The sequence below is a fragment of the Scardinius erythrophthalmus genome (assembly GCF_964197995.2).
Source record: "Scardinius erythrophthalmus genome assembly, chromosome: 14".
Taxonomy (NCBI): Eukaryota; Metazoa; Chordata; class Actinopteri; order Cypriniformes; family Leuciscidae; genus Scardinius; species Scardinius erythrophthalmus.
The window spans coordinates 36103618-36247796 of NC_138234.1; the positions used below are offsets into that span (position 1 = coordinate 36103618).

The 144179-nt window shown below is 39.2% G+C and overlaps 4 protein-coding genes across 8 annotated transcripts in view; 2 read left to right on the plus strand and 2 right to left on the minus strand.

The window, feature by feature from the left end:
• The first annotated feature begins 1672 nt into the window (after window positions 1–1672).
• Window positions 1673–59045, plus strand: mark1 (MAP/microtubule affinity-regulating kinase 1). Of its 3 annotated transcripts, XM_081384671.1 has the most exons (19): window positions 1673–2098; window positions 23542–23745; window positions 25647–25700; window positions 34256–34304; window positions 36214–36279; window positions 36366–36436; window positions 38682–38738; window positions 39328–39564; window positions 39641–39760; window positions 40702–40801; window positions 40939–41051; window positions 41378–41531; window positions 45238–45416; window positions 45500–45594; window positions 45987–46151; window positions 48429–48674; window positions 50655–50678; window positions 52088–52132; window positions 56942–59045. In XM_081384671.1, the coding sequence occupies exons 1-19, from the start codon at window positions 2048–2050 to the stop codon at window positions 57282–57284; spliced, it is 2373 nt and encodes a 790-aa protein (XP_081240797.1). In that variant the 5' UTR covers window positions 1673–2047; the 3' UTR covers window positions 57285–59045. The 3 variants fall into 3 exon arrangements, with proteins under 3 accessions (XP_081240797.1, XP_081240798.1, XP_081240799.1); XM_081384672.1 differs by lacking the exon at window positions 50655–50678 and having other exon boundaries at window positions 1782–2098; XM_081384673.1 differs by lacking the exons at window positions 50655–50678; window positions 52088–52132 and having other exon boundaries at window positions 1812–2098.
• Window positions 58097–82583, minus strand: LOC308702062 (uncharacterized protein). 2 transcript variants are annotated; one of them, XM_081384674.1, is made up of 18 exons: window positions 82437–82583; window positions 80878–81095; window positions 80712–80769; window positions 80507–80608; window positions 80242–80406; window positions 80084–80161; window positions 76046–76120; window positions 75715–75807; window positions 75334–75453; window positions 74888–75056; window positions 65602–65648; window positions 63101–63299; window positions 62185–62345; window positions 61713–61845; window positions 61447–61603; window positions 61249–61372; window positions 60910–61099; window positions 58097–59726 (listed from the first exon to the last, which is right to left on the minus strand). In XM_081384674.1, the coding sequence occupies exons 2-18, from the start codon at window positions 81087–81089 to the stop codon at window positions 59566–59568; spliced, it is 2244 nt and encodes a 747-aa protein (XP_081240800.1). In that variant the 5' UTR covers window positions 81090–81095; window positions 82437–82583; the 3' UTR covers window positions 58097–59565. The 2 variants fall into 2 exon arrangements, with proteins under 2 accessions (XP_081240800.1, XP_081240801.1); XM_081384675.1 differs by having other exon boundaries at window positions 80878–81098; window positions 82437–82513.
• A 1693-nt stretch (window positions 82584–84276) lies between these two features.
• On the minus strand, window positions 84277–99241 carry rcor3 (REST corepressor 3). Its single transcript, XM_081385319.1, has 12 exons — window positions 99007–99241; window positions 98850–98906; window positions 97910–97987; window positions 97749–97801; window positions 97504–97665; window positions 96683–96807; window positions 96519–96597; window positions 92824–93042; window positions 92335–92412; window positions 91590–91647; window positions 91270–91511; window positions 84277–87116 (listed from the first exon to the last, which is right to left on the minus strand). Exons 1-12 carry the CDS (start codon window positions 99128–99130, stop codon window positions 86784–86786), a joined length of 1608 nt encoding a protein of 535 aa, XP_081241445.1. The 5' UTR covers window positions 99131–99241; the 3' UTR covers window positions 84277–86783.
• A 2553-nt stretch (window positions 99242–101794) lies between these two features.
• elavl2 (ELAV like neuron-specific RNA binding protein 2) overlaps window positions 101795–144179 on the plus strand; it is a 51460-nt gene continuing 9075 nt past the window's right edge. Inside the window, exons 1-7 of one of the 2 annotated variants that reach the window (XM_081384677.1) lie at window positions 101795–102050; window positions 117368–117457; window positions 120569–120812; window positions 123870–123973; window positions 124966–125119; window positions 137800–138025; window positions 138113–138151. In XM_081384677.1, coding sequence (XP_081240803.1) covers window positions 117386–117457; window positions 120569–120812; window positions 123870–123973; window positions 124966–125119; window positions 137800–138025; window positions 138113–138151 — 839 coding nt within the window. In that variant the 5' untranslated portion in view covers window positions 101795–102050; window positions 117368–117385. The remainder of the gene's footprint in view (window positions 102051–117367; window positions 117458–120568; window positions 120813–123869; window positions 123974–124965; window positions 125120–137799; window positions 138026–138112; window positions 138152–144179) is intronic. The other variant, XM_081384678.1, reaches the window with a different exon arrangement.

Sequence of the window (144179 nt, forward strand, 5' to 3'; positions counted from 1 at the left end):
CTCATGTTCACAGAAGTGAGGGCTGGAGTTTCTCGTTCCCTGAAGGAAACACATTTGTTCTTGTTCATGAGCCGTTTCACTCCGATATACAGCAAATCATGTATACATTGAAAATCAACTTTTTAATGTTGTTTATGTGTCTATGTGGTGTTTCTAATGTGGTTTAACACAAACCATGTGTAAATTCATAAGTCGACAGCATTGCTGAGTATTTTCTCCTTAAAACTGCAGTGAACCAAAGACAGTCTCAAAAACACACTTTGAAATCGCTGGTGTTTCTGACGTCACAAACTTGTAACCAATCAGATCAACGTGTGATCGTCAACCAGTGGATCTCTGAGCTGTGAGTGAGTGGAGGCGGGGCTCATTTGCATATTCATAGAACCGCGAATACTAAATGAAGCAAGGGTGTCGAGTTACATTCAAGTTATTTTAAGGCATGATGAAGACATTTCAAGGAAAAATACAATTAAATGTGTAATTTTGGTGATCAAAGATGAGTTTTAAAGGATACAATTATTGACTACAGGGGGACTTCAAGTGTCATCTTCACTTGCTAGACCAGCATGCCTTGATTTAAACCTTCAAACCCTATTTCTGCAGTGCATAGTGAGTATTGTGTACTCAGCCATGGCAGCTCCTGCTGGAACAACCACACCATCATCAGGCTGCACTTTTATTCTCTCTACATTTACGCATTTACATTTATGCATTTGGCAGACGCTTTTATCCAAAGTGACTTACATTGCATTTCAAGCTCCACATTTACATTCTTATCAGTTCTTGCAAACGCCAGCGCCCTACTGTTCGAGCTACAGGAAAGTCGTAAAAAGATGTTTTACCAATGTTTTTATATTATTTTGTAATAAGGCAGAAATTTTAAAGGGATAGTGCACCCAAAAATTTTAATTAAAATGTTGTCATCATTTACTCACCCGCATATTGTTCCAAACCTGTATGAACACAAACTAAGATATTTAGAAGAAATACTGTCAGTCAGTAACCAGACAGTTGATGTATTGTATTTTTTCCTACTATTAAAGTCAATGGCTACCGTCGACTCAACTGTTTGATTACCAACATTCTTCAAAGTATCTTCTTTTGTGTTCAACAGAAGAAAGGAACTCATACTGATTTGGATCGACTTGAGGGTGAGTAAATGATGACAAAATTTCCTTTTTGTGTGTGTGAACTATTACTTTAAGTGTGCTATTCCTAAATCAGCATCTTTTTTTTCTACTACAATTGTTGCACACTTCTGAAACTCATATGACGGCTCCCCCTGGCGGTGTGGAGGATGTTTTATTCAGAATCTAGTTAATGCGTTTCCAGCATATACAATTTAAATGAAACATGATTAAGACATTTAGACTTAGTTATTCTTACATTGTTGTGCTATATCTAGCATTATACTTTTTTTGCAGTACTGTTTTAAGGCCGTTAGGTGGTGGTGTCGATCAAATGTGGACAAGCATATTATAGGCTTGTGTGCTTCTTATTTTAAGAGAGAGCACATTTCAACAGTGTGTGTAGGTTCATGCCCTTTCCCCACACACTATAGTCTCAAATAATTTGGCAATATAGGGCTTGCCATGACAAAGCTTCTGCAAGTGATATTACAAAACGAATTATTTATAGTAAGTAAATAGGCGTTTAACACTTAAATAGCTGCATTGATCATTTTAAGACAGAAGCACTGAGCGCTATCATTGTCCTCCCCCTCCGTGTGTGTGTGTGTTTCTATCAGGGTGGATCAATGCAGGAGCCTGAGCTCCACACACACACACACACACACATACACGCGCGCGCGCACGCACACACTCGTCCTGTCCGCGCATCCGCAGCGTCGCGCTCGCTCCGTCTCTCTCTCTCTGTATCGCCCGCGGCTGACGCGCTGACGCGGGCCGCTCCTGCTGGATATGTGCATGTTATAGTCGTAGGTTGAAGGCCAGGAGACATGCCGGTGTGAAGCGGGCTCAGATATCTTTTATCTTCCGCGTTATCTTCGCTAAGCGCCGGTGCGGAGCGCGCGGCCTGTAAACACAAGATGTCGACCAGAACGCCATTGCCCACCGTCAACGAGCGCGACGCCGAGAATGTAAGTCAATGATACAACATATCAGTCTGCATGAATATTCATGATTACAATGCATCTGTGCTCGGTTGCGTCCTTGTGTTTTAGCTGACGCTTACACAAGCGTTTAATGCTTTAATAAGCCGGATTGGTTGAATATATGCTCGTTTGCCTTCTGAAGGTTTGATAGTCATATCTAGTGTTAATTTAAAGCCATTAATAGAGCTATATCTGCTTTATAGCTATACATAATGGTCAGGGACGTTCAGGTGTATATGATGCCTCCATGTCCTGTGTTAAACATTCAGCACAGTGATGATCCTTCCTCATCACATCACATGTTATCCCATCATCTGTCCCACCTCATGCTTCAACGTCCCGGCACCAATTTCAACACTGTTTACTACATTGTAATTAATATGTAATAAGCTTGGTAGGCCTACTTTACTGTTTACTTAATAAGGGTTTTCAGGATGAACAGTTATGCTTCATAGAGTTTAATGACAGCAAAAGGGATGTAGGAAAAAAAATACTGGAATAAAATACAGTTATTTTGCACAAGTATTCTTCATTAAAAATAATAATAATAATGATAATATGCATTGTTTATGATCCACTGACAAAGCTTTTGGTAGATTTACAGGCTGACACAAGGGTAGTGAACACATGAAGGAAAATTGTACCCGAAAATGACAATTTACTTGACTTTGTTTCTAGCGATTTGTATTTCAGCGTGAATTTGGACCAATGAGATTTAACCGTGGGTGGGGCTTACACGACACAACTGTGCAAAACTGGATAACAATAATGTGTAGTATGTACTATGTGTATTATAATAAGTAGGATGTATAGTATTAATAAAAGAGTAGGCAAAAGTACCCCTAGGTTACATCGTCCAAATTACATTCCTACTACACACATCCATACTAGAACATACTTTTCTAATGGTCGTGAAGTTTTAAACAAATGTTGTACCTACTATACATATGCAACTCTTTTACATACTATGACATTTTTCGTACCATTATTCTCCAGACTCCAAAAGGACAGAATAATCACCATAAAAGTGTGCTATATTCCCAGTCTTCAGAAGCCATCCATTTCCCCCCACCAAATTTAATGAAGGTATTCCACTTTGGTCTGAGCTCTTAAATCTTTTTAATTGGCCTGGCAGAAATATTGCTCTCTCCCGAACTGAATGTGATTTGAGAACACGAGGAAAACGCAGTGTGGTTTTGGGATTTATTTGTGCATTTTTGATGCACAAAAGCTCTTCACTCCTTGATGAATGATCATTGGGGAAGGATCTTGATCAGGGAGTTGTTGGAGAAAAGAGGCCGTGTAAAGTCTTATGTTCCCGTGGGCTTAAAGTCATCTCGGGTTATAGGCCTGCAGAGCTGAGATTATGTAAAGGATTCCTGCACTGGTATTGTTGAGATCCTGCAGTGATGCGAGACACTCAGTCAGTCTCAGGTCTGTGGCCTGTGGGAGAATCTCTATGTCTGGCTGATAATGGTCGCACAGGGGCTGTTGACTTGATCATGTAATTACAGGCTGTGATTAATGAAAAGCAGAGCAACGCTTCCGAGGTCGTCTGGGTTTGTCTTTAATGCTGAATCAGTGATCGCTGGCATCACCTCTGGACATCACCATGTTATCGCATTTCAAGTTACTGCATGTTAAATGCCATTTACAGATCATGTGTGAACGGGCCCTTTCCTAAAATACCGGTAAATCAGTTCTGGGAATTTTAAGGCATGAGAAGTTGTAATATTACCGGTATGAACAATACATCGCAGTTCTGAGAAAAAAATACGTTTCTAGTAGTTACCTCAAACTATCAAATATCTTCTTTGTGTTCTGTAGAAGATGAAAAGTCATACAGGTTTGTGACGGCGTGAGGGCGAGTAAATGATGACTAACCCTTGCAGTGCATTATGGGTGTTCCAGACACCTCATTTTGAATGCAGTGAGATCATGATATAAATTCTGATGTGGGATTACAAACCGTAAGAAGAAGAGTTTGAGTTGGTCATCAGATATTGGTTCCTGGTTTGCATTCGCTGTTGTCTGTTCTCACTGAGCCTGAAGTTGCAGACGGGCTGATGTGTGTGTAACAGGTATGAGTGTGTCTGGCTGATGTGTGTGTAACAGGAATGAGTGTGACGGGCTGATGTGTGTGTAACAGGAATGAGTGTGACGGGCTGATGTGTGTGTAACAGGAATGAGTGTGACGGGCTGATGTGTGTGTAACAGGAATGAGTGTGACGGGCTGATGTGTGTGTAACAGGAATGAGTGTGACGGGCTGATGTGTGTGTAACAGGAATGAGTGTGACGGGCTGATGTGTGTGTAACAGGAATGAGTGTGACGGGCTGATGTGTGTGTAACAGGAATGAGTGTGTCAGGCTGATGTGTAACAGGAATGAGTGTGTCGGGCTGGTGTGTGTAACAGGAATGAGTGTGACGGGCTGATGTGTGTGTAACAGGAATGAGTGTGACGGGCTGATGTGTGTGTAACAGGAATGAGTGTGACGGGCTGATGTGTGTGTAACAGGAATGAGTGTGACGGGCTGATGTGTGTGTAACAGGAATGAGTGTGACGGGCTGATGTGTGTGTAACAGGAATGAGTGTGACGGGCTGATGTGTGTGTAACAGGAATGAGTGTGACGGGCTGATGTGTGTGTAACAGGAATGAGTGTGTCAGGCTGATGTGTAACAGGAATGAGTGTGTCGGGCTGATGTGTGTAACAGGAATGAGTGTGACGGGCTGATGTGTGTGTAACAGGAATGAGTGTGACAGGCTGATGTGTGTATAACAGGAATGAGTGTGTCGGGCTGATGTGTGTGTAACAGAAATGAGTGTGTCGGGCTGATGTGTGTGTAACAGGAATGAGTGTGTCAGGCTTATGTGTGTGTAACAGGAATGAGTGTGTCGGGCTGATGTGTGTGTAACAGGAATGAGTGTGACGGCTGATGTGTGTGTAACAGGAATGAGTGTGTCGGGCTGATGTGTGTGTAACAGGAATGCGTGTGTCGGGCTGATGTGTGTGTAACAGGAATGCGTGTGACGGGCTGATGTGTGTGTAACAGGAATGAGTGTGACGGGCTGATGTGTGTGTAACAGGAATGAGTGTGTCGGGCTGATGTGTGTGTAACAGAAATGAGTGTGTCGGGCTGATGTGTGTGTAACAGGAATGAGTGTGACAGGCTGATGTGTGTATAACAGGAATGAGTGTGTCGGGCTGATGTGTGTGTAACAGGAATGAGTGTGTCGGGCTGATGTGTGTGTAACAGGAATGAGTGTGTCAGGCTGATGTGTGTGTAACAGGAATGAGTGTGTCGGGCTGATGTGTGTGTAACAGGAATGAGTGTGACGGCTGATGTGTGTGTAACAGGAATGAGTGTGTCAGGCTGATGTGTGTGTAACAGGAATGAGTGTGTCGGGCTGATGTGTGTGTAACAGGAATGAGTGTGACGGCTGATGTGTGTGTAACAGGAATGAGTGTGACGGGCTGATGTGTGTGTAACAGGAATGAGTGTGTAGGGCTGGGAATGAGTGTGTAGGGCTGATGTGTTTAACAGGAATGAGTGTGTCGGGCTGATGTGTGTGTAACAGGAATGAGTGTGTTGGGCTGATGTGTGTGTAACAGGAATTAGTGTGACGGGCTGATGTGTGTGTAACAGGAATGAGTGTGACGGGCTGATGTGTGTAACAGGAATGAGTGTGTCGGGCTGATGTGTGTGTAACAGGAGTGAGTGTGTTGGGCTGATGTGTGTGTAACAGGAGTGAGTGTGTTGGGCTGATGTGTGTGTAACAGGAATGAGTGTGACGGGCTGATGTGTGTGTAACAGGAATGAGTGTGTCGTAAAGCGCTGTCCTGGCAGAGGTCAAAGAGAGTTTGGATATTAGTGCACTTCTCTCTGTTATAATCAATGCCGCTGTCCAACTATAACACACTCTCTCGAATCCTTGCTGTGTGTGTAAATCTGGAGAATGAACAGCAACACTGGGAGTGCAGTGGGTGAAAACAGGAGTTGAAGAGAAGGACTGTCTGAAACTGTGTTTTTTTGGTAATTGACTAGTCTAACTATTGCTTGAACAATTACTCGACTATTTGGCCGATTAATGCAACAATTCATAATCAACTTTTCAGCTTTTGCCTTGAGTTCTTGATTAGCTGGGGACATTTAATATTCAACAATATTATTGATCTTCCTGCACTGACAGCATTATATGAGAACTGAACTGGGGTGTGTTTCCCGTACACCGCTGTTACTCGCTGTTACTCGCTTCTTCACTACCGTAGTACGAAGCATCGCTGGAGAAATCAACTAGCTCGTCACGACTGTTTCCCGAAACCATATTGTCGCAAATTGGTCGTTCAACCACGTTGGTTAATGATGTCACACAGGTGTTGGAGTAATAACTACTTTTAATGAATCTGTTTGAGATCGAATTAACACTAGATGTTTTGCTATAAATTACAGACATGGCATCTGACGACTAATTCTAATTTTTCTCAGATATTTTGCTTTATTTCCAGATTCAATCATAGGCTCGTTCTTATAGAGCACGTTCGCACATGCGCAGTCTTCAAAAACGACGATTTAAATCTTTTGACAAACTAAAATATGTAAATTAGATTTGTATGTATTATAAATAAAAGATATAGTAGATTACTGTAATGCTCTACTGGGTGGTTGCCCTGCACGCTTAATAAACAAACTACAGCTAGTTCAAAACGCAGCAGCTTGAGTTCTTACCAGAACCAGGAAGTATGACCATATTAGCCCGGTTCTGTCAAAACTGCACTGGCTCCCTATTAAACATTGTATAAATTTTCAAATATTGCTGATTACTTACAAAGCACTAAATGGTTTAGCTCCGCAGTACTTGAGCGAGCTCTTAACGCATTATAGTCCATCACGTCTATTGCGATCTCAAAATTCCGGCCAGTTGATTATACCTAGAATATCAAAATCGACTGCTGGCGGTAGATCCTTTTCCTATTTAGCACCAAAACTTTGGAACAGTCTTCCTAACATTGTCCGGGAAGCAGACACACTCTGTCAGTTCAAAGCTAGACTGAAGACACATCTCTTTGACCTAGCTTTCACATAATACATTATAGACTTCTATAATTCAATGTTAGGCTGCATAGATTAGGTCAGCCGGAACCGGGAACACTTCCCATAAATCCTCCTGATGTACTCGTTACATCATAAGAAGAATGGCATCTACGCAATTTTAGTGTTTTTGCAGCCTGCCGGGTCCAGGCCGTATCCAGATGTGAGGAAGGACCTGCGCCTGGACCCGATGTCATAGCGGGGTGCTAAAGTGCCAACCAGTCTCTCCTTATGGAGGATCCTTTACCACTCTACAGATAAAGCGTTGTCGGGAAAATTCGGTTCGCTTATCTACCCCGAAGTGATCAAATTCTGTATCAAATATGTTAAGGCCAGACAAGTAGTTTTTAAGGCTTGGTTTGTATGGAATTACAACCCTGCGCACATATATTCAAACGCGCATACCTATACTCGTAATACGCATGTGCACGCCATCAGCGTTCTCATCTTATTCAAGAACCGCTATAAAGCCAAAACAATCTCTGTTACTTTAAACTATCCTTGTATCTCTGTAAAGCCGCTTTGGAACAATCTACATTGTTAAAAGCGCTATGTAAATGAAGATGACTTGACTTGACTCATATAATTTGATTACTTTCAGATTACTTTTACCTCATTTATCCTAATTTTTACCTCATAACTTATTTATCAAATGGATTTGAATAGGATAATGTTTTACAATATTGATAAATACAAAGAAAAATTATTATTAAAAATTAAACATCAACCAAAAATGGACACCCACATCTGTGTCTGATATCAATTAGTTGGGGGCCTTAAGCACATAAATAGGTAATTTCGCGCAAATTCATCTAAAAGCGCCAAATTTGGCACAGATGTAGCTCAGGTCATACCGAAATGATTTAGCTAGGGCGCCGGAGCCAGCGACCCTCGGGGCCAAGATGGCGGCCAAATCCAATATGGCCGCCGCCCGAAAAGGGTTCCGGCTTTAACTTTTGAACCACATGAGTTACAAATACAAACTTGATATGTTTTTCAGCTTAATTGATCATGAGAAACACATAGGAATGTTTATATTTATGACCCAGTATATCTGTACCCCTCGATCCTCCAATTCCAATATGGCCACTGTCCAAAAAAGCAGTTTGGGCTGTAGTATGGGGCCTTACACACCATTGTTCGCGCAAATGCATCTACAAGCACCAAATTTGGCGCAGATGTAGCTGAGGGGATACTGAAATGATTTAGCCAGGGCGCCCGAGCCAATGGTCCCTGAGACCAAGATGGCGGCCAAATCCAATATGGCCGCCGCCTGAAAGGGTTTCGGCTATAGCTTTTGAGCCAGATGAGATACAAATACAAACTTGATGTCTATTTTACCTTCTTTGGCCATGGGAAACCCATAGGAATACTTACATTTATGATTGGGTATATCAGGACCCCCCAAATTCCCTAAATTCAATATGGCTGCTGTCCGAAAAACGGTTTTGGCTACAAATTTTGAACCAAATGCGCTACAAATGAGGATGTGGTGTCTATTTTATGTTTATTGACCACAGGAAGTCCATTGGCATATTTATATTTATGCTTGTGTAAGTCTGGAACCTGTATTCTTTTCAAGACTGGTTGAAAATCCTTTTTTTTTACCACAACTTTGAAGGTTATTCTCAATGTTGATTCATTTCCTTATAAAAGTGAAATGGTTTTCAGTTTACCACAGGTGAATACATTTCAAAGTGTAATCATATAAGAAAGAATAAGACAAGTATTATTGCAAGGCAATATTTATATTATATCAAATTGTTAAAATAATAATATAGTCAATTTTTCCAAAACTCTTTTGCTTCCAAAAGGTTTGCTTAGCATAACAAAAAAAAAACAGCAATAAAAAAAAAAAAAAAACAACAGTCTCTCACATGAATTATCATTTCACTCACAATCACTGGATCTCTCATTGTCTTCACCATCATTGTTTGTACAAGCACCCTCACATGCACATATAGAAGTGCAACGAACTCCGGCTTTACAGCACTTACAGTGCCCTCTACATGCTGTCTTGCAGCCACAGTGGAGGAGAATGGTGCAGGCTTTACTGGCGTCTCCGAGATTAGTCCAGTAAGGTTCCCAAGTCTTGCTCGTAGAGTCCCGATACCATCCCCATTCATTGAACTCTAGGATATCTTGCTGGACAGCGGTTGCCTGATTCCAGTAGAAGCTGGCCTGCAGCAGTGCTCTTTTGATGTGCTGAATCAATGCAGCTTGGGTGGGTGGCAGGTTCTCGAGAGACTTGGTACCATTCGAGAAAAGGTGATGTCTAGCTTCATCTACACGGCTGGAACCACAGCTCTTGCTGTACATGATGACGACCATACGCTCCAGTCTTTGGACATGGACGTCATTGTTGATCTGTTCAGGCTCCAAGGTGAGGGTAACCAGAGATTCTGTGAGATCTGGTGTTGCCTCCCAAGCTACCCATGCACTCTTTTTCCCATGGCACAGGAAGGCTGAGGTTGTGTCACAGCCTGTTAAAGCGTGGAAGAGTGGTAAGGCTAGTGACTTCTGGGGACCAAGATCCTTGCTGATTTCATGAGCAGGAATGTCCCTATAGTTTTTTCCACCTGCAAAGCCGATCCAGAGCTCTGTGAGGCCGAGTGTGTTGAAGAAGCGGATGGCAAGGATGACAACATCGCTGTCGACAGTCTGGACAAATGCCTTTTTATGGCCATTGGCCCCAGCATGTGCAAGATGCAGGATTATTCTAGTGCTTCTGGATGATTACAAGGCTGAAGGGCAGACATGTCATACCCTGGTCTGTTGGAGAGTACAGCATCTTTCTTGGTGGAAAGGAGGAGTTTACCTGACATGTAATGCTTGGTTATCTCTTCACTGATTTATCCAAATAGTTAGATATATAACAATATATCCAGTATATAATGTATATAATAGATATATCCAGTTACGTTTTGGAATTGGAGTTCTCCTATGTACTTTAGTTCTTGATCCGGTTCCTCTGCGTTGGTGAGTTTGTGTTTTGAGGTTCTCCTCTGGATATGTGTCAAACACAATATCCAATCACGTGACAGATTCATAGCTCATGTGTGACCTCACAAACCCAGCAATACTGGTGTTAACGTAGTATGGAATGTTTTTTCAGTAGTTGGCCGGACCATTTGGACCATGAGCTATGAATCTGTCACATGAGCTCATCATGTACAGCAAGACCTGTGGTTCCAGCCGTGTAGATGAAGCTAGACATCACCCTTTCTCGAATGGTACCAAGTCTCTCGAAAACCTGCCACCCACCCAAGCTGCATTGATTCAGCACATCAAAAGAGCACTGCTGAAGGCCAGCTTCTACTGGAATCAGGCAACCGCTGTCCAGCAAGATATCCCAGAGTTTAATGCATGGGGATGGTTTCGGGACTCTACGAGCAAGACTTGGGAACCTTACTGGACTAATCTCGGCGACGCCAGTAAAGCCTGCACCATTCTCCTCCACTGTGGCTGCAAGACAGCATGTAGAGGGCACTGTAAGTGCTGTAAAGCTGGAGTTCGTTGCATTTCTATATGTGCATGTGAGGGTGCTTGTACAAACAATGATGGTGAAGACAATGAGAGATCCGGTGATTGTGAGTGATAATGATAATTCACTGTTTATGTTATTGCTGTTTTTTTGTTATGCTAAGCAAACCTTTAAGAGTTTTGGAAAAATTGACTATATTATTATTTTAATATTGCCTTGCAATAATAATTGTGTCTTATTCTTTCTTATATGATTACACTTTGAAATGTATTCACCTGTGGAAAACTGAAAACCATTTACTTTTATAAGGAAATGAATCAACATTTAGAATAACCTTCAAAGTTGTGGTAAAAAAAAGGATTTTCAACCACAGTCTTGAAAAGAATACAGGTTCCAGACTTACACAAGCATAAATATAAATATGCCAATGGACTTCCTGTGGTCAATAAACATAAAATAGACACCACATCCTCATTTGTAGCGCATTTTGTTCAAAATTTGTAGCCAAAACCGTTTTTCGGACAGCAGCCATATTGAATTTAGGGAATTTGGGGGGTCCTGATATACCCAATCATAAATGTAAGTATTCCTATGGGTTTCCCATGGCCAAAGAAGGTAAAATAGACATCAAGTTTGTATTTGTATCTCATCTGGCTCAAAAGCTATAGCCGAAACCCTTTCAGGCGGCGGCCATATTGGATTTGGCCGCCATCTTGGTCTCAGGGACCATTGGCTCGGGCGCCCTGGCTAAATCATTTCAGTATCCCCTCAGCTACATCTGTGCCAAATTTGGTGCTTGTAGATGCATTTGCGCGAACAATGGTGTGTAAGGCCCCATACTACAGCCCAAACTGCTTTTTTGGACAGTGGCCATATTGGAATTGGAGGATCGAGGGGTACAGATATACTGGGTCATAAATATAAACATTCCTATGTGTTTCTCATGATCAATTAAGCTGAAAAACATATCAAGTTTGTATTTGTAACTCATGTGGTTCAAAAGTTAAAGCCGGAACCCTTTTCGGGCGGCGGCCATATTGGATTTGGCCGCCATCTTGGCCCCGAGGGTCGCTGGCTCCGGCGCCCTAGCTAAATCATTTCAGTATGACCTGAGCTACATCTGTGCCAAATTTGGCGCTTTTAGATGAATTTGCGCGAAAATGTGCTTAAGGCCCCCAACTAAATAGGACCATGTGGATTAGATACTGGACTGCTTTGCACACCCCCTTTTATGAAGTATGGACACAGTGAATTTGATGAAAAGCAACGTTTGTTGACATTAGTTGGTCTGATACCTTTAGGTTGTGTGTTTTCAACACACTTGGGAAAGATAATAGTTCTGTAAATTGTGCAAGTGATCTCTTTATTGACTTTCATTGTTTGCTTAAGAACAAATCAGAAGCCAGTAGTGTGACCTTTGCTATCCCTATATCTGAACTCACACTACTAGACTGATGAGACAGTCGGGACGGGACCTAAAGCCAGAAACACGCTCTACACAAGTGAAGGCTTGGTCCCTCCCTGCTGACCTCACTGAAGCATTCTTGTGTTATTTTGATGGTTACAAACCTCAGTGCTCAGTGAGGTGAAGAAGTATTAGCTTCTGTGGCATGGGGATGAGTTTAGAGATGAGAAGGCATTAGCATGTTGTGCTTTAACATGCAGTAGCGATGGACCCGAGTACTCAAAAGAGACAGATGTGTGATTTGACCTTTTACTGAATTTGAAATTCAGAAGAAACGATACAAAAAGGTGTCCCACATGCTGCTTTTGATTTGTTTTTGTAGGACTGCGACTAACTGTTATTTTGAATGATTATATTTTGATGTGATTTTCACAAACATTTAATGGCCCCCAGAGTATTTTTCAGAATAAAATCTCAATATATGAAATGTGGGAATTAGGTAAGTTTAATAAAAAAAAATCCAAATTTCAAACAAAAAGCTGAGAAAATTTAGTTTTTGTCAAAGTCTACTTCCGGATCGGATTCGGAAAAACAAAGATCAAAATACAACACCTCCAAAGCTACAGAGTCGTTTCCTCTTCCTGTGCTTGCAAGTTTTGATTATTTTATATTAGGGCTGCACGATTAATCACAATTAACATGAAATGTCGCTTAAACCATTTTGGATTCTTGAGATTATTAAATCGCAAAGGCTGCAATTATTTTTTATGTGCAGCTTGTCAGTGAAGTACGGCTCTGTAAACGGCGCTCCGTCTGAAACCACTGCGAGTTTGAGTCACTTATAAAGTGCATTTGAAAAAGCAACATGTGTCAAACATCTTTCCAAATATGAGAAGCATTTATGAACCTCTTGTCCAACAAAAGACAACATTTAATAAATCAATCTGTCGGTGTCGATAGCCTCATGAAGCCGTTGTGCTTCAGGCGACCCGAGTTCGAGTCCTGGCTCGTGGACCTTTCCCGATCCCGTCCCCCTCTCTCTCTCCCACCTCACTTTCTGTCTAGCTACTGTCCTAGCCTGAAAATTTCGTCAATGGTGGGGAAAGCGTTTGTGGATTAATTGCTTGATTATTCCATGATTAATCAGATAAAAGCCTGAGTTTATTTATTTTAATGGGAAAAAAACCCATTCCACACCCTTCAGTGAAGTCTGTGAAGTTTAACGGAGAATCGATTGCTGTCAGGAGGACGACCCTCTGTGCAAAATGGAAATACTCACGAATTTGTGACATTTACAGAAGGATATAACTGAAAAATATACGTTATGCGCTGGGAAAACATGTCTCCAACGCATTAGATTGCACACATCATGTTCAGGACAACTTGGGTCATGAACATTTATTGCGGAAGCTTAATCTGTTTCCTCCACTCCACAGACTTTCTTAGGTAAGTACTGTAAAATAAAGTGTAACCCAATAATAATACATTTTAATGACTAGTTGTAGCAGCCCTGTGTTTAACTACCTTGTTTAGCTTCTGAAGTCCAAAGTATACTTCGTTTTTTACACCTACGCTAGCAATTATACACATAGCCCTTCAAAGTATACTCCATATGACATGCACGCATACACAGGTGATCGACGCATGCGCATTACGCCAAAGCACTTCCAGTACTTTCACATAAAGTTGTACAAATGCTGGTACTTTCTATAACCTCTTACGAAATTTGCGTCAAGTGGACTTGACTGTTGTCAGAAAAGACAAGAGTGACCATAGAAAAATGCCGCTATAGCTCCCCTTGTGGTCACACTGAGAATGCATTGCATTTCAGAATGCGATTATGCATGAAATCAGGCTTGCATAGGTAGAAGTGTTTTACATTTGTGTAATTGCGTATAGTATGTTTCGTCTTTAGACGGTAGAGTATGGAAGTGAAAGTGAGGCAGAGATTGAACAGAGCCATCATCATCATCAAAGCTAATGCGAGTCAGATGGCTTTGGAGAGCGCTTGCATTGGAAGGCTTTCTCTTTTACAACAGTTGCGTAAGAGAGGGAAGACTGCGAGAGAAGGGAGTGCTTTTAAAGAAACGAGCGTGTGTGTGTGTGTGTGGAGACGGGGGATGTGCAAAGGGAGGTTGTACCTTGTGGGAATGTTGTGTCCAGGCAGTGTGTTCATTGTCATGCTAAACCAGGAATGCCGACGCTGTGTCATGAAAGCCTTCAGATTCATTTCTTCTCTTTTTTCTTCAGGATATTTTGTTTTTTAAACATCTGTGACTCCTGATCAAACTTAAGCGCTCTTCCAAAAGCAAGTGAGCTGCCTGGCTGCCTTCTAAGGGCCCTTCCTTACGCAGTGTGCGTTCTCTAGATGCAGTGCAGCAGAATCAAACCGAAGGCAGATGCGTTTTACACACGAGAGTCAAAGATGTCCGTCTGGAATCTGGCATATCGACGGAAAATTGAAAAAAGAGGGCAGAACTCTAACTGAAATATAACTGTAACTTAATGATGGATGGTTTCTCAAACCGACAAACAAACAAATATTGGGTAAAATATATACATAGAAATTGAGCTATTTGTATCAATGTTTATATTTCTAATCAACATTTGGGTCTTTGATGAACAAAAGTGTCCAGGATAAAGAAAAGGAAAATTCTACTTTAAAAAAATGTGTTGATGGTTCAGGAAGAGTTGGAGTTTAGAAGAAGAGTTGGCAAAATTATAGCATACTGTATTTTCCTGACACCTTGAGTGTACATCTTCATTTCAGAAAGTTGTTGTGGAGTCACACTACATGACATTTAACAATCTAAACATTGCCTTGTGATGGAAAGGTCAAATTATCAGCTATTTTAAGAGAGCTCGACACATAGTCATGGGGGTCTGCAGGGGTCATCTCTGTGATATCATTTCCTTTTTAACTCTTTCTTGAAAAATTGATTGCACCACATGACTTGAATTTGGACAAGTAAATATTTAAATACTAATAAGCAGTTTTATTAAAGTTTTATTAAATTTGTTTTCTAATTAATTAAGAATCATTTCTTCATTATGATCTCAGTAAAATAGGATTTTGGACATAGTTCTGCAGTCAGGTTTCAGGTCAACTACAAAGGTCATGGTGAAGCAGCATTTTTAAGAGAATCTGAGAAAAGCTAGTTAAACTGTCGACACTATATGATATAACCTTGTGAAAAAGAAGTGCAATTAATTGTGTTGAATATGTACTTGTAGTGTGCTTAGAATCTATTTGTAATACTGGACGACTGCTGCAATATATAATAAAACAGAAACACAACATTAATCCAAATCCAAAAAACTTAAAGAGATACGAGACCGGTGCGCCGCGCAAGAGTCGCTCATTATCAATCACACCACCACGTGCTGCTCGCCACTATATATATACATAATGATAATACTATAGAAATTAAAGTAATCAAATGTACAATAACACTGGATAGTCTTCATTGTAAAAATGAAATACAGATTAATGCTTAAAATTAAAGTTACAAAAGTTATTCAGCCAAGAGCAGAGAGTGATTTTATTTGTCTTTTGTTCTTTTATTAACATGGCAGACATCAGCAGGTTTATTAGGCTGCTGTCACTTTAAGAGTTTATGCACGGATCCAATATACTGTTACACAACTTGCGTTATCTTTCTCAACTAATTAGGTTCCAAAACTGACTGTGCTTAACTGAATACTCACCAAGACGGGCATTTTGACATCATTTTGTGTGTACTTGGCCGTTTAAGCGCAGTAAGCCACTCGTTTTGGTACACTGTTTAAGAGGCGCTTTTGATGTGAGTGCGAAAGCTGCGGGAATTTGTACAATTATATGCTACACAACAAGCACTATTTAACCGGAGCGAATGAGGATAGTATTCTAGTGTGCATATACTAATAATTCAAGAGCAGTATTTACTGAACGGTTGAGTTGGGCCTGTATATAAGCCTCCTGAAAGTGCAAAATCTGCTCCTGGGCAGCGTTCAGTATCATGTGTTTGGATCATTCGATACCTCGCTGACTCACCAGTTACACTGAATGCTGATTGTCAAGGCCTGCATTGGGCTCTCTGCCATTGGGCTCAAAACGCAAGATAATGTGGATCCTAGTTTCGTTTCTTGAGGCTTGAGGAGTGACTTATTCCACAAACCTCACGGTCTGAATGGTGCCGGTGTAAAAATAAGGGTTAGGAGTCAGATTTGGCTGCAGTGTTGAAGTGTGCTCAGGACGAGCAGAGGGAGACGCCAGATTTGAAGTGTTAAAGACACTTTATTCGTGTTGAGTTTGCTCAGGGAGACGCCAGATCTCTGCTGACTGAAAGCTGTCATTGCCATTATTTTGGGCGGCCAGATTCCTCCCTGGCTTTAGGTTGTCTTTTTTCAAAGCTCTGCATGCGTGTTTTAATATCTTCCTTTTGAGAATAAATGGTTGCGTTTTGCAATGCTGAATTCTGCTTGCATTGATGTCAAAAATGGCTTTTCATCCAAGACATCACGAAGACCTGCCAGTTTCCTTGTTCAACTGCTAAAATAGAAAATAAACCAAATTTTATACTATTACATCCATAAAAGAGTGTCTTTACACCCAGGAATGTTTTGTGGTGCAACCAACATGCAGAGAAAAACATAAAACAGGAAATGATATCATAGAGAGGACCCAGGAGACCCTCATGATTGTGTGTCAAGATCAAAACACATCTTAGATAATTTGAGGTTTTTATGACAAGGAAAGGCTGTACAATGTCATGTGGTGCGACTCTTCGAAAGTTTAATATTTATGAATTAGAAAAAACACGTTCTGACTTGAAAAATATGCTTAGAAACCTTTATAAAAGCAATGATTAGGATGGGTACTCTAACATGTATTCAAGATGTAAGGAAAATACGTTTTGCTTTTGTTGCGGCAAATGAAATTATATCACTGAATAAGAGACAAACATTTCCAATTGTCTTTGATGAAGACTTTAGGGTTGCAAAGGGACCGAAAATTGGTGAATTTCCAGAAACCTTCCAAAAGTTTCAGAAAGTTTCCAAAAAAATTCTGGAAAGTTTCTTGAAACTTTGCAACCTTACTTTACATTATATTAAATGACATAAAAGTTACCTCGGTTATATGGTTTCAAAAGTTATTTATGAATACAAAGAGTACATTTTTAGGAACTTGACACTAGATATTTCTGTTTTTAACTAGATTTTTTTAAAAAGTTATACTGTATCGACAGCTTTTGTGGAATAATATCGTACCAAAAAGAAAATTATTTTGACTTTGTGCATGTTCATCTGCCTAGAAAAAAAAGTCCCTGCTAAAAGATGTTTGGACAGCTTTACTGCTCAAACAATAAATGTTTTTTACTGAATAAATGAGTCAAATTTAATGAAATTCTGTGCTTCACATTTACGCTTTTAAACCATCCCATAGACCATCATTACTGTAAACTGGGATGAGTGGAAATTAACATCATGCCACAAATGCTGTTAATAAAGCTTGAATAGTGTTGAACACTTGACATTCATGCCCTTAAACTCCCCTTCATTGTGAGGCGGTGAAGACGGCGTATATTGACCAGGGTAAATGGATGAGATGTTTATTGGGTTTCCTTAAAGTCGCTGTGTGTCACGAGGAACAATAGAGGAGACACAGTGAAAGTAAGACCACGAGGGAAGGACTTTTCTCTAGCGTTAGAGTTTTATTGTGTTATAAGACACAGGTCATCCTCAGTTCACCAAAGTCACAGGATGTTACTGTACTAGTGACTCAGCAAATATTCCCAACAGGCTCTTCCAGTCACTGATTTCTGGACACTCTTCAGTTCAGTCAGTTTGTCTTTAAAGTCCTAACATTTTGTTCCTTGTCAGGGTAACACTTTTAGTAGTTTGTGTTAGGGATGGGTTCGTAAAAGTCCCCTTGCCTGTTTTGTAAATGCGTGTTATAGATCTTTTTGTAAATGATTCATCCATATTTTTGACCTTGCAATGTTTTATCTAAACATCATGAAAGTAATCGAACTGGACCGTCCAGTGAAAACGACAGACTTCTTTCAGGTCACGCATTGCAGGACCAAGCGGCAACCTTCCCGTCTCTCTCTTGAATCCAACACTGAAGTGACTTAAACTGCAGTTCATCGATTGGCCACTAGAGACCGGCTGCAAAAGAGATTCAATCCCATAGACTCCCATGTTAAAATGCCCAACTTTACAGCAGAAAAAAAATATGTTTACAGCCAGGTACAAAAAGTGGTTTTGGTCTATATAGCTAATTTTGCCCTTCATGACGACTGTGAGAGGGGTGAATTTTTTTTATAACTCATCCGTTTAAATTATATTAAGTCTTAAAGGGATACTCCACTTTTTTTGGAAATAGGCTTATTTTACAACTCCCCCAGAGTTAAACAGTTGAGTTTTACCGTTTTCGAATCCATTCAGCCGATCTCCGGGTCTGGCGGTACCACTTTTAGCATAGCTTAGCATAGATCATTGAATCGGACAGGACCATTAGTCCAAAGTTGCGATTTTCTAGGCTGATATGGCTAGGACCTATACTCTCATTCCTGCGTAATAATCAAGAAACTTTGCTGCCGTATATGAGTCTAGCAGGCGTAATGATATGACGCAGCGCCTGAAAATAGGTCTGATAGGTTAGACAAACTTAGTCCCGGTCACGTTGGAAGTTACCGAGCTGGGGACTATTTTCAGGCGCTGCGTCATATCATTACGCCTGCTGCACCCATGGTTGATTATTACGCAGGAATGAGAGTATAGTTCCTAGCCATATCAGCCTAGAAAATCGCAACTTTTCATTTTCCGTCGGTCTTAGTACACGATGTAACTACAGAAGAGTCAAGTTTTAAATAGGAAAAATATCGAAACTCTTTGTCCATTTTTTTGAGAGAGATGCTAATGGTCCTGTCCGATTCAATGATCTATGCTAAGCTATGCTAAAAGTGGTACCGCCAGACCCGGAGATCGGCTGAATGGATTCGAAAACGGTAAAACTCAAATGTTTAACTCTGGGGGAGTTGTAAAATAAGCCTATTTCCAAAAAAAGTGGAGTATCCCTTTAAATTTCTGCATAATTAAGGGCGTGGCCACTTGAGTGACAGGTGGATTGTCGCTGCTTCACTACTAGCGTTTGTCTGCTGTCTGTTAGCGTCACGTCACCTCAGCTAATCCGCCTCTTTGCCCACTTTAGTTTATCCGGGAGTGAAACTGCCAAGATGGCGACGGCCGGCTCCGCCCACTTTGGCCTTCAAAAATGCTCTTCAGAAAGCATCCATACGTCCATATTTTTTTACAGTCTACGGTTTAAACCAAGCTCATGTTCGTCTGCCTCCACTTCTGAGGGCCACGCCCACATCTCAACATATAACCTAGTCCCGCCCTAATGCAGTCTTACTGTTGCTGAATTGCGGGATTTGCTTGATATTAAAAAGTTAAACGAAAGAGAACTCAATTCAGTACTCGATTAGTTTTGTATTACTGATTTTTAATGTGTTTTTAATAATTGTTTGTAGATTTTTTACTTGCATTAGTTAGCCTACTATTAGTTTTGGCTGTGGTATCGAAATTGGTATTGTGAAATGTGACTGGCATCTAAAATGTTTAAGCGATGAATTATGAGATGCAACTTCTGTGTTTCAGCGTATTAACAACAGCATACTTTAAAGTCAAATGTATATATTGTGCTTTTCACAATACACTTTTCAAAGCAGCGTTACAGAAAAAACAGGATTGTTAATGTTCATCTTAAAGGAACACTCCGACTTTTTGGAACTTTAGCTTATTCACAGTATCCCCCAGAGTTAGATAAGTCCATACATACCCTTTTCATTTCTGTGCGTTCTTTAAGTGTTATTTGACGCACCCACCGCTAGCCTAGCTTAGCACAAAGACTGGATGTAAATGGATAATGGTAGCATACTAATCCCAATAAGTGACAAAATAATGCAAACATTTTCCTATTTACATGTTGTGATCTGTATAGTCACAGCGTGTACAAATAACAAGGCTATATGAGACAGAGATCATTTTTAATCGTATAAATACTGGGAACTATATTCTCACTAGGCGTAGGAGCACAGCTACTTGGGCGGAGTGATTAGCGCAGCACACGAGACGCCCTGTTGTTGATTTAACTGTGCTCCTACGCCTAGTGAGAATATAGGTCCCAGTATTTATACGATTAAAAATGGTCTCTGTCTCATATAGCCTTGTTATTTGTACACGCTGTGACTATACAGATCACAACATGTAAATAGGAAAATGTTTGCATTATTTTGTCACTTTTTGGGATTAGTATGCTACCATTATCCATTTACATCCAGTCTTTGTGCTAAGCTAGGCTAGCGGTGGGTGCGTCAAATAACACTTACAGAACGCACAAAAATGAAAAAGGTATGTATGGACTTATCTAACTCTGGGGGATACTGTGAAAAAACTAAAGTCCCAAAAAGTCGGAGTTTTCCTTTAATATCTTCAAAGTTGCATTTAGCTTTGAGAGGGGGACAATAATATAGTTTACATTTTAAAGTACTCTGTTTCATATGGTCTTAAAGTTCCTCAACCGGTTAAACTTCCCATTATTTGGCTATTTTGGATTTTGATGACTTTCAGGTCATGATATAATACAATATGTAGCGAATATTAGCTCATTGTAGGTTTCATCCAGCGATAGTGTGGAAGTAGTGGTTTCTGAGGCTTTGACGGACTAGCGTGTGTCTGGATGCTTGAGCAGAAATAAAGTAAAGAGCATTGAAGAGTTTAGACATACACACACACACAATAATTCCAATAGTAAAGATTCAAAGTTAACTAATGCACTGTACAATGTTTACTGTACATTGATGATGTAATGAGGACTTGTTTGTTAGTGTATCACTGTAGTGAGCTGCATGGTTTGAAGAGTCATTTGATATTGTGTTTTGTAACAATAACCAATGAAATATCGTGAACTGTCTTATTTATTTGTATTTATTTATTTTTAAATGATGTCAATCTGACTGTACATTATCTCTTAATGTTCACAATGGGTTTTGTTTCTCAATGAAATGAATGAAGTCTGTATGAGGAGTTTTTTGGATTGCACTTCGCTTTTCAGAGGAAGGAAGGAGAGAAGTTTGTGCCCTTGCATCTGATTTTAATGTGAGCAGGTCTTGATTTTCCTTAGTTCTTATTTTATTGATTGTTTTATTGGATATGGGAAGTGATTTTCTACAAGGCCTTTCCATTCTTATGTAGCTTAACCAATCATATAGCTTCATGACGTTGAAACAGAGGGCTTTTATGATGGCCGAATCATATCAGATTTCGTCTGGTAGACACAGTCTCAGGTAATGAAGCTTCGCTCGTATGGACCCAGCGCTGGTAATGGATTCTGGTGTAAGTGCTCTCTGTGGTTTGGGATGAAGGTCTTCCACTTTATCCAGGAGCTTCTTTATATTTCTGATATAGATCTCTGCTGTGGTCTAGCTGAAGTTAACTAGCTCCCGCGCTTATTTCGTCATGTTGATGTTGCTGTTTGACTGAGCTCAAAGAGTCAGTAACAGAACCAGGGAATTAACAGCATGAAAGTTGCTGTGAAACAGAAGTTGCACTCGTCTTTTCTTCCCTATTGTGACGTATATCTGAGTGAAACGGCCTTATGAATAAGAACAAATGTGGGCGGGGCTTGATTTTGTCTGTGGGGAATTGATTGGATGGTTGTGGTTTGCTATTGGTTGATCTCATGTGATTGACAGGTTATAGCCCCGCCCTCATCATCAGAGAAGAGCTGTCAAATTTGATTTCATGGTGACTTTAAGAATTCAGATGTGTTCATATAGGATTCATTGTTTGTGTGTGTGTGTGTGTGTGTGTGTGTGTGTGTGTGTGTGTGTGTGTGTGTGTGTGTGTTCAAAAAGAGCTGGCCGGAGTGCCACGAAATGAAAAAGAATTCAGGCGTCTCGATTGATACACTTTTAAAAAGTTAAATGATATATGACTCTGTGTTATCTTAGTCCTGGGACGATAGTGTGACATGATGGGACGCAAGACGCAGCTTTTAAAGCCTTGTTTAAGCCTCTTTCATCTAGCACTTGGTACAATTTTCTGAAACATTTTCTGTGAAAGTTACTTTTAAAAGTAATGCATCACAACATTGCGATACTCCCTAGAAAAGTAACTAATACTGTTACTTAGTTACTTTTTATGGAAAGTAGTGTGTTGTGATACTTTTGCTTTACTTTTTCTCATCTGGGCAGGGCTTGCTTGTTGATTTTTAATAACAATAAAGTTGTATTTTTGACAAATGTAAAGGCCCAATGAAATGCTCAGGCTGAAGGAAATGCAAATACACTCCTGTACAGTAGAGGGCGCCGCTCAGACAAACCAGGAGAAGAAAGACTAAAAAAACACTTACTTCAAAAAATAATAAATAAAAAACATCAGTGTGATGTTTATCTAAAGTCATTTTTGTATGGTCGAATAGTATAATCGAAGGTCAGAAGCAAAGACATTGGTTAATAAAGTAAGATTAAATACATAAAGTATTTAACATTTATTTATTGCAGGATTGCGTTAAACTCGTCAAACATTTCTTGGAAAGATTTAAAGATGGTTTTAGAAGAACATGGAAACTTATGAGGATTTTTAAAAAAAAAAAAGCGTATTTCATGTTTTTTATTTTAAAAATATAAAAGAAATGACTAAATTAAAGTTATTTTACAAATAAATAAATATATTAGGAATAAAGATAATATATTATGTAAAGATACTAAACTATGAAAGTGCAATATAGTACAGAACTTTAGACAATAATATAGCCTAACAATAATTTTACTGGGAAAATAACATAAAGGGTTCTTTTTCTCAGCCATAATTTTATGTATGACTTCTACTCATAGTTATTTTGTTTATTTTCGTCCATAAACTCAAAACCAAAGCAAACAAAAACATAAAACAAAAGTCTGTATCTGACTAGATGTAAAAGAATCAACTAAATAAATTAACCAAACACCCCATAGTGAGCATAAAGAAGTCGGCTGCTCAGTATTACACCTGCACTTCACAATTTCAAAATGGATGTTCATTCAGTCTCTGAATTATGAATTATGAATTTATCCACCTGATAAGCATCTCAAAAACAGAATATGGCCATTCAACAATATCTTATCAACAGCTCTGCAATAAATTATTCATTCAACAAAATTCAAAGAATATAAGCTTCCTTTAAGCACTTTTACGTTTCTGATTCACATCGTCATCAGTGTTGTAACAGACAACAGCACACCTGTATATTGAATACAAAAATGATATTTACACTTATGTTTGATTCACTGACCGTGTGTAAATATTTATTGGCGAAAAAGCTGTAAAATCTGCATTTTCATTAAATCCGTCAAATTTATTTTCTTTTCACTTTTTTTCCACATGTACTTTGTATTGAACACCCTGTCCTCCCTCTTCCAGCACACGTCTGTCGACGGCTATGCGGACACACCAGCCCCCCCCACCAAATCAGCGAGCCGCCAGAGCCTCCCGCGCTGCAGGAACTCGGTGGCGTCCATCACGGACGAGCAGCCTCACATCGGGAACTACAGACTGCTCAAAACCATCGGCAAAGGGAACTTTGCTAAAGTCAAACTAGCCCGCCATGTTTTAACAGGAAGAGAGGTGAGCAGATATGGATGTGTAGATGCATATTGTGCTTTTTAGGTAGTATGTAAGCTTTAAGGGGTCATCGGATGCCCATTTTCCACAAGTCGTTATGATTCGTTAGGGTGTTTATGTAAAGTTTGTAGCATACTTTGGTTAAAATTCCTCAATGTTTGTGTAAAACAACACGCTTTACCTCCTCAAAAACAGCTCTGCTCACAGCGACCCGTTTCAGTGCATGTCTCTTTAAATGATAATGAGCAACTTCTCACCCCACCCCCTCTTCCATGGGGGCTGTCGATTGGCCGAGGGCAGAAGTATGCTAATACTGGAAATATGCTAATGCGGGACAGTCCGTCAGCGGTCGTGGGCGGAGCATGAGCATTATGACATCATAGTCCTCAGAAAATCCAAACGGCTTGATTATTGAGTGTTTAGGCTTTTTGAGGATTAAATAAAAGGAGTGAATGGATTTTTTTCATTGTATGGTGGCAAACTTATGACTGTTGCCATGAATTTTGGTGCACTTTCCATCTGATTCTGTACAGGAACCGCCCACGGCACTTAAACCCAAATTATACTTCAGCCGTTCGTTATAATGTTCGTCATCCGGAGGGTGTGCGGACGTCCGCGTGTAGCCCAGTGTAGTGTGTCGGCGCGGACACATACAACAGTGCATGTGGAAGGTCAATGTTAAAGACCACTGAAGTGCCTTGGAACGCACAGCTTTGTTTGATGCGTTGATGTGATTTCCACTGAACAGGAAGCTGAGGCGGGACATATTGAGTGGCTCCTCCCCCTTTTCAAACAGCCAATAGCGTTTAGTTTCCCCTCACAGACTGCGAGTCGTACTTGACAGCACATGCATGAGCGCTGATGATACGCTGGATTCAATAGTGTAAATAAATTCTAGGCATTTCATTCTTCATCAACGTACGGTTGGAAAACGGGATAAAACTCGAGTGTTTGAGCAACCGAACACACACTCCCACCCGTACTGCTCTGTGACGTGTCGACTCGCTTCGGCCAGGTGGTGTTTGTAGCAGAGGGGGCGGAGCTTTAGATTCTAGAGAGCATTTGATTGGACAGAAGATGAGGTCCTCGATGACGTCATAAAAATCCCTGATCCAGTTTAGCGGAAGTGAGAGACTTAATGCTTATATCTCCTAAATGCGGATGTTGTCATTGTTTTGGATCACACCAGCTTATTCATAACCTTAAGGCCCTGTGTCCACCAAAGCGTTTTTTCACGCGGCTGGCGTATTTTTCCAATTGTTTTCAATGGCAGCGCCGCGTTTTTTAAACGCCATGAGTGTAGCGAGGCGCTGAGCGTCTTTTTCACGCTGAGCGTTCGCCGTTTTTTACTGGTCGCCGAGAGTTGAAGAATGTTCAACTTTGGGTAAAACGCAGCACTCATCACTGGCACTTGTTACCCAGCTGTCCAATCACAGTGGAGGAGGGGCGGGACTAATACCACACCGACCAACCGCCACATTCTGCTTGTACAACATCAACAACAAGCATAATAACGGAACAAAATCATTCAAAACAAGAGCCAGAGAAAATGTAAACATTTAAAGCGCCAACCACAGTTTGGTTTTTACATGACGATTGTGTGGGGGTAAATCTGAAATAGATGGTGCACTTCTAATATACCAGTTATTTCACAAAAATAACTCTGAAAACAAATCACATTATATTAGTCCTGTTGAACGACTTGACCCCTGTGAAGCTGCCCTCGGTTGTCCCTCGTTCAGGGAAGATGAAGAGATGCTTTAGCTCTGAAACAAGGACACTCATCTAGTGCTCGAACGCCATGCTCTGAAGCTCGGAGAGATGATGACAGACTTTAGATATATAGGCTTTGTATGGGAATCTATCAATATAAACATTTGACAGTAACAGTGTTTGTCTTTCAGGTAGCGGTGAAGATCATTGATAAAACACAGCTGAACCCCACAAGTCTACAAAAGGTGAGACTTCCATGTTTGTTTGACTTAATTTTCTGACATGTTCTTCTGTGACTTTCATCCAGTTGCTATCAAGTATTTCAAAGGTTAATTAAGTTTTTGAAAGTAATTAATAGACTGAAAGGTTAATAGCCTGGGATGGAGAATTATAATTTAAATACAGGCGAGACGGTCCCCGTGAATGTTTGTATGGTAATTATATCGATCATATGGATATATATCGGTTTGACGTCACTAACTTCGTCTGTGCGTTTTGTGTGCAATGTGCATTTGACCATACATGATGGTGCACTTGAGCAGGATATGATCTCACTGCTGAACTCAAACCTGAGAGGACGCTTTACTGGACGGAGAGTCTGGATCAGGGTTTATCAAGTCCAGTCCTGGAGAGTTGAGCTTCAACACCAATCCTGGGCACTGCTAACATGTTTTATCATGGATAGATGGATGGATGGATAGATAAGATAAGATAGACAGACGGATAGATAGATAGATAGATAGTATTTTTGACAATAACAGATAGATGGATGTTTTAACATGTGCATTGTTAGCATGTTACTACAGCGGTTTATCATGTGTCTAGCATGTTCATAAAAAGACAGAGAAGTCCTCCGTATGAGTGTCCACTGAACATTTAAATGTAATTTTCCATCCTTTCTCTCATTGCAATTCATCCCAGTGGAGATTCCCAATTCATCCCAGTAGAGATTCCCAATTCATCCCAGTGAAGATTCCCAATTCATCCCAGTGGAGATTCCCAATTCATCCTAGTAGAGATTCCCAATTCATCCCAGTGAAGATTCCCAATTCATCCCAGTGGAGATTCCCAATTCATCCTAGTAGAGATTCCCAATTCATCCCAGTGAAGATTCCCAATTCATCCCAGTGGAGATTCCCAATTCATCCCAGTAGAGATTTCCAATTCATCCCAGTGAAGATTCCCAATTCATCCCAGTGGAGATTCCCAATTCATCCCAGTAGAGATTCCCAATTCATCCCAGTAGAGATTTCCAATTCATCCCAGTGGAGATTCCCAATTCATCCTAGTAGAGACAGGTTGGCCGCGGGTCCTTAAAAAGTCTTAAAAAGTCTTAAAAAGTCTTAAATAAAGTTTTCCTAATAAAAGGCCTTAAAGTGTAAGTTGCAGGTTAACCACCACAGCCAATTAATGTGTAAATTAAAGTGCTCTATATGTATATATTTAATTATTTCTGTCTTAAAATGCGTTAAAATAACATTTATTAGGGTTTCTTCAAACGTAGCGTGTTTTTCAGTTACTGGGTGATGACGTCACAAGAGGAACTCGCAACCCATACTCTGCTAGATTCCTACTGTATTATGGCTATTTGGAGAACGACTGAGGATGTGGGAAACCATCAAATTCTTTATGGACCACAGCCCTACAATTTTTAACTGGTCAGGCGTGAGAGAGGGCAGCCATGGCACTCAAAGAGTTATTAATGCTTGGTGTGAGGAGAATGAGTGGAGGGTTAGCCAGGTGTCCCGGTGAGTAACGTTAGCTACGTTAGAGCAAGTCTAGCCTGGTGCAAACTTAACCCGGATAATATAACAGAACAAGCAAGTCTTTTCAAAATATTGCCGTCATGTAGAATAGCAAGGAGGGACAACGACTGAAGACATTATTTACTTACAGTAACGTTAAGTCAGTCCAAATCAGAGCTGCACGTTAGAGATGCACGTCAGGCGCAATCGCTAGTCTCATCGACGCCTCAAACGTCATGTAATACCCTTCCTCAGTCCACGCGTTATCAATTTCTCACGATTTAATTAGCGATGTTTATTGTCAGAAAAGATAAAGAGAGATCGATGTCCCCATCACTGTGTGTGTGTGGGCTATCAGCAGTGGAGAGTGTGTGCTGCCGTGAGGTGAACGCGTTTAGTTTAGTGGAGCAGCTCGACCCGCGACCGGCTGATCTGACGTGCCTGAACCCGTTTGTTTTGCGAATAGCTTATTCTCATTTCAGGCAGGATCACGGTCCCCTTGAAGTCAGCACACACGAGTATGTTCACAGTTGAGTTATTTTATCCATAATTTTTTTATCAAATAAAACATACAACCAACTTGTCTGTAGTTATGTAAGGCATCTATAGCTATGACTATGCCGGTAACTCTACTAGTGAGTTCCTCTTGTGACGTCACGCTCCATCTAGTGGAAGGGAGCGGGAGCGGTTAAAACCACTGTTAAAAGTGCCAACTTTTCATATTATATCAGCATTTTGGTATAAAAAAACAATGGTGGGCAGTTCTTATCTTTATGTTTAATAAACACATTGCATTATCTTCGTGAAAAATTTAACCTGCAACTTACACTTTAAAAAGTATTAAAATGTCTTAAATTCAGATTCGATAGGTCTTAAATATTTCTGGTCACGTTACCGCTAAAATTTCTCCAGTCTGACGGACCTAATGTCCGTTAAATAACCAGTGAAGCATCGAATCGCGAGAATGATTCCGATTTTATTACATAAACAGCTACTGATAATGTAGGCTTTTTCTGGTAACGCTGTTTCGTTATTTAAAATGTAGGCGCGTTGCGCGTGGCAAGCGCGCTCATAATGTAAGAGACGCCGGCGAGACCACAACATTGCCCAACATCAAATGGCAAACGTAAAATGCAAGCGGAACGAAACTGCTCGTTATTGTGTGGTTGAAGGACCGTTTATCAGTTTGGACCAGTGCAGCGCGAGCCGATCTTGATCATGCGACACTGTTACTACACAGCGCTAATAAGAGATCCAGTAAATAAAGCATTTCAAATCGCCACTGAAGTAATAACATCGCTGCGAGATCTAGTGAGAAACATTCACATTTCTCCGTTATTAATGGATCAAACAGCGCTGACGTGGAAACCAGGAAGAAACATTGTGCCATGAATGAACTATCAGTGTCCACAGATCAGCAACATTCACCATGGATTTACTGTAGTAACACTAACTGCAACCATGGACGTTTGGCAGGAATAGTACAGGCTATAATGCTTTCAAGTAACACGTTGGTTTTATTTTGACATTATGAATACAATTGCTGCCCTCAAATGTTAATCTGAAATCAAATAAACCTTTGTTTATAACTACTACAATATTACATTTCATTTTTTCCAAGGAGCTGTTTTGTTTTATATGCTCATAAGAAGAGTCAATTATAGCTCTAAAATTGCTCTAAGTAAAAAAAAATATCATACTTTATGATGTTAGATTTAATATAAAAAATTTAAATCAAGGAAATTTCTCTGGCATTTATTTCTTTATGCTGTATCAAAAACGTACCGAACCGAACCATGACACAAGTGTATCGTATCGAACTGAACTGTGAATTTTGTGAACCGTTACACCCCTAATATATACGCATGTAATATAATGTGTATTTCCATTACAGGTTTGGTCTTAAATTTCATTCAAAGTGGCATTAAAAAGGTCTTAAAAAGTCTTAAATTTAACTTGTTCATATCTGTAGACACCCTGAGAGATTCCCAATTCATCCCATTCATCCCAGTGAAGATTCCCAATTCATCCCAGTGGAGATTTCCAATTCATCCCAGTAGAGATTCCCAATTCATCCCAGTGGAGATTCCCAATTTATCCCAGTAGAGATTTCCAATTCATCCCATTCATCCCAGTGAAGATTCCCAATTCATCCCAGTGGAGATTCCCAACTCATCCTAGTAGAGATTCCCAATTCATCCCATTCATCCCAGTGAAGATTCCCAATTCATCCCAGTGGAGATTTCCAATTCATCCCAGTAGAGATTCCCAATTCATCCCAGTAGAGATCCCAATTCATCCCATTCATCCCAGTGAAGATTCCCAATTCATCCCAGTGGAGATTCCTGAATCCGTCCCGAAGCGCTGAGATCCAGAGCTGTTACTCAGCCGGTCTCCACTTCATGCACTTTATGAAAGACAGCATTAAATGGCACTTTGTCAAGCGTAGATTTCTTTCCTTCCTCGAGGCATTTCTATCCGAGCGAGTTATATCAAGAGTTATATCCCCTTTCGTCTTTTTCTTTTGTTTAATAAGCAATGTCACAGAATCACACTATTCCTATTGCTTGATTTAGCAGTGCAGTTTAGTGTGTGTCTTTTAAAGTGTGTGATTCCTGCGCCTGAAGCAGTGGCTCGCCGCAAGATGACCTGAAATCAGTCAAAATAAGAGACTCAACAACTGTAGAAGAAGAACCGGAATTCTGGGAGAAATCCTGGATACATGAGGAAGATCATGTGATGCGATTCGTATGAGATGCTTGGAAAAGTCATGAAAAAAAAAAAAGGTAGAATTGAGTAAATAGATATTTTCTAAATCCTTATCCAGTAAATCATGATCAACTAGGAAAAACTCCCAACAACTTGGAGTCAAAAATGTTGATCCAAAAAAAAAATACTAATACGTTTCCTAAAAATTCCCCTCATCTCCTATTGTTCGGTAGGAGCGTTCGAGGGTTATGAGCGAGTCTTAAACGAGTTCCCTAAGGATTTCAGAGATGTGGTCTTTAACGAGACGAGAACGATCCGGGATCAGATGGTCACGCATGGCCAATTGACTTCCGTTCAGTGACCTTTTCCTCGACCAGCATCCTCTCGCATTGATCAGTCGGATCCTCCTTCCTGCAAGGGCGTCGGGATCATGCTTTTCATGCGTCGAGACTTTGTTCAGTGATTTGGTTGTAATAGAAAGATGTGTTTTATCAATGTTCCAGTATTGTTTCATTTCTTGTACAGTCAATTATAATCTCATTTGAATATGTTAATGAGGCCCCTCCTCCCTGGTTTGATTGATGTGCAACATTAGCGTCGCTTGAACAGATGGACAGTGAAACCTACACTGATCTCGCTCGCCTCATGATTAATGACCGCACACACACACACACACACACACACACACGTCATAGCTTGACTGTAAATACAGTTGCCCCCCCTCCCCCAACATGATCAACACAATCAGCATTTATTCACCTATTTGTAAAAAAAAAGTACAAGTAGGTTTCCTAAACATTCCCTGTCCTCCATTGTTCAGTAAGAGCACATTTAGAAATTCCAAGTGAGTCTTAATGAAATTCCCTAAGGATTTGGGAGGTGTGTGTTAAAATCAGAGAAGTCACTTTACAACATCATTCGTCATCATATGCGAGTGTGTGTTCAACCTCCGTGAGTGACAGGGAACTGCTGTGATGACGTGTGTGTAAATCAGGGGATTGGGAAGCACACACACACACACTACAGGAAGTGACACGCTTGTCAGTGTCAGAGAGGAATGTTGCTGTGTCTGTTTTTAGAAATGTCTCTGTAAAAATAGAAGCTCTGCTGATTGTTTACCAGAGCCGACTGCCAAGAACAAACACACTTTCTCTTTTTATTCCTCCTCGATTTCCCTCTTTATCCCTTCACTGTTTTTGTGCCTTTTCAAAGGACAGGAAGGACACGCTTATCGAGACAGATAGAGGTCAGAGGTCACATGAGAACAGATCGCTCACAAACCTCATGATATATGGGTCATCAAAATTTTATAAATCTCACTAGATTATGTGCACTTTATCAAATGTCGTAATCAATTCAAATTCAAATACTATTGGTAAAGACTGAGAGGTATTTGTTTACTATTTGCATACTATTCTCATTATGCAAATTAGCAGAGGCACTTTATTAGGGGTTGGAAAAGGCCAAAATTATTTTATTTAATTTTGTTCAACATATTGTCAAAGGAAGCGCTTAACTTTCAAAAATGCTCATTATCATAATCTAAAAATTATGAATTTTTTAACATGTTTTAAACACGTTTTATAGTTTTTAACTGTAAAATTTAGAAATGACTTATTTATATGATTTGTTATTTTATAGCAATTAAAGAAAGACAGATAAAGGATAACTGTTTCAAGTAACATAATTGCAATGCTAAAATGGTATGATTAATTCAGGACCAAATGTTGATTTGTAATTATTTGTACAAATATGTTATCTATAATCAATAACATGATGAGTAAGGGTTGATAATTCAGCTTGATGGATGCACTCAACATTACAATTACTGTAAAAATGGAGAAAATACTGATATTTAACTTGCATAAAAGACTATGGTTCATGCCATGAACATGCTCAGTTTTATATTAGATAAAAGCTTTACATTTATAATAATTCTCAAAAAAACGGGATTTGTGGATTACAAATAGAATGCAAATAGAAAAATGACGAATACATTAGTAATAAAATCTCATCAAAACTTTTTAATTATTATAGAGGTTGACTTTTAAATAAATTTACGGTAACACTTTAGTTTAGGATCCAATTTATACTATTAGCTACTAGCTTATTATCATGCATATTACTAGGATATTGGCTGTGTATTAGTACTTATAAAGCACATATTAATGCCTTATTCTGCATGACCATATTCTACATCCCTTAATCCACTCAATACCTAAACTTAACAACTACCTTACTAACTATTAATAAGCAGTAATTAGGAGTTTATTGAGGGAATAATCATAGTTAATAGTGAGAATTGGAGTCGAATCTAAAGTGTGACCAAATTTATATTTAAGATAACATTGTTGCTGGGTCATATGAGTCTATCTTGTGGCTGAAACACAGAGGTGTTTTCTAGAGTGACATTCCCACATAGATCTGTGTGTGATCCCAAAAAACACAGAGCAAACACACTCCTGTGGCGAGAGGAATCGATCCGTCAGTCGGTGTCCCCCTGGCTCTGTCCGGACTGATGATTCCAGAACATACTCCTGTTCTTAAGCACATTTTGGGATATTGCATTAAAAATAGACGACATGCGCATGAGCTATGATGGACACACATTTACTAAATAAATTCCTCGATGCGCAACAAGAAACCTCAACCGATAATCTGATTGGATGACTGGCCTAGCCAGCGGACCAATGGCATCGCAGCATCTCAAATGTTGGTTTGGTGTTTCTGAATCAGATATTAATTTGCCTTCGCATCATATAAATAGTTTTTTTTTGGTTATATTTTGAAGAGATTAATCCGTCGCATCACATCTCGGTCACATGTCTGCAGGTCACGTGCTCCTTCATTCACAGAAAACACACTCCTGCTGTTGTTACTTTATAAAGAGTGTGTGTGTGTGTATGACAGCTTTTAGTGCGAGAAGAGAAGGATAGAAAGACACTCGGGGAAGAAACTGGGAGTAGTGTTTAGGATCCGTCCAGTCGTTTTGGTCGAGAGACACCCACTTACACTGGAAGAGAGAGAGACTGACACGTAAAGCAACCCACCAGCTCGTGTTGTGTATGTTCACAGCTGGGTGAATATGCAAACTGATATTTCCATGAAAGAAGATGTGCTCATGAATATTTGATTTACTTGCTACTAAGTGCTTCAAAAAAAACCTGTTGAACATATTTCTGAGTTAGTGCCATGAGCCTCGCAGACTCTGGCCGTGAGTAGAGCTCGTCCCGAAGTGCATCCTGGGACTTTAGATGCTACTTTATTTCTTGTTCAACTTTATAGCTTGTTGTTTTTAGGGCTTAAAGAGTCTTAAAATGTATAAAATATAGTTTTATCAAATTTAAGGGCCTTAAATATCTCAAATGGTATAAGAAAATTCGGTTACGCTTTATTATAAGGTGTCATTGTTACAGTGTAATTATATATTTAAGTACTGAGTAATATTAATCAACTACATGTACTTACTATAGGGTTAGGGTAGCATTAGAATTTAGTTGAGGGTTAGTTGCATGTAATTATGCATAATTTACTGTAAGTACATGTAACATATGTAACAAGGACACTGTAAAAGAAAGTGTTACCGAAATTCCTTGTTATCATTTTAAGAGGTATTTAATTTTGGGATGGAAAAAGGTAATCGTGATGATTGTTACACATCAACTCTGAAAACAAGGTGTAAAAAATATTAAAATGCAATCATTAATAATTTTGACTTTTAAAATATGGTTAAAAAACTTGAAATGTGAGGTTTCTCAAAACTTTGTTTGAACTGTAAAGTTGTTTTTATGGTTTAGTATTGCCATCCCTTGCTTATACAGTATTCATTTGATTTGTGCAGGTCTTAAAAAAAGCCTTAAATTTGAAGGTTTTAAAACTGAAATCTCTTGCCATTTGTGCAGTGGTGGACAGTAAGGAAGTATTTTACTATTTTATTACTTTTTTTTTCTTAGGGAAATGTTTGCTTTATTCCAAAGCATAATATTACACTTTTTACTCCACTATATTTCATAAAAACATATTATTATTTTTTACTTCGAAATAAAGAAATCTCCGCTAGATTAGATTCGTGAACACGCTGATTCTTTTCAGTGAACCTGTTGAATCGGTTCGCAAACCACACTGACGAAGCGATTCACTGAAGTGCTCAACATGAGCCAGAAACAGGGAGATACTCTGAGTTACTAATGCTGAGGTTCAGGGATTATTTACTGCAAAAAATGGGATTGTACTATAGTAAGTTTTTGTCGCTAGCTGAGACTGACTTTTGATATTTGCCCAGGACTGTGTGTTTCCTGCAGAATAGTCCTCTAATCTGATGTCTCTGTCTCTGTCTGTTCCCACAGCTCTTTCGTGAAGTGAGGATTATGAAGGTCTTAAATCATCCTAATATAGGTAAGACATCTTACTCAGGTAAAGATCACCACACCATATTCTGCATATTCATGTTTCTTGCATCAAAATTTCGTCATCATTTGTCCCTTACAATGAAGTCTTTTGAAATGGTGACCCCAGTTATGATTGGCTAACATACTTGCACATAATTCGAATGCAAATACTTTAAATGTTTGTTTTTTCTGCCTATGTTGCATTAGAAGTATTTAAAGAATCATATAAAAAATAATATATCACATTAAAGTGAATCGTTGAGGTTGTAAAAATGGCCTTTGTATTGATGTCGACTCAAAGCAGTGTTATTTTAGTAGAATTCATTTACTATTATGGTATTTATTAATATTTTGGATTAGCTTTCATTTTTATATTTTCATTTTAACTTAAGATCGATTTTTAGTGATTTTGTAATTTTATTGTTTAAAAAAATAATAATTTTTAATAGTTTTAGGGTCAGTTCTGCCATGATTAACTCTCCCTCATGCCATTCCCAAACCTCACGACTTTTAGCTGATCTTTAAAACACAAATGAAGACATTTGTAATGAGTCTGAGCGATTTCTGTCCCTCCATTGAAACTCTATTCACCCAAAACTCAGACGCTTCAAAACATTCATAAAGAGATGGTGAGATGAATCCATATAATCCCAATCTTTTGATTATACGCTTTATGTGATGAACACATTTAATATAGTCTTTTACTCACAGATAGACCTTGATCGTGTACATAGAGCAGATCAGATACGGTAACCCCAAGCTCAAGCTCAATATACTCTTGGATTAAACCGCCCGATTCATATGGATTTATGATATTTTCCCTTTAACAATATCAACACTGGTGAAAATGAGCTTCATAACACCTGATCGAGCCCCACGGCTGGAAGACCTTCTGACTGGTAATCCACAGCTCAGCTCTTCTCCATGACACGGCACTTTCCCTCTCTTTCTCTGATAACTGGATTATTCCTCCTCCTAATGGAAGGGAGTCACAGGAGAGTCGTTCAGACTTGAGCACGATTATCTCTGCGATGTCTGACCAGCTCAGCTCTTCTGTGTCTCTCTGAGTGTGCATCAGCAGAGTGTGTGTTTTCACTGCGCTATCGATCCGCGTGACTGGCTGTTTCTGCCGCCGGCCCGCATGCGCGCCAGCGCCGGCTTCTGATTGGCCGAGACTGAGCTGGATTGTAGATTCATCAAACTAAAAGCTGTGATTACACACCTGTCCCTGCCACTTTCCCAACACACACACACACACAATGCGACTGCATTAGTCAGACGTTATTGGTGTCTGCTCTTCACATCACTATGAAGTGGAAAGAGACGTGTGTGTGACGTCGTGTGTGTCTCCATAACAAGCGCGTCCCTGGCGTGTGGTTTCTCCATGTCAGAGATGAGCTCCTGAGAGAGTTCAAGCACTGATCTGGGGCCAGTGGCACACACTTGGAAAACTTTATTTGTTATTTTGAATGTTTTTGATTGGATCACACAAAGGTGGCGATGTGTGTTTGTTTTGCATGAAGTCTGTGGCGACAACTTACCAGAAAGACGCGTAATTTCCAAAATCACATTCAGTAAAGACCACAGATTCAGTTTAATCTATGATTTCTTTTCCCCTGGTGTTTGATTCTTCAAACGTGATACATTATGAAAAATATTACTTAAAAACATTAACAACATTTCCCAATTGAATAAGTTGGACAGGAAGTGATGTAGATAGTCATTAGCGTAGCGATCCTGCGGTCATTTTTGAGTTGAGATTATATGAAGGTCATTGAAAATGAATCAGAAATGCTGTCAATTGTCGTAATGTTTCTAAATGTTCAGACAGAAAATTTACATGCAACATCTAATTCAATATTCAGTTGATTTTGAAATGTTTGAGTCTGAAGTGTTAATATCTGCCTCTCTTTCAGTTAAGTTATTCGAAGTCATTGAAACAGAGAAGACGCTTTATTTAATAATGGAGTATGCGAGCGGAGGTGAGTTTGATGGACAGGCGGGATACATGTTTAATATGACTCGTGTCTCACACACACACGTCTCTGAATGTCTCTGTTTATGTCAGGTGAAGTGTTTGACTACTTAGTTGCTCATGGGAGGATGAAGGAGAAGGAAGCCAGAGCAAAGTTTCGGCAGGTGAGACACACGTCTCTGTCTTATACATGAGAAAACACCGTAAAATATGAAAATTACAAGGTATGTTTATTCAAATAACAGAATTTTGTAATTATGTCTGGTTCAAAAATTGATAAATATTTGTACGTACAAACTTTTATTTTACATTTTATTTTCCTACACTGACAAGGGTTTGTAAGTGGGGTTGGCATACCACCTTAAAATGGTAAAAATACATTTACATTTTTGATTTACGTGAAAATATAATAAAGAAATACAATATAACTAGTTACATGTACAGGTCAGTATTGGAATAGGTACTAATATATATATGAAGTTCTAGTGTCGAATCAATGGTTAGCAGTAAAATTGGAGGGATATTAGTTAAAGTTACTAGCAACCAAAACTAAGTAAATTAAAAAGTACTAATAACCTTTAAAAAAAGTTACTTGTAGTGAAATATTTAAGATATATGCAATATTTTTGATAACAATATACAATTATCAAGAAAATTATTTACTACATCTCTGATTTTAACTTCCAATGATTTTTGTCTTGAATTCTTTCAAATTTCAGTGAATCAGTGTTTTAATTATTAAAAAGTCCCTACATGTTAATTTAGCATAATCCATGATATTTTAGGTACAAATAAATGTGGGTAAATATTGTTGTTTATTAATATGTATTGTTATGTTGGTTTACATAAGATTAATTAGATTAAGTACATTTATTTGAACAGTATTTATTGCGTTTTGATTCTGATTAACAATGGCTATTTGGTTGAAAAGATTATTGCTATGATGAATCTATTTGAGAAAAACAAACATGTCTATAGTATCAGATGTAGTATTTGACATTAATGGCACCGTAAAAAGAAACTGATATCCTGATCAGTAAATACACACTGTTCGTAAGTTGGTTAGCTGTAATGAACGCTGGTGAATGTTAGTGGTTCAGTGGTTTAGTGCTGAACACACGCGCGCGCCCTCTAGTGGCGGTGGCTCGGTGGAGCGCTGGTCAGGATCAGCTGCTGCTGTGATGAGAACTGTAAATGAGCAGACATTTCAGCGTCAGCGTGAGTGTAATTAAACCCCCTGCTGGCGGCCAATCATTAACTGGCCATTTTCAGTCAGGCTCTGCTCATGAAGCCAAACAAAAGCCCCGGGCGTCAGTCACTGCTTTCACACACTCTCTCTCTCCCTCTCTCTCTCTGTATCTCTCTCTCTCTCTCTCTCTCTCTCTCTCTCTCTCTCTCCCTCTCTCTCTCTGTATCTCTCTCTCTCTCTCTCTCTCTCTCTCTCTCTCTTATTGTCTAACTGTCCTCTTATTGGTCAGCCTTTCTTCTCGTCATCCATCAAGATGATTGACAAGTTCGTTCCGCGAGCTTATTGTGGCTTTATTTGTAGCTGTTAACACTATACTAATGCAGACGTCATTCCCACTGTTAAATTATATACTCACAGAATCAGACACTATATAGCACATTTCCTGTTATGAATTATAATACCATTTGGTTTGTTGGTCCAGTGGTTTGGATCGCTTTCACACCTCAAGCAAACCGTCCCAGAGTTCGTTTGCAGTCGGGCCGAGACAACCTCGTTCAGGCGGTGTAGGAGTGATTGCTTTTGTGCGATTGCCGTGTTCACATATGCCTAAACGAACCGAACCAAGGGAGAAAACACACCAGGTTCAGAAACAAACGCTCAGGTGTGAAAGAACCCTTAGTTTCTGAATCTGACGCAGTTTCTTCATTATTTCGGTTGGTTCAGGCATAACTCGCTCTGATCCGCACCAAAACAGTCGATCTGAGACCTAAAAACGCAGTGTTTGTTTTGCTGAAGGAATTGGAAATGCCTAATTCAAATTTGGTCGGACAAACATTTCAGAACAACTGTCCAAAACACACAAATATACAGATAATTCTTAATATACAGGCTTAATTCTTGCTCAAAATGATAACGACAGCTACGAAGAAAGCCACGATTAGGACGACGGCGGAGCGGTTGTCTATCCATCCTGCTGAATAAACAGGAGAACTCGACCAATGAGAGGACAGCTTACTCGCTCTTGACTTGTATTTTGGCCCATTTAGAAATAATGCCCATGTGAAAGTGAACCAAACCAGATCTACAGGTGTGAAACTTTAATTTAGAGACTTTCTCAGCTTTAATTTGCTGATTAAAAGGCCTGGTTTGTGAAATGGCGCATTAATTACCATGCTAATGTGACTTTGTGTGTGTGTGTGTGTGTGTGTGTGTGACTACAGATCGTGTCCGCAGTGCAATATTGCCACCAGAAGAGAATAGTCCACAGGGATCTCAAGGTGAGACTCACTCAAAGAGGTTTAAGCCTGTGGCGGACATCTGGTCACCGTTAATGATTTGTGTTTCATTGATTGCTAATATGTGACCACAAAACCAGTCACATGGGTCAATTAACATCTGAATTTATATGAGTTAATCTGGGTAATATCTGGATATTATATGGGTAATATCACATGGGTTTATACATCATCTGAAAGCTGAATAAATAAGCTTTCCATTGATGTATGGTTTGTTAGGATAGGACAAAAGGCAGAGATACAACTATATGAAAATCTGGAATCTGAGGGAGCAAAAAAAACAAAGCATTGAGAAAATCTCCTTTAAAGTTGTCCATTTGTGTTGGCGATTGTGCTGCATTCACTCACAAAAATACATGTTTTATATATTTACGGTATGAAATTTACAAAATATCTTCATGGAACATGATCTTTACTTAATATCCTCATGATTTTTGGCATAAAAGAAAAATCAATAATTTTGACCCATACAATGGCCACAAATAAACCCGTCTGACTCGTGACTGGTTTTGCGATCCAGGGTCACATGATCGTAAACAATGCTGACCGCTTTGCTACCTCTCTCTGTAAGGCTGAAAACTTGCTGCTAGACGCGGACATGAACATAAAGATCGCAGACTTCGGCTTCAGCAACGAGTTCACGATCGGGAGCAAGCTGGACACGTTCTGCGGCAGTCCTCCGTACGCGGCTCCCGAGCTCTTCCAGGGCAAGAAGTACGACGGGCCCGAGGTGGACGTCTGGAGTCTGGGGGTGATCCTCTACACGCTGGTCAGCGGGTCACTTCCCTTCGACGGACAGAATCTGAAGGTCATTTGCTGTTTCATTCAAGGTCACTCAAGCACACACTGGTCGTCGCCCTAACTCTGCATGTTGGTCCACACAGGAGCTGCGAGAGAGAGTGTTGCGGGGGAAGTATCGTATACCCTTCTACATGTCCACAGACTGTGAAAACCTTCTGAAGAAACTCTTAGTGCTTAATCCAGGCAAACGCGGAAGTCTAGAGGTGAGACGCTTTCTTTTTCTTTTTTAAAAGAAAAACACAAAAGGAGATGTTTTGCAGAATGTTCTCACTGCTCTTTACCTCAGACTGTGAACAGGGCAACTGCAAACTCAGAAAAGCGTCATTAAAGTTTTGTAAAAGTTGTCCATAAGACTTGTATGTTAAATCCCGAGTCTTATGAATCCTGTGATGGAACTCTCAAATCTCATTCATGCTTGTAAGCGATAAACCTGGCTTGTCACACATTTATCTTGTTTAGAAATGACTTGAAGTTCAGTAAGAAAACTCTAGATATAGTGTAAGCTGACCGGTGTTCGGTCTTGAAGAGTTTCTCGAGACCCTCCACCTCCCCAGCTCCACCTGTCTAAATCTGAGATTAAGCCTTTTTGTGCAGCAGCAGAAGACTAAAACACTAGAAGTAGGATACTAGATACCAGAATTACTTACTGTGATACAATACTTTGAACAATTTTACGTTCAGTTCTATTTTTTATACCACAGGGAAACATTGCCACAGCATTATTAATTAATTAATTGATTGATTTATTATGAATACATTGCTATTGTAGTACAACTGCACTGTAAAATAAAACGTTTCATAATAGGTGTATTAATTTTTACATTACTTATGGCTTAATTTCATCAATTCATTTCATAGGTTCTTAGTAAAAGCCTAACCTAGGAAAATGAGCTAGAAGCATATAATATACAGTAATATTAAGATTGTGCATACACACATATATATATATATATATATATAATACACTGTACAGTAATATTAGGCCTGAATTTTTTTTGCCTTTTTGTAAAAAAATGTTTTTTACCAAAGTATGCATCTAAAGGCTGTCTACTGTTCTTTTAGCATCATTACATCAGTGTTAAGATTTAAAAACATTTGATTCATATGCAAAATGTGTAGTTTAACGTCTGCCAATCTCGCACAGCAAATCATGAAGGACCGCTGGATGAATGTAGGTCACGAGGAAGAGGAACTAAAGCCGTATACAGAACCTGAGCCCGACTTCAGCGACACCAAACGCATAGGTCTGGACCTTCCCTGGTCTCTCTGCTTATTTACTACTCAGGCATCAGTTTCCGAATGATCAAAACTCAAAACCTCTGGGTCATGCACTACATGGCATCTTACACTACATCTGTGTGAATCCTCACATCTCTTCCAGAGCTGATGATCACCATGGGTTTCCCCAAAGACGAGATCACGGAGGCGTTAGTGGGGCAGAAGTATGATGAGGTCATGGCCACGTATCTTCTGCTGGGCAGGAAACCCCCCGAGGCGAGTCACTTCATACACCCTGAGCATGTGATCGTACCATCGCTGAGATATCGCTGCATACTTTAAATTCGTTTTAGTTACATATGTAAAAATAATGTATTTAATAGTGTCCTTATTACTTACCACAGTAATCACAGTAAATTATGCAATTAACCCTCAAACAAACCCTAATGCTACCCTAACCCTATAGTAAGTACATGTAGTTGCTTAATATCACTCAGTGCTTAAATATATAATTACACTGTAACAATGGCACCTTATAATAAAGTGTGACCTATAATGTAAGTGTAGTAACTGTGAATCTGTGGTTTGTGTGCTCGTGGCAGTTTGAAGGGAGCGATTCGCTGTCCAGCACAAACCTGTGTCAAAGGTCGCGACCCAGCAGTGACCTGAACAACAGCTCCACGCCGTCGCCCGCGCACTCCAAAGTCCAGCGCAGCATCTCTGCCACGCAGAAACAGCGCCGCTTCAGCGACCACGGTACAACACACACTCACACTGCGACGTTATTATAACCTCACTGGAACTCTTTCATCAAAACTCAGCTGCTCACGCCACACATTTAACACACATCAGCCGACATCACATCACTGGCTCCCGTCTGCCTGTTCATGCCGTCGTCTCCTGGCTTTATATCTGTAACTCTCAATATTAGCTAAAGTTTCCTTGGGTTCTTGAAAGGCACCATATAAATAAACACACGATCACACACAGTATGACATCAACGTTGAATTCTGAATGAGAAAGGATTTAGCTAAAATAAAAAGAGTTAATTTGCTGATGTATAAGCAAAAATAATCTCAGAAACAGTTGTTAGCTCGATTTAGATGTGAAGTCTACATAGAGAATGTGGCATGCAACACTAGATAAATGTGGCACTCTATCAGGATACAGACTAAATGTGCAAAAAACACTGGTCATTTGCTACAATTTTATTCCATCAGAAGAAATAAGGGCTAAATATAGGATCAATTATAATGTAGAGGCCATACAATGTTTGGGAATATACCTGCCAAAAGATACTAACACCCTGTTTGATGTCAATTATAGACATTTAGATAGTAAGCTTCGAACTGATATCCAGAGGTGGAGTGTTATCCTTTTTTGGATTTGGGGGAGAGAGTGGATATTATTAAAATAAATATGCTCCCGAGGCTTCTATATCTTTTTCAGACACTTCCAGTAAAGGTCTCAGAAGAACAATTTAAACATTGGGATAAATGGATTACAAGGTTCATTTGGGAAGGTAAAAAATCCAGAATTCGATATAAAACACTCCAGATACCTAAAGAAAGAGGCGGCTTAGCCCTCCCCTCCCTAAAAGACTATTACACAGCTGCCCAGTTAAGAGCCATAGTGTACTGGTGCAACCCAAGCTATACAGCTAGATGGAAACAAACTGAACTTTCCCTTTTCTCTGAAGTACCAATTCAATATGATACAGCGTTTACCCCCAATACTTTGGACGAAGTTTTTAAGAAATGGATTAAGAAAGGAGTTACGTCGTATTATTCTATCACAAACAACAATATTTTCTTAACCTTTCAAGAAGATCGGTTTGAAGTGGGTAATCATGATTTGTACAGATACTTTCAAATAAGACACCACTTCAACACAACAGTAAATAAAACAGGGAATTGGAAACAAAATGATTTTGTGAAGATACTCTTGTCTGCATTTAAGGCTACCACAATTAGTAAGGTTATTTCTAAACTTTACCATTGTCTTCAAAACCACAGGCCAGAATCCACCTCTTATATCAGAATTAAATGGGAGAAAGAAGTAAACATCAATTTAACAGAAGAAGCTTGGTTAGAAACCAATGGAAAACTGCAGGCTCCCAACAATGGAGGCTATTCACCTGGAAAAATATAATTCGATTTTTTATTCCACCTGCTCAGAAGAGCCATAGTGAAGAAGGATCAGGGTGTTGGAGACACTGTCGTTCAGAAGTAGCAAATCACCACCATATATTCTGCCCAGTCATTCACATATTTTGGAAAGATGTACACAGGACTGTAGAGGCTATATTAAAGATCACGATTCCATTCCAATGGTATACCCTCTGTCTGGGAAATCTGGATTTGCATGATACCAATTATATATACTTATGGAGAATATTCCTGGTAGCAGCTAAAAAGGCTCTTACTCGTAAATGGCTTCAGCCCACCTCACCCACTATAGAAGACTGGAGAGCAATTGTGAGTGAAATATATAGGATGGAAATCCTTACCTTTTCATTAAGATTAAAAATACAAAAAGGGCTCTGTTGTGGAAGAGATGGAAGGAATATGTAGGAAATTGAGTAACTATATAAGAGATGTAATTATAGACTATTATTGGAAATAAAACACTAATGATGCAAAGTTGTCATTACCCCTTTTTTATTTTTATTATACAGGATATATATACATTTTTGTGTGTGTGTGTTGTGACTAATCTAGGTTCTGTAAATATTACGAATCTATTGAGAAATTTGTAGGATGTCAGCTGGACTGAATGCATCCAATTTTTCCTTTAACTCTGTAATGTACTCTTGACTCCTACACAGAAAAAAAAGAAGAAAAAAAAGAATGTGGCATTCATAGTTTAATAATTAGTATATTTAGAATGGATTTTCATAGTTCATAGTTTCTAAGTCTGAGTCAGGAAAAATGTAAAACAATAAAAGCTTTACATAAAAGGCATTTTGAAAGTGAAAAGGGTTAGATCTGTTTGTTAAAATGTGTTTATATTGTCGCAAAATGTAAGTTATATTATCGCCCGGTGATATTTTCAAAGTTGTATATATAGTATATCCTACTTTAGCCGCACATATACAGTATCCTCATGTAAATGGTAGACAAACTAAATAGCAAATATCAACTGCTTGATTGCTTATATAGCAATTGTAAACTGTATTATCGCACAGTTCTCTTTATAAAGTTGCATATATACAGTATTATATCCAATGTAATGCAAATGCATACACTCGATTATACTGCATCAGTGTTGGGGAAAGTTGCTTTTAAAAGTAATGTTACAATATTGCGTTATTCCCATAAAAAAAGTTGCTTTTTATAGAAAGTAATGCGTAAAGCTGCTTTTGTGTTACTTGTCCTCACCTGGGCTGGGCTCTCTTGTTTGTTTATTAATAACAAACAAACAAAAAAACTATTTTTGGCAAATATAAAGGCCCTTTCACACCAAAATAGCCTCAGGATAAAGGAAATGCAAAGTCAGTAACTTTCGTTACTTATTTGAAAAAAATAATTTAGATATTTTGTTCTAAATGTAAAAGGCATTACTTTACTAGTTACTTAAAAGTAATCTGATTACTTAACTCGCGTTACTGGTAATGCTTTACCCTCAACACTGTACTGTATAGCAAATCATAACTGCTTGATTTATTTAATCGCAAAATGTAATTGTATCATCACACTTTATATGAAGTTGTATGTATGTATGTATGTATAAGTATACAGTATAAATGTCCAACTTTATCCACATACATACAGTATACTAGCATAGGGCGATACGCTTATATGCTTGTATTGTTGCAAAATGTAAACTATATGTGACCCTGGACCACAGAACCAGTCAAAAGGGTCACTTTTTTGAAATTTTTGAGTTTTATACATAATCTGAAAGCTGAATAAATAAGTTTTTCATTAATGTATGGTTTAAAATATGGATGGGACAATATTTGGCCGAGATACAACTATATGAAAATCTGGAATCTGAGGGAGCAAAAAAATCTAAACATTGAGAAAATCTCCTTTAAAGTTGTTCATTTATGTTGGCGATTGTGCTGCATTCACTCACAAAAATACATGTTTTATATATTTACGGTAGGGAATTTACAAAATATCTTCATGGAACATGATCTTTACTTAATATCCTCATGATTTACAGCATAAAAGAAAAATCTTGACCCGTACAATGTATTGTTGGCTATTGCCACAGATATACCTGTGTGACGTAAGACTGGTTTTGTGATCCAGGGTCACATATTATCGTCTAGCTTTATGCAACTATAAGGCATGAATATACTATTGTGATACTAAGATATTATTGTGGAAGTAAATTAGACTTGACTCCATATTTGACAAGAACCCAAAGTTGATGATAACGGTCTATTTGATTCTGAGCCGCCATATCTTCATCTGAAATGCTGCATGGGTGTAAACGTGTGATGTTTTTGCAGTTGCCCCATCCATCCCCCCGACCGTGTCTTACACCAAGCGCTCTCAGGCCAACAGCGTGGAGGGGGAGAAGAAGGAGGAGTGGGACGCGTCCCGTAAGCTGGCCTCCTCCAGCTCTAAAGCAGACGTGGCCGTCTCTCCTCTGGTGGCCCAGGAGCGCAGGAAGACCTCGGCGTCAGGGGTGAGGCCTCACGTCATCTGACACATGACTAACAGCAGGCCACACGCGCTCAGTGTGTGATTAATGTGTGTTTGTGTGAGCAGAGCAGCGCCGCGGGAATGACCCGGAGAAACACATATGTGTGTGAGAGATCCAGCACAGAGCGGCACTCGGCAATCCCGAACGGCAAAGACAGCAGGTGACCGCTCTCAAGTCTGCTTACTCACACCTCTCCAGGCCAGGACCAGTGAGACATGTGTCGTTCCAGCCGTAATGATAACAGACGAGTGAAGCAAACAGGAGACTACTTTACCATGTTCAAATTCATTATGTAAAATCCTGCACATTTCCCACATAATCAGCGCAGAAAATGCTGGAAAGGTCAGCAGGGTCTGTCTGGGTCTCTGGTTTCATTATACATTAAAAAAACATGCACAATTGCTTCCAGTTCAAGTGTGCATTTCTCTTGTTGTGAAATATTTGTTTTACCCCCGAGGAACTCGATACGCAAAACAGTTCAGTGGCTTTTTTGATACTGACATTTGCAAATGTGTTCCTGTGTGTTCTGGCTCTCCTCTCTCTCTCTCTCAGTCTGACGGAGATGTCGGGCTCTGCGAGCGCCTCCTCCTCGGTGTCTCCCGGGGGGTCCTCGGCCGGGGCCTCCACTCGCCCGCGCCACGTCAAGTCCATGTCCGCCTCGGGACACCCTAACAAGTCCCCGCTGCCGCCCATCGAGGACAACACCGAGTTCAAGGGGTGAGGACACACACTTCGGTAGTTCAGAGACCGTGTCGTTGAGATGCTATTATAGTTTTATTCATGTTTTGAACAATTTCAGTTCATTTTTATTTGAAGTTTTACTAATTTGTTGTGTGTTTTTGTCATTTATTTCAGTTTTAGTTTGGGTTATTTTAGTGCATCAAGTTAAACTAAATGAAATTAGAAATTATGCCTTACCAACTAGTTGAAATAAAGTTTAAGTAGTTTATTTATTTTTATTATTGGTTTGAGTTTTTGCTAACTATAATAACCAGTGTTGGGGTAACGCATTACAAGTAACATGCATTATGTAATCAGATTACTTTTTTGATGTATAATATATAATATAATATGATGATAATATGATAATATGATGTATAATAATAATATAATATATAATATATAATATTAATACTATAATAACCAGTGTTGGGGTAACGCATTACAAGTAACATGCATTATGTAATCAGATTACTTTTTTGATGTAACAAATAAAGTAATGCATTACATTATAATTTTACACACTTCAAAAAAAAAAAAAAGTAACACACATTATTTTTCAATTTAATTAATAAGCTTACATTTTTTTACTACTACTACTATTTTCTAATTCTTTCTCTTCTCCGTAACATAGTCACTTAGACTTGGCATTCATGTGAGGAAACAACGGTAACAAAACACATTACTTTAAGACACTTCTAACTACTAGATGTCCCCATACTTCCACAGTTGATTGATTACATTGAGAATTGCAAAAAAATGTGTATTTATGTTTATATATCAGGTGTTGTCTAGTTAGGTATGCACTCATTTTTATACATTTCTAGAACAAAAATCTGAACATTGGATAAAGTCGGGTTCAAAATTCTTGTTTTGTTTTTTGATATATTAAAGGCAAGTGTTTTTACTGAGGGGATTTTGGAAATCTCTTTTTATCACTCCATAAATCAGAAAATACTGTCAACAGCCAGAGAGAAAAGGAAGAAAATGTTTTAGGAATAAAATGCTGTTTAAAATCAGGCAAATTATAAAACAAAACCCTCTGTAAAAGATACAGTTAAAAGTGTATATTGGATGCTTTCTACACACTAGTCTGAAAAGCCCAAAATCTCTAAAACTTTCAGTAAAAAGAGCTGTACAGTAGGTGATATAAACCGTAATGTTAAGAGATGTTTTGTTCGGCATACTTCGCTCGAGGTCTCTGGAAATATTCAAAGTGGCCAGACTATTACAATATTCTACATGCATATTTCCAAGAAAATGAAGGTGTTTGTTATATAGACTATGTTGTTGAAACACTTTACTGAAGAATGAGACATGTGTGAGTGTGACCCTGGACCACAAAACCAGTCACAAGGGTACATTTTTTGAAAATGAGTTTTATAAATAAGCTTTCCATTGATGAATGGTTTGTTAGGATGTATATTTGACTGAGATACAACTATTGAAGATCTGGAATCTGAGGGTGCAAAAAAATTCAGAAAATCTTCTTTAAAGTTGTTCATTTATGTTGGCAATTGTGCTGCATTCACTCACAAAAATACATGTTTTATATATTTACGGTAGGGAATTTACAAAATATCTTCATGGAACATGATTTTCACTTAATACCCTGATGATTTTCGGCATAGAAGAAAAATCTATAATTTTGACCCGTACAGTGTATTGTTGGCTATCACCACAAATAAACCCGTGCGACTTGTGATCCAGGGTCACATGTGTGAAAAAGTAATGCAAAAGTAATCTAACACATTACTTTCACTAAGTAATGTAATAGTTACTTTTTTTAGGGAGTAACAATATAGTAACGCATTTTTTTTTTTAAAGTAACTTTAAAGTTGCATGTGGTGGTCGGGCTCTCAGTCGCGCAGCGCCAAAACTACGCAATTCTTTACCATTGCACTTTCATATTCAATTTCCCTTTTTAAAGCTCAGATTAAAACTTATATGTTTAGAATGGCTTTTAGTGATTTGATTGTTTGATTTGTTGATTGTATGTTTGATCCATTTGCATAGCTTTGTATTTTACTGATTTACTTTTTATGTTGTAAGGTGTCCTTGAGTGCCTTGAAAGGCGCCTATAAACGAGAGGTATTATTATTATTATTATTAAAGCACGGATGATAACCCTGTTCAGAGATTCAGCTGGGTTTATAGTTCAACTATTTGAAGTATTAAACGGTTGTGGTTTTGATTATGCATTATGAGTGCAGTTCCACTTGTTAGTTTGTTTCAGTCACTTTAATGTGTGTGTGTGTGTGTGTGTGTGTGCAGGGCTCCGTCCACGTCTCCGTCGGCTCACAGCATCAGCAGCATGACCCCGGACCGGACCCGCTTCCCCCGGGGCACCTCGAGCCGGAGCACCTTCCACGGGGCGCAGCTCAGAGACCGGCGCAGCGCCACCTACAACGGCCCCCCCGCCTCGCCCACGCTGTCCCACGACACCGGCGCCCTCGCCCAGGCCCGGCGCGGGGCCTCCTCCGGCTTCATCAGCAAGATCACCTCAAAGTTTGTGCGGAGGTCAGTCTCAGGTCCATCTCTCAGCTCTGTGTGCTTTTCCTTCACAGGCTCCTGAGGTTTGTATGAAAGTCAGGGTTCAGGACCACTGGAAAACTCCAACACCGGTCAGGCATGATCCTGAATCCATGAGTCAACGGTCCTGTGTAAAGCAGTGCTTTAAAACTATCTATATTTATAAAGCGCTATATAAATGAAGGTGACCTGATTGACTCGGCACCTTTAATTGACTTACAGGTGCATTGTGTAATATTTATGAAGATCTGTTGACAGAAATGCAATATCATAAACATAACTATGTTTTCAGTGGTGTATAAAGACCTTACATAATGAACCGTTATGTGTTTATTTGCGTAGAATGAGCCATTTCTCTCTACACACACCACGGGTCCGCTTACATCTACATGTTTCTACAGTGGCCCTGAGCGGACAAACGCGTTTCGTCACTATGTTGTTCTTCGTGCAAAGAAGCTAGCTAAAGTCAGCGAATAAAACACTGACACAATGATGAGCAGGTAACAATAATAATCGCAATAACAATTATCGTTTTACTGAATAAAAAAGTAAACCTAATTTCTTAATTTATCTTTAAGAAACCTCAGTGTTAACTGGCTACTCTCTGCTGTCTCAGACGACGACGTCACTTCCTGTCGCCCACCCTAACTTCTGTTGGGTGCATTTCGCAAACTCACCACTAGATGTCGCTAACATTTACACACTGCACCTTAGAAGTAAGGTTTTTATACACCACTGAACACATAGTTATGTATATTATATTGCATTTCTGTCTACATATCCTCTTAAATATTACACAACGCACCTTTAAAGAACGGCAACATGAGTTGTGGTTCATGTTGTTCTTAAATGTGCACATTACCTTAAAGCAGTGGCTCTCAACCATACTGATCTTGACAATATTCTGAGGGCCTTATTATTTATTATCTACAAAGATGATGACAAAAGCTTTTTGATTTCACATATTTTACTAAGAGAAACTAGGTGTGTCAGTAGATTGCAATCAAATAAAAAATAAAATAAAAAGTATATACAAAGTTTTGTTTTTAAAGAAATTGATTAATTCTTTAATTGAATTAAAGAAAACTAAAGTAAAGACTTTTAAAGTTAAAAAAATATTTTTATTTCAAATAAATGCTGTTCTTTTAAACTTTCTGTTCATTGAAGAATCCTGAAAAAAATCACGATTTCTACAGCAAACTGAAAAACAACTCTAGAGAGGAGCATTGTGATAATAAACAAAAGCACTATATTACATATTCATTACATCCTTTTTTTAAAACTTTTTGTCTTCAATATTTTATATATCACAAGTTTTTATGATAGCTAGCGTTTAAATGTTTATATTTCAGAAACGAATTGAAACATAATTATGTCATTAAAAAGTGATGATTATAACATCCTCATCATCATTATTATTATTATTATTACTATAAAACTGCCTTATGTGCAATTTAAATGTTTGTAAACAAATAAGTCGTTTTTTTCTTTTCTTAAAAAAGTGACGTACTGTAACTGATATACATCCAGAAGAATTGATATTGAGTCAAATTTAATCAGAAATTTGAAATGGACCGAAATCGAATCGTGACATTTGTGTCAATGCCCAGCCCTGCTGCAGTGTGTGTATGGAGGAGAGAGAGCCAGGTGTCCTGACACACACACACACACACGCACACACACACACACACGCACACAGTGCTGAGCATGCAGTGACTCTGCAGTCAGTGAAGGACACTGGGTAAAGTGAGCTGGATCTTTATCAGATGTCATGTGTAAACCTCTCTCTCAGAGTCGCCCCCTACTGTCAGTCTGCAGGAGTTACACACGCCACCCTATCAGGTGTTTAATACATGCACAGTATTACTACAGATTGATGAATCCTCCATAATATGGTCAGTTTCATTCATTGCTCCTCAGATTTGGTTTGGTTTGATTTGATACGCTGTTTGTTTGTTTGTGTTGTAGAGCTCTGTCTTTCAGAACGGCGAGGTAGGGCTCAATAGTTTGACCTTTCCCCTCAGACTTGCACATGAAACTGTGTCCTCACACCCCCTTCTCCTCAGAAATAGACTCAACCCGTGTGTTTCTTACTAATGATCTGTGCATCTGTGAATGTTTGCACGGCCTGCAGACTGATGATGATGATGATGACACTCCCCCACCCGTGTGTCCTCAGACTTTACCTGTGAAGTGTTTCGCTGTAGTTTTGCTGAACATGTTGAATGCTGATGGTCTGTAGTGATCCAGTACCTGTTCTCCTTCCTCCTTCTGAAATGTATTTAACTGGTCAAAAGAAAGTTTGTCCGTCTATCAACCCCACATTACAGCAGTTGTTCGGTTCTGTTCTACAGGAAGAATGATGTAATGAAGAGGCCGTATGTTACAGTGATTTTCCCACGGTTTCCCCCTGAACTGTGGTAAAATCACTGTAACACACGGTTCATGGCTTTCATAAAAACACCAACATGATGCAGCAGGATGTATTTGGTATAAACTGGAATAAATCTTCCGCCAAGTAATATCGTTTGTAAGTCTAAAGGTCTGTTCACATGAAGGATGATAACTATAACCATAAAGATGTGCTCACTGTAAAGAGAATAGCAGAGTCTACACCAGAGGAACAATAGCGTTGGTAGCACATCCTGATAGATAGCATTACTGTCGTGATCAGATCAATCCTGAATGTTTGAGGGTCCGTTTACACAACACCGTTTCCAACTAAAAACTGAAAACTTTTGATGCGTTTTGGGCGTTCATTTACACGGCGTTGGCGTTTTGGGGGCATGAAAACACAAACCTTTGAAAACAGGATTCAAAGTGCACGTTTCTGAAAACACTACCGTTATCGTCTCCGTGTAATCTACAAAAACATGAATCTGTGAAAACGCTGATGTTGTGTATTACATGTTCAGTCTATAGATGCGTAGTGTTTCTTTACAAAGTGACGTCGCCACCTACTGGCTTGCCACGAATAGTACAGCGTTTCTAGTCAGTTTCACGTATCCGTGTGAACGGGGATCGTTTTGACAATATTGCCGTCTGTACATGAAAAATACAAAGTACATCTGTCGTGTAAACCTGCCCTTAGTTGACCACTGAGGTGTTCGTACTGATGAATGATAAAAACACTGACAACCAATCAAAATCCACCCAACTTTTTAAAGTGGCAGAAACGATATAAATGCAGTATGTAAAGCAGAATGCTATCGTCTTCTGGTGTGGACGCTGATATAGTTCTCGCTATAGTTATGGTCTTTGGTGTGAACAGGCCTTAAACATAAGCAGTTGCCCAGAATCTGTTGTCTTGTTTCTTTCAGAACAGCTGATTTATACTAAGCTGTGGTTTTAGAGTTTAGTTGTCCACTGCTTTCTCAATATGACCTCTGATATTCCCCAAGGTTACCCAGTGAAGGAGAGGCCCGCGGTCGGGCGTACAGTATGAGGTGAGGTTTCCATTGATCCTCTGATTCCTTTAGACTTTGTCTTATGTGAAACTGTTGCTTGTGGGGCATTTGTTGCCGCCCCTTCAGGCCAGTCTACAAGAGTCAGCGTTGATCCAACGTGTTGAGATGACGACTGTACAGTATGCGCGTGTGTGTGTGAGAGAGATTTCTGATTGTATGTGTGTTTTGCATGTTTTCTAAGCAATGAGAACTGTCTTCTGTCTTTCTAATATAGATTTTAACACTCTAAACAACCATGTTCATTTGTCAGTCCATTTATAGTAGTGATGAACCGTTTACTGAGAATCTTAGAACCTCAAAAAAGCAGAAGCACACGTCCAAACATATACACTATTATTGTGTGCCTAATTTGTATGTTATGCTTTTGCTCTATTGGCACCAGATTTTTTTTCCCCCTGCACAGTTTTTTCACTCATGCACTTTATTAATTTTTGTGAAGTCCTGTTGAAACCAAGAACACCTAATATAAAGATAACTGTTACAATATATTACCAGCCACACCGATAGACGATAACATTCTGCTTCTTATAAGCATGCACTAGTTATTTCATATGGAGATTTATATGCTTGAGCTCTTTAACTCTTTCCATCCATGTTTTCACTTTCATTTTTATATGGTATTGCACATCTTCTGAAATACAGAATCTGCGGATCCAAAAACAAGCCATAGAAGCATTGCTTACGCACATGTGAGCTAACGCCATCATCAAACATTAAACAGCATATAAATCAAATCTGCCTAACGTTACCGAATGAAATGTCGACCCAAGAAGAGGAGACAACTGCAAGCTTGGGGTGTTGATGGCGAATCTGGCGAATTTTTATAAAACGCTGGAGGGGAAAGAGTTAAAGTCGATGCAGTTTATCTCGAGTTAAAGAGTTAAAGTTTATATCTTAGATTTAGAGAGGGGAAAGAGTTAAAGTTTATATCTCAAGAGTTAAAGAGGGGAAATAGTTAAAGTTTATATCTCAGAGTTAAAGAGGGGAAAGAGTTAAAGTTTATATCTCAGAGTTAAAGAGGGGAAAGAGTTAAAGTCGATGCAGTTTAACTCGAGTTAAAGTTTATATCTTAGAGTTAAAGAGTTAAAGTTTATATCTTAGAGTTAAAGAGGGGAAAGAGTTAAAGTCGATGCAGTTTAACTCGAGTTAAAGTTTATATCTTAGAGTTAAAGAGTTAAAGTTTATATCTCAGAGTTAAAGAGGGGAAAGAGTTAAAGTCGATGCAGTTTAACTCGAGTTAAAGTTTATATCTTAGAGTTAAAGAGTTAAAGTTTATATCTTAGAGTTAAAGAGGGGAAAGAGTTAAAGTCGATGCAGTTTAACTCGAGTTAAAGTTTATATCTTAGAGTTAAAGAGTTAAAGTTTATATCTTAGAGTTAAAGAGGGGAAAGAGTTAAAGTCGATGCAGTTTAACTCGAGTTAAAGTTTATATCTTAGCGTTAAAGAGGGGAAAGAGTTAAAGTCGATGCAGTTTAACTGGAGTTAAAGAGTTAAAGTTGATGCAGTTTATCTCGAGTTAAAGAGTTAAAGTTTATATCTTAGAGTTAAAGAGGGGAAAGAGTTAAAGTTGATGCAGTTTATCTCGAGTTAAAGAGTTAAAGTTTATACCTCAGAGTTAAAGAGGGGAAAGAGTTAAAGTTTATATCTCAGAGTTAAAGAGGGAAAAGAGTTAAAGTCGATGCAGTTTAACTGGAGTTAAAGAGTTAAAGTTTATATCTTAGAGTTAAAGAGGGGAAAGAGTTCAAGTTGATGCAGTTTAACTCGAGTTAAAGAGTTAAAGTTTATACCTCAGAGTTAAAGAGGGGAAAGAGTTAAAGTTTATATCTCAGAGTTAAAGAGGGAAAAGAGTTAAAGTCGATGCAGTTTATCTCGAGTTAAAGAGTTAAAGTTTATATCTTAGAGTTAAAGAGGGGAAAGAGTTCAAGTTGATGCAGTTTAACTCGAGTTAAAGAGTTAAAGTTTATACCTCAGAGTTAAAGAGGGGAAAGAGTTAAAGTTTATATCTCAGAGTTAAAGAGGGAAAAGAGTTAAAGTCGATGCAGTTTAACTGGAGTTAAAGAGTTAAAGTTTATATCTTCGAGTTAAAGAGGGGAAAGAGTTAAAGTCGATGCAGTTTAACTCGAGTTAAAGAGTTAAAGTTTAACTCTTAGAGTTAAAGAGGGGAAAGAGTTAAAGTTTATATCTCAGAGTTAAAGAGGGAAAAGAGTTAAAGTCGATGCAGTTTATCTGGAGTTAAAGAGTTAAAGTTTATATCTTCGAGTTAAAGAGGGGAAAGAGTTAAAGTCGATGCAGTTTAACTCGAGTTAAAGAGGGGAAAGAGTTAAAGTTGATGCAGTTTAACTCGAGTTAAAGAGGGGAAAGAGTTAAAGTCGATGCAGTTTATCTCGAGTTAAAGAGTTAAAGTTTAACTCTTAGAGTTAAAGAGGGGAAAGAGTTAAAGTATGGAAATCTCGCTGAAAGGGATTCCAGTGATATCGTTCCTCTGCCATTATCATTATAGTGGTTGTTCACTTCGCTATTCTCATAGAAGGATTATGATAACTTTATAGTCATCATCCTTGGTGTGAACGGTGGCCCTTAAAGGTCTGTTTGCACCAATAACGATATTTATATCATAATTATATTATCAAACAAACCAACAGATTTTTATATTAGAGCATTGCAGTGAAGTTGTGTACCGCTTTATATACTCAAGCTCTTTAAAGTCAGGTGGATTCTGATTGGCTGTCAATGATTTTATTGTTAAAAATTGCTCTGACAGGGATTCCCACGATACCGTTTCTCTCTGTCGTTATTCTTATAATGTAGTTGTGATGTGGACTTCCCTCTTCTCAAAATTAGAACGATTCTTAAAGCTTTATATATTTATCGTCCTTGGTGTGAACGGATAATAGCGTTGTTAGTGTTCACACCAATACTGTATATAACCAATAAATATAATAGTGTACAAACTAACGCACGATAACATAAATTTAAACAAAAATAGTTCTAAAAAGTGATTCCAACGATGTAATTTCTTCATTTCGTTATAGTTTTAGTAGACTTTGCTCTTAGTAAATTAGAACGATTATTAAAACTATCGTTATAGTTATCTTCCTTGGTGTGAACGGGCCTCAAAGGAATATTAAAGAAGAGCAGAGTCCACAACACAACTATAACGAGGAACTGTTACGTCGGAACGTCACTGAGGAACGATATCGTTGAAATCACGATTTCTTTCTAGCTGATGAAAGATAAAAAACATTGACAGCCAATCAGAATCGATCCGACTTTAGGGCGCTTGAGCATTTAAAGTGACAGGCGACAAAACTGCGGCGAACGCTTAGAATAAATAGAGCGAACCCGTCTGCAGGTGTGGACGCTAATATAGTTATCATTATCTTTCTAGCTATCGTTCTTGGTGTGACCTGGGGCCAGTTGCATAAACTTAGCCACTATGTTAAAGGGATACTTCAGCATTTAGCATTAAGCATCAGTAGAAAACCTGTAGTATTTTCGAATTACCGTGCTTTCCACCCTCATGTCCCCCTGAGACGAGAGATTTATGTATTTTTTTGTCTGGAAAAAATCCTCCGATGACGCAAAAATCGTAATTTTGTGTCATCTGAGTATTTTTTGGCCAGAGGCTAAAGACTACAGCCAGTAGGAGGAGCTCGTCCCGCATGTTTTCAACCCGCCCATAGGGGGATCTCTCCACAGAATGTACACAGTCAGCCGTCTTTCTTTGTAAGCTAAGCTAGCAGGCTCTTGTTCTGTGGAGAAAGCTGAGTAGTAGGGGTTACCATCCTCTTTTTCCCGGACATGTCCGGCCGGCGAGATCGTCCAAAATGTCCAGGATTCAGCTTTTGCTTTCTACAGTCGCCATTGATTGTTTACACGCACACCTTTTGTTTCAATCTAACTGAATTCACTCCGATCGGTGAATCTGAATGTAGTGTTTACATGAATGCTTAACAAGTGATCGGTTGATGTGCGTTTTACCATTGCTAAGAAAATTCCCGCTCCTCCGTGAGAGATGCGAGACAAGTGCGTCTCACGGCCGTCAGCCTCGTCCTGCTCGCCACAGTAAACATAATGAATGGCGACTGTAGAACGCAAAAGCCGAATCCCGGACATTTTGGGCAATCTCGAAATCCCGGGCAGACTCGTCACGGAGACTCACGATAAAACAACGTCTTTTCAGTTTCGAGTCAACTAGTAGCCTAGCGTAGTTGTTAAACTACCGGTAGGCGTGGCTTGGGAGTGGCCTCGTAGGGCAGCAAAGCAAGTGCATTCTGGGAGTTGTTGTCTTTCATCCACATGAGCCAAAAATACATTTTCTGGCTTTTCTCAGTCTAAAAAGCTCCAAATTCAAAAATAATTTCACATTTCATTCATAAATGACCCAATTTAAATTCACATTCATCTTTCCAGAGGTGAAGTATCCCTTTAAGACTGTGTCTTAAGAACTAGTTTGACCAATTAGCAGTTAACCAAGGGCTTGCTTTCTCAATTTTAATTAGACCAATCTACCAATTTATGTAAATGACTTAAAAGTTAGGGGCAGTCTTTATGAAAAAATTGAGATGACTAACTTTTAAGGCTCGTCTAAGCTGTTTATGCAACCGACCACTGGTCCTAACTCTACAATACTCCAATCAGCAGACCTCATGGTTTACCCAGACAGCAACACCCGGGCCGTGTGGGATCCTCGTGCACCAGATCTGGGCCGACACTATGTTGCTCTCTGGGTATTATCAGTGATGAAGATAAACCTGACACTCTGAACGCTTCTGTCTTTGTCATCAGGAGCGGATCCGGAGAACCCAAGGAGGAGGGTCGCGACTCGAAGCCGAGATCGCTGCGCTTCACCTGGAGCATGAAGACCACCTCGTCCATGGAGCCGGGAGACATGATGAGAGAGATCCGCAAGGTGCTGGACGCCAACAACTGCGACTACGAGCAGCGCGAGCGCTTCTTGCTCTTCTGCGTCCACGGAGACGCGCGGCAGGACAGCCTCGTCCAGTGGGAGATGGAGGTGTGCAAACTGCCCCGCCTGTCGCTCAACGGCGTCCGCTTCAAACGCATATCGGGCACCTCCATCGCCTTCAAGAACATCGCTTCCAAAATTGCCAATGAGCTCAAGCTGTAAGAGAAGGGTTCGGGAAAATACGTCGGGAAAAAAAACACTAAAAAGGAATTTCGCCGGGAAGTCCGAGCGCCATTTTTGAGTTCCTGCTTCTGTAAGCTACTGCTGTAATGTTTAGTGGAGACTAAAAATACGAATGCAAAAAGATGAAAAAAAAACGCCCTCGCCCCGATCTTCATGACCTCTAGCATTATACGCCTGGTTAAAACAACCATCTTGCAATAATATCGAAACCCTTTCGGGGTCGGCAGGACAAAAAAAAATCTGTCGAGCTAATTATCGTAACGAACTTCAAACCGACTTTTTCCACATGTACAGTTAAGATATAGAATGTTTTTGTTGTATTGAATTGATCATAGAGTTGTATAAAACAAGACTTTCAGCCTACTTATGTGGAGGTGTTGTATAGTCACTATTGGGCTCTGTACAGAAAAATTATGTCAATGTGTCATACTTGTTTAGTTTGTTGCTTTTTTTAGACTGACACCACCCAGTTTTAATCGTTCTTTTATATGTTCTCAACATTTGTTTATGCGACAATGGAAATTCGATTATTTTCTCACCCTCATCCGATCAAGCCCGTATGCTGTTATTTTCCATGAAAAACATTTCCATTTTGACCAGCTCAAAAAATGACAAAAAACACCACGATTTGAGTTGCAATAGCCATGCATTACTTTGTATCAATCCAAAATTGTAAGTTGTGAATCACTGAAAATGTGCTGCGTTTACTTTACTTTTGTATTCTATTGAGAAATAACAACATACAACGGAAGGACATGAGGGTAAGCAAATAATGACAGAACTTTCATTTTGGGTGAATTATCCTTTTAATTCAGAGTGAGAATTAGATGTTATCATAACATCGGAGAATTAACGGCTGAGTGTTGCGTAGAGCAGGCGGTGTATTTCCCAGATGCGGATGTGTTGGATGTAGAAAATAGCACATGAGCATCTACATTAACATTCCTGAGAGAACACACACTGAGACTAACATCATCAGAAACACGGCAGTGTGTGTGTGAGCCAGTTCAGAAACACTGCATTTCTCTTTCAGAATCCAGAACGTGAAAAGCTTCAACTAATAATAACTACAAGAAATTTATTTATTAAGCCAGTTTATGCCTTGTTTTATTACCTGTAGAAACTGTTCATCCAGAGAATGCATGATAATTTTTTTTTTTATGTAATTTGTTTTGTAATAAGTGGTGACGATGAAGATGATGATGATGATGATGACGATGGATTACAACCACTGGTACTTTCTACTAGTTCTTTTGTACTGAAGTATTGAAGGTTAAATGTGCAATGCTGTCTATGTTGTATTACTGTAATGCTGATTAAAGAGGTTGTGAGTGCACACTTTTGAGGGAAGATGAGGTCAAGTTAGCGTAGTGTGAGGAAAAAGGACTAGTGACTGAACATATTAAAAGGGTAAAGCTGTGATTAAAGCTCAGAGAGGCGTTGAATGTTCGGATGTCAACTGTGATGTTCCATTTTGTGACGGTACATTTCCAGGACAAATTTCTTTTCTTTTTTTCCAAAACGAAACTCTTCGGGAAGGAAGCTGAAGGCTGAGGATCTCCAAAAAAAAAAAAAAAATGCAATTAACTCTTCAACACATTTCGTCCTTCCACACACTTTTCCCATTTATTCTCTCGACATTGTACTGTACATTTCTGCGGAAAATCCCTTGGGCCACTGTGGTTCAACTTCAGTCCCACTGGAGCACATTAAAGCTTACTTGAAATGAGTCTTTGAACTAAAATGTTTTGTGTCCTTTTTCTTCTCTCCCACTAACGTCATTGCAGTAATTATATCAAGCAATCTGTTGTTCTTGACCGAAGATTCGGTTCATCTGTTTTGCACATGATCATCTATGTTTAGGATATAGTACATTTTCATGTCTGTTAGCTGACGCAAATGCAACAAAAAATATATACGTTTGGTAAATTTCATGAACAGTACAAAGAAATTCCCTGTTCATATTTCAGCCCAAAATCCATCGAAAGAAAGAAATCAATTGCATTCACGGAAAATGTTGACATTTTTATGAAAATATGTGTGGGTGTAATGGCTATTACCAGGGTGTTTTTCGTGAGATTCACCCTTAATGATAGAAACCAAAGGCGAATAAACCACTAGCTTCAAAAAATATTTTGCAAACAAAGCAAAAAGTGTCGAAAAGTCCCTTTTCAATCATAATGCTGATGAGACCTGCAGACTCGTCCTCAGAGAAACGGCACTTCGGTTCTCATTCAACACAAGTCCTCAGACGGCGGCTTCACTTCTGAGTCGGCACCAGGTCATCAATGCCGCTGTTGTTCTCCAGTCTTCTCTCCATTCGGATGAGAAGTTTGACCCCGTCCACCACTAGCTGGGTCAGCCCCACTTCATTAAACCCAATGGTCTGCAGGTTGCTGATTTTGTAGACGCCTGGATAGCCTGTGTGTTAAAAATAATGCAACGGTTAAGTGTGTTTAGAGTAGTATTGAGTAGTTTGTTTTTTAATTTAAACTATCAGGTTAGTAGATCAATCATGCAAACATAACAGTGGCAGCTTCATTCTCATTTATGCATGACATTGAAATATCTGTTGTTCTTGCCATCGTCTTCATGGAGCTTTGATTAACAAATGGTTTTGTTTTACAAGCTTGGTGTGAATATCATCTGGGCAGAAATTGATTAATGTTGCATTGAATTTGAAGAAGAAATAGCAAAAATGAATTAATTGAAACTGGACACTGAGTACATTGAGCTCGACATGAGCCAAAAATGCTTCTATACCATTTTGATCAAAAGTTATTAAAAATGTTTTATGTCACTAGAACATTTAAAATACCCCAGGAATGCTGAGATCAGCCCTGATTAGTGTCCTAAATTTCACAGCCTTTTACAGTGTGGTTCATGGGAGTGCTATGGAAAAATAAAACACATATTCTATAAGTATTCTCATCTTTAAAGTACTAAAGGATGTCCGATATAGTATGAATGTAATCTGGACGTGATGTATCCGCCACGTTGTCATTGTAATGTGACCTGCAGCGTTAGTCGCTTCCCTGCCGTTCACAACCCGTCCTCATGGGAGAGTAAAGTGTCTATTACTAACTATTGTCTATTATCTAAGTGTCTATTATTATAGTAGATTGCGCATTTCAGAATCTTGCCGAAAGTATTTGGTCATCCGGGTTTGCCTACTAGTACTGCAAATTCAGGCTTACTTTTCTTGATAACACTTTACAATAAGGTTCATTATTAAGTAAACATTAATGTATTAACTAACAATGAGCACTGTATTTGTTACAGTATTAGTTAATCTTTGTTAATGTTAGTTAATAAAAATCCAGCAGTTCATTGTTTGTTCGTGTTAGTTCACAGTGCATTAACTAATGTTAACAAATACAACCTTTGATTTTAATAACATATTAGTAAATGTTGAAAGATTGTTCATTCTTAGTTCATATTAACTAATGAACTTTATTGTAAAGTGTTACCCTATTATTTTTACACAGTTTTCACCTACTATATATTAGGGAACTAGTCACATGTGAATGCAGCCTAATTACATTTTTATGTTAGACTGTGGCTGACATCATGTATGATTTTACATGAATGAGTTTAGCCATACTTGTTGCTTCCATCTGCAGTCGTAGTCTGTCCAAGATGTCATCCACGCGTTTGTTCTCGGCGAGATGAAGCAGTTTCACTGTGACGCTCGCCTTCAGGCCTGTGCCCACCTCCGCAGGCGAGCTGACCACCCAGCCCAGGTGAGGCTTCCAGATGAACGGGTGTCTCCGTTTATTATACACTGCCTCCATCTAAAAAAACACACATTTTAGATTTGTGGTGTGCGCAGCATAGACTATATAGGATATGGCATGCCTCAGGGTTCAGTATTAAGACCTTTTGTCTTCTGATTGAAAACATATCAACGTGATATTTGATAAGGTAGTCGATTGATATAAACCTTCAGCACATTGATGCAGACAGTTTTAAATGCTTCTTGTAAGCAAGCATCACTTCTATAAGACACTAGTTTCAGATGGTCCTCCATGTTCACCCAGACAGCCAGGGTCCCGTCCTTGCTCAACCTGATTGGAAGGCAAAAACATGTTTGCATTAATGCTTAACATTATTTAACCACAACCTATGAACCCTAACCAACCACAGGGCCCTCGCATCAGGCCAGTCACGAGCCACGCCGATCTTTATCAGAGAAGATGGTGGAGCGTCCATCACAACCCCTCGGTCTTCACTCTCATGGCTGAGTTCATCTATGGAGTAAAGCTTTCCTGGCAGATCCTCGGCCAACTGCTCCAAAGCTACAACACAAGTACATTAGCATAAAGCTTATCCATCTGAGTCAGGGGTGTGCAAGCGTGCAGGACTGGACACACCTAGGAGACCCATGATCATGTGTAACTGCAGTACCTGTTGTGGCCAGTGTGAGGAGCTGTCTGCGCTCGCCTCGGCTGCAGTGTGTAGGGAAGGAGTAATCCTCTACGCTGCGGCCCACAGTCACCTCGCAACTCACAGCATACTCCTCGTCAAAGTCATCGCCTCCCTACACACACAAACACAGACTTTACTCTTCCACAGCATGCTGACACTATAGGCATGAGAGATAGTGCTAAATCTGTAGTGTAATAATCACAAAATTTACCCTGAGAGGAAAGATTCTATGTAAAATGTGAGTAAAATGACTAGTGTGGAGCTGTAACATCAAGTGGATAGCATAGCAGAGTTTATATCTGACTTATCATTGCACTTTGACATTGCAAAATCTTAAGACACAAGTCTTTTTCTCAGGTTAAACATCAGGATACTTCAGCAAATTTGGTCTCCATTTAATCTCACTGTTGAGACATTAAAGAGATGTTACTAGTCATTCTTTTCTTCGTACCTTCAGGTTGTCATAATTGAAGTCGCTCTCTTGCACAGAGTCGGAGGTGACCTTGTAGCCGTGGTAAGACTCAATAATACGGTCGAAGAAGTCACAGAACAGGATATATGACTGAGCATCTCCCGCTAAACAGCCGACTGCTTTCGGTCCTGTGGACTGATCTGTCAGACAAAGCCACACAAGATCCAAAATATAACATAAAAGGACAGGGTTTACAAATGCAAAGCATGATTAATATGTGCAAATATTGAGAGAAAGGTGTGTTTTGCGTTCTCAGTGGTTGGACATTTATGGCAGGAAATGCATAACTTAAACATATTGTCAACCTCATAGGGACCCCAAACAAAAAAAATAATAATAAAAAAAGTCCACATAATTTAAACACCAAACAGTGAAGTACCATCATGAAACCCCAGGGGTCCACAGATATATGGACCAGGACCTGATATTCACTCGAGTCTCTTTATGTAATACGTACTCTTTTTAAAAGTATTCTTAAATGTACTTCTTTTTCACAAGGGTTCCCATGAGAAAAAGGACTAAATAAACATAGTCTTCAGATGTAAAAGTGCAAAAAAAAAGTTTTCTGTGAGGGTAATGGTGAACATTTACATGTAATGTAAACACAATCGAAATCTATGGAAAAATGAATAATACATGATTACATGTTCAAAGTCTTAACCATGTGATTTAGTGGATCATGTGTCATCTGTGTATTTGCACATCTTTTTTATTCTCATAGCTGGAATCATTCATTCAGAGAAGTGTTGGATGGGCTTCTGGTTTCATTTCTCTGCAGTCTAACGCCCGCTAAAGTTCAGTGGAGATTATGACTCATTCTATGAACGGTTTGTGTGAAATGTGTAAAAACAGTTTTTCTGAAAATTCATCCAGCAAATGTCAAAGAATAACTCACCCGGATCCTCGAGTCCGGGGCGTATGATATCATCAAAGATGACCCCGCTCTCCGTTGCCCGGTTGAACTGTCGCGTGTACATGTGCAGGTCAAGGATTCGGCCCATGAGGGTGTGGTTTCTGTCCAGGTTTGGGAACTCATCTTTAGGGGAACTTCTCTTCAGCTTGAACCTGCTCATAGGGTCACGGGGGAGTAAACTCTGGGCAAAACACAACATCAGATATTGCTATTAACATATTTTAATTTATTCATGCATGCACTGATATCATATCTACAGAAGCAGGATGGGTGACTCTTAATTTCGATGGTCCACTTTAGACATTCTACTAACTATAATTCACTAAATTAACGGTATGTATAGCTGATATAAAACAATGGATGACTGATAATTTCCTACTAATAAACTCTGAAAAACAGATTTTCCAATTATTGGACAAAAAACCTCTGCACGTAATAATCTAGAATACTGTCTAACACTTGATGGCTGCTCTGTTAAGTCTTCGTCGTCGGTTAGGAACCTGGGTGTGCTCTTTGATACCAATCTTTCATTTGAAAGTCACGTTTCTAGCATCTGTAAAACCGCATCTAAATTACGTCATATGCTCTCATTGACAAATGCGGAACAGTTAGTTTATGCGTTCATGACCTCAATGCTAGATTATAGTAATGCTCTACTGGGTGGTTGCCCTGCACGCTTAATAAACAAACTACAGCTGGTCCAAAACGCAGCAGCTCGAGTTCTTAACAGAACCAGGAAGTATGACCATATTAGCCCGGTTCTGTCAAAACTGCACTGGCTCCCTATTAAACATTGTATAAATATTAAAATATTGCTGATCACTTACAAAGCACTGAATGGTTTAGCTCCGCAGTCCTTGAGCGAGCTCTTAACGCATCATAGTCCGTCACGTCTATTGCGATCTCAAAATTCCGGCCAGTTGATAATACCTAGAATATCAAAATCGACTGCTGGCGGTAGATCCTTTTCCTATTTAGCACCAAAACTTTGGAATAGTCTTCCTACCATTGTCCGTGAAGCAGACACACTCTGTCAGTTCAAAGCTAGACTAAGGACACATCTCTTTGACCTAGCATTCATACAGAACATTATACATTCCTATTGGTTAATTGATTATTAGGCTGCATAAACACCTGAAGAAGAATGGCATCTACGCTAATGTTAGACTTTCCATTTATTCTGAGGTTTACTGTAGTCAGCCGGATACGGGCCGTATCCAGATCAGATGGTTGACCTGCGGCTAGACACGACCACAACACATTAGACTCTCCCCCGTGAAAGCCTCTTAGGCCTCCTCCCCTTCCCTTTCCCTCTGAAACGTTATCAAAATTGTTCCCATTCACATGGATCCATGTAAACTTGTAATTTGGCAATGTCACTTTATAAAGAAAGACTCTGCGCCCGCGCACATACGCATTCAAAAGTGCACACCTATAGACTAAACACTTAATACACATATGCACGCCGTCACCGTTCTCACAGATTCACGTTTTTGAAGTTCACACGGAGAACAGAATCGTTTTCAAAACTTGTTTCAAAGTTATTTCAAAAAAACTATTTCAAAGTTTGTGTTTTCAGGCCACTAAACGCGTAAATGTGTAAATGAACGGCCACAATGCATTAAAAGTTTTCTGTTTTCTGTTAAAATGGTGTCGTGTAAGCGGCCCCTAAGTTAATAACTAATGATTTTTACAATAGAAATGAATCAATCAAAACTAACTTTAGCTGGATAATAACTTTATTCTAGAGCTGCTGTAAAGCCTAAACAATCTCTGTTACTTTAATTTCCTATTATCAATGTAAAGCTGCTTTGAAACAGTCCATATTGTTAAAAGCGCTATATAAATGAAGGTGACTTAACTTGAGTATCTTTGTAACTACATGTCAACTAACTCTCATTAGAGTATAAGTAGACTGTCTGCTTAATGTCTGCTAACTCTTTATTTTGATGCTTTATACGGTTTATTTATTTTATTTCAGTTTTTGCTATAGTTATTGTATAAATGAAAATGACAAAGTTTGCCTTGACAACTAGAGTTTAAAAGAGTTTAAATATAACAGTTGTTTTATTTCAAGTAACATAAATGTTTTTTTTTTTACTTAAAGCTTTTATTTATAATACATTATTAAAGTATTTTTAATGCATTAATTACACCTTGTAATGCACCTTTTAATGCATAGTATGATTTAATCAATAATTGTAGCTAAAACATTATAATACTTGTCTAGCTGATAATAACGCTGATGTCAACAGTGTTCACTGTGCATTAGAAATGAACATTGCTTTGTTGTGAACCAAACCTGCCAAAACTGGTCAAGGTTGTGCAGAGAGAGGACGTGGTTGTGGCGATCCATTCGAGATCACGGAACAAAGCAAACGCCTGGCAGCACTCTTTTTTTTTCTCGTCCGCAAACAGACAAAGAGTACGGGACTTTCCACAAGCTGGGTGTAAATGGGTTTGGTGTTTGTGAAGGGGAATACCTCCAGCACAGGCCTGTATTTCGACTCCTTCGGGTGCTCAGTAGGTGCTGAAACACAAATCAGACATGAAACATCAAATACCTCCACGCAAATGCCACACAACGATTCTGTTTGTGTCTAAAATGAGTGGTTAAAGGACTAACTCAGTGCTGATGTTCATCACTACATCTCCACCACAAGCAATGGCATCCCATGCATCCAAAATGTGACACTTACGCTTAATCATCCACATTTTCTCTCTCTTCCACATCTTTGGAGCTGTTTTGTCTGAAAAGCGTCCAGATCCAGTGTCCAGCCGACAACAGCTAGACATTAGCTGTAGACAATATCTATGAATAGCTAGTGGGGCTCATCGTCATATGAGCGGCTATTGTCCTGTCGCCTACCACACAAAGCACGAGCACCCATGCCGGTGTCAGGTTGCCTGCCTGTAATAATGTGCCTATTTATACGGTTGTGTCAGGATCATACTTCACATTGAAGCTTGAGGGTTGGGTACAAACACTTTCAATGTAGGTCTGAACATTACTGGGGACAAGTGGAGAAGAAATTTGTGGGATATAACAGAGGAAATGGATATGAAGATTGCACGCTCTGAGAAAATATACACACACAATATGTGCACATGTGATCTAGGTGTGTATTCTGGGCTTTCAAAATGTGCACAACTGCAACATATAACAGGGAATACTTTACTAATAAACATAAATGTAAGGCTAGACTTTATTTCAATAGTTTACTTTAGACATTCTTCTAACTATCCTTAACTTTGTGACTTCATGTCAACAAACTCTCATTAATATGCAACTACATGTCAACTATCTATCATTAGAGTATTAGTAGACTGTTAGGGTTTGGGTTAGTGGATTAAGTTGACATGTAGTTGAAAAGTTACTAATAGAATGTTGAATGTCTGTTGGAGAATCAAAATAAAGTCTACTAATCCTCAAATGAGAGTTAGTTGACACGTAGATTCAAAGTTACTTATTGTTAGTAGAATGTCTAAAGTGGACCATCAAAATAAAGTGTTAACGAATGTAAATTAATATATATATATATATAAACAGAAGTGCACAACAACAACAACCATCATCCATCTAGGAATCAAAATAGTGAAGAGGTCCATGTTTTTGTCCACTAGAGGTAAAGTAACACTGGTTTGCAAATAGATGTTTATATGAATTGTTCTTACAAAAGTCATTGCATGATGTTAGTTGTCCAACGATTACCAAAAGTCAATTGTCTAATGATTGGAATGAAAGATCTATCCATTAAGTGGAAAAATAGTTGCCATGAAAACTTATTCATTATACTGTATGTGTTTAGTGCACAGGCCCACACAGCACATTTATGTGCATCTCTGGTTGCACATAACTGGTTGGTAGAAGGGACTACCTATTTGGCAAGAAATTTTCCTTAAGAATTCACTTCGCTTAGATATGTCAGAACATTCCGGTTATACACTGGGATGCCTAATTAAACCAGCAAGGTATTCAGACAGCTAGCTATAAATATTGTCAGCTGAACTAACTTTAACTTGAAAACAATAACAGCCATGACCAATGAGCTTAAAAAAAAAACTTTTCCACAACAAATGCTGTAAGGATAGCATCCAGCATCAAGAACCAATGTTTGAAGAGTCCAGATTTTCTTTATTAACTCAAGTGGTAAGTCAAAAACAATCATTTACAGCATTGCTGTCTTCAGGACACAACAGAGAGGAGGAAAAGCAAGTAAAAAAGATGAAAATTCAACCTATTTTCTAAATGTGTGTAAATAGGAGAGACACAGAGAGACTGGGATAGGAGATCAAGACATGACCCAGGGTCTCCAAACGTGTTGTGGGCCAGTGCGCTACGATCTGCACCAATCACTATGACAAGATGAGCTCCCTTACCACTGACCCACTGACCCGCGCTGCAGAAACGGATCTTGGCTGGAAATAGCCCGTAACCATCATAATTTCATAAACAATTATACTGTAGGCCTTTTGGAAACACTTCATACTCTTCTCATGTGCAGAATTTCATTCATGCACATGCAAACTGATATTTTTATAAATATGGCACATATGAGCAATACATTCAGAACCTTCAGTTGATTTGAAATGATTCAGACTGATTCAAATCTGTGCATGTAAACATAACCAGTGTTACTACAACAAATGTCTTCACCCGAATATTATGTGACACTATAGGGATTCCTCAAATCCGGTCCTGGAGGGCCACTGTCCTGCAGAGTTTAGATCAAAAGCCACGTTTCCACCGAAATTACCCGGAACAATTTACCCTAGGAACTTTTTTCACAGTAACTTTTCCCCCCCAGACCTGTTGCTGCTGCGTTTCCACCGCGGTCTAAAGTACCGTGAATATTAGGCAAATTAGTGCGGTGACTTAGGATTGCGTGCGACTGCTCATCCCAGTCGTATTTTGTTTCAAAACTCCCTTGTTTTGAATAGCAAACAACTCTCACTGCACAAGATACTTTTAAAAAAGGTGGTTGAAATAAAATGCTGCATGGACTCAACAATCAAAAGGCTGCGTGAACTCAACCAATCAGCATGCTCAGCGCCCAAGTCCCACCCCCGAAAGTCACTGCAGTACACGAGATCCAGGGGGCGGAGTTGGATCCAGATCTAAGGGGTGGAAATTGGTAGGTTTAGGGATGGGTTTAGGGATCAGGGGGTGGAGATGGGTAGGTATAGGGGTGGGTTTAGGGATCAGGGGGTGGAGATGGGTAGGTTTTGGGGTGGGTTTAGGGATCAGGGGGTGGAGATTGGTAGGTTTAGGGGTGGGTTTAGGGATCAGGGGGTGGAGATGGGTAGGTATAGGGGTGGGTTTAGGGATCAGGGGGTGGAGATGGGTAGGTTTTGGGGTGGGTTTAGGGATCAGGGGGTGGAGATTGGTAGGTTTAGGGGTGGGTTTAGGGATCAGGGGGTGGAGATTGGTAGGTTTAGGGGTGGGTTTAGGGATCAGGGGGTGGAGATGGGTAGGTTTAGGGGTGAGTTTAGGGATCAGGGGGTGGAGATTGGGAGGTTTAGGGGTGGGTTTAGGGATCAGGGGGTGGAGATTGGTAGGTTTAGGGGTGAGTTTAGGGATCAGGGGGTGGAGATTGGGAGGTTTAGGGGTGGGTTTAGGGATCAGGGGGTGGAGATGGGTAGGTTTAGGGGTGGGTTTAGGGATCAGGGGGTGGAGATTGGGAGGTTTAGGGGTGGGTTTAGGGATCAGGGGGTGGAGATGGGTAGGTTTAGGGGTGGGGGTTTAGGGATCAGGAGGTGGAGATGGGTAGGTTTAGGGGTGGGTTTAGGGATCAGGGGGTGGAGATGGGTAGGTTTAGGGATCAGGGGGTGGAGATGGGTAGGTTTAGGGATCAGGGGGTGGAGATGGGTAGGTTTAGGGATCAGGGGGTGGAGATGGGTAGGTTTAGGGGTGGGTTTAGGGATCAGGGGGTGGAGATTGGGGGGTTTAGGGGTGGGTTTAGGGATCAGGGGGTGGAGATGGGTAGGTTTAGGGGTGGGTTTAGGGATCAGGGGGTGGAGATGGGTAGGTTTAGGGATCAGGAGGTGGAGATGGGTAGGTCTAGGTATATGTAAGGTGGGAGGAGTTGGATCTGGATCCAACTCCTCCCCCTGGATTTCGTGTTCTGCAGTGAGGACCATCTCCTGAAAGTTGCTGAACTTTGAAAAAGTGCTACCTCGTGAGCAGGGACTTTCTGAGGGGGAAATTTTTACGCGGAACTTAATTTCGACCCTGGTTCAACACACCTGTGAGTCCCACCACAAAGTCCCTAGTTCCTGGGGGAAGTTCCTGCGGTGGAAACGCAGTTAAACACACCTGAACACACTCTTCAGAGTTACAGGTAAGTGAGTTTTATGCGGGTTTGAGCTGAACTCAGTGGGGCAGGACTTGAGGAATCCTGCTATAGTGACTCCAGGACACTGTTTTGGGAGCGCTACAAGTCCTCTAATCCAGTCGTGTCCACTTTTACTTTGATGAACAGTGTGTCGTCTCTCACATACGTGGCGTTCCGAGGGACCTCCAGATCACTGTGGGATATGAATCGAGGGAATCCTGTGGCCACATTAGCATCAGATGTTGGCCGTCTAAAGCTATCGCTGGAATCAGGGATGAAAGTACTGCTCAAGTGGTTCCTAGTGCTGCTTTGATCCAGCAATGTTAACGTTGTGTTCTGACGAAACGGCCATGGCAAGAGGGAGTCGAAGTCTCCGCGCATTATCGTGACATAGAGCGACATGTGAGTGCCTCTCCCTGAGTTGTCCCCACCAAGGTAAGCCCGCAGGCTAAGCTTGTAGCCGCTACGACTGGTGTAGAAGGGGGTCGAGTTGAGGACGACGCCAGCTTCTTTCCGGTGCCAGTAGTCACGCACTTTCCAGATGAGCTTCCCATCAAAGGAGGTGGACTCGAGCTGGCGGAAACGCTGCTCGTTACACTGCAGCTGTTCCACGTGGATGTCTAACAAACGTGTATGACGTTGACACGTCTGCTCTAACGCACCTGAGGGACACAAACACATACACAGCTCCTGTTACAGCTCTATAAAGAGGATACATCTGGATATTATTGTATTGTGTGAGGTTGGTAATAAATCTATAGCCCTATTTGGACGGGATTAGTTGAACATGGAGAGGTGGGGTAATGGTTATTACCAGAGCTTCTCAGTGATTTCAGTCCTGTTCGAATGTGCATCTCAGCAATCATTACGGACTATGTCAGTAAAGATTAAGGCGACTTTTACCTTCTGTAAAAATTACCTCAGGTAAGACTAATCCCTTGCGAATAGACCCGCAGTAAATATGTATGTAAATATTCCGTCATTTCATGTTTAAAAGTAGTTTTCTGCTGTTTTTTTTTAGTATGGATGTGCTTGAAGAAGCATTCAGTTGCGTTCTAGACGCTGGGACGAGTCTGTGGCAAAACTCAAGTGTTTTCCACACACCATTCAGATCAAAAAGAAGATCGAAAGCACTTGTTAGAGGCACGAAACTTCTTTTAGCATTAGATGAATATTAGCTTTGTTAGCCTATTATCAACATAATCCAGTCTGAATTTAATGAATACATCGTTTGACTGGACCTAACTGTTTTATTTGTATATATAAATATATAGGTTGTTTGCGCACATGATATCAGTAAGCAACGTAATACACACATGACGACAGGAGGGTGACGGCGGTGTGTAAATTTCTTATCCCGTGTGAATTGGCCATTAATATTACAGATGTCCTGTGGTTAAAATTGTATTACTCCATCTACCCTTGTTAAACTAATCCTGTCCTAATAGGGCTTAAGACTAGAAACAAACTCTGTAATTTACTCATCTTATTGTTCTGAACCTGTATAGGCTGTGACACACCAAGCCAACGGTTGGACAGCTGTCGTTAAGGGTTTAGTTTTTGTGGTGTGTTTCTGCACCGTTAACACTAGTCGGACACCCAATAGTGGCTTTTTCGGCCAATTAAGATCATTCTGATTAGCTGTTTGGCGTAGTGAACCAGTGCAAAAGCAGTGCAAAAGCAAGTCAATGTTGAAGTCATGAGGGCACGCAGATTTTTCATCTTCATATCATCTGTGAATATTTTCAACCAATCCGCCTGTGGTGAGCGAGATTGGTGTGAAACTTATTTGTATATCCGAAGTCCTAGCTTTTCCAGTTTCCCTTTTTGATGGACGAATACAGACTACTGGTTTGGAGAGTTATTTCCTCTCACGCAGGTTTAGAACATACAGGCTAGTTGGACATTGAATGTAGTTTTTGCTGGGTTCAAGCGCAAACTTTGGGTCCAGACTCAGGTGACATGAGGCAACACGAGTCAGCCTTCAAAAACACTGCTTCTTTGATGTTGGTTTGGTGTGTCAGGGCCACGCCAAATGTTATTATTCACTGAACACAAAAGTAGAAATTTTGAACAATCTTCTCACTCCTCTTTTCCCACAGTTCTTGGTAACCACATCTGTCAATCTCCAAAAAGGACGTTAGAATTCAAACGCTTTGACTGGTCTCGTGATAAAATGACATCAACATCCAACCTGGCCTGACGCATCAACATGCTATTTTGAATCTGACAGACATGAATGAGATTTCAGAGCTTTGATTGAGGGGACCATTTTCAGGCTAATATTTTGGTCAGTTATTATACAGCTTTAGAAATTGTGGAATTTAGTTACAGTTATTTTTCTGGACTACTTTTATTGTACTTTTTGTCCTTTTTGGTGTTTGACAGACATGGTCACAATTTACTATCATGGAATGGAAACTGACTGTGTGCTTTATTTTGCATTTCACTAAAAACTAACAACTTAGCTTTAACCAGGGGTGCCCAGTCCTGGTCCTGGAGGGCCACTTTCTTGCAGAATTTAACTCCAAACTGTTCCAACAGACCTATCTGGAGGTTTCTAGTACTCCTGAAATCCTTGATCGGGTTTAATTAGGGTTGAAGCTAAACTTTGCAGTTAGGAGGGATCAAGGAACAGAATTGGACACCTTTAAAAGTTCTTGCATTACTGCGACCAGGGCTGGTGGAAGTGCTGGGCAAACTGACCAATTGCCCAGGGCGCCAGACACTAGAGGGCGCCGCACCATGACGAGCACGAGCATCTCAGACTTGTGAAGAACTATCTGCGATCGACAATGGCTACGTTTACATGCTACCAAATAATCCATAAAGACTTCATGTAAACACTAATTGATCCGATTGAGCTCGATCCAAATGAAATTTCTTTGAAATTGAAAGGGTTGGTTTATTCCTTTTCTAATCCGATCGAAAGAACATGTAAACACTTGATCGGATTCAAAACTGAAACTGAAATGACATGCATGTGCAGTGACGCTGAAATAGCGTAATGGCGTATGACGTGCTGAACATCTGTTCTTTCTATTGAATAAAGTGTCATAAATAAGTGTCCCGTCATCCTATATTCAGACTCTCATCCACAGACGACTGGTTTTGGGCGCAGGGAAGGGGCATTTTTACTGCGTGATCAATATAAGCAGCAGCGGCACAATGGTTCATATGCTCATTGGCCCTCATTTATCAAAAGTGCGTACACCAAATTTCCAGCGTACACCGGGCGTACACCCAAAACCACGGTGACTTTGAGATTTATCAATATGGACTTTGGCGTACGGCACGCTCAAATCCTACACCTGCTCAGGAGGTGGTGTACGCACGTTTTGAGTGCGGGAATGCGCAGAAAAACAATTCCTAACACCACAAAACGCACTGACAAACTAAAAGATATGATATATTATGACCCACTGTAAAAAAAACAAAAAAAACATAGTAATTATAAACTTCAATGTTTATTTTTGTGCAACATGGACTTCAATGTTTAATTTGTGTGACTTTACCAAATCATTTGAATTGTAGGCATATGTATTCCTTAAGTTGCGAGCCTGTGCGCTTTACCTGACGTTTCAAGCCTTGTTTATACTTTCGCCTGGCTCCGCAGCGCGAGTCTCCGCAGACTGCGCGCGCACCTCCCCAAACGGACGAGGCGTTTATACTCGACGCGCTCGCCGTTGTACTATTCTTTGAAACGATGGTTAGGCAGGGTTAGGCCCGGCAGGTGTGCACGGATTGGGTTTAGTAATGAAAGGCTTTCAATGACCAAAAAAATAATTCAGACTGACAAAATAATAAAAATGCCATTCTTCTTCTTTTAAATAATAATAATAATACAAATAATAATAACGACATTCTTCTTCTAAATAACAATAAGCGTCATTAATAATAAAAATCTAGAAATCAATTTTGTTTCTTTCCACTTCCCTGGTTTCGCTTTCTCTTTCTCAAAGAAGTTTCTCTTTAATTTGCCGTCTTCCGTGTGTCCATGGCGTAAAATGAGGGCGTGGGGGGAGCGGAGACTTGAATATATAGGGGCGTGTTATTCTAATGACGATCGATTTCAGCCGCGGCATTTATCAAGGGCAGGTATTGCGTACACCAGAATTTCAAAGGTACGCACAGCTTCATAAATCAGGCGATGAGAGGAGTGTAAGCATAATCTTACGCCAATATATACGCCCGTTTCTACGCAAGATTGATAAATGAGGGCCATTGTCTCCAAATTATGACCAGATACGGATATTAAGTCTGCTGTTTAAAATAAATAAAGAACCTATGTAGGAGAATAGTTATTATGCTCAAAGAGCGGGAAACTGTATATTTGTGCAGTGGCGCATGTCAAAAAATCTATTCCGATTTGGAGATTGTGACATATAAACACGCACATCAACCCGATCACTTTATTTAGCGTTCATGTAAACACTACGTTCGGATTCATCAATCAGAATGAATTCAGTCCAATTGAAACAAGAGTTGTGCATGTAAACATAGCAAGTGTCACAAAATCATTTGAATGGATTAGCCGAAATTTCAATTGAGCATCAAATCTGTCGTAAATTGGATTACTCCAAGATAATTGAAGAGTTCGCAGCAGCCAAAGCAAGAAATGACGTCTTTTAAATGGTGAGTCAACTGTATTAATTCATTACACGTGTCTTAAGTCAACACGAGGGGTCAAAAAGTGATAAATTGGCCTTTTTTCTCTTAAAAATTTGAACGTAGGGGGCGGCATATTCCTATTTTGCCCAGAGCGCCGGATCGTCTTCCCCCGGCCCTGACTGGACAACAGCAAACTTCAAAAGGGCAAAATAGTAGCCTTCAAATGTCTAAACGAGTAAAAACTACATGAGCTGACCTTTGGCTTAAAGGTAAAGCTGGCTATAGAGGACCATTTGTGCTACCAACCTGCAGAAATTACTTCCAACCCTAATCAAACAAAAAAAGTGTTCAGTATTACTTGAAAACAACAGCCAGGTGTGTTGGAACTACAGTCTGCAGGAAGGTAGTCCTCTATGAGCTGGGATAGCCACCTCTGGTTTACTCTAATGCCCACTATATCTCTCCTTGCAGTAAGACTGGAAACACAACACGTATCCATTTTCCAAACTGCTTGTCATATGTCGAGTCATGAGGTTGTTGGAGCCTGTTCTAGCATCACAGGGGTTACTCACACCTATGGGCAATTTAGAGTCAGGAACAGCCTTCTTAGTGATGTTCGGGAGCCCACACAATCCCATCTCTTTGACCCACCTAAAGGTCATCATGCGTTTTGAACACAATGTGTGAAACTGAACTTGTGAAGCCAAAAACCTTTGCATTCACAAACGTAGAAGAGTGCCTTTCAAGTTTCACCCATCTTGTTCAGTAGCTCTCTACAAGTAAACACTGTCAACATTCTTGTGGCCAATCAGACTCGACTTACCCAGATGTTCCCTGAGGCTTTCAGTGACGGCCACCTGCTGTCTGAGCGAGTCCAGTGATGCCCGAAGGCTAGGGATCTCTTCGCTTAACTCAGACCCCAGAACGCCCCGCAGATCCCGCAGTTCACGCTGCACACTGCAGATCCGCACCCTCTGCTCGTCCACAGACCTCTGCCACACAAACACAGATCATTCAGCACACTCTGACCACATACCATAATATACTCCACAGGTATGCATGTTCAGGATGTGAATTTAAACATTGAAGCTAGTCAAGCTCTTAATCACCACTATGACCAAATGTATAATGAATGGTGATTACTTGATTTCCTAAATAGGAATCATAATTTGCACTTTTACACAAAATTGTTGCTGCTATATGTTCAGATAACAGGTCAACTTGGGTAGCTTGCACTTAGTAGCTTGACTGAACTCAGGGTTTCTTTACCTGTAAGGTAGTAAGTGTGCTGTCACACATGGTGACATCCCTGTCCAGACTGCTGACCACAAGACTTTTGTCCTTCAGCGCCCCCTGTTGGACGATCATATCCTGCTGCAACTGTTCCACCTACAACCAGGACCATTTTTATATTACATTGAAGATTTGTAATTAAGCAATAAGCTACAAGAGACAAACATGAAGTAATTCTTTGCATTCTCAATGTGTTTCAGCATCTCTTAAGTAATGAAATTACAAAGAACACACATTTTCATTCATTTGTTTCTATATCCCTTTTATTATAACATTTGATGGGATGTACTTAGAGATAATGTTTTATAAACCAGAATTTCTCTTTTTCATTTTGTATTTTGCATTGACATTTCATACCTGTTTCTCAAGTTTGGTGTTACTTTCCAGGACAAGCCGAACATGAGAACTGAACTCTGTGTTTTCATGAATTTGCACTTTCCCTCTTTTATCCTGGATGAAAGACAGAGTTCAAAGGCTGAGATCTCCAAAGCCTATGTATTTAACGACGAGTATTTCCCAAAAGCATAGTAAGCCTAAGTAGATTGTAAAACCACTGCCGCCAATGGACTCTACAATCAACTTAGCTCACGATGCTAATGAGAAATGCAGCCTAGTTCATTAAATAGGACAACACTGATAAAAAAGACACTTTCACTTGTTTCAGAGTTGAATTTGAATGTGTTCTTACTCTGACTGTGCAGCCATAGTTTTTATAAATGCAGTCGGTCTCCACTTCAGGACACTCATCAGCATGTGCCTGCAGCTGCAATGGGATCAAAAAGCAGCAATGAGCAAATGAAGTCTGATAATCAGCTTTTTACAGAGCCCCTAAGGGGACATGGTGATGGAAAAATATGAGTTGTGAGGAAATATAACATTCACGAGTTCACATTTAAATATAATCAGATATAGTACAAAGTATGCATATTTGGTGTGCTATCAGAGGAAAGGGCTCTGAGATCTGCATTTGGCCCGAACCCAGAGAACTCCCCTATGGCTGGTATAGGAATAACTGAGACTGAGGAGTTGTGGTGGAGGAGGGATGCTGGGAAAACTGTTGTGGAACAGAGGTAAATATGATGAGGTACTTTCTTTTAATGTGTTAGACTTCTGTTTCGCTAGCCGGTAGGTGAGAAGCCATGTTAAGGGAGCACGCACAAAACACTATTAAACACCGTGATGGGGGGATAAAAAGAAGAAGTGGCCTGACATCTTATCTGAACAGCAGCAGCTCGTTTAACAAATGCTATCTCAGCATATGCTGAGAGTTTGGGTTGCTTATGACGTTCAAATGGGAACACAATATGCGCCATTTCACCAGATTGATAACATAAATAATCTATAAACCCATGCAGGAGAATACATCAACGTGTTTCTAAATATGCAAACTGTTTATTCATCGCGACTTTAAAATAAAAGTTTAAAACCTCATGAGTCTGTCAACATGTTATTGTTCAAGAAATTAGCTAAACTTTGTAAGCAATGGTTCTCAGGGAACGCAAAGGTTTAGTGAACGAACGCAAAGGTTTGATGAACGAACGCAATGGTTTGGCGAGGGAACACAAAGATTCTCTGGGGAACACAATGGTTCTCGGGGGAACGCAAAGGTTTGGCGAGGGACCACAAAGATTCTCAGGGGAACACAATGGTTTGGTGAGGGAACACAAAGGTTCTCTGGGGAACACAATGGTTTGGTAAGGGAACACAAAGGTTCTCAGGGGAACACAATGGTTTGGTAAGGGAACACAAAGGTTCTCAGGGGAACACAATGGTTTGGTAAGGGAACACAAAGATTCTCTGGGGAACAAAGATTCTCAGGGGAACACAAAGATTCTCTGGGGAACACAAAGGTTCTCAGGGGAACACAATGGTTTGGTAAGGGAACACAAAGGTTCTCAGGGGAACACAATGGTTTGGTAAGGGAACACAAAGGTTCTCAGGGGAACACAATGGTTTGGTAAGGGAACACAAAGATTCTCTGGGGAACAAAGATTCTCAGGGGAACACAAAGATTCTCTGGGGAACACAAAGGTTCTCGGGGGAACGCAATGGTTTGGCGAGGGAACACAAAGGTTCTCGGGGGAACGCAAAGGTTTGACGAGGGACCACAAAGATTCTCAGGGGAACACAATGGTTTGGTGAGGGAACACAAAGGTTCTCTGGGGAACACAATGGTTTGGTAAGGGAACACAAAGGTTCTCAGGGGAACACAATGGTTTGGTAAGGGAACACAAAGGTTCTCAGGGGAACACAATGGTTTGGTAAGGGAACACAAAGATTCTCTGGGGAACAAAGATTCTCAGGGGAACACAAAGATTCTCTGGGGAACACAAAGGTTCTCAGGGGAACACAATGGTTTGGTAAGGGAACACAAAGGTTCTCAGGGGAACACAATGGTTTGGTAAGGGAACACAAAGGTTCTCAGGGGAACACAATGGTTTGGTAAAGGAACACAAAGATTCTCTGGGGAACAAAGATTCTCAGGGGAACACAAAGATTCTCAGGGGAACACAAAGATTCTCTGGGGAACACAAAGGTTCTCGGGGGAACGCAATGGTTTGGCGAGGGAACACAAAGGTTCTCGGGGGAACGCAAAGGTTTGACGAGGGACCACAAAGATTCTCAGGGGAACACAATGGTTTGGTGAGGGAACACAAAGGTTCTCTGGGGAACACAATGGTTTGGTAAGGGAACACAAAGGTTCTCAGGGGAACACAATGGTTTGGTAAGGGAACACAAAGGTTCTCAGGGGAACACAATGGTTTGGCGAGGGAACACAAAGGTTCTCGGGGGAACGCAAAGGTTTGACGAGGGACCACAAAGATTCTCAGGGGAACACAATGGTTTGGTGAGGGAACACAAAGGTTCTCTGGGGAACACAATGGTTTGGTAAGGGAACACAAAGGTTCTCAGGGGAACACAATGGTTTGGTAAGGGAACACAAAGGTTCTCAGGGGAACACAATGGTTTGGTAAGGGAACACAAAGATTCTCTGGGGAACAAAGATTCTCAGGGGAACACAAAGATTCTCTGAGGAACACAAAGGTTCTCAGGGGAACACAATAGTTTGGTAAGGGAACACAAAGGTTCTCAGGGGAACACAATGGTTTGGTAAGGGAACACAAAGGTTCTCAGGGGAACACAATGGTTTGGTAAGGGAACACAAAGATTCTCTGGGGAACAAAGATTCTCAGGGGAACACAAAGATTCTCTGGGGAACACAAAGGTTCTCGGGGGAACGCAATGGTTTGGCAAAGGGAACACAAAGGTTCTCGGGGGAACGCAAAGGTTTGGCGAGGGAACACAAAGGTTCTCGGGGGAACGCAAAGGTTTGGCGAGGGAACACAAAGATTCTCGGGGGAACGCAATGGTTTGGCGAGGGAACACAAAGATTCTCAGGGGAACACAAAGGTTCTCAGGGGAACACAATGGTTTGGCGAGGGAACACAATGGTTTGGCGAGGGAACAATTGTTAAGCGAGCATATGCAAAGGTTCTTGGGGGAACGCAATGGTTTGGCGAGGGAACACAAAGGTTCTCAGGGGAACACAATGGTTTGGTAAGGGAACACAAAGGTTCTCAGGGGAACACAATGGTTTGGTAAGGGAACACAAAGGTTCTCTGGGGAACACAAAGATTCTCAGGGGAACACAAAGATTCTCTGGGGAACACAAAGGTTCTCGGGGGAACACAAAGGTTCTCTGGGGAACGCAATGGTTTGGCGAGGGAACACAAAGGTTCTCAGGGGAACACAAAGATTCTCAGGGGAACACAAAGATTCTCTGGGGAACACAAAGATTCTCTGGGGAACACAAAGGTTCTCGGGGGAACACAAAGGTTCTCTGGGGAACGCAATGGTTTGGCGAGGGAACACAAAGGTTCTCAGGGGAACACAATGGTTTGGCGAGGGAACACAAAGGTTCTCAGGGGAACACAAAGGTTCTAAGGGGAACACAAAGATTCTCTGGGGAACACAAAGGTTCTCGGGGGAACACAAAGATTCTCAGGGGAACAGAAAGGTTCTCGGGGGAACGCAATGGTTTGGCGAGGGAACACAAAGGTTCTCAGGGGAACGCAATGGTTTGGCGAGTGAACGCTAAGGTTCTCGGGGGAACGCAAAGGTTCTCAGGGGAACACAATGGTTTGGCGAGGGAACACAAAGGTTCTCAGGGGAACACAAAGGTTCTCAGGGGAACACAAAGATTCTCTGGGGAACACAAAGGTTCTCGGGGGAACGCAATGGTTTGGCGAGGGAACACAAAGGTTCTCAGGGGAACGCAATGGTTTGGCGAGTGAACGCAAAGGTTCTCGGGGGAACGCAAAGGTTTGGCGAGGGAACACAAAGATTCTCGGGTGAACACAAAAGTTTAGCGAGTGAACGCAAAGGTTCTCGGGGGGAAAGCAAAGGCTTAACGAGCGAACGCAATGGTTTTACAAGCAAACGAAAAGGTTGTCTTGAAAAACCTGCAAGGATAGGAACTGGTATTCCGTAGAATATAATATAAATGTAAGCTACACTCATGATAAGTGCAGATAAATACGTATTTAAAGCCCCTAAGGGAACATGTTGATGGAAAAAATATGAGCTCACTGTGTCCCCTTAGAGGCTCCATATTAATCTGAAGAGAGCAATAAAAAAGATTTGCAAAAAGGCACTAGGTGCACATTCATCACAATAAGAACTTTCTAAAAGTGGTGCTCTCCTGGAGTATCTGACTGAGTCACACCTTGTGTCTCTTGATCATCTGCAGACACTTGTTGGTACAGGCGACTTCAACTTCCGGGCATGAAGTCTTCTGATGGGCCTGGCATAGTTCAGAGGCAAGATTAGAAACAAACACACCTAAGGTGACTATGCACTTCTGACACACGGAAGCATTCTGACCAGCAGTTGGGATACGGGAAAAGACTGCCTGCAGTAGTGGCAGGAATCCAGGCGGAAGGAACAGACGTTCTTCTGATGGTCCATTAGGGTTTTGCGTAACACAGTGTCGGTGCACCCTGAGTTGGAGCATCTAATGCGCTCATACTGGCAAGCTTTTAGATGATCCTGAGAAAGAGAGGTAGACCTGATATTACTCAGCTCTGAAAGATGGAAACAGTTTTTCACCATCAATTTACAGCATATTACGTCACGTTTTGCCCTTTACCTGCAGGTTACATAAAGGAACCCTCTGCTTACAGTCTGGGGCATTGGTGCAGTAGACGTCTAAGTTTAGCAGTTCCCTTTTACAGCAGTTGTCCTGAAAAACCTGCAAGGATTAGAATTGCTATTCAGTGGAATATAATGGAAAATTAAGGCACACTCATGATACGTGCAGATAAATACTTATTTTAAAAAGTTTATTATCTCACCTCCTCAGGTTTTATAGGACTGCTGTCTAAAGGACATTTCGAACTTCCCCCGTTTTCACTGAAAAGAAGAAAGGTTACACATTGCCAAATCATTTTAGACGCTGAGAGTCATGTTTATCTTTGCTGATATACAACAAATTGTATAATAACTAATTTATTTTCTTACATGTATGCCTTTACGCACTGAGCACAGAAGATGTGCCCACAGCCCGTCTGGTGAGGGTTCAGGACGATCCCACCGCAGGACGGGCACACGAACTGTTGCTCTAGCCTCAACACGAAGCGGAGAGTGCGATTGGTCAGAACGGACTCCAGCTCCCATGACCTCATGGACTCAGAGCTCGAGAACCCGGGAAGCTCGTTCTCCTCTGTGGCCATGGACACCTGCTGACATTACCAGAAGGTAAGGTTAGGTCTGACACAACAGAACTCTAAACTCTAGAGTTCTCTAAAGTAGCAACTCTAAAGTTGATCTTTATATCAAAGTAATATATGTAAGGGATAATCCATGGCTAGCTGTGCATTAAATGAAAGAACAGCTAGCGGTGGATTATATGTGTGTGTGTGTGGATTATATGTGTGTAAACGGTTTTATTTCACACCTTCCAGCCAATCAGAATCAAGTATTCAAACACACATGGTATAAATGTATTTTCACATTCACAATTAAAAATATTTCTGGCTACAAGGATATAAATCTAACCGGGTACGAGAAAGTTTTCTGTCAAAATATTTAATATAATACTAAATTATTATTATATTACACTAATTGTTTTATTCAAAATGTACACAGTCATCCTGTTAGTCTTTTATAACATCACTTGAACTAAAGCCGGTTCCTTTACCTGTTTAGCTCTCACAGCAATGGATTTTTATTACTTTTAGTTTGTCACAGTCACAAACATTACACTCTTGTTTGAGTAAATTACAAAAATGCCACCATCGAGCCCTCGCTGAGCAATCGTTTCATTTCCATCCTGTTTATTTTCTTGCCATTACGTAAGCAATGAATTTATAATTAAATGTTTCCATTTATTTGTCACACAATTAGATTTTAGATCAAATAAATAATGAGTGAACAAATGTGCACTATGCAATGCAATCTAATTTGTTAACTTGGGACATAATTAAGCAAGTGGGTTACAGTTAACAGCGCTGACCGTTTAATTTGACTTACATTTACTTTTCTTTATGTCGCTTCTTAGAAGTGCGAGGATGCTACACTTATCACTTCCAAATATCTTTTCACCTCCACCCCAAAACATAAGATAGCCTGATTAAAATCATTGCAGTGTTCACACAGGATGATGACGCTATTATGGTCAAGTGTTTTGAGCGTTCATTATTTTCAAAACGTTCCTACTTTTACATAATGCAGCTTTTAAAGCAACGAGAAGTCTGTTCCTGAGAGAGAGAGAGAGAGAGAGAGAGAGAGAGAGAGAGAGAGAGAGAGAGAGAGAGAGAGAGAGAGAGAGACATATGGGGAATCCCCGGTGCAAGAACATGACACTAAGTATCTATACTTTCAGTTTAAGCATTTGTTCTCACATGCCTTAATAATGTGAAAAAGTGAATTAGTCCGGCTTCGCGTGGTTATCGTGTAAACACAACAATAACAATAACGCAATTATAGCCATGTATTTCACATTGAAACACTTACTTTCGCTTTACACGACCAGCAATATTATTCGCAGTATTTATTTTAAAATGCATGGGAATACGTACCTGATGGTTTTAATAGCTCATTTTGACTAGTGTGGTTGAGCGTTCAGTGGATATAATCCTGAGAAACACTGTTTGACAGTTACTCGGCTCTCAGCGCTCAGTGCCGATGCACCGAGGACGTCACTCTCATTTCGGGCGCGCTGCCACGAGATTAAAAGGAACGGAACACGTATTGACCAATCCTACTACGGCAAAGGCCACGCTCATGAATATTAATAAGGCAACGTCACGGGATGTTTACCACGTAAGGGCTCATGAATATTCTTGAGGGAAGTCTTGGCGATAGTAGGTTTCGTAAATCTGTGGACGGAAAGCGCATTGCAGGAAGTTTCTATAAGCGAAATTATTACAGAAATAGAATGCGGTTTAAACGCCGACACACACATAAACGCATCTTCAAGCTAAAATAAGAGAGGACGTCAAACAGACACGGAAGTGTACCTGGCACGCTAGATTAAACGAAAATGAAACATGTCTGTTCAAACGTGTTTTAATGTTTCCATATGACAGATTATAACACTTCACATATGAACATGCGTTGGGCACACACATTTAAGGGGACTTTTCATTATTTTGCATATAATGCCACAACACTCTGAGCTGCCTATAACCCGTTTTAAAATAACATTTCAAAATGAAGGGTTTATAAAAGAAAAGCAAAGATACTAAAATGAATATTGAACATAAAATATCGTCCAAAAATGTTTTGCACTGTTTAAAGACGTACTATTTGTCAATATGCAGCCAACTGCATACAGTATCAAACCAATACCTAAAAACAAACAAACAAATCTTTTAAAAACTTGAGTTCCACACTCATAACTGATTCGTTTTTTAACAAATAAACAAATCAGGTTAAAACAGCACAAATCTTTCAAGGAACTATTAAGAAAAGAGAATTTAAAAACGATTTAACCAGGAGAAAATGGTACACAAGTGGAAAAAAGGTTTACACAGTGACTGCTTTTATGCACAAGAATATTCCCATATTAATTCTGATTATGTAAATGTCATCTTGAAGCATTTACCCGACTGCCATAACCAGTTACACATTTCAGTTTCTGAAAATCTCAATTTCAAATCTGTTGCATGTCTGTTTTAACCCGGTCATATACATACCTATTTTCAGAACATTTACTGTGTACATCCGCATATCCAAACATCCGTAATACTGGGTTATACAGTTATGTAAAGTCAATCTATTCATTAGAATAAAATTACTGGAGCAAAAATACTTTTCTTCACTAACATTCTTCAAACATAAAAAAAATCTCAACGTGTTTCTCTCATCACGTTCTTGTGTGCTATTAAGGACACAATGAAAAATTATTTGATTAAAGTCCCCCTGTAGTCAACAACCTTATCCCTTAAAACTCATCTTTGATCACCAAAGCTACATATTTAAATGTTTTTTCCTTGAAAAAGTTTATTCATGCCTTAAATTCTTGAATGTAACTCGACACCCTTGCCTCATTTAGTATTCACGGTTCTATGAATATGCAAATGAGCCCCGCCTCCACTCACTCGGCTCAGAGATCCACTGGTTGAAGATCACAAGTTGATCTGATTGGTTCCTAGGTAGTTTGTGACGTCAGAAACACCAGCGATTTCAAAGCGTGTTTTTGAGACTGTCTTTGGTTCACTGCAGTTTTAAAGAGAAAATACTCAGCAATGGTGTCGACTTATGAATTTACACATGGTTTGTCTTAAAGCAGATTAAAAACACCACATAGACACATAAACAACATTAAAAGCTGGATTTACACCACAGGGGGACTTTAAATAGCTGAAATAAATGGCAGGAGGATCACCATTGTTTCCAGAAGAGAACAAACAGGGAAAGAATGCACATTGGTTTATTGGGATAATGCTCATTACATGTACACAGTTACATTTAGAGCCGTGGAGTATGTAAACATCTTTTCAGAAGAAAGGTTTCACCAGAATATAGACCTTAATTTGAAAGCGATGTGCACTTAACCACGGCCCACTGATCCCCAATCCGAAGTTCATCCCAATCCTGCACTTTTCCGCAGGGGTGGAAAACAGGGTAACGCTACATGCTCTGATCAACCAACAGTACACCACTAATGAAACACAGCTTAATGTCTGGTGGGAAAGTGTGGATCCTTCACACATTTATGCAAGTCAAACAGGTTTATAAAGAAACCAAAATTAAGGCTATTTAACAAAAATAAGGAGCTGACGTTGAAATTAAGTGTTTTATACTCAAGGGACTAAGAAAGTTTTTGGCATCTATAAAATAAAATAAAATAACTCATGAAAAAGTGACAGTAAGATTCTTCTATGATTTTCATTAATGATTCATTATATTTTCTTACTTGTTAAGAGCACTTTGATGGCAAGAGAATCTGGCAAAGAATCAGGACAGGTGATTTTCTGTCATCCTGTAGCACCAATTATTAAAATATGAAACAACATAACATGACAATCACAAACACAGAAGAACAACAAGATGCCAGGCGAACCCCACGTTTAAAGAGGTTCGCCGTACACCGTAGATACGACAAGGAAAAGTGCCGAGACAGAACACAATATTTTAAAGACTTGAAGGTTGTTTCGGTAGTTCACCCAAAAATGAAGAAAATCACCTCATGATTGACTCACCCTGAGGACATCCTAGGTGTTTATGACTTTCTTCTTCAGACGAATACAATCTGAGTTATATTAAAAAATGTCCTGGCTCTTCCAAGCTTTATAATGGCAGTGAATGGGCACTATTTTCTAAGTCCATAAAAGTGCATCTATGGATGATTAGAGTGCTCCACAGGCTCAGGGGGTTAATAAAGGCCTTCTGAAGTGAAGCAATGCGTTCGTGTAAGAAAAATATGCATATTTAAAACTTTATCGACTAAAAGAGAAACTCTATGACGATGTATGACGTAGGATGTAGTAGTGCAAGCTCCTCCCACATTTCTCTTTCAAAACTCTCGTTTAATAAAAGGCCTTTATTAACCCTGGAGCATGAGGAGCACTTTTATGATGGATAGATGCACTTTTATGATGGATGGATGCACTTTTATGATGGATGGATGCACTTTTATGATGGATAGATGCACTTTTATGATGGATAGATGCACTTTTATGATGGATGGATGCACTTTTATGATGGATGGATGCACTTTTATGATGGATAGATGCACTTTTATCACGGATAGATGCACTTTTATCATGGATAGATGCCCTTTTATCACGGATAGATGCACTTATGATGAATAGATGCACTTTTATCACGGATAGATGCACTTTTATGATGAATAGATGCACTTTTATCATGGATAGATGCACTTTTATCACGGATAGATGCACTTTTATGATGAATAGATGCACTTTTATCATGGATAGATGCACTTTTATCACGGATAGATGCACTTTTATCACGGATAGATGCACTTTTATCACGGATAGATGCACTTTTATCACGGATAGATGCACTTATGATGAATAGATGCACTTTTATCACGGATAGATGCACTTTTATGATGAATAGATGCACTTTTATCATGGATAGATGCCCTTTTATCACGGATAGATGCACTTATGATGAATAGATGCACTTTTATGATGGATTGATGCACTTTTATCATGGATAGATGCACTTTTATGATGGATAGATGCACTTTTATCACGGATAGATGCACTTATGATGAATAGATGCACTTTTATCACGGATAGATGCACTTTTATGATGAATAGATGCACTTTTATCATGGATAGATGCCCTTTTATCACGGATAGATGCACTTATGATGAATAGATGCACTTTTATCACGGATAGATGCACTTTTATGATGAATAGATGCACTTTTATCATGGATAGATGCCCTTTTATCATGGACAGATGCACTTTTATGATGAATAGATGCACTTTTATGATGGATTGATGCACTTTTATCATGGATAGATGCACTTTTATCATGGATAGATGCACTTTTATGATGGATAGATGCACTTTTATCATGGATAGACGCACTTTGATGGACTTCCAAAAAATATACAGCCGATCACTGCCATTATAAAGCTTGGAAGAGCCAGGGGCCTCCGATTGTATTCGTCTGAAAGAAGAAAGTCATATACACCTAGGATGGATTCAGGGTGAGTAAATCATGAGCTAATTTTCTTAATTTTTGGGTGAACTATCCCTTTAAAGTACAACATGATTACAACATGATTACAAAACCTAAAATCAAAAAGAAAATCAGTTCAAATAAATAGTTTACATAACTAATATATACAGTTTAAAACAATCCTCTTTTTCTAGTATTCACATGAGCACTGCTAGCTAGCGGTTACCTTCCCCTGCACCGCCACAGGTGTGTAACCAGGTCAGTGTAGCGAGGAGGAGGAGGGCGTCTCCAGCAGAGAGGGCGGCGGCGGCCCCGGCGCTGGGACTGGGACGGGCGCGGCCGGCCTGGGGTTGAGGCGGGGGGGCAGGGGCGCGGAGGGCCGGATGAGGGGGGGCGGCTGGTGCAGGGCAGGGCGGGGCTGCAGGAACCGGGCCTGTTGCTGCAGGGGCGGAGGCTGGCGGTGTAACGCCGGGGTGGCGGGGAGAGAGGGACGCAGGAGAGGCGGAGGCTGGTGGAGCGAGGCCGGCAGAGATGAAGATGATGATGATGATGCGGCTACAGGAGACGGGCCCGAGGCCGGGGTCACCTGACCCTAATCGTGAGAGAAGGTTGAAGAGAAGACAAGGTTTTACGTAGAGCACTAACAAGGTTAACTACAAGGTTAAATAACAGTTTAACCCAAAACAACTCATCTTGGTTATTAAAGGAGTCGTTCAGTCAAACATGTGACATTTGCTAACACTTTACAATAAAGTTCATTAGTTTTCTGTCATCTGATAGATAGTTTAGACTTTTTAGCAAGTAATAGGCCTATTAGCATAAATCCTCGTGCACACCGGGACGATTATCGCACGTGCTTATTGCTAGCGTGGTAACACTTTACAATAAGGTTCCTTTATTAAACATTAGTAAATGTATTAACTAACATGAACTAACAATGAGCAATACATTTACTATTGTTTTTGTTCATCTTTGTTAATGTTAGTTACAGGGCTCGAGACTAACGGCGTCCTATCGTCCTGGGGACGATAGAAAATGTGTTTAGGACGAACAGAAATATTCTCCAGGACGCCTACAGGACGAAAGACATTTTTGTATGTGTGTTCATTTATTACTAGCCTATCAGGGTAACTTGTTTAGAAAATGCCAAAATTAACCGACCAAGCGCTGACTAGGAGCGCGTCTTCTCATGCTGTTAATATAGTAACTATCACTGGCCGACTACTCACCCGGAGACTGGTTTCGCGGTACATCTATCACATGGCTTATTTTCACAGACGAAAACGATACGATAACTAAATAAAAACTAGTTTTGAATGACAAAAACTATGACGAAAATCTATTGACATTTTCGTCAACGAATAAAAACTAGACAAAAATGTTAGATAGTGACGATTAGGGAAGCGATGCAGTCAGAACTGATGTCCTGCGTTTGATGCGCACATTTGTACATTTGTTCTGTAACGTGCTGATCTATCCAGCGGCACACGGGTTGACATGCGCTGCATGTCTCATAAAACGTTAAAAAATGTAAACGTCTGGGAGAATAATTAGAGCAGACATATAGATCTGAATAAGAGTGACGACGCAAAAAAAAAAATAGCTCTATTCGGTACGGTTTTCTGTGCGCACACACCCGACCCGAAGCGTGCAGCCATAGACACCTATACAGCGCGCGAGTACTGAATTGAGCTCTCTTTCGTGTCTGAATGGACAATACACACAACATTGTCGAAATGTCCGTTTGGAGAGTATTCACGTAAACTATGGTGGTTATGTCTTAAACAGTTTTGAGTGTATCGGATGTGCATTAGTTAAATTGGATCCGCATGTCATTGGACATGATCCGATTTCTTAAAGTGACAGTGCGTAATAAACCTAATGCGGTCTGTGTCCTTAATATTGATCAAGCAACAAAAGAAAAAGAGAAAAGCATTCACTACTCACTAGTTTTACAATTGAGAAAAGTCCTGGTTTTAATTTCCAGATGAGCTGCATCAGGGCTCTACAGTGCGCCCATTTCACTCGCACATGCGAGAAAATATTTCGTCGTGCGAACGTGAAAAATATTTGGGCGCACATTTTTCTATAGAAACAGCTGCAAATACATCATCATGAGGAGGGGCAGAGTAGGACACTATATTACCGGGAGATCAGTTATTTAGGCCTAAATCTTCAGTAGCTAGTCTGTAGCCTCATAAAAAAAAAAATACAGTGCCCACACACGAACTATTTCAGGGCCCTATAATTTACGCGATCACGGAATCGCGGAATTGGCAAATTAACGCGGAATCTAGTGTCAACGCGGAATTTTACATATTTGGAATAATTGCTCTCTCTCACTCCCTCGCGCTTATTAATCTAAATCAATTGAGAATTGACACAATGGTAAAAGATCGGAAGGACGAGGTTTCACGTGGAGCATTCGGACATTTTTTTTCCTGAATTAGGCTACCGCTGTGCGTGAACTGTGCAAAATAAACTTTATTACCTTGCCTTCTCTGAAAAGCGTTCCGCCCATTCAGACATAAAAAACACTTTCAATAAACTAAACAAAACCTATCCAATGATGAAATGTTTTCTGTGTTGACAAATCTTGTGCGATGTCCTAAAACTGCCGGGATAATCACACAACGCGCACAAGTCTGCTAATGATACGTCAGATTCGCGAACTAATGACTCCTTTGAACCGATTCACTTTAATGAATGGTTAAAACAACTGTTCTGGGGTGCGTTTCCCGCAAGTTCCGTCGTTACCAATAGAGTTCAATGGACATTGCGATGAACTTGCGACCATATTGGCCAACGATGCTTTCGGGAAACGCACCCCTGTCCAACACTGAATGGGTTCGGTGTATAACAAAATCGGTAACACTTTACAATAAGGTTCCATTTATTAAACTCTAGTTAACTAGATCAGTTAACATTAACTATTAATAAACTGCACTTCTACAGCATTTATTAATCTTTATTAATGTTAATTTCACAATTTAGTAGCCTACATTATTTAAATGAAATGTTGTATTTGTTAACAAGTTAACTTAATGCACTGTGTGAAGTAACATTAAAAATACAGGGTTAGGGTTAACTAAGATTAACAAAGATTAATAAATACAGTAACAAATGCATTGCTCGTGGTTCATGTTAGTTAGCCTAATACATTCACTAATGTAAACAAACCAAACCAAACCACATTTAACACCTCTTAAAATGAGAATTTTGTTTGTTACCTCAATAAATTTAGGGTCATTCCTATTTTATTTGTGTACATTTTAATCATTAACATTAAAAACACAATTTTTACGACTAAAATTACAGTAAAGGGTAAAAAAAAAAACTGAATTCCCAAAAATTAAAACGGAAAAAATGGAATTTGGGAAAAAATAAAACGGAATTTGGGAAAAAATAAAACGGAATTTGGGAAAAAAATAAAACGGATTATATAGGGCCCTACTAATTCGGATCAGCACAGAGGGGCCCTCCCATGAACTGTTTGATCCTACAAAATGTGCTGAAAATCGGCTGTCTGCTAGAAAGAGGTCAAGGCGACCAGGCTACAAAGATAAAATGTGAAACATACATAGGGCCTACATACAATGATAAATGAAATCTGCGTGACGATAAAATAGAATTAAATGAAAATCTTTTGTTTGAAAGTTTTGGTCTGATGTTCTTAACCTTACAATGAGCATTGTAAATTTAATTGTTGAATAATTCTAATAATAAAACTATAATGATAAACTTATTCAACAAAAATGACTGTGCCCCCAAATATTTGTCTGTGCTCCTAAATTTTTTTATTTAGGCGCACCAGTGCTCCTTGTTCAAAAAGTAAGTGTAGAGCCCTGTGCATACAACTTATTATTCTTGCACATATGCCACTCTTCTTGCCACTTATGTAAAATATATCTGTTAATAATCAGTCTGATATCTGAGGGAGGAACTGGTCTCTGTAAAGTATGGGTGCACACTATTGCTGAAAAACACAAACCCTACTTAGTCAGAAGTTCATATGAGCAAAGTCACAGATGCTCATAATAATGGCCAAATCTGCTGATAAACGGTTTTTCTAGAGGCGTGTTTAAATTATTATTTTTTACTTCTTATAACTTGAGCACTGCATGATTATGACGCCGTTATACTGCAAAAGACGGTCAAACACGTCCGTTTACATAGAAAAAAAACAAAAAAAAAAACACAGTGGACTGGAAAAAATCCACAATATATCGTGTCAACAGTATACAGTATATATCGTTAGATCAGTTGATATATTGATTATCGTGACAGGTTTAAGTTGAATAAGGATTAACCTTTATTCAATTTGTACAGTGAAGATTATATGCAGTGTTATTTTACATTGATTCTATTTCTGTACCTGAAAAACCTTTAAAAGCCGTTTATTTCATTTGTACCTTTGCTCTATTGTATTTATTTATTTGTGCTATTGCTTGTAGTTTCATTATTTGTTCTTTATTTAAAATGACTGTTTACTTGTCTTTAATAATCTTTGAAATCTACATTAGATAGTAGGTTTAGCTGTGGTATCAAAACTGGAATTTCACTGGTGTCATAACCTAATTTATTACAATAAAAGGACTCGTGGGTAACAAAATAAAACACATTTTATATTTATTTAGGCTATAACTTTTTTTGTGGTGGTGCCAGTGAAAACTTAATAAATAAAATAAATGATAATCGCGAATCGAATCGGGACATCTGTATGGATCCCCAGCCCTAACCCTTACCTCTTCCTCTTCCTCATCTGTGCTCTTCCCTGAGGAGGTGTTGCTGTTTTTCCCATCCTCTCCAGAATTGGCTCCATCGCCGTTGGGAGTGCGCGTTCCCTGTTCCGCCTCCCATTCCTGAAGCACCTCGTCCAAGTTAAACCGCCGCCGATAGTTCACAAAGAAGTTCTTTACCTGTCCCACAGTTTTATTCCCAATGACGTCAGCAATAGCCTGGAAGTCCTTCCCATATTTTCGTACTCCTGGTTGAATGGTGCAAAAAAGGACGGCATGAATGACAAGAACAGTTGTGAAACGGATACGGTTTTCGGTTTATGTACCTTGTACTGCCAAGAGCTGCTCGTCTGTCGTCCAGCGGGCGTTGATCTTCTGGGTGCACTGGAACAACGACAATACTGCTGTCAAACCGTTGGGGACACTTCATATTCAACAATATTATTGATCTGACTGCACTGACGCTGTTATATGAGAACTGAACTGAGCTGGACGATGGCATAATTTTTTGCAGAACTACTTGTTTAAATGATGTAGATGCGCATTTGCTGAATGTTGACAGTAAATGAGAAAGTATTTTAGCCTGATTGTTTGCCTTTTCTTTTACAAATAATATGAATGCAAATGCTTTACCTTTTCGCATATCATTTACTTTCTTTGTTTACCAGTTCTGTCTAACAAAGTATTAGATGTGACTGACAGAGATCGTAAACTAATGAAGACGGAGAATGTGAGTGAGCGCTGTGTGATCAGACGCTGCCGTTCTCTTCTCAGGCGCTGGTGTTCTCAGCGCCGCCCGTCAAAATAAAAGTCCCGCTTCAAACACATCGGCCAATCAGAAAAACTTATCGGCTGATGCAGATCATTTTAAAAATGCCAATATATCAGTCGCCCACTATTCGTTAGTCAAACAATCTGATCATTAGTTCATTAGTCAAACAATCTGATCATTAGTTCATTAGTCAAACAATCTGTATTGTACATAGAAAGAGTTGACTCATCGTATATTAACATGCAAGCAAAACCGGACCGATTTCAGATTGAAGTGCGCATAAGTAAAAGTCTAAGTACCTCAGGCAGTCTGAATTCATCAATGCCATCTTCAATCTTCTGTTTAAGTCCGCTGTTTAACTGCTTGGCATTCTGGACCTAAAGAAAACCAGGGGAAAAATGTGAGGAGGAAAGACGACATCTAAAATCTTCAAAGGCTTTGACTGTCATTTACTAATTCTGTAATTCACTTTACAATAAGGTTCATTAGTTAGCATGAACTAATAATGAACTGCACTTATACAGTATTTATTAATCTGTGTTAATGTCCACATTTACTAATACTTGATTAAAATCTTGTTAACATTAGTTAATGCACTGTGAACTAACATGAACAGCTTTATTTGTATAAACTAACATTATCAAAGATTAACTTAAACAGTAACAAATGTATAGCAATACATTTGTTACTGTATTTGTTAATCTTTGATAATGTTTGGTTCATGATAGTGAATACATTAAGTAATGAGCCCTACTGTACAGTGTTCGCAGTGAGGGTGAGGCGCGCACCTGTCGTTTGAGGGACACGAGCTCGGTGTCGAGCTGCCGCAGGACGGAGCTGGCCGCGCTGGAGCTGCAGGAGATCGCCACCACGTCCTCCTGCGTGAGGAACATGCCTTTGGGCGGCCGGCACTTGGAGCGCTGGCTGTGGTGCCGGTGCTGCAGCGTCTGGTGCTCTCGCCGGCCCAAGCCCATTTTAGAGCTCAGCGTCTGAGGCTCTGGTTGAGTCTGTCGGGGGGAATCACATTACTAGGGGTGTAACGGTACCCTCACGTCACAATTCGATACATATCACTTTACGATATTATAGCGATGCTCAAAGACATATGATAAAAGGGTAACAATTTTTTTTTACTGATGATTAAAATGCTAAATTTGGCATTTCATTGTGTGTGTAAATGAATAGGCTTGGACTTGATGCTGAAACCCAAAGCACAGGACAATAGAGACACCAGAATAACAATATTCATGATTCTGGAGCTGAAAACACAGAATTATTTTAGACAAACATTCTTGCACTCTTTCACTGACTAGATATATTTAAAATACTGTAAGCCACTTTTTACTGGTAACATCAGACATTTGGCATTATCAGGACCTACAAATATTCCCCCATTGCATTATTATACATTATATTCAACATTATATATAGTAGTTTAATGCAGTACTGACACTAAAACTCTGAAAACTTGACTTTTTTTTCCCCTCACACAGTAATTTTTATTTTGGGTGAACTATCACACAAATATGCGACACCATATATTGTTACACCCAAACAAATGCCACAATTTTGACATGGATACCATGGGGAAAAACTGTCAAATAGATTTTTTTTATATCATCTCATAATTTGGCAGCTGGTATATTAGGCTGCTGTCACTTTAAGAGCTGATGCAAAGGTTCATTATACAGTTTTATATGGCAATATACTAGTGTTTGTGTGCACACACTTTGGGTGCGAGCACAAAATCTGCGGGATTGAGTAAAATTATGCTCAATACACACAATCCCGCGCTGAAATTCAAGCCCTGTAACACCAACAATATTCATCAGGAGCAAATGAAACGAGTGAGTAAAGGGACACAGGTGTGCGTCACTCGCTGTCAGAGAGATTATAGAGCGAGAACGTGCAGCTGGTTTCAGGATCACCATGTATTGAAAAATCTATATATTTGACAACACTAGATGTTGCACTTCATCATTTTAAATGCCTTCTTAAAAAGACTACAATTGAAAAATGTATTTTATATAAACTTCAAGCCACCAAAGTGGCTAATAGGAGTGACACCGCTGGAATACACCCGCATTTGTCAAGTCCTGGTTACAGGCTTCGAATATATCTAGTTCAACAACAAAACTCTAGAGGGCGCCGGCTGATGCTCCTTTAACCCTCTGAGGTCGACAAACGCGCCGGCGCGTTTTGCTGGATTTTCTCCACATTGTAGCACTATAAACTTAAATTTCTCCGTCATTTATGGTCATACAGAAAAAATAAATATAAAAAAAGAATCTGTGGTATTTCTACTTTTGTATGTGTCCACTTCCAATCAAATCAAAACATTGTGCTTTTGTAAAATAAAGAAAATAAACAGTGTGTGCGTTCTGCCTCTCCGTCGCGGTGAACTTTTTTTTCTTGAGCACGTCTATAAACTGAAACAAAACTCAGCGAATACTTGTCACACATTTATGAGCCATACACCTTTATAAACATTTAAGTGTGTACTTTTAAATGATCGGATTCAAAACGAAAACAAATATTCTCTGTTTAAGTAATTTGTATAAAACCAACAAGATTTCCAGCTTCTCAAACGCTTCCTAATTATTTTTAATTCGGCCACGCCCACTCGCGCAAAAGATATTCACATGCAAATCTCCACATGGAACGCGATCGCCCTCATTACCTCAACAACAAAACACTTCACTTCACTTTTCGTCGGGTTTGAAAGACGTGCCTGAGCTTACATTGGATTTACATCAGAAGAAGAAGAACGATATTTGAAGACAAGAAAGATAAGGTAAGTAATTCTTACATATTAGTTTGCTATTGTTGGATAAATTTCACATTGCAGTTGAACTGTTGCTAGATATATGGTGAATATTATAATATTTAGACCCGTGTTTACTGTTACTGTGTTTGTGGATATCTGCTCAAACGTAGATAGGCTATGTATATGGTAGGCCTAACCATAATGTTTTATATTTGATCGCAATCGCGTTTTAATGTATCATATTTTTGATCGCGATCGCGTTTGAATGTATCATATTTTGGAAAAGCAAAACGCTCCAAACGGCTTCATGTTTTTACTATTATCTCATTTCATATCATCATAAAGAATGGAAACATTTGAAGTAACATGATAATCAGTATATTTTTCTCTAGCTTAGTTGTTACTGAAATCTTTTTGAAAATATATATAGGCTGCTATATTGTTATTATTTTATGCAGCACTGCGCATAGCCTATACCTACAAGGCACAACAAACCTGGTGTTCATTATATATTGTTGGAAACATTTGTGTGAGTGTGTGTGTGTATTCTGTGAATTTTAAAAAGCAATTTTAACAAGAAAAATCTAAAATGTATTCCCAAAATCGTGCAGGCCTTTCTCTTGATATCAGTATGTTCACTTTTTTTTTCAGGGCCCAGATGCCACTGAGTCCTGCTGACTTCAACATTCACAGTACATGTCTCTGTACATGAACATGGTAAAGTGAAAATCAAACACCTTAGAAAATGAAAGGTATGTACAATGTTTTTAGGAATGGCACAAAGGTCTCTTTCTTCAATAAGTGCTTTTTTGTTGTGTATCTTTGGATTATGTTGTGTTGTAAATAAATCCAAACAATTTTAAAAGCCATTCTTTTTTAAATCTCCTCATTCTTTGTGCAAGGGTGGTCAGAATGATGGGCCCTGATAAGCTCCTAATAGGGCCATTAGGGAGGTTCTTTGTCTTTCTCAGGTGTGGAAAGCTTTCATATTAATGAGGTGATCCGCCCCTTCGCATATTGCTTTCTAACACAAAACACGTCGTAAAATTTTTAAATCAATATATTGTCTTCTCTGAATGAGCAGTCAGGGTGATTCTCACATAGTTTTAGAGCAAATATTCTAGGCTACGTGATACAATTTTCAAAAGTCTTGTGAAGAAATAATCAGTATGGGTTTCATGACCTTATTTCAGTGAGAATTTATTTTTGTATTTTCACAAACCACGCATAAATGTCATTATCTCAAAACTACAAACTTTTACATACATGCTGCTGATATATTATTGTAGCAGAGTTTGTGCTGAATACAGTGTAATTAGACTTTAGCCATGAAAATGTCACAAGTAACAGAAATAACCACAAATGTCAGAGCATGTCAGAACACCTCCAGGGCCCAGAAAACAGCTCAGACCTCAGAGGGTTAAATGCAACAAGCTGATTGGCCTCTGCTGATCCTTGGATTCAGACATCCAAATGATCTGGTTCAGTGTTTGCTGTGGGCTAGTCCTGCAGAGTTCCCCTGAACCCCTCCACCCCCCCAGCTCCACCTGCCTAGATCTGATACAGGATTACTGTATGTCTATTCATGCAGCAGCAGCAGATCTTAGATCCAGGCCACCGAGACCAAACACAGTAACACTGCCATATTCAATAACATGTTAAAACTATTCCTTGAGTTGTCATGATTGAGATGTTGTTATTATATGATGACATTACCTCCTTCTTTGCCTCTTTCGTAGGGTCATAATCACTGTCATTGGCCTCAATGGGGTTGGCCTCCTCCATCTCTTCCTCACTAATGCATCAAATACAAAAATGAGTGAGTCCCTGAAACATCAGAAAGGCTAAAAACTAAATGCTGAGCTCAAAGAATGAATGACCTTTCATCTTGATTATTCCGGTTCGCCAGCTTTCGCGCTTGCCGGTCCATTAGACTTGTCCGGGACCGTGTTTTTTTCCATGAATAGTAGTACTTCACGAGGCTGGATATGGATTTGTCCGGCAACTACAATACAGTATCAAATTCTAGAATTAATGATGAAAAAAAGGCTAATAATAATGGTTGCCACTTCCTATGAAGTGACATCTCATGACTTCAATAGGGTGAATCTCATAAAACTCATGTTATCCCAAAATAAAACATAAATAATAAAAATAAATTATACTTTGCAGTATGTTTTAGTAATATATAATAACTTATACATTTTTTCAAATTTAATTCTGCATTGTAATAATAAAGCACATGACCTCTTGATGCAAAAATAATGTTTAATTTGTACAATTTTCACCTATAAAGCAAAAAAAAAAAAAAAAAATTGTATTGCGAGATATTTAAACATAATGGCAGTAATTATTGTACAGCCTTCTAAATTATGCTAATTTAAATTAAACGGTAAATGCATTTCACTAACCAAATAAAATAATATGAAATATCACTCTACTGCAATATCAAGAACGTAACGAGAATCATTTAAACCTGGATGAATTTTAATGAGAACATTTGATTTAAAAAATTTGTTATAAAATATATCAATGCAAAAGGTCTTGCGATCCTAAAAAAGGTTTTGTTTTCTTTATCCAAACTGTAATTTCTTATTTTGATTTTGAGATTAAATGTGGTCTAGACACGTTAATAATGAGATTAAACGTCTTAGTTTCAAGACATGCCACTGTTCCCGCAGGAATCCTGGCAGCGACTCACCATCTGCTGGATCCTATGGAAGCTCTTCCCGTGAAAACTGAACGCCTGTTCAAACAACACCTTGTCCTCCACCGTCCACTCGTCAGGGAAGGGCGTGAAGTTGGGGAGATCAGCCAGTGACTTCTCAATGTTGTGTTTATGCCAGAAGAGCATGCCGAGAGCCTGCGGATCACAGAAGAGGAGCATCCTTACGTCAGCCATCCCTGACAACAGAGACCTTTGACCTCGGCGTTCTCGCAGCTTACCTGCTCAACGTTGTATCCGTGCTTTTCTTTCGCGATTGCAATGTACTCGTCCACTGTGAATGCATTACAGACACAAATTGCATTATTCACAATATAAATATTAAAGTATTTTTCACAACAAACACATGTAAATGATAAAAAAGGAAGTTGCAAAAACTTACATTTCGAATCAACTATTGTGTGATATGGAGACCAAACCAACATGCCACCATTGTCTTTATCACTGTATTTTGTGGAACCTACACAATACCAACACAAAAAGTATGTATTACATTTCAAAAAAATCATTCTAATATCATTAAATTGTTTAAAATGTAAAAAAATGTTTACTTAAACTGAATGTACTTTTGAAGACAACACATGCAATGTTTGCATTTCATTATTCATTAATAAAAAGGTTTGCATTTCATTATATACTCAGCATTTGTAGAAGTCATTTGTAAACATTGCTAATTAAGAAACAAAAAACTTTAACTAAATCACTAAATTTGTTCCAAACAACCTCAATAAACAGCAACTTCTTGTGTGAGAAATTCAACTGGTAATTTCTGTCCTGTCAAAACTGTTAATGCGAGTTTAGTTTTACCAGTGTTTATTAAAAAGGCAGTAAGTGTAAGTATTTGACGGTTAAATTCGCTCCCATTTCCAATTCTGCGTCCTATTCGCTAGATTCAGGAATGAAATAGGAATTTAATAGGATTCTCAGTTCAGTTCTGAATGGCACACATTGCTACTTTAACAACTCAGCAACTTTTTTATGCGTTAACTAATTTCCCGATTAAATACGTGGTTTATAAATTAACACAAAACAGCATAAACCCGTGACTCACATTTATTCATTTGTCAAAGTTACTTGGTATATTAGCTAATAAGTGGCTAAGCGAGGATGCTAACATCATTTCACAAAAAGCTCTTCATGAATATAAAATCATTCAATAATAGTAAAAAAACGATTTGAAAGATTATTATTGGCCATTCGATGCTTAAAATACCCCAAAGCGACTTTTTGTACATTCATTATATAACAAATTATTAAAAGGTGTACCGAGGCTACCACAGTCCGTCAGGTTCTTAAAGGCGGAATGCAGAGTTTATTCCTACCTGGATCAAATTCAGGAATATTAGCTTGATAATCTGATCCCACACGCATGCCCACATCTGAAAACAAGAACCATTGTGTGAGGTTTCGAATTTATCAAACTGCTTGTATTATTTCAATATGCATAAACAACCTCCGCAGGGGTGTTTGAGGCTATACCGTGCTCGTCGTCACTGCCGCTCTCGTCAGAAAAATGTCCGTTCGAGGCGTTAGACGGGCTTTTCGTCCCGTTCGAGCGACCCTTCCCCAGATACTCCGAGCCTTTGTCCATCATCCCCGGCATAGTGGCGATGCGTGAGATTATTTAGAGCAGAAATGAAATATGTCAACAGTCCAGCATTTATTCTCGCTCTCTCTGTGTCCTGCGCGTGTCTGCGCAGCCGCGCCGCTGTGCGCTCCTGTGTGTATCCCTCCGCTCGATCGCGCGCGTGTTCCCTCAGCTCCACTGCACATCTCTACACCGCTAACAGCTCTTCTGGGTTTTCATCGAATGTTCAAAGTAAATGTACAGGTTTGCGTGATTTTAGTTCTTTGTTCATCGATAAATTAAGTGTCCGGGTCTAATTTTCCACGCGGAAGGAAGTGTTGCGCATGTAAACAAAGGCGAAACGCGGCTCGTGTGTGCGCCACTGTTGCATCAGTTGTTATTTTTTTATTGTAAGCATGTTTAATTTGTCCTTTCAAATGTGTCCAAATATATATAAATATATATTTTTTTGCATTTAATTTATTTATGCACTGTATGTTTATATATCGTAATGGATATTAGCTGTTTTTATTTGCAACGAAAATGAATGGCAATTAATGGTGTTGGTTATTAATAAACGCTTCTATTTTAAAGTGTAGGCTAAATCCATGTCTTATTGATTTGCAGTTACACGTGACATAGGCATGTGTACTCAACCGTTTACAGATTCAATCTCAACCTTTCATTTCAATCAGAAGGTGATTTATAATCCGATGAGTGTTATGTTTATGTCACGCCCCTTACGAAATTAACCATGGTTTTTCTACAAAAAAATGTTATTTTGCTACACTAACCATAGTTTAACCATGGTATTATAGTAAAACTGTGGTTATACAAATGGTAATCAGTGCCAAAAAACATATTTACTACACTTTTACTATACAACCATGGTTAATTTTCCTAATATTTACTGCCTGAAGTGGCACTTTGATTTAGTCCACTGTGAATTAATTTCAAACTGAGATGTTTTTAAAGTTTATAGGTATAAAAGCAAATGGGACGTGTTTGACCTATTAAAGGTAATTAAAGGTGGTGTTTTTTTTTTTTAAAGTATGAAAAACAAACAAAAAATTGCTACTACCTGACATGTCTCAGACTGGAAATAGTGTTTTACAGTGTTGCGCACCATAGCCAATCACACACGACTCTGTTGAGCTCATGAATGAAACGTCCAATCAGAGGAGTGAGATTAGTAACCGCTGAAGAGTTTTGTTCAGTGTGCGAACTGAACTCGCGATACTCTCATCATAAACATGAACAGATTTGGTCATAGACATCATATAATATCTATGGATTTGGTGATTGTACTCTTGAGTACAATCGAAACTAAAAAAATAGTTTTTTTTTTCTATTTACAAGTAATTTTAGCAGTAGCCAATCACAAACATATCTGATGATTTCTTGGCCAATCAGACGTGTTTAAGTTAGACTCCCCTCAACAGTGCTGAGATCTGCACTCTCAAATCATCTAGTTATAATTTAACTTGTAACAAAGACATTATGTTGGCTAAATAAGATATGCATGGAATATTCTTGATCACTTCATCAGCCGCCCTTATGATGTTGAAGTTTTCGTTATTTAAGAAATTCATAATAAATAATTAAAGCAATGTATGGTTTATTTAAGCTGCAAAGGGATAGCAAAATAAAATATTGTGACATAAAATATGAATGAGGAAAATGTATTAATGTGTCAACTGTTTCGAAAAGTTTTAATTGTTCATTGATTCATTAATTCATTCGGCATGTGACTCTCACAGTGCATTATGGGTATTCTCTAGCCGTTAACTGTACATTGGTTGTACACTCGTTATAGCGGTGCATTGTGGGATTTAATGAGTGAGCATGATACCATATGCTTTCGGATAACACAACAAATGGCTGTTCCCTCAAATAGTGCCCATTTAAGGGTATAGGGGGCGATTTCAGACACAGCCATTTTAATGCCACATAAATATTGCACATTGTGTAATAAAAAAGTTAGTAAGTTAATTCTCTGCTAACCAAGCCCTCCATAAATCTCACAAAACACGACATAATTAATAAAAGAAAACAATTATATTTTACTTATTGTATTTTACAGACAATTAATATTTAATGATATTTGATGATTCGTAGATTAGCCTTTATTTAATAGATTGCAATTTAAATTAGGTTTTTAAAAGGAGACTGTGAAATGCTGCATGTATGGAAGTTTTTTCCTAACATAATTAAAATTAAAATTAAAATGCTGTTCAAACAACTGTTCAAATGATAAATCAAGAAAACAGTAATAATTCCGATTAACTCAATTGATTCGAGATTTAGAAGAAAACAAATCGTTTATTTGTTACAGCCAGTAAGATCGTGCGCGCGCGCACACGAACACTGAATCATCTCCACATCGTTTACTATTCATGAAATAGGCTAATTATGATTCATTATTAATGACAATGCTACAAATGTAAATGTTATAGGCAGGGGCGTAGTTTGTGGGGGGGTTGGGGGGGAGATAACCCCCCCAATATTTAAATCTATGCATTACAACCCCCCCAATATTTATACCATGATCACATGAAAAATATGCAGACCCAAATTTCAACCCCCCCAATGTTCAAACCAAATCTACACCCTTGGTTATAGGTAAAGATGTTGGTAGATTAGGACAGAGGGGATGCTGACTAGGCTACTAGTATGTATAGAGCACTACGCTAGCCTAGTACGCTTCCCAGCAGCACGTGCGCGCGCGCTCCTCATCACACCTTGACCAGCAGCACCTGTGGGCGCACGAAGGTCCCGGTCTTTCATGTTTGCCCATCTCTCATTGTTCAATAGCGTTTGAGGGAATCGACACGATGCTCCCTGATTGGGTCATTCACATGGCAGTTTATTTAGAGTCGCCGTTTCCCGCCATCGCCCCCCTTAACGTGTGAACGCGCGCATCAGCAGACGCCGCTAATTTATAAACCGAATTAAGGTAAGAAAGACGCTTTATCTCAGTGCTTTTTATATGAAGCGGTTTCTTCAGATGTTATGCGTTTGTTGTAGCGTTAAATTAATAAGCGGCGTGAGTGTTATGCTTTCATTAGATGCATTTTTTTTTAATGTTTTAAAGTGGCTGTAGTTAGTGTTCATTTTAGTCAATGCTTTTGTACGCTTGCACTTAGGCCTACTGAGTGTGTTGGTAAATTAGTTTTGTCGGCAGATTAATTTAACGTCGATAATTAACCTTTTGGTTTATCTCTCATTTACTGATCTACACCTGCATCTTTTTGTATTTGCAGCGTGTAGTGGCGTATATGCCTCGGTTTACCCGAGTTTATCTACGTTTACTAGCTTTTACACGAGTTTATCTGGTATTGCATTTACCCGAGTGTTTGTAACTCTTTAGTTTAGATCTGTGTTGTTGTCTTTACATAGTCTACGTTTACCTTCGATAAGTTTCCATTTATCTGAGCGTTTTACTTTTTTACCTGCTGATGCTTGTTAATGTGATTAGTACTGTGACCTCTGACCTCGCAGAACTGAATCTAGTGATGGGTGCTTTAGAAACTTGTGAAGCTTCGAATCCTTCGCGAATCATTTGCTTCGAGATTCGGAGCGCGTATCGTATCAAGTATCAAACTGCCAAAGTCACGTGATTTGACTAAACGAGGCTTTGTTACGTCATTTCTGTGTACCCAATTATGATTTTTACCTGATCTCGGGTCAATTTTATGGATTTGTAGACATTTAATTAAACATTTGTATTGGCAGTGTTATGCTTAAGTGTCTTATTGGTCCGATTAACCAAGCTCTCCGTAAGATGAATTAAACAACCCCTACAATTTAATAAAATAACACTTATTTTATATACCTCACGTATACCTCATATTTGAAAGTATTAGATTACACTAAATAAAATAATTGCAGTTGGTTTGTAAAAGATGTTTGTATTTTTGCTGCACTTACACACTTCTGACCAGCAGGGGTCGCCAGCAGCGCGTGCCGTTTTCAGAGATTCGAAACAGTGAGTCATTTTGCGAAGCAATTGATTCAAAGTTCCGAAAAGCTTCGTTTCTCCCATCCTTAACTGAAGCTAGTTTTTTAGTGTCGGTCAAAGTGATCGTGAATAAGATTTGACGTGTGTGTGTGCTAAAATGACCATTCACAATCTGTAAATGAAGACACTCTTGTCTGAGTGTTTTCAGCTAGGCTTTGTGTTATGAGGACAGTGGTGTGTGTGTTGTACATAATCAAACAAGGATCGATGTGTAAAATCAGTTTCACTTCGCTTGGCCTAGTCTGAGAGACGGTGAACAGTGACATGTCTCTTGCTGATGTTCTTCTGTTTAATTCTCTGATTCCTTCATCTGAATGCTTGCCTGAGTGTGTTGTGGTGTGTGTCGGGTGTTCATGAGGCCAGTGTTTTCCTCAGTTCTGGAGGTACAGATGTTAGTTAGGCTAGTTGTCCACACAGGGACGATCTGTTCATGTTTCAGTGCCACATCTGGCATGGCTGACATAGGAGTCTGGCACACAAATGAGCCTTAACTTTTTTTGGTAAGGAGTCTGACATGCCTGAGTTTGTTGCACACATTTCTTTATAAATCCTACTGTATATGATATATGATTTTTTTTTGTGTGTGTGTGTGTCAGAAGTTAATGCTGCTTCACGTTTACAAACCTGTTGTCCAACTTTTTGAAGTCTCCTTTTGTGAGCTGATGTGTTTTATCACAGAAAGAGGCAGACTATGTGTTTTATAGTAGGGCTGCACAATATATGGAAATATCGCAAATGTATATATTGTGATATGCATATTGCAATAACTGGGGTCATGAACAAAAGACAGAGAAAATCACTCGCTGCTCTCGGCTGAATAACTACTGTAGCTTTAATAAGAATTAGTGTAGATGTTTAATTCATACAGTGAAACCTAAGCAGTGTTTATTTTTACATTTGAGTCTCTGTTATAACCGTAATGTCGGATAACCTGAAACCCTGTGGTTTACGCTGATGTTAAAATAACACTTCTTATGCTTCAGTAAAACACTGATGTTCACTTTCAGAAGTTGGAGGGATGTTTTCTGCTCACAAAAAGAATGTGAAATGCATATTTAGGTTATACAGTTTTAAATGTGTTCTAAAGATAATTTGTTTATTTTTCACACTTTAAGCATTATCATATCACATGCATTATTTAATGAGTTATCGCATATCGCTTTTTTCTTCAATATCGTGCTGCCCTATTTTATAGTGTTCAATACAGTGATTAAAGCGTAACTCTCGCCAAAATGCAACCTAGGGTCTTTTTGTTAATCTACCCGAGGCAATTTTTAGTTTAAAAGCATAATTAGGATGGAAACACCACTTTTAAGTTTGACCATATTTTAGTTTTCGGTCAAATTGCCTTGTGAATGGGAGTGCTTGGGGCACGACTATAATAGCATCAAAAATCGCTATTTTTAAAACACTAAGAAGGCTCGACACAACATGAAACTAGGCCTGTCGCGATAGTCGATAAGTCGATTAATCGCACGATAAAAAAAAACGAGCTCGATAATTTTTCCGGCCGCGATAATTCCATTTGCATGCTTGTTTGTTTTCCTCGTCTCTCTCTCTCTACCAAAGAGACTGGATGACCACTCTCGCTCGGTTCTTTAGCGTATAGGAGGAGTGAACCCTCTTGTTGTCAGTTGCATGGTCTTTGTGTGAGAAGGCGGCGCCGCGGCGCTTGTCAGTCACATGGTCTTTGTATGGGAAAGCGCCGGCGGGAGTGTTTGCGGCTACTGCCGGGAGAGAGAGAAGACGCTAGTTGTGAGTTGCGACAGCGAGCCCGATCACATGAAAATGCGTATCTATACCACGAATGTTATTTCTCGTGCCATTTATACGCCAAAAATAGTTTTTGCGTGCATATGATACGCTCTTTATGGCGTGTAATACGCACGCACTCCTCACCCCTAATCCTAACCAAGTATTTTCAGTGCGTAGCATACACACGCAATAAAGTGCGTCTCCGTCTTCCCGACAGTACACAATCACTTGACAAAGTAACAGGAGGACAAAGTAACAGGAGTAACAGTGCAAAATTGTGCGATATGGCTTGTTGAGGCTTTTTTTTATTTGTTTACAAAGGTCCTAACTGTCAGTTTTGCCTGTTATGGAATGTATCACTATTTAATAATGTCTAAAGCCTAATGTTTAATATTTTTTGAAGTGCAATTTTGTTTCATTTTATTTATTAACAGACATTTATTTTGTTAACAGACACTAAGAGTCCATTGCTTTCATTGTTTTTGGTTGTTTTGTTCATTTTTTGGGATATTTAAAATGTTTTCCGTTTTCAATGTTTAATATTCTTTAGAAATAAAAGTTTATAGATCGTTGAAAAGGTGTACCTGCATTATTATGCCATTATAATTATATGAAATGAAAATGGTCTCAGAACGACAATATTATCGTTTATCGCGATAATTTCTTGGACTATTTATCGTCCAGCAAAATTTGTTATCGTGACAGGCCTACATGAAACTGTGCTGGAAGTGTCACCAGGGGCTCTACACATGAACTCCAGCATTGAGAACATTGTGTGTGTGCACAGAGTTTACTAAAAAGATTTTGAACAACTCCCTGTTGATGGTGTTGTTTCCGTCCGCCGGCATTTTTGACCGTCAAAAATAGTCGATCTGAGTTTCAGACAATTACTCCAGACCGCGGCGGTAAGCAGCTTTTGGTTAGTCAACCTAGAGTTCAGGGAATACGTGACGGTAAGAAGGTGTTTGTATAATTTCTGCTGTTTCTAGAATTTACAAAAAGCATATTTTGAGGGTCTGCTCGAGGGAGCCCTCTGGCTTCGAGTGTGAATAAAACACGCGTTTAGCACTCAGTAATGCTCAATCTTATTTTGGGTAAAAATAAGGAAAAAAACATTTTCCTGTTTTGTTTCAGAGCTAGTGATGGGAGTGATCGGATCATTTTACTGACTCTTTTGTTCGATCTCGTTCATCAAAAGGAACAAGTCTTTATTTTTTTTTGAGTTAATTTGTTCTTTTAAGTGGCTTTAAATGTTATACTTTTAACAGGCAAATTCCCCAACACGTCCACCTACACAATCTTGATCATATTCTGAATTAAGAAATCATTAATGCAGTCAAAAATAATCTACAGGGAATATAGCCTAAGTAATTACTTTACTTTCCGAGTCTTTCATTCACTTGTTGCATGGACTCAGTTTTGATGTTTACCCTCTGGCAAAGATTAAAGAAATGATTTTAATAGATTATCATAATTATAATAAAACAATATTTAATAATTGTTTATTCTTAAAGGTCCCGTTCTTCGTGATCCCATGTTTCAAACTTTAGCTAGTGTGTAATGTTGTTGTTAGAGTTTAAATAATCTGTAAAATTATAAAGCTCAAAGTTCAATGCCAAGCGAGATTTTATTTAACAGAAGTCGCCTACATCGAACGGCTCGATTGGACTACATCCCTCTACATCCTTCTTTAATGACGTCATTAAAACCGTTTTTTTGACTAACCTCCGCCCACAGGAATGCTCCCTCAACTCTACCGAAATTCGTTTATGTACTTGCGCACTTCTTATAACTTACTGTGTTTACTCATCTCTTACGGTGATTTTCCTTTTTTTTTTTTTTTAATTTTATTTAACTTTTTTCAAATACAATAACAAACATCCAACAAAACACTAATGAAGCAACAGTAACAACAAAAACCACAAAAAAAAGAAAAAAGAAAAAAAAAAGACAAATGGAGATACAATGAAAGACAGTTAGAAAATTAACTATGAAATCAAGACGTGGTATATTTATATAATTCAAAAAGGGTTTCCAGATTTTATAAAATAATTCACCCTTGTTTCTCATTGAATATGTGATCTTCTCTAAGGGTACACAGCTGCAAATCTCCGACAACCACATTCCAATAGGCACATCAGTGTCTGCTTTCCATTTCAAAGCAATACATTTTTTAGCTATTATTAACAACATTTCAGTAAGCTTAATAGCTTGTCTGTTTCGGAGATTAGAATTTGTAAAATTGCCTAATAAACATACCTCTGGATCCATTGGAAAGTCAATTCCATGAATCTGTGATATACTATTACATACTTGTACCCAGAACACCTTAACTTTAGGACACAACCAGGTGGAATGCAAAAATGTCCCTTCTTCTGTACCACATCTGAAGCAGAGGGGTGAAATACTGTTATTAAATGTATGTAATCTAGATGGAGTATAGTAAAGCTGGTGTAAAAAATTAAACTGAATTAATCTATACCTAGAATTCAAGGTTGATGTGACCCCATCTTTACATAATTGACCCCACAGGTCTGCATCTATTCTTACCCCCAAATCCTGCTCCCATCTCTTTCTGGGTTTATCTGGGTCATCTAAAGGCTGATTTGAGATAAGAGCTTCATATATTCTAGAGATAGTTTTTTATAGTGGTTTATCGGAGTAACAGAGTTGCTCAATAAATGTCAAATCTGGTAATTTAGGATAAGTTTTTGCTTTGACTCTTAAACAATCTCTTAATTGTAGATAACTAAAGAATTCTTTATTACTCAAATTATATCGATTCTTTAACTGTTCAAACGACATTAAAACATCACCATCAAAACAATGCTCTAACAGTGTAATTCCTTTATCTGCCCATATCTTAAAATTTTTGTTTTGATGACACATTGGTAGCAATCTGTTCCCCCATAAAGGTGTTTTAGGGGAAAGAAAATTATCCTGTCCCAGCAGAGACCGCAGTTTTTTCCAAGTCTGAACTGAATGTCTAATCATGGGATTATTAGTTCTTGTTTTAATCAGTCTATCATCCCATGTATATAAAATATTGGCAGGACATTCTTCTTTTATCTCAGATTTCTCCATATTCAGCCAAGAGGGAAAGGGGGTATTAGCAAACATCTGAGCTAAGTACCTGGATTGGGCTGCCCAATAATACATCTTAAAATTGGGAAGTCTCAGTCCTCCTTGCTTATAATCCAAAGACAGTTTATCAAGGCTGACCCTAGGTGTTTTACGGTGCCAAATAAATGATCTTATTAACTTATTAAGAGAAGTGAAAAATGAATTGGGGATTAATATTGGAAGAGATTGAAACATATATAAGAATTTGGGCAAAATATTCATTTTAACAGCATTTATTCTACCAAGTAATGTGAGTGGTAGATCCATCCAGTTGGTTAAATCTCTACCCACCTTCTCTAAAAGACTGGCCAAATTGAGTTTATAGAGATTCTTTAAGTCACCATCTACCTGAATACCCAAATATTTAATTCCAGTAGGAGAGCACTTAAAGGAAAAGCCGTCCAGTGCAGTAGAGTCAATCCCTGATAATGGCAAAATGACACTCTTGTCAATATTCACTTTGTATCCAGAGAAAGTGCTATATAATTGTAACACACTCTGAAGATTTGACAAAGAGTCTATGGGGTCAGTAAGAAATAAAAGAATATCATCTGCAAATAATGATATTTTATGCATTTCAGGGCCGATTCCAAAGCCTTTTATATCAGAGTTGCATCTAATAGCCTCGGCTAGAGGTTCGATAGCCAGTGCAAAGAGAGCTGGGCTTAGGGGGCATCCTTGCCTACATCCTCTGTACAAGGGAAATGTAGCAGAAGTAATTCCATTAGTAACTATTTTTGCTTTAGGAGATTTATAAAGTGAATAAATTAGGTCAATATATGCAGCTCCAAATCCAAATTTTTTCAGCACTTCAAAAAGATATGGCCACTCGACGCGATCAAAAGCCTTTTCGGCATCAAGAGAAACAGCTACTCCCGGTATGCGTTTTTCTTTAGCAGTATGAATGACATTGAATAGTCTCCTCAAGTTGTTTGCTGAAAGTCTCTCCATTACAAAACCAGTTTGGTCTGGGTTAATCAGCAGAGGAAGACGGGTTTCTAACCTCTTGGCTATCATTTTAGTAACTAATTTATAATCCACATTAAGGAGAGAAATTGGCCTATAGGACGCACATTTCAGCGGATCTTTACCTTTTTTGTATATTACCGAAATTATTGCATTGGAGAAAGAGTCTGGAAAACACTTGTCCGTCCTAGACTGGTCAAGTACTTCCATCAAGTATGGCACAAGCAAATCTTTAAAAACTTTATAAAATTCGGATGGGAAGCCATCTTCACCCGGAGATTTATTATTAGGCATTATAAGAATGGCTTCAGTCAACTCAGAGGCAGAAAAAGGCTGATCCAAATCAAACCTGTCCTCCTCTGAAAGACATGGTAAGTGGATTGAGGATAAGAAAGAATCCATTTGTGTACTATCTGTACATGCCTGAGAAGTATATAACTCTGTGTAATATTGCTTAAAGCAGCACTCAGTAGCTTCGGGATTTCTTCGCTGTATTCTCGCTTTTTGCTCGCAGGTTTCTCTCTAGAGCTCCCCCCACAGCTTCGGAATAGATATTTGACAACACTGTTGTAAAAACTCTTTGGTGATTCTCAAACACCAGAGGCTATAGATCAACGACATCAAAGCAGATGGGACATTCTTTAAAACGTCTTCTTCATTCGGGTTCGGACAGCGTGAGGGAGCGCAATAATGACAGTATTTGAGCAGATTTCTTTTGGCCGTAAAGCAATTGTTTACATCGCGAGACCTGATATCACGCGAGACTTCCTGCCGCGGCGGCCCGCCGTCTCAAAGTTGCAAGTGCAAATTTTCCGCTCACGGGCACCAGGGGGGTGCGAAACGACCACCATTCAACCCGAAATAAGTCATATAACCATTCCAATGACTCCGAAGCTGTTCAGTTAAGGTAAAAAAGTTACTTAGTTCACCTTTAAATGCATCATTAATCTCTACAGGAATATATGTTTCCGCGTTACCTGTATTTATAGCATTTATCGTTCGTTTCTGTTCATCACGTTTTAATTGCCAGGCCAAAACTTTATGTGCTTTCTCGCCAAGCTCATAATAACGCTGATTAGAACTAATAATAGCCCTCTCTGCCTGGTAGGTGTTCATTTTATTATACTCCATTTTTTTATTAAGTAATTCCCTATAAACATCCTTATTCTGATCCTTATGGTATAGTTTTTCAAGTGCTAAGATTTCGGATTCTAGCTCATTCAATTTGGATTTTTTTGATTTTATTAACCCCTTAGTATATGCAATACAATGGCCCCTAAGATAAGCCTTTAAAGTGTCCCATAATATGAAGCTATTAGAACAAGAACGTTTATTTGTAGACGTAAAAATATCGATTTGTTCTCTAATAAATTTTTGGAATTCCAATTGTCTAAGAAGAATTGGATTTAGCCTCCACCTATAAGTTCGTCCTATTTTTTTCTGGGATGGACAGTGACATTACAAGGGGAGAGTGGTCACTCAATAAACGAGGAAGATATTCAACATCCATCACACAATATAAAAGTTGGGTGGATAACAAAAAATAATCTATACAGGTGTGTGTATCATGAGGATGTGAATAAAAAGAGTAATCTCTATCTTGTGGATGTTCATGCCTCCAAACATCAGTTAGATTTAAATCTCTCATAAAAGCAGTGGTTGATTGAGCTGCTTTAGTTACGGTGATTTTCCGAAGTAAAACTGACGCTTCATCTTTTGTGTGATGTACAATAAACTTTATTAAACTCATCAGTATATGTTTGATCATCATTCAGACAGCAGACTTGTAGGCTATTAATAAATAATGGATACATACAAGCAGATGACAAATACGTTATAATAACCGTAATTAAACTACTAAACCATACCTGTTTCATCTCTATACAGCACTCTGACTCTGTAGGCATTATTGTCCGACTCGAAATGAACGCCGTTACTGAGAGTTTCTGATATTATCATCATTCCGTGAGATGAAATTGTCCTGACAGACTGAGCGCGAGCTCATGAAGCTCCGCCCCCTGGGTCGTCCAGCAGCAGCTCATTTGCATTTAAAGGGGACACACTGAAACGGCTCGTTTTTCTGAGCCCCAAAAAATGATCTGTTGGGTATTTTGAGCTGAAACTTCACATACACACTCTGGGGACATCAGAGACTTATTTACATCTTGTGAAAAGGGGCATAATACGGGACCTTTAAATACTATATATTTATTTTTAAATGCAAGTGTTATCGCTATAGTAATATTTTTATTTAGCAATAATATTCAGCTACAGGTGTATTGACCAGTAGCATTCAAGAAAGAAATTAAATTAACAAATATTAAAATAAAACACTACATAGACTTCACTGTATAAATTATATGTTGATTCCTATGAAAGCTACTATTAAAGTTCTCAGTCAGTGTTTTTTTTGTTTTATAAACATTGAAGGAATCGTTCCCCCAAAATGAAAATTGTTGTTATTTACACTCAAGTTGTTTTAAACCTGAATAAGTTTCTTTCTTCTGTTGAAAATAAGTTATTTTAAAGAATGTGGGTAACCAAAAAGTTGCCCTCCTACAAGTTTTCTCCTATGGAGGTCAATAGGGACCAGGGGCCTCATGTACAAAGACTTGCGTTGAATTCATACTAAAACGTTGCGTACGGACAAAGCTGTAAATGTGCGTACGCACAAAAAAACCCAGATGTATGAATCTCTGCGTACGAAGGATCCCACGCATATTCTCTTTGTACATCCCAGTTAATGTAAATTTGAGCACACATGCACGAGCACAACGGCCCACCCAGTCTCCTCCCTTAATTAAACTAATTTAAATATGGTAATGAGTCCACTTTGGCAAAAGAAAGCAGTAAGAAAATGGCGGCATGAAACGAAACTTTACAGAAAGTGAATTGGAGGTGCTACTATTGGAGGTAGACACGAAAAAAAAAGTTTTATTTGGAACTTTATCCTCTGGATTTAAAGGGGTGGTTTACTGCCTTTTTTCTTTGCTTGATTGTGTTTATGGGCTGCAATATAACATGTCTTCGTGTTTCGTTTGTTAAAAAACGCCTTATTTTTCATAAATTTCACCTTTATTGTAAGCCGCGTCCTCCTCATTTGAACGACCGGTTGACTTCCTGAGTCTATGAAACCACTCCCTCAGAAAGAGGCAATGCGCTCAGATTGGTTAGTTCGGCCGGTGTGCTGTAATTGGCTAAACTGCGTCCGGAATCTTCACGCCCATTACCTTTACGGGCGACAGTTGCATGTGCTCCGGTCAAATGTAATGGTGTCAATATTGCCTCATCAGTTTGAGCCAGAATCAGACCCAGAGAGCGGTGATGAAGAGAGTCAAGCAGAACCTCCGCAAACACGGCTCTTACTAAACGTTTCTGAATGGTAATTTTTTTTAATTATTATTTTCTCAAAGAATCCCCATACGCTGTTACTTGAAAATGCTACTGCTGTTTGTTAGCTTTTGAGATGCGCTTTCCCCCTGGTTAAACATTTAATATAACTGAATACATGACTGAGTAATACCGTTTTTTAAAGATATTGTTTTATTGATAGAATGAACAACCGTTTAACTATTCACAAAACTTACCGGTAGTTTACTCAGTTTGTCGTTTTCTTTAGGTGTACATGTGCAGCTGAAGTTTGCTGTTGCGATAATTTTTTGAAGTTTGTACACGTTTCTTATACACACAAAATAACATCGAACTAACTAGCTACTATAACCAAACAGCTTTGGCATTGGTTTGCGTTCTTGATCAAATAAAAAAATTACGTCATAAAGTAAACATGGGAAATACGTTTACAAAATTTGTACATAAGTTACAAATTCGGGTCCAAAATGTTTGTACGCATCTACAGCCAGCGCTGGGATTTTTTTACATCCTTGATAAAAGTAAAACATTACGTCTTAAATTATACAGGCAAATACATTTAAAATGATTAAATCTTACTTGCAGGTTGTGGCCTCTGGTTTTAAAGCTGTAACTGCTTCATGTTGGAGTAATAGTTTCTTGTTGAATCCGGCATTGAACTCGTGTTGATTCTGGAAGCTGTCTTCTGTAAAATGCGCAGCACAGAGAGCTAAACTACGATTGTAATTGTCAGGAACATAATCAAACTTAAATTTGAACCATTGTTGACGAACTACAGCGTCTGTAGGAAGCCTGAACACAGAAGACCTGACAGCTACAGCTCTCCACTATAACTCCTCCTCTTCGACAGCAGAACATGTTCCGGAGGGAGGGTTGATGTAAATGTATGGGTTAGTTACGTATAAAACCCGGGAAGTATCTCGTTGTAGTCCCATTCGAGTCGTTTTTGTAGGCATTCAACTTCCTGATTTTTAAAAGACAATATCTCTGCTTATGTTGAACTTTCAGCGCAGCAACTTTGCAGATACTGTTCATGCACCAACAGCAACATTACACAGTATTTAAAATGAAAAAAGTGAAATAGCAATCAACCACCCCTTTAATAACAAAAGGAAAAAATATGAGTGGTAGAGTTTGGCTGATGCCGTCAATGCGGTGGGATCGTCGTACTGTAGAGTAGACTGGGTACAGTTGAGACTTTTTGCGTTTTGATTTTTCACACAAAAATAGACACTGAAAAGAAGTGAATTTCCACATGACACGCCACATGACATTTCATTAGCTTGTAGACTAAGATATTATCAATCAATAATACCCACAAGTAGTTTATATTTTCCACAATTAGCTCATAAAAATAAGGTGCTTTTTGTCTCAACTTTGTCTCAACTTTATCTTAACTGTACCCATATGTGGTATAGTTGAGACAACAGTGCATGGTACAGTTGAGACACCCATTTCTAATGATGTGAAGGTAACTAACCATTCATTGTAAATATAAAAAATAAAGACAAATAAAGAAAATAACAATTGGGCAACATTTTTGTTTATTCATCCATTTATATTCATTCATTTTATTTAAATTAGCACTGGTTAAAATTAGAGATGAACCGATTACAATTTTCTGGGCCGATTTCAATTCCGATTTCCGATTTTTCATTAGGTTTGACCTGCCGATACCGATTTTAGCCGATTCCGATTTCATTTTTTCTAACCACTTTACAGCACACACAAATATTTATTTTATATCATTTCTGTAATAAAACATTTTACAATTTGCATAGTTCACACACATCTAAAGTGCAGTGTTGTGGAAGAACCATTTCCTTTTCACATTCAATATCCAATAATTATATATATATATATATATATATACACACACACACACACACACACACACACACACACACACATGTATTTGGCAAACAAAACGTCTGTATGAAAACAGGGAATGGCAATAAAATAATATATAAATAAAAAATAAAATAAATATAGCCTTGCAGTATAAAGATATTTCTCAAAGCACACACACACAGGCCTATTGCAATCACTTGTACAAACTGAATAATAAAACAAGTTTAAATGGGTACATTTTCTATAAATATTAAGTCTTTGTTTTCTTTTCTGACATAGCCTATTCCAGTTCTTGTTAAAACACGCAAATTCTGTGCATTTTAGGCACTTTTTTTGTGAAACCCTATTTAGGCTATTTTATCCATCAAAAGTGTGCTTTCCCTTTAATTGAGCGTGAGCAGTGCAGCAAATAGACTCGGCGCCGAAACACGCGCTTCACTGCTCGCGACGCTCCTGCTTGACGCTCACGCGCTGCTCCAGCTCCCGTTGTGAAAGCACTCATCGATTAACATGCACGCCGAAAAAAAATACGCGCTTGCGGTCTGAACGGACGTAATTCACGAGGTTTTCTACATGTGCTCCATGTGCACGTGTGATGCTGATGTTGCGCGATGTTAATTATGCGGCGCCTGAGTGCATTTGACCGGCATAAAATCGGCATTTGTCAGACTGACCGGCCGGTCGCCGGTTACGGCCGATCACGTGAAAATCGGCCAATTCCGGTCACCAGCCGATCAATCGGTGCATCTCTAGTTAAAATGTATAAAGCAGGAACAAGATGTAACAATATATATGTATAAAGCAGGAACAAGATGTAACAATATATATTAATAATACACAGTTTAAATATAACAAATATCAAATTTTATTTTCATTTGCGTCCTATGCTGGCTAATTACGGCGTTTAACCTGTTATCATAACGATGAACAACTAAACAGTGTGTTTCCTATAATAAAACTCTATCGGGGGTACAGTAGACGTGTCTCAACTATCCCCCGCTGGCAACCTCGCACATGTCTCTAGATTTTGCAATTACCTTGCATGACACAATACCATGAAATATGCCAGTTTTTAGGAACGTACAGAATTACGTTTGTGGTGATACCAGTTACGTTTAACAGTCACATAAGGAAAATATGCTATTTATTGTGGAGAGTGCATGGTGAAGTGAACGTCCTATCTTAGAAAAAAAAACCTTTTCCAGATATTTTCGGGAATGCGTCCGTTGTTCAAATTTCCCACGATCAAAGAGGACACTAATACGCACGTGCACAGCAAAAATCACAACTTGTGCTTGCTGCGAACGCAAGTTATTTAAGGTGTCTCAACTGTACACATGTCTCAACTGTACACTGTACTGTACCCTAAATGACCTTAAAAAGAAATGGTCTGATATAAAGGTGGACATTAAACCAAAGTTGTCATTGCCATAGACTAAGGGTTGTAACAATTTGCATATGCTTTTATATGTTCTCAATTGCATAATTGATAGAATATTCCCATAAGGCTCGTGTGACAATATATGTCAATTATTTTATAAATTGCAAATTAATAGCAATGCTTCCCACAGGTGGTGGTGCGATAGACTTGTAGAACAATTCGTTGTGTAATGTTTGCAACTTCACTTCATTGCCTGTAAGAGTCGCCAACGGACAAAAACAATGAGAAATGTACGTACGCCAGACATGAAATTGGCGTGGAGGAACGCACATTCTCACGTTAATTGACCTTTTCGCCGAGCCCCGCCCCCCTTAGTTACTGTTGCTACATCCGACAAACAAATGGTCAAACACGACCAGCGCGACAGATTGCCATGACGGAAAGAGGTATACCCATGCATGTCAGTGACCTTTTTTGGAGCAATACCTCCGCGATATCCTCCAGATCGAGGCAAAAAGGGTTACAGGATGCAGTGGAGGGATATATTATAATATAAAAATACGCAATGAAGGAGACACGTCTACTATCTACGTCTCTATCGAGGCTAATGCTTAACGTTACCGGTGTTCATACACATCATTTGTGATTATTACAAAGAACAAGCAAACAAGTGTTTAAAAGCATTGTAAGACATTTGCTGTTGTGTTTTTGTGTGAAAGAAAAAACTGTCTCTGAAAATAAAAGTGCTGTCAGCAATAATTTCTTATGTGTTTTTTCGCATAACACAATGACTAAAATTTTAAATGCTGCAAAACACATGGGAGTTATATTCCAGATGTTGTAGTTTATTTGATCAGTCACAGTATATCATTAATCAAGCTTAATTTGACTTTTCAACTACAATTAGGCAGGTGAACTGAAAGCTTTTACAATATTTTAGCTATAACTTAGGCCTATATCATTGACAAAAGTATGTGGTGCATTTTATTCCAAAAATGATTTTCTTTCTCAAATTCATGCTTCAAGTTGACAAAGCACAATAAACGAAATCACACAATAACTGTTTAACCAGACATAGCCTTAATTTGCATCTAAATAACTTTCATTGATTGTCTTTCATAATGCACTTACCATAATATTTATTAGGGGGACAACAGATCACAAAAATCGCGGTTGAGACCATAATATTTATTAGTGGGGCAACGGATCATAAAACTCGCGGTTCAGACAATATTATGTTTTTTGAGTAACAGATAGGATAGTTTTTCAGATCAGAAAAACAAACAAAAAAAAACTTTAAGTAACTTAGCCATCGATACCACAGCCAGCAGGCGTATTTATGCCTCTTAATGTTCGACACATTTAACTGGGACTGGGGCCGTCCACACTGTTTTATCCATTGTAGGCACCGCTCACGTTGTGTTTTCGGCTTTGGGAATGGAAAGAACACAACTCCACCAGACAATCTCTCGGGGTTTGTAGTGTCCGATTTACAAAAATTTACGCAAAGTTTTTGTGCGTACGCAAGATTGATGCATGAGGCCCCAGGAAATTTAGTATTTAGTAATATCATGATGCCTTTGCCATAATAGGATTCATTATATGGCCTGATCTGTGCACGCTTCATGTCTTTATGAAGGTCAGTTTTCAGTGGCTGCTAATGCGCGCTGTATTGTGACACTAACATTACTCAGCATGGCTGTGCTGAAGCATTGCAGGTACACAGAGGCCGAAGTGAGCCTTCCCTAAGTAGGGAGCTAATGTTGTCGTGTGTGTGTGACTGACTCTGATGTGCTCTTGTTTGCAGACGTCCTCTCCGGCCATCATGGCAGTCAGGCTGTGTGATGTGGCTTCTCTTCTGAGAAGCGGCTCGTGGGCAGCCGAGCCGTGGACTGGGGTTTGTGGGACGACTTCATTTCTTTCATCACTGTCAGTCCAGTGTTACTGTGGGCTGTGCTGATCTCTGGACAACTGCATCTAAAACCATTTGATTGTGTTCAGATGAGTCACTTGTGTTTGTAGGGTGTCGTGACTGGTTTCTTTTAGGTTGTAGAACGTGATTCTGATCTGACGGTTGCATGAATTCTTCCTTCCTTTAGTTTGTTTTGCTTTTCTGACACTTTCCACAAAAAGGGTACTAAATAGTAGGGCTGCTCGATTGACAGATCATAATTGTCGATTATTCCCTCGCAATTGTAATTGCGACTATTAACTACGATTATCATAATTTACATTGAAGCGGGTCCGCTTACATCAACATGTTTCTACAGTGGCCCTGAACGGACAAACGCGTTTCGTCACTGTTGTTCTTCATGCAAAGAAGCCATAGCTGAAGTCAGCGAATAAAACACTGACACAATGAAGAATAAGTAACAATAATAACATCGCAATAACATCGTTTTACTGAATAATTAAGTAAACCTAATTTCTTACTTTATCTTTAAGAAACCTAATTGATTAACTGGATCTGCTGTCTCAGTCGACGACATCACTTCCTGTCAGCCACCGTAACTTCTGTTGGTTGCAATTCGCAAACTCACCACTAGGTGCTGCTAAAATTACACACTGCACCTTTAAAATAAGCTATAGAAAGACAAACAAAAAAGCACACAGAATAATGTAAGTGAACATTTTTTTTTAGTTGCACCTTTAAACGATTACATAATTGTGGCATCCGTAATTGTAATCAAGATGACAAATTCGATTAATTATGGAGCCCTACTAAATAGGGACGCAAATTTCTTCTAACCGACAACGGAAGCTTGTGAACCAACAAGACTGTTAAAGTAGAATTAGACCGCAGAAAGCGGCTTCCTGTTTGTTTTCTTTATTTTACTTAAGCACAATTATTTTTGTGTAAGTTTACACAAAAGTAAACCTTTACAGTTTTGAATCTGTATGACCATAAATGACGGAGTATTTTAAGTAGGGCTCTGAACCGGTTCGAGCGAAAACTAAAACCAGAAACAAACGAAAAACGAAGGAACAAACAAAATGAAAACTAAATCAAGTTTAAACTTTCGGAACAGAAACGCTTATATAAAATTACCATTAACTGGTTAATAATGTTATTTTATCGTTTGGTTTAAGATTTTAATTTGGCAGTCAACCAATCTTGAATTAAAATAGTATGGCCTACTTAAATGTGGTGTTGACACTTCCAATGTTGTCAAGTCCTCCAATGTAAGTCACAAGGCAGTGTGCGGCATTAGCTGTGGATCGCAGGAGCTCATCCGAGGATGCGTCCCCATGGCAGGTTAGTGTAGAACCACTTCTATTCAGGAAAGTAAAATTACTTTTTAAATAATTAAACACAGTTAGTATTGTGGCTTTAAGCATGGTCAGACACTTGCATGTTATATTATTAACATTTTTCCCAAATTAAGCTCAAATGGAGTTATGAGGCTTTTCACCAGTAAATGTCAGATTTGTCCGTCATTAAAATGTCCGCATCTGAGGCCGTTTTTATCAACTTACATGTGACAAAGATTAGTATTGCTATGTGGGTGCTCAGTGTTTACGGATTACTTGGTTTAACAGTAAAAAAAAAACCAGATTGTCATTCCTGATGTACCGTATGCATTCTTGGATGCATCTGTAGATCCAGACATTTGATGTTTATGCTGTGGAATTTTATATGAAATGATAGTTAACCAGCTCTAATAGCTCTGTTAAAAACATGGGCTTTAGTCAATGCTTTAAAGCAAAGATAATTATCAGTTACTGATTTCTACCCTGTTTGTAGAAGTGCCTTTTGTTCTGAAGTTTCCCTTTCCCAGAATCCTTTCCTTGGGTTGCATGGTGGGAATGACACTGTTTCGGGTGCTGTTGTTTGTTTGTTGGGTTTTTTGCATTTGTGCTGGTCTTTTTTATGATTTAACAGACTCACAAGCTCCCCTGTTTTTTTTTTTTTTGATGTACCACATGATAATGCTCTTGGTATAGTTTGCAGAATTTGTTAAAGGGATGGTTCGGAGTAAAATCAAACTAAGGTCCTTTGCACCATGACCTCGAGCCAAACACCCCCCCCCCCAGAAGCCTTTTTTCCCTTGGTTGAACATTATTAAAGTTAGAGCTTATTTAGAGATATCAGCCGGATGGTTTAGTGCAGGCGCTAATGGATCCTATGATATATCTTGTAAATTACCGCACTAATAATGCCCAGAATGGTACCAAACTTCTACAGTAGTACAAATAGGTTCTGTACTCATAAAACGAGGCATTGGAAAGTTTGTAAGTACATCGGGAGTTTATTTAAATAACACTTACCTGACGGCTCATGCTACCGCTAACCCGGACGTCAACGTCACTTCAGTGATTTGAGAAAAGCACATAAAAGTCCTGGCGGAAAGCGATGCTTAAGGATGTAGTGTAACGACGAATTATTTTTTTTTCGAAGTGTTGACAACTTAGTGTTAACCAATAATTGTTGTAAACTGGTACTACCAACAAAATATTAGTGCGTTACACTACATCCTTATGCATCGCTTTCCGCCAGGACTTTTACGGGGTTTTCCCAAACCACTGAAGTGACGTCGACGTCCGGGTTAGCGGTCCCGAACCATCCCTTTAAGGAGAATATCCTTTTCTAGGCTAGCAAAAATAGCTTATAACTGATACCAAAATAAATCAAATCAAAATTGGAATCAAATCGAACGCAGATGTGAACAGAGAAGGATCATCTGATTCGTTCACTATATTTTAAATGATCCGAAGCCAAATTAGGCATTTTTCTGTCCCTTAGATAAAGCGCAGTTGTTTTCTGTCCTTTGAGCTCTCATCTCTCATCTCTCCTATATTCAAATATGACAAATGAAGATGGCATGATGCCAGGTCTGATGTCCATGACACCAAACTTAATTTATGCACTTTGTTACAAAACATAATGCACCAAGTTTGAATACGTGGAAGTGTGAGCTATGGCAAGTGACAAGTTACCCTCAACAGCCTCTCATTTGTCATTTCCCTGTTGTCTTCACTCACTCAGTGTGTGTTTGCGCCTCTATAGCAGGTGATTGCAGCCATGGAGACTCAGCTGTCCAACGGGCCGAGCTGTCCCACCAGCAACGGCCCCAACAGTGTCTCCAACAACTGCACGGCACCAGTGGAGATGCCCAGCGACACCGAGGACAGTAAGACCAATCTGATAGTGAACTACCTCCCGCAGAACATGACGCAGGAAGAGCTCAAGAGTCTGTTCGGCAGCATCGGAGAGATCGAGTCCTGCAAGCTCGTGCGAGACAAAATCACTGGTACTTGTGGCTATCTCTGTCATCTTTTTTTGATTTTTCAACCGGATATAGCACAGCGTAGTTTACAAATTAAGGATTTAAAGTTCTGATTCGCATGGATGGACAATCAGAGAGTACTGGTGGTGTTAGGCAGGCCACAAATGCACACTTAAGTGAATCTATCTGGAATTTAGAATCTCTTTGCTCCGCAATTTTTCTGTGCGTGAGAAAATGGATGTGTGGCGTGAGAGCGTGTGAAAAGTGTCAATTGCGTGAGTCTCACGCTCAATGCGTGAGAGTTGGCAGCCCTGTATATCAGTCAACCACTAATCATCTGTATTTTTAAAGTAATCTTTTGTTAATGAATCATTTAAATTCCCATTATAATTTTAGACTAATTTGTTGCAGAAAACGTCTCTGAACAAATCAATGAAAAATTTAAAGGATTTGAAAGATTTGAGTCACTGGGATGAATTGGTTGGGTCTCTGGTTAATCCCTCTTATTTGGTTTGATTTTGAAAGATTTGATTTTCATATGGAGGCTTTACAGCTCACCTCACAGTGCATATTACATCCTGTGTGTTAGATACTGTGACCGTCAGATCCATAAAACACTCAGGGATTAAAGTTCTCCGTCGCTACGACGGATTTCCGTTAATTGCAGCAAGTCCATGACGGATTTCCGTCATTGTGGGTTCCAGTCTGTCCTTAAAGTCTTAAATTCACTTTTCATAATTTTAAGGCCGTAAATAGGCTTTCATTTCTCAAATAGTGTAGTAAATATCTTAATTTTAGTTTGAATAGGTCTTAAATTAAGGAAAGACGAGGTGTATTCACCCTGCTGAGGGGGATGTGATCAAAGCCTGGAGTGGAGCAAAAGCACGTTCCTCTCTCCACTCTAAGCACTCTGTAATCACTCCGCTCATAGTCCACTCCGGGTTTTCAATTACCGCTCACGGAAAGTGCATGTCAGGCTACAGCTGAGCGCTGAGGTAGAACTATATTTCAGTGACACACTTATAATGCAGGTAGGGCTGGGCGATATCGATATAAAAAATATATCGATATATTTTTTAAATGCGATATGGAATTAGACCATATCACATCGATATAGTTCAAATTTGCGCTGTCATCCTTGCTCCCCGCGCCTCCGCTCCTCCTTTTCCACACTGCGTGCGTGTTTAGAGCATGTTATGTTATGAGAGGCGAATCATGACTACTTCAGAAAACCCAGCACAATAGGAACTACCAGGCAGGCAGTGACATAAGTGTACGCTGAAATAAAGTTTTTCACCTCAGAAAAACGGACTTTCTTGTCCTGTCAGTCGTTATCCTGTTCTCGTAGCGCACACTCAATTGCACGCGCAAATTCAGCGGCGCGCGCTGTATCGCCTCACTGATCAAGTGCAAAAGAAACTACGAGCATGCAACGCCGTTACGTTGTAAATTACACGAAATAAAAGTAATGCAGGTATGATTCTCATTCTATTCACCAGTTTCAATGTTTCATTAACAGTTATTGTTAATATTGTGTATTCACCATGGTAACTGTCGTTTCCATATAACCCCAAAATGCCACTATTTTTCTTTGTGTTATTTTTTATATTTTTAAATGACTGTAGTGGCTCATACCAACATTGTATTAACAAAAACTAGTTTGGGACTGCTATTTAATAGCTTTAGCCTAGGCCTAATGTTTACAGTGCTATGCATAAGTTTAGACACCCATACTAAAGTTGACTAAAAAGAGGAATAAAAAATCATCTTTTGGAAACTGAACTTAATGCCTTAATTTGAAAAATTAGGAAAAATCCAACCTTAAAGGACACCAATTTTCTTTGTGAATAGATAATGTATCGTAAATAAATAAATGTTCTTCCTTAAAATACAGGGTGCATAAGTTTGGACACACCTATGTTAAATTCCCATAGAGCCAGGCAGATTTTTATTTTTAAAGGCCAGTTACTTCATGGATCCAGGATACTATGCATCCTGATAAAGTTCCCTTGGCCTCTGGAATTAAAATAGCCCCACATCATCACATAGCCTTCACCATACCTAGAGATTGGCATGGTTGTATTTCAGTTAGCCTAATAGCTAGTTTGATTTGCATTGAGAGATGATCTTATGGAAAGTATCTCTAGGTATGGTGAAGGCTATGTGATGATGTGGGGCTATTTTAATTCCAAAGGCCAAGGGAACTTTATCAGGATTCATAGTATCCAAAAAAATAAATAAAAAAAATACTTAAAAATAAAAATCTGCCTGCCTCTATGGGAATTTAACATAGGGGTGAAGAACATTTATTTATTTACGATACATTATTCATTCACAAAGAAAATTGGTGTCCTTAAAGGTTGGATTTTTCCTAATTTTTTAAATTAAGGCATTAAAGGTATAGCGGAGGATCTTTTTACTTCCGGGTGGATACCCTATACTATTGGTCCTCCTAATTGTCAATCATTCTGGTGAATCAATCAAACTTTTCAAAAAGTGGAGAGGGCGGGACTTATCTAAAATTCAGAAAGATCCTCCGCTATACCTTTAAGTTCAATTTCCAAAAGATGATTTTTTTTATTCCTCTTTTAGTCAACTTTAGCATGGGTGTCTAAACTTATGCATAGCACTGTATTTATTAGTACTAGTCTTTACTATTAGTCATATTCTTGCAATTTATGTTAAGTAAGGGGGAAAAGAAACTTACTTGTGTGTTAACAAATTTTGTGTAAACGTGTTATAATTTGCATATATATATATATATATATATATATATATATATATATATATATATATATATATATATATATATATATATATATATATATGCAAATTATTAATTATATTAGTATGTTCCATGCCTGGTTTTCATAGATTAAAATATATCTTTTAAAATACGCCTACTGGCAATATTAAAGCGGTTTAAAACGTCTCCCCTTAAAACGCTATTGGTCTCGACTATTTAAAAAGTTAAAGGAATATGACTTGGCCTAAAAAAAAAATTCCAGTCAGAAGAATTTTTTTCACTTTAATCCCTGAACACTGCAATTCTCATAAATCCTCACCTCGGTGTGTGTGTAGGTCAGAGTCTGGGTTACGGCTTTGTGAACTATGTGGAACCCAAAGATGCAGAGAAAGCCATCAACACTTTAAATGGACTCAGACTGCAGACCAAGACCATCAAGGTAAGGTCAGTCTGATATGAGGCTGCTGTCATAGATGAACTTCACCTGTGAGATCGCTGGCTCTCTTATCAAACCATCTAGTACTATTAAAAATCTTGGTGTAATTTTTGATTCCTCTCTATCTTTTCACTCTCACATTAATTCTATCACTAAATTGGCATTCTTTCATCTACGTCGTATCGCTCAGCTCCGTCCCTTTATCAGTATCTCAGATGCTGAAACTGTCATCCATGCATTTGTCACCTCACGTCTTGATTACTGCAATGCACTTTTCATTGGCCTATCAGCTAGCTCCATTTCCAAATTACAATACATTCAAAACTCTGCTGCCAGACTACTCACCCACACCAAGCGTTCTGCACATATTTCCCCAATTCTGCATGATCTTCACTGGCTTCCTGTGGCTTACCGTATCAAATTCAAAATTCTCCTTCTCACTTTTAAGTCTCTGCACGGCCTGGCTCCCCCCTATCTCTGTAACCTGCTTCTCCCCTACACCCCGACTCGCTCTTTACGATCCGCTGATTCTAGCCTTCTCGTCGTCCCTCGGCATCACCTTGCTTTAATGGGGGGCAGATCATTCAGTGTTGTTGCGCCCAAAATGTGGAACTCTCTCCCCCGATCACTCTGTTCTGTTAACACTATCTCTGAATTCAAATCCATGCTCAAAACTCACCTATTTTCTGAATGTTATAATTCTTAATTTTCCAATTTTTTTTTTTTTTTTTTTTTTTTTTTTTTCTCAGTTATATCTGTTTGTATTCTGCTGGTTGCCGCCCCATCTACCAAATTTTTCACTTACTGTACTCAACTGCCTACTGTTGTCCTGTCTGCTGTCTTTGTCAACTGCCTTTATTGTTGTTTGTTTATTGTAAAGCGTCCTTGAGCTCTGGAAAGGCGCTATATAAATAAAACTTATTATTATTATTACTGCTCGTGTGTGTTGGTGTGTGCCTGTCACATGAGTCTACACTAAGTTTGTGTGTGTCCAGGTGTCGTATGCTCGACCAAGCTCAGCGTCCATCCGTGATGCTAACCTGTACGTGAGCGGTCTTCCTAAAACTATGACCCAGAAAGAGCTGGAGCAGCTGTTCTCGCAGTATGGCCGCATCATTACCTCCAGGATCCTCGTGGACCAGGTCACAGGTAAGATTTGACCGACCTCGTCACGCTGGGGTCATGCACTCGTCTGTGTGCCGTTTCGCCAAATAAAAAGCACATTTAAAATATGGTTGCGATCGCAAGAGTGTCATATTGCTATCAAAATTGTGTGTATGTATACACCATTGAGCCAAAACATTATGACCACCTGCCTAATATGCTGTTGGTCCTCCGCGTGCTGTCAAACAGCGCCGACCCGCCAAGGCATGGACTCTACAAGAGCCCTGAATGTGTCCTCTGGTGTCTAGCGCTAAGACGTTAGCGTATTAGCAGATCCAAATCCAATAGGTTGTGAGGTGGAGATGCAGTGGATCAAACTTGTTGGTTCAGCACATCCCACAGATGCTCAATAGAGAGCCTAAGTCCCTCACCTTCCGGTCGACCACCATGGGACCTTATTTCGGAAAAATATTGTATGGTAGTCAATGGCGAGAGACAACAAATATTTTGATCTCGTTTGAATTGTGCCCTGATTGACACATATGATGTTTGTCAATTTAAAAGATACATTTTAAAGTCAAGAAAGTCGCAGTTTGATGTAAAACTGTTGAGGTATAAGACTGTGAAAATACGTAATTACAAAGACTACAAACCCAAAAGGCGCACACGTGACGTCATACCTTTTCTCTCAATGAATGAAGCTAACTTTACTGAAGCTAACATCTGTCGTTTTTTCTATAGTCTTACATTATAATCGTAACGTTACGCCGTCATGCCTGAGTGTTTTGAGCCAGAATACACACATACGAGCAACGGATCTTGTGACGTACATAGTGCGAGACGAGAGATGTAGTTCATTGAGCGATTTTCACATAAAACTAAACGTTACTCTTCTGTTTTATGACAAACTGCGACTTTCTTGACTTTCATAATTATCTTTTAAATTGACAAACATCATATGTGTAGTTCAGGGCACAGTTCAGACGGAATAAAAAGATAAGTTATCTCTCGCCATTGACTTCCATACATATTTTTTCCGAAGTAAGGTCCCATGAGCCGGAAGCGGAGGGGCGGGACTTAGGCTCTCTATTGACCCTTCGCAGGGAGTTTGATTGACAGGCGATCTGACCAATCATAATCCGCCATACGCCGAATCTGCCATTTTTGTCTGACAAAGCAGTCAGGAGAGTTAGTAAATTAACGTTGGAGGATTTGAACTTGAAAAACTGTGTGTACCGACGTCTTTCAGCGGTTAAAACAACATTCCTTCTGATGTTCATTCATTTTTATTTGATGCTATAAATTAACTAGAAGGAAGAGATGATCGGTTCACGAGCAGCTTTAAGAGGCTCTACAGCGATCTGTCAGACACATTTAAGAGCCACAAAATGGTATTTGTTTAAATTTCATTAATACATGACCAAATTTGAAAGTTGAGACTGTTTCCTATCAAAAGTAACCTGGTCTGTCCTGTCTGTCAGCGCGTTGTCAGTTTCCCCTCTGCTCCGCGATGTATTTTACACTGCGTGAGAACATGGTGAGGCGTGAGAGAGGCGTGGCTTGTCGGACATAGCAACAGTAACCAAAGGGGGCGGGTCTTTGCGAACGGTCAATTGGATTAAGATCTGGGGAATTTTGAGACCAGGGCAACACCTTGAACTTATGTTTCTCAAACCATCCCTGAACATCGTGTGCAGTGTGGCAGGGTGCATTATCCTGCTGAAAGAGGTAGGTGGCATGTGTCAAATTAACGTCCACATGAATAGACGGACCCAGGTTTTCCCAGCAGAACATTGCCCATAGCATCACACTCCCTACACAGGCATGTCTTCGTCCCACAGTGCATCCTGGTGCCGTCACTTCCCCCAGGTAAACGGCACACACGTACATGGCAGTCAACGTGATGTAAAAGAAAACGGAAGTCATTCAACTAGACGACCTTCTTCCACTAAACCAAGGTCTAGTTCTGACGCCTGTGTGCCCATTGTAGGGGCTTTTGATGGTGGACAAGGGTCATCAAAGGCACTCTGATTGGTCTGCGGCTCCGCAGCCTCATATGCAGCAGAATGCGATGCACTGTGTTGTGACTCATTCCTCCCACAGCTTTAATTAAAATTGTGCTACAGTAGACCACCTGTTGGGTGGGGTCGCAATACCGGGAGTAACCCACAAGCCTTACCGTTTCAGAGATGCTCTAACCCAGTCACCTTGCCTTAACAATTTCCCCTCGTCAAAGTCGCCCTGATCTTTATTCCTGCCTATTTCTCTTGCATTCAACACGTTGATTACGATAACTGATTGTTTTGATTACCATCTGATCTACCCAGTCCTTAAAATGTGGCTTTGTTAGATGATCAACATTAATCACGTCACCTGTGATTGGTCATAATGTTTTAGCTCTTCAGTGTATGTATGTGCATTCTAGTTAGTGATGCATCAAAATAATTTTTTTACTGAATTACCGAAAGCAAAATTCAAGTTCCTTTTCTGTTGGTCACTTACTTTAACCCTCTGGGGTCTATGGTGTTTTTGGGGTCCTTGAGATGTTCTGACATGCCCTGACATTTTTGCTTTTTTCAGTTGCTTATAAACATATTAATGGCAAAAAAAAATTACACACTATTTAGCACAAACAGGGCTACCATGAAATGTGAGCAACAAGAATGTACATGTCTGCATTTTTGAGAGAATAATGTTTATTAGGGCTGGGTAAAAAATATCGATTTCTCGATTTTAATCGATTCTCATTTTTTATGAAACAATATCGATTCTTAAATCCCAAGAATCGATTAGTCATCCTGTTTTCAGTTGATGAATGAATGGATCATTGTTGCGCACATCCCATCCAATAAATCACAATAATCTTTGTGCTTTGTTATTATTGATATGAAACAAAGTCTCAGATTTCAAATTACGTCCATTTTCTTACGAAATTCAAAAACATAATTACCGTTTTGGTGCTGTGGCGTTAGATCGCTCCGACGCAGCTCAGCTCAAGTGAAGCAACGGAAGCAACTCTTCCGCCTTAATAATACCAGTTACAGCGCGAAATAAACATGAATGAGCTTCTGAAAGTGTGTTAAAAGATAGAGTAGGCTACAACTTATCGAAGTCCGTATCATGTCTCATGGAATCGCTCAATCAGTGTTTCAACCGTGCAAAGACATTAGTAAACAATGTCATGTAACGACACATTTACCTCAGAAAAAACATATCCAGTGACCATAAACTCGTTAGTCAGCTAGAAAAGTTAACTCTAGAGAGGATTGAGGAGCATTTTGTTAAATATATGCACCATATTATATATTCATTATAATTTTTAATGTTCTTCAATATTTAATGCATGTTTGAATAAATCTGGAAAGTTTATGACAGCCATCATTTAAAATTTTATATAATTTCATATCTTTATTATTATAAAAATAAATAAGTGTATTTTAAGTGTTTGTATACATCAGTTAATTTTTACCTTCAATATTATAGTAGGCTAATGAAGCCTATAGGCTACAACTGACTCCCATGGTTTACAGCATTAAGAGATTTGTTTTCCTTCAAAAATTTGCAATGTATTGTACCTGATATGCAAAATAATCGATATTGAATCGAATCGTAATCGTAATCGAATCGAATTACAAACTTGTGAATCGAAATCGAATCGAATTGTGAAATTTGTGTCAATACTCAGCCCTAATGTTTATGCATGGTTATTGAAAAAACTAAAAACTAAAGTTTCTGAAATTAGCCCATAAAACACATTCTAAATATGTGCCAATAAGACTTTTGTCTAAAAGATTTCATTGCCTAGTGTTTTTTCTTCAAAATAAAGTGAAAATCACCCTGCCTTATCATTCACATAACACAATACATTGATTTGAATTTTGCAAAGCACTTTCTGTTTGGAAAGGCCATATGTGGAGTGGGCGTCAACGGTCATGTATATGTAGTGGTTCACACCCGAGGAGACAATGGGGCCTGCATACTTAATTAGCCATTCATTCAGGTGAGTCATTGAGCCACAAGAATGCAAGAGCAACAGTTGGAAGCATCTCAATTCTTTTTTATTTTTCCACATATTGTGCTTGCAATTTGGCCTATAATATCCAAGGAAAACATGTCTAGTAATTGTGCAGTTAATTCTCATACTGTATTTTCAGTTTTGGAATATTTATCCTCTCCCCAAATTTGTCAATAATAAAACACAATAAAAGTTATTTAAAGAAAAGGCTTATTTTAATAATTTTAATAGTTTTAATACCTTTTAATAGTTTGTTTACATCTACCTTGTAAATATATTTTTTTATTAAAAAGGTTACAATTACAACAACAATTCAAGTGTAATCTTTCTTTGTAAAAACTAAAGTATACATTTTATCATACGTATTTCAAAGTTAAGGATTTGATTGATTATTTGATAACTTTATTTTTGACAAAACATATTATATTTAACAAGCAAATATTGGCAAACAAAAGCTTATTTGAGGTGGCAGATATTTTACAGTAAAAATGTATACCCCTAATCTATCCAAAACTAATCAACGAAATGTTGTCTTTCATATGTCTGTAACATAGGTCTTTCATTTTTATTATAAGAAATATAAATGTTAATTTGCAGTTTAATACGTTGCTTATACAAATACATTTTATTTCAACATATTTTAGTCGATATTTACAGTGTAGCAATACAGTTTGCTAAAACCGAAACATTCATACACAAACAGAAACGCCTGACTGTAATGTTGTTTTTATGAAATATTAGGGCATATAAATGTTAATTTTCAGTTTAATATGTTGAAATAAAATGTAGGCTATTTGTATAAGCAACGTATTTCTGTCGATTTTTACTCAACTCAGTATAGCAATACAGTTTGCTAAAACATCATCATTCATTCACACAGAGACACAATTTAAATTTAAACTGTCTTTTTGCGAGCTGTGATAAACAGCGCGCATCTCTGCGGCTGCCGTTCATTCATTCACAGAAACGTGATTAACTTGAGAAGGAAAAACAACTTACTACATATTCGGATCCTCTCTCCTGTAATACCCGCACTCTGAGGTTGATTTTCCATAATTAATATTTCTCACAGCGCTGCCAGATGGTGTAAACACGTAGGCTACAATGATCTGAATAAACTTGTTTTCTCGGGCTGATATGGGGGCGTTCACAGGTTTGCTTGGATTGCCTCAGTAGTTTGCGTTTGGATAGCACGCGCTCTCCGTGGGCGGAGTCACATTACATTTGAATTAGCTCTAATGAGATCGACTGGGATCGCTCTCTTTTAATACAGATTTCACAAGATGAGAATATTTGTTTTTTATATAAATTACCTCATTTAAAAGCATAGAATTCAAGCTTCATGTCTGTGTATCTGTATGTCTGTTTGACTGAGTATTCGCTGAGTTATGGTTCATTTTCGGACGCGTTTCAGAATGGTCTTCACTGAGAGAGAGAAGGCAGAACTCGCATCACGTTTATTTTTCTTTATTTGCCAAAAAGCACAACACTTTGTTTTTATTGTGAGTATACACAAAAATAATACACATTTAACAGAATCGATTGATGTATGAAACTTGCTTGTAATATCAAAGTCCACAGAGCAAAATTAATTTCTTTTGAACTGAACTGAAAAAAATCGAGCTGGTATCGCCGGCGATACCGTCGACCCCAGGGGGTTAATGTTGTCAAAATGCCAACACTAGGGGTCGCCCCAAACACCTCTCACATATTCAGCTTGATTTCGCATTCTGGGCTCAAGAGGAAGATAAAGTGTCACTCACAACATTGGAGGGCGGGCTTATGCCTTCCAACGCTGATGATTTTAAGCATGATTTGCAGTCTGAGGCAGCCATGAGCATCGGGCTTGAGTAGTCTCTGCCTCCCTGTCCTGAACTCTTGCGGCTGAATGATTGGTACCTGTGGTCGGAGCGTGACATTGCGCCACACTGTTCCATTTTTTTTTTTACTGAAGTGCATGAGGAGACCTTGAAGTCGTGGAAGGCACCTCTCTCTGTCAGAACATGCTTTGCAGGCTCCTCCGTCCTCACTACCCTTGATGGTGGGGCAGCACGGGTGTATAGTGTGCTATTGCGGTGTATTTATGCCTGCAAAAAACACTGTCACCTGGTGGAATCAGCTGAGGCTCCCCTCCAAGGCATGCAAGTTTGCCTAGTCTTTCATAGCAAGGGCTTACAATGCTGCTGCCCAGGCCACCTCGCATGCTGTGGCCATCCTGCAAGAACTGCGTTCGGTCACCGACTATGCCCTTCGTGCTTCAAAAGTGCTTGAGTAGGGACTGGGTCGGGTGGTGTTTCCATTAGTGGTCCAGGAGCGCCACCTATGGCAAGACTGTCGAGGACTTCTAGCAACAGCTCTTGACAGTGAAGAAGCAGACGGAGGCAAAAAAACACATCTTGCCTTGTCGCAGGTTCCTCTACCCCCGAGAGCCAAAGCTCCGCCTGGAGCGTTAGCCAGACCCCAGAGGTCGAGTTGCAGGAAGGTAGCACTGCCTGCCCATTGACAGGATACTAAGGCTGCTTTCCTGTCCAAAAATTATTTATGGACAACTCAGGCAACTAGTGTGTGACGATGCCATCACTCAGGCCAGAGTCCCCTCTATTAGGCAGCTTTATGCCTTGTTGCGGTGCCTCTTCACTACATGGAATGCTTCCTGAGATGAAGACCCACAGAGTTGTGGCATCGGGTCTGTGCTTACTTTTCTTCTGCAGGGCCTGGAGAGGCACCTGTTGGGCTCCACCCTAAAGTTGTACGTGGCCACAACAGTTTCTAACCATGACACGGGGTGGCAGGTCCTTGGGAAGCACAAACTGATTGTGAGATTCCTGAGAGGTGCACAGATCCCTTCTTGGGATCTTTCTTTGGTCCTTCAATCCCTGCAGAGAGATTCATTTGAGCCCTTGCAATCAGTTGACCTTAGCACCCTCTCTATGAAGATGGCCCTGATGATTGCGCAGACCTCCTTCAACGGGGTGGGGGACCTACAAGCCTTATCCGTTAGTGACTTGTGTCTGGAATTTGGGGCAGCCTTCTCTCACGTTGTCTTGAAACCCCGGCCTGGATATGTGCCCAAAGTTCCCACTACTCCCACTACTTGCAATCAATCCCTAAAGACCCAGCCCTGTCTCTGTTGTGTCCAGTGCACACTCTGTGAATATATCTGGATCGAACGCAGAGCTTCAGACAATCTGAACAGCTCTATCTGTTAAAGAGGTCAGCAGAAGGGGAAGACTATCTCCAAAAAAGAATGGCTTGCTGGATTGTGGATGCCATTCTCTGGGCTTATCAGGCCCAGGATGAACCTTATCCTTTGGGAGTGAGAGCTCACTCCACCACGGGCATCGCAGCCACGTCAGCTCTAGCAAACTGTGCTTCATTAGCAGACATATGCAGAGCTGTGGGCTGGGCTACACCCAACACTTGTGTAATTTTTTTTTTTTGTGACGTTTTGTAATCTTTGCATGGAAATTGTTTCGTCTCAAGTCTTGAGTACTAACAGGTAAAACTCTGACAAACTGTTTGTAGTGCTTGCATTAGCACCTTTTCAGGTCCAGTTATGGTTTTCCTTAAATGGTAAACCTTAGGCCAAGGGTCGGCAAGTAAGTTTGGCTTCAGACCAAAAAATAAATAAATTGCCACTACGTGGCGGGCCAGAACATAGTCAAAGGATTAATTTTATTTTATTAATTGATGAAAATGCAACTAGAATTGTCTGGGACCGACTGTTACAGTGTCTTTTGTATCTGGTAGTGAGCTGTTACTCTGTGATAAATCCTGTAGTAGGACGGTCATTAACAAAAAGCCACATTTGTGTGGTGGTGTCCAGGTTTTACACTGGATAAATTAATAAAGCAGTAGTGACTTTTGGCTGATAATCGATAATTCTTTATATTTGAAAGCTGATAACCGATATATTGGCCGATAAATCCAAATCCAATTTTTTTTATCATTTTTGAGAGCCTGATTACGAAAACAGTCTCATCATTAAAAGCCATGTCCCAAACACACAATTATAATGTTCTCGTAATCATTTTATGAAGTTTATGTGACAGACTTGCATGTTCCACTTTACTGTATTTTCCTTTTTTCCAATCATATTTCAATCATGTTGAACAGCGCGCATCTGAAGTGTCTCAGCTGAAGGAAATAAAACATTATTTATTGGCTTTAATATATCGACCTCATTTTCTTATCGGGCCGATAACGATAACATTAAAAATGAACATATATCGGCCGATACCGATATGGTGGCCGATATATCGTGCATCGCTATTAGCTTCTTATTTATTAACCTGTTAACCGTTGCCAGAGCGCGGGCGCACTGAAGCGTTTTTTTTTTATAAATAGTTCAAAGTTACTATCAGATTTAATGTTATACCTTGACAAACTATACATCATTACAAAGATATAAGACTCAAGTTTCAGAATTTGACCACTATTGTATTCTGAGAAGCTTATAGCGACAGTTATTTCTTAATTTGTGTCAGGAGTTATGAAATGAAAAAATGAGTCGATACCTTTGATATGAATTATGCGCGTCAGCCGCTTTCATTCATAAAAAAAACTCCGTGCCGTCGCCATGACAGCGATACACAAAACAACGTCTTTCCGGGCTTTTAGCTAAAAAATGTGCAGATTTGGAGAAATATTGATATATTCTCATAGGTTTACATCAGATTTCTATAGACAGGAATAATATTTATTGAATTTGTACCCAAATGCGTCGATGTAATCATTATGAGCGTTTGCATACTCTGTTAATGTGTTTTCAATTCATACTAGGGCTGTTTTCGACTAAGGATTTTCATAGTCGAATCTGATTCGTTAGATTTTGCCGTAGTCGACTGATAGTCGAACCTTTTTTTTTTCTTTTTTTTTTTTAGATGGCAGCTAGATTTTTTCCATTTCAAACAAAAGAGCTAAAAAACACATATATATCACACATATATCATAACATTTCATAAACATGAGGAGCAATATGAGAGAGAAATTTGGTGATGGTTGTTTAGGTAGGCCTACATTAAATCACGTAAAGCTTTTTAACGCACATGAGAACCGTGTGGAGTCAGCTTTTTAACGCACATGAGAACCGTGTGGAGTCAACCCACATGCCCTGCTGAAAATGTGAAGCAACGCTTAATATCAGATAACGTCCATAATAATTGGACTCTGGGTTCGATTTTTTGACCATTTTCAGTGGTTATGAGGAGCAATATGAGAGGGAAATTTGGTAATCGTTGTTTAGGTACATTAAACAACGTAAAGCTTTTTAACGCACATGAGAACCGTGTGGAGTCAACTCACAGCCGCTCCGCAGCCCTGCTGAAAATGTGAAGCAGATTTTTGAATACATTTTTATTTATTTACATTAGTAAGCTACAGGACATCGTCTTTCAAAACATGACCTGAAAAAATAAAATAAAAATGGTACCCAGCCCTTCTGAAAATGCGAATGCGTCTCTGTCCCCAGCACATTTCAAACCAAACTGACGCCCATGTATTCGACTATGAGGTTCATAGTCGAATCAGACCTCTCCGAATCGAATCGTCGAATCCTCGACTATTAGAAGTCAGCCCTAATTCATACCAATAGCCTGAGGGCGCCCTCGCCGCCCTGTGCACAGTATTAGAACATGAAGAAGTGCCATAATCATGTGACAATCCAGGAAGCCTCGAACACACACGCAGCTAACAAGAGATTGCGCTGTAACTATGGCTGTAACATGGAGATACAGTCGTTTTGAAGACAATAAACATGTTTGCTATGATATTTGAGTTACCTGTGTTTTTCAATCCATGCCAGGTATTTCCATAATAATAGATTATATTTATAATGTAATGCTAATCGATATAGACTATCATTGTGCAGAACAGTATACAATAGTATATTTTCTGTCTGATTTTTTTATCTGAAGCCAAATTAGATCACAGAAGATTATTTAAAATACTCGATTTGCTTTATAAAAGTAAGTTTATAAGCACAAACATGGTTTTAATCTCATAAATTGTCGTGTATTGATGGTGTGCTAAGCTAACATGCTAGCTAGCCCTAGGTGCACCTGCCACCTAGAAGTTATATTTTTATTATTTTTTGAATGCTTACTGAAATGTTTCTTTATTCAAGAAATGCATTTAAAACAGTTTAGAATGTAAGGGTGAACTTTGAGAAAAGAAATTAGTGACTGAAACCATATGAATAGCCTGTGAATAGCCAGTCGTTAGTAACTATAATGCAGACAAAAGAAATGCATATTTCGAGCCATAACCAGGCTGGAGAGGTGTGAATGTGTTCAGGGGGAGACTGAGACTGAATGGGGATCGTTTGCACCACAAAACAATAAAGACAATATACTGGATAGATGGTTAGAAGATGACAATAAACATCATCAGTAGCATTTTAGCGTCAAATCAAAATAAAGTCACATGACATGGTCTTGAAAAACATTTCACTAAATACAGAGTTTTGGACTTATTATCTTAAGATTTTAAACATAAAATGTTTTGACATGTGGCATTAGCTGTAGTGCATTTCTAGATTGCTCCAGGGCCAACTTCAATTTTATTTTCATGAGGATGTTTCATAAAAAATAATTTCTAATAACTTTACAAAACTTTGAAGCTATTTATAACAATTTTTGTCATTATGACAATAATTAATTCTACATTACAATAAACTGCCAGGTGTCAGCTTTCAAACGAGATCATACTTGTGCTTTTAGTACAAAGGGTTCATGAACTGTATGTTTCAGTTTGGGTATGTCATTTCTTGGGATTTTTCAAAAGTGGGGTTGCAGCTTAACAGGTTAAATCCAGGCAATTGATGAAACATTGATTAAAATTAAGATACAATTTATACAAAACGAAATTCACTTTAAAGAAAGTTTTTCTTCAAAGCAAAACTTAATGAAGTGGTCAAAATCATTGTGAGTAACTGTTGCTGTCATGACAGATCTATTTCAGAACCAGCTGCTATCAAAATAATCTGGCCCCTGCCCTAGGCCACCCTTCTCCATCATTCAGCACTATTGCAGTAGATGAGTCCGGTAGAGGAACTCACTACCAGGCCCATTACTCGCGGTATGCCCCTTTTTAGGTGAACCCTTGTAATCTGGCTAGTGCTCTGTATGTAGTGGTTCCTTAACAGTGACCCCATACAATGTATTCTTTCACTGTTTAGTGTCCCTCTCTGTGAACCCAGTGTCCTCCCCCTGGATGGAGCTAGCTCTGTCAATAGTCACTGTGAAGCTGGTAATCCCCCTGGTCAGGGGGAGCCCACCACAGGGACTCTTCCCTATGTAGTATTCCCCTCTGGTCCATAGATCTGGTCATAGATGTAAACGCTTCCTAACGTTAACAACCAGGTTTACTCGGCCATAAAATGAGGTGAGGAAGGTCCCCTTGATAATCCCCATTGCACTGGGCGAGTTGCGAGTTAGTGTAGCTGCACTTGCTGTTGGCACGCAGAGGACCCCTATTTTGTATTTTAATACCACTTCAAAAGTGATTGACAGAAATAAAACTTCTCGATGTAACCCTCGTTCCCTGATAAAGGAAACAGATATTGTCCCTCCTGACACAACTTGAACTGCCACTGAGGGGTTGAGGTGCGGTCTCGTCTCCTCAGAGCAAACCTGAAATACTGTATACACCAGTAACAGATGTTTTCATTTTGCCGAAAACTAAGTTTAATAAAGTCAAATAAAAACTGAGTTGTATTTAAGTATTTAAATTGCACAAATCTCTCTCTCTCTCTCTCTCTCTCTCTCTCTCTCTCTCTCTCTCTCTCTCTCTCTCTCTCTCTCTCTCTCTCTCTCTCTCTCTCTCTCTCTCTCTCTCTCTCTCTCTCTCTCTCTCTCTCTCTCTCTCTCTCTCTCTCTCGCTCGAAAAAAAAGAGAGAAAGAAAGGAAAGGAAAAGGAAAGGGGAAGGAAAGGGAAAGGGAAGGAAAGGGAAAGGGAAGGAAAGGGAAAGGGAAGGAAAGGGGAAGGAAAGGGAAAGGGAAGGGAAGGAAAGGGGAAGGAAAGGGAAAGGGAAGGAAAGGGAAAGGGAAGGAGAAAGAAAGGGAAAGAGAAAGAAAGGGAAAGGGAAAGAGAAAGAAAGGGAAAGGGAAAGAGAAAGAAAGGGAAAGAGAAAGAAAGGGAAAGGGAAAGCGAAAGAAAGGGAAAGGGAAAGAGAAAGAAAGGGAAAGAGAAAGAAAGGGAAAGGGAAAGAGAAAGAAAGGGAAAGGGAAAGAGAAGGAAAGGGAAAGGGAAAGGGAAAGAGAAAGAAAGGGAAAGAAAGGGAGAGAAAGAAAGGGAGAGAAAGAAAGGGAGAGAAAGAAAGAAAGAGAGAAAGAAAGAGAGAAAGAAAGAAAGAAAGAAAGAAAGAAAGAAAGAAAGAAAGAAAGAAAGAAAGAAAGAGAGAAAGAGAGAAAGAGAGAAAGAAAGGGAGAGAAAGAAAGGGAGAGAAAGAAAGGGAGAGAAAGAAAGGGAGAGAAAGAAAGGGAAAGAAAGAAAGAAAGAAAGAAAGAAAGAAAGAAAGAAAGAAAGAAAGAAAGGAAGAAAGAAAGAAAGAGAAAAGTTGCAGTGTTTCATGGTGTGTCTGTTTCCGTGCCCTGTTAATCAAATTCTCTCAGTTCAGTCTATGGTACAGCAATTATAATTTACCAAATTTGTTTGTCACAGGACAGGTCCTAGTCTAGTCAGATTTACAGTACTTTTTTGTGTTGTTCAGGCGTGTCCAGAGGTGTGGGCTTCATCCGATTTGACCGGCGCGTTGAGGCTGAGGAGGCCATTAAAGGTCTGAATGGACAGAAACCACCAGGCGCCACTGAGCCAATCACAGTGAAATTTGCCAACAACCCCAGTCAGAAAAGCAGCCAGGCGCTGCTGTCTCACCTGTACCAGTCGCCCAACAGACGATACCCAGGACCGCTGGCGCAGCAGGCCCAGAGATTCAGGTACCCGCACACTGGTTCAGGTTCACTGCACTGGTGCCGACTTTAACTTGAGCGTGTTTTCATTTTATGTGTGTGCGTGTGTTTCAGGCTGGATAATCTGCTCAACATGGCATATGGAGTCAAGAGGTATGTTACTTTGTGCTGCTGCTTGTGGGAAATCAGTTAAAGCAATGTTTTAGTGATTTTACTGTGGCAGGGCTCCAGAATAAGTCTACTTTTATAGTATCATAGACATTTGTAGATCATGATAACCACAGGTTACACCATGGCAAAAAGTAACAATATGGTTTCTAACTTTTTTTTCTGGAAAGTCACACTTTGCTTTAAGAGAAAAAAAAATTCAAAAGTTGCATTGCTGTTTGTCACATTTGATTATTTCTGGATATAATAATGTAAAATACCGGTGAAAACTAAATCTTTATAGACCATTATAAATACTGTAAACATGTATTTAAGTTCCCTCCTCTCCACAACAAGTCCTTTAAAATTACCTGCGTTTGCGAAATGGATAGCGCATTAAACTTGGCCTCACTTACTTATCTCATTCAGCACAAATGAAGATGTGCATTTTGCGCATGTTTTACTTGCTTGACATTTAATTGCATTATTTAAGATGCTGTGGAATATAAATTGCAGCAAAGTTTCAGATGATAAAATACTGTAACTTTTCTTCTGGTATATTGGTTCTATAAAACTGGTATTTCTGTCATGACAACTCTCAGGAGAGATTGGCATGGTGATGGATATGGCAATGTGCAGAACAAGTACTGAGACTTGCTACTGCCAATACATTCACAGACATTCCTGTGAGCATGTAAGACAAGCAGGGGGTAAGACATGAGAAAAGTGCAGAGCCCTCCCCCACACAAACATTTTTTCCAGATAGTTAACCCCCTGAGGTCGGCGGTATCGCCGGCGATACCAGCTCGCTTTTTTTTTTATCAGTGTAAAAGAAACTCATAAATACTCTGTTGACTTTGATTTTCCATAGGAGTTTCATACATCAATCGATTCTGTTAAATGTGTATTATTTTTGTGTATACTCACAATAAAAACAAAGTGTTGTGCTTTTTGCCAAATAAAGAAAAATAAACATGAAGCGAGTTCTGCCTTCTCTCTGCCAGTGAAGTCCATTCTGAAACGCGTCCGAAAATGAACAATAACTCAGCGAATACTCAGTCAAACAGGCATACAGACACACAGACGAGTAAAAATCGACTGAAATATGTTGAAATAAAATGTAGGCTATTTGTATAAGCAACGTATTAAACTGCAAATTAACATTTATATGCCCTAATATTTCATAAAAACAACGTTACAGTCAGGCGAAATATGAAAGAACATTTTGTTGACTAGATTTGGGTACAGTTTTTACTGTAGAATTTACTGCCACATCAAATAAGCTTTTGTTTAGCAATTTCTATATATATAAAATACTATTTTTGTCAAAAATAGTCATCAACTAAGATGTTAGCTGTTCCAATGTAGGCTATATTCAAACTAATGAATACATAGATAAAATGTAGGCATATAATCATTTTTTTTACAAAGAAAGAGTACACTTGAAATATTGTTGAAATTGTAATTGTTGTAATTGTAACCTTTTTAATAAAATAGCAAAACATATTTACAAGATAGATGTAAGCAAAATCTTAAATGGTCAATATAGCCTAAGTCGTCTTCTAAATATATCTTTTGTCCTTGCATTGTGGCTCAGTCAGTGTCACACCTGAATGAATAGCTCATTATGCAGAGTGGGTGGGACATTGGATTCTCAGATGTAAACCACTCCTCGTTCACGCCCCCCCTCGCATATTGGCTTTCCAAGCAAAACCTGTTTTACATCAATTTAAATCAATGTATTGTTTTTTGTAAACGATAAAGCAAGACTATTTTCACATAATTTTGAGGTCAGAACTCGAAGCGACAACATCCATTAGTCAAAAGTCTTATTGACACATATTTATTATGAGTTTTGTGGTCTTATTTGAGCAACTTTCATTTTTATTTTTTTCAATAACCACGCATAAACATCATTATTCTCTTAAAAATTCAAAAATATACATGCATGGTGATCACATATTTTGGTAGCCCTGTTTGTGCTATATAGAGTGAATTTACACCTTTGCCATTAACATGTTTATAAATGCGTCGCGTCTGAGCGCGTTGTTGTCTTTGGAGCTCCATCGATTGATTTATAATTCTTGATTTCTCTTTAAACTCACTTACAACGAACATTTTCTACTTTTCCTCACCTCATAGTTATAACGCGGATTGTTGAGCAGACGCGTCTCAAGCCTTGTGATCCAACGCTGGATACTCTTATAGGTTACGTCCGTGGATCACGGCTGAACGCGTCTTCTCCGCACTCATTTAAGTTACAAACAAACATTTTTTCGCCTATCGTGCGTCTACTCTACACCCGTACCACTGAAAAGACGGATTATATCCAAGACTTAAGCCATAAATTAGTATTAATATTGATAGCACCACTGGTAGCGTCGTTGCTAACTTAACTTACTGTCCATCTGTTAAAATGGCGAATATATCAAATGTAAGTAGTCTACCTTTTGGTGCAGGTGAGGACACATTTGAGCTGCACGCGGTGCAGTCTGAGCTGGAAGCTGTTGAGAAACAGATCCACGACCTTTTAGTAAGAAAAGCCGAGCTGATAGACCGGCGTTTGGCTCTCGAAACATCACGTGCCGAGGCACACAAATCAGAGATTAATGTTACTAACCCGCTGACTCCGACCTCGTCTACTCCGTGCGTTCCTCAACATCGGTCCCGAACGTCGAGGTCGCGATCAGCCATGGTCTCGTTCACTCCGGCTCCAACATGCCATCACGAAGCCTGGATTTTTCCGCAGCGGAAGTCGCGAGTCAGGTCTAGACCAAGAAAACTCTCTCCGACCCTCCCGGTTTTCGAGATATCCACACAAAACCGCTTCTCCCCTCTTCGCGAAACAGAACGCGATGCTGTGATCATCGGCGATTCCATCGTTCGACACGTACACGTTACGTTAAATAAAAGTAAGGTGCATAGTCACTGCTTTCCTGGTGCTCGTGTTTCTGAAATCGCTGCTCACGTTCCCGAGATTCTGAACGAGCGCGTCGGAACCGTGGTCCTGCAGGCGGGAGGGGCCGACATCAGACTGCGCCAGACGGAGGTTTTGAAGAAAGACTTCAGGAATCTGATCGATACGGTACGCAGCACATCGCCTGATATAACGATTATTGTGTCAGGACCGCTTCCCACGTATCGACTAGGTCATGAAAAGTTTAGTAGATTATTTGCGCTTAATGAATGGTTAATGTCATGGTGCAATGAGCAGAAACTTCTCTTTGTAAATAATTGGAATCTGTTTTGGGAGCGTCCTAGGCTTTACCGTGCTGATGGCTTACACCCAAGCAGATTCGGATCGGATCTTCTGTCAGATAACATCTCCAAAATGTTAAATACCTTTTGACTAGTAAACAAAAGTCCAAATCATAGTCTCTGCTGCACCAATTTAACTGATATAAATAGTGTAGAACATTGCATAGAAACTGTGTCTATTCCTCGTTTAGTGAGATCAAATCATAAATCTACTGCAGGATCTAGAAAAAATCTAATTGTTATTAAACCAGAAAATGTTGCTATTGGTAATCAAAAACAATTTTTAAAGCTAGGTCTTCTAAACATTAGATCACTCACACCTAAGGCAGTTATTGTAAATGAAATAGTCACAGATAATAGCTTCGATGTACTTTGCCTTACTGAAACCTGGCTTAAACTAAATGATTATTTTGGTTTAAATGAGTCTACTCCAGCAGGATACTCCTATAAGCACGAGCCCCGTCTGAATGGTCGTGGCGGCGGTGTTGCAACAATCTATAGAGATTTTCTCAATGTTACTCAGAAAACAGGTTATAAGTTTATTTCATTTGAAGTACTTGTACTAAATGTTACGCTCTTAGATGTTCGAAAAACATCCCTATTATCTCTAGCCTTGGCTACCGTATATAGACCGCCTGGGCCTTACGCTGATTTCCTAAAAGAGTTTGCAGATTTTCTCTCAGACCTATTAGTTAACTTCGATAAAGCATTAATTGTTGGAGACTTTAATATCCATGTAGATAATCAAAATGATGCGTTAGGGGCTGCGTTTACAGATTTATTAAACTCCTTTGGGGTCAAGCAAAACATTACCGGACCGACTCATCGATTTAATCATACACTCGATTTAATTATATCACATGGAACCGATCCAACCGATATAGATATCATTCCACAAAGTGACGATGTCACTGACCATTACATGGTAACTTGCATATTACGTACTCCTGTAATATATCATGCTGCGCCGCGTTATCGATTAGGCAGAACAATCCTTCCATCCACCATAGATAATTTTTCAAACAGCTTATCGGATCTGTCTCAGCTGCTCAGTGAACCCAAACAAACAGATGAACTTGAGGAATTAACTAGCACTATGAGCACCATTCTCTCTGGATCATTGGATATTGTTGCGCCCATTAGATTAAAAAAGGTCAGAGAGAAAAGTAAAGCACCATGGTACAACAGTACTACGCGTATTCTAAAGAGAGAAACCCGTAATTTAGAGCGTAAATGGAAACAAACCAACTTAGAGGTCTTTAGAATCGCATGGAAAGACAGTATGTCACGTTATAAAAAGGCCCTAAAAGCGGCCAGGGCTGAGCATCTACGCAAACTAATAGAAAACAACCATAACAATCCTAAGTTCTTATTTAACACCGTGGCGAGACTAACAAATAAACAGATGTCTCCTGAACAAAGTATTCCATTACAGTTTAGTAGTAATGATTTCATGAAGTTCTTCACTGAGAAAATAGAAAACATCAGAACCACAATTGTAAATGTTCAATCCTCAATCGCGCCTTATAATTCAGCCTCAATTATCACGCCGCAAGAACAATTACAGTGCTTTTCAACTATAGAACAAAAAGAGTTAAATAAATTTATCATTTCCTCTAAAACAACAACATGTTTATTAGATCCCATACCAACTAAACTATTGAAAGAAGTGTTACCTGTAGTGGAAGAGCCTCTCCTCAATATTATTAACTCGTCTTTATCTTTAGGTTATGTTCCAAAAACATTTAAACTGGCAGTTATAAAACCTCTCATTAAGAAACCACAATTAGATCCGAATAATCTAGTAAATTATAGACCCATTTCAAATCTACCTTTTATGTCTAAAATACTAGAAAAAGTTGTGTCCGCTCAACTGGGCTCTTTCTTACAAGAAAATGACACCTATGAAAAGTTTCAGTCTGGATTCAGGCCGCATCATAGCACTGAAACTGCGCTCGTTAAAATCACAAATGATTTACTTTTAGCTTCTGACCAAGGCTGTATCTCAATACTAGTTTTACTTGATCTTAGTGCTGCGTTCGATACTATAGATCATACAATACTCTTAGATCGACTAAAAAATTATACTGGTGTTCAAGGACAAGCATTAAGCTGGTTTAGATCGTATTTATCTGACCGCTACCATTTTGTTTATTTAAATGGAGAAAAATCTATCATAACTCCAGTAAACTATGGAGTGCCGCAGGGATCTGTGTTAGGCCCTCTATTATTCTCAATATATATGCTACCACTTGGAAATATTATAAGGAAACATGGAATTAGTTTCCATTGTTATGCTGATGACACTCAAATCTAGATTTCATCATGGCCAGATGAAAACGCTAAATTATCCAAATTGACAGAGTGTGTTAAAGATATAAAAGAAAGGATGACGCATAATTTTCTTTTATTAAATCCAGACAAGACAGAGGTACTACTTATCGGTTCAAAAAACCACCCACAAAACCTCTCACAATACAACTTTAACATAGTAGGATGTCCTGTTACTTCATCCTCTACAGTAAAAGACCTGGGTGTTATATTAGACTGCAACCTGTCTTTTGAAAATCATATTTCATGTTACAAGAACAGCCTTTTTCCACCTTAGAAACATTGCTAAGCTACGTAATATGCTATCAGTTTCTGACGCAGAAAAGTTAGTTCATGCATTCATGACCTCGAGACTAGATTACTGTAATGCGTTATTAGCCGGTTGTCCTGCATCCTTAATAAACAAGCTACAGTTAGTCCAAAATGCCGCCGCTAGAGTTCTAAC

Coding starts and splice junctions, on each gene's coding strand:
- mark1 (XM_081384671.1), top strand. CDS start 2,048: ATGTCGACCAGAACGCCATTGCCCACCGTCAACGAGCGCGACGCCGAG. Junction 2,099..23,541: donor ACGAGCGCGACGCCGAGAAT/GTAAGTCAATGA, acceptor TCCCTCTTCCAG/CACACGTCTGTCGACGGCTA. Junction 41,052..41,377: donor TGGGCAGGAAACCCCCCGAG/GCGAGTCACTTC, acceptor TGCTCGTGGCAG/TTTGAAGGGAGCGATTCGCT.
- LOC308702062 (XM_081384674.1), bottom strand. CDS start 81,089: ATGGCCACAGAGGAGAACGAGCTTCCCGGGTTCTCGAGCTCTGAGTCC. Junction 61,846..62,184: donor TCAATTATGACAACCTGAAG/GTACGAAGAAAA, acceptor TTGTGTGTGTAG/GGAGGCGATGACTTTGACGA. Junction 61,373..61,446: donor CCTGATGCGAGGGCCCTGTG/GTTGGTTAGGGT, acceptor CCTTCCAATCAG/GTTGAGCAAGGACGGGACCC.
- rcor3 (XM_081385319.1), bottom strand. CDS start 99,130: ATGCCGGGGATGATGGACAAAGGCTCGGAGTATCTGGGGAAGGGTCGC. Junction 96,808..97,503: donor TCCATAGGATCCAGCAGATG/GTGAGTCGCTGC, acceptor ACTGTATTGTAG/TTGCCGGACAAATCCATATC. Junction 91,648..92,334: donor ATGAATTCAGACTGCCTGAG/GTACTTAGACTT, acceptor TCGTTGTTCCAG/TGCACCCAGAAGATCAACGC.